The sequence below is a fragment of the Sturnus vulgaris genome, chromosome 4 (assembly GCF_052056855.1).
Source record: "Sturnus vulgaris isolate bStuVul1 chromosome 4, bStuVul1.hap1, whole genome shotgun sequence".
NCBI lineage: Eukaryota > Metazoa > Chordata > Aves > Passeriformes > Sturnidae > Sturnus > Sturnus vulgaris.
The window spans coordinates 48,998,493-49,132,478 of NC_142246.1; the positions used below are offsets into that span (position 1 = coordinate 48,998,493).

The window sequence follows — 133,986 nt, forward strand, 5'->3', positions numbered from 1 at the left end:
TTTGGTTAGACCCTGCAATGCTACCTGGAGCTGCTGGAGTGCCACTGTGGCTGAATTCCTTGCTGTTAGCCCTCAGCACTGTCAGAAAAGAAATCACTGAAACATGTGAAAATACTTCGTGTAGTAAAGCACCTGGTAACTGACAAGGGATAGTAGGATTTTATTTTTTTGATTGATTGTTTTTACTATATAACTTCTAAAAAAGGAAATTTAAAAACCCCATTAAATGAAAACGTAACCCAGTTGGAAAATGATAAAACCACTCTGGGTTGTGCTGTGGTGTAACTATCCACGTTCTTTCTGTGCTCCGCATGTGATAAAACAGCCTGGGAGAGAGTCTGTAATATCGTCCCAGGCTCCTTGCCTGGAGGTGTTCTGTGAGCAAACCCAAGGATGGGCGTGATGAGGGGTGTGGCATTTGTTCTGGTTTGATGGGCGAGGGAATAAGTGTGAGGCTGTGATTAAGACTCTTCTGATGGGCCGTGAGAAAGTGAAAGGCTTGTCTGTGTTGTCACTGGAAATTGAAAAGGACTTTTGTGATGTATGGACAAGTCTGCTCCTGCATTTAACCTTTTTCAGGCTGTGATTAAATGCTCTTACAACTAATGATTGTATGGTTTTTTTTGTTTGTTTTTTTAAGTACGGCACTGGTAAGATTTTTTTTTAGTGTAATAACACATTTTGGAAGCAAATACGTGATGGAGGAGAGGAGCTTGTGTGTTTGTATTAGGTTAGTGTCTTGGGCCCCAAGAAAACAGGTAAAACCTCCTGTAAAGGGGAATGATGCCATTGAATGCTGGGTTACCAAAGAGAAATCTGAGCCTGCATGTGGAAACATTTCAGGTTTCAGCTAGATCTTTACAACTTTGGGACTGAGTTCCTGTTAAGAAGCATGAATTAATTTATTAAACTGTCTGCTACTGACCTTTCTCCTGTTTACTCACACTGTTAATGCTTTCTGTGCCTTACAGAAGGAATCAGAGCTTCGGCTCTCTTCCTGAGGAGCTTGCAAGCATTTACTTTGCAGGGTGAAACCTCTCCCTGGAGCTGATACGGAGCACCCTGTGTTAGGAGTGTAGCTATTCAGACTGAGACAGCTCCCAGTTGGGCAGGGTGGAGACTAGGGACTGCTCATTAGCCATGGAATGTCCCCTTTCCAAGGGGGACCAGCCCAGTGTGAGCAAAGCTGGCACGGAGCAGGTGAAGAAACCTGGTGATCTTACACTGTTTACACAACCTACTGCCAGTTGACCAAATAAATAAACTTGCCTGCTGACTGTATCCAGAATGAGTCAGGCTGTTTTACAAGAGGTCTGTTTTGGCTACAGAAGTGTAGGTGTTTTCTTCTTGTGAAAGACATTGAAAAAGAGTGGGACTGACTTGCTTCTAATGTGTGAGGAAGTTCTGGCCTTTGCTCCTTGGGTTTCCTTACCTCCTGTTTGCTAGTTACATTAGAGTGTATTACTTTTACCCCAGACTTTCTGAATATAATTTATTTTTATTAGCGATTCACTCATTATACCCTCTTTCAGCCCAAGGGAATTAGTCATCCCCAGGCCCATTTTAACTTTCTCACTTTCAAGTTGTCTTAAGAGTAAAAATTTTATGTTTGGGTGTGGCTCCCATGTGAGAGGACTTGCAGAGAGTGTTGTTCACTGACTCCGTTCAAAGTATCTGAAGTGAGGGGTTTTAATGTTCTTATTTTTCGTTTCTCTTAAAATGGAAGATGTGAAAGGCTCACAATGCATATTGAGTCCTACATAGCATCTTGGTTTAGATCACGTTCCTTACCACTTTGTGAGAGAAACTTTTTTATTAATTTTCTTACAGGTCACAAGTATTATAAAAATAATACTGTTTTCCGTAGGCATGATAAGCAGATTGTTGAGTTGCTGTGAAGGGGGGGTAAGAGGGGATTAAACAAAAATAGAGCAGGTGAATGAAGAGAGCTCATAGGTATAATTCTTCTGGAAACTCTGACTGACAAGCCTTTTGGTGGCTGCTCAAGCTGGTATGATGTTCCCTTCTAGCATCCTATGTGAGCTCCTGTTGATGGTTGAAGGCTTTTGTTCATTTCCTGGGATTAGTATCGATGGCCATAGTATTAAAGATTCACAGCAGGAAAATGTCACGAAGATATAAGCAGGTTTGGACTTTTGACTGATGGAAGGTAGTGCACAAGTGTAAAATTTATTAAAATACTCCACTGTGAACAGAAATAGCATAATGACAAGTAGAATTCACCTAATAGTTCTCAGAATGGCTTCTTATTTTTGCTCTTAAAATTTCTTTGCCATCTGATGCTGTTGAGTCAGCAGTGTGGTGAGCCTGGTAGAAGAGGAGGCAGCTCTGAAAGGCCCCTGAAAAGTTGCAGTCACAGTGCAGTGAGGTTTAAAGATCTGAAACTATTGAGGGATGAGGAAAGCAGGATTTCTTAGAAGATCTTAGAGGTCTTGTAACTGATGCATAAAAGTCTGTGTGACCCAAGCAGAAGTGACAGCCTGGGAAATGGTGTTTACTAAAGACCCTCCTTCTGTTAGGAGTAATCTGCTTCCAGCCTGTTGTGCAAATAGATCTCTTCAGCACCTGAAAATGGATGCAAAGAAAGAAATCTTCAGATCTCTGGAGGAATTTGCAAGTTGCAGAAACTCCCAGAGCTCTGCATGGAATTTAGAGGTTTTTGTGTTATTGACATTTTGGTAGTCCCGTGCTGCAGCTCTGAAAACTGAATTCTGGCTGGCAGTATCGATTTCTCTGCCATTCCCATGGATGCACTTTATACTGAGCTCAGTTCCCAGGGGCTGCTCTGTAGGTAGTGCTGCCTGCTCATGGCTTGTGTTCAGGTTCCTGCTTATGAGGCCCATGGAGAAATCGGACACTCAGGAGGTTGCCTTTGCATTGTATACCATCCTCTTTGTCTCGGCCTGACTCCTGCAGCTTGTAACAGGCAGTGATGAAATCGCATCCACGCCAAAAAACAGTCACAGTTTCTCTCCTCAGAGTGTCCTCCCTCTTCTTCCTCTTTTTGAGTTATGCCAGAATTGTGCTGTTTTTCACTATTTATGTTATGTTGGGGTTTTTTTTCTGGGTTTTTCTTTTTGTTTGTTTTTTTCCATAAGGAGAATATTGAATGAGGTGGAGCATTTTCCTTTTTTCTTTCTTTCAAGACAGCCTTTCCTCTGTCACATACGATCCACTCAGAAATCCCCAGTCCGTGTCTTACTGTGATTGGCAGCAATTACCAGGTGGTGCTTCTGATTCAGTGTAGTTTGTGAGCATCTTGCAGTAAAAGCTGTGGTGAGCCTGGCTGGAGTTGTGCAAATGCTGCCCAGTTGTACTGCTGGCTAATGGGCAAGGGTGAGAGCAGTTCACTCGCCTCTGTGTCAGTTCTCACACCTTCGTGGTTATTCTGTAGCACTCTGCAGAATGCATACGTTGTCTTGCCTTGAACTTTCCCACAAGTCCCATATCCGCTGTCATCTTAGTGCTTTCAAACTTTATGAATTGCCTTTTGGGAAGGACGTTTGGAGAACTAGGCTTTGCGAGAGTTTCTTGGATCTTAAAAGGGTAAGAGGGTCAGAGCAGCACACCATCTGAAACAGCTCTCACTTGCTGAGCTCAGCCTTGTAAAGCAAGGCTCTGAGAAAGCTCTGCATTTCATAACCACTTCCCAGAATCCCTACTACTTACACTACAAAACCTAAGTTTTTAGGCTGTATCTGGACTGTTCTGTGAGCAATCAAAAATTGTATAAAGGTTTGCTTTCTAAATCTGTAATTGGAAAAAAAAAGTTTCAATAATTATGGAAATGGATGTTACTGTAGTCTGATCCACAGTGAGTCTGCACTCAAATACTCCTCAAAGTGGCCAGCTGAGTGTTGGCTAGTTAATGTGAGATGTTAAAAAGAAGCTGAAGTACCTGTTTATATTCCAATAATCAGGTGGCTTTCCAAGGTTTTCAGCGTGCACAGCTTGAAACCTTTTAAGGTTCCAAGAGTTTGTAGTGTATTTGGCCACATATTTTTTATAGACTTCAAGATTTGCTTGGTTCTTTTGCAGAATCCCACAGTGACCATGAAGTCTAGCTCTAAAATTAACAGCCCTTCAGCCACAGTGATGGGGGGGTTTTGCTTTCTGCACGTTTGGATTTACACTGAAGAGAATTTCAGTGTCTTCACCTCTGCTTATCTTACCCCAATGGCCCAAAGAATGCATTTGAGTAGAAAACACATTTTGCCCCGGGGCCATTTGCAATCCCCATCAGCCACTCGAGGTCACTGCTGATGAGTTGGGATAGGGCCTTTCTGCCTGTAGAGCTGACAGCCAGTGGCAAGATGCACTTTTCAGACTGACATTTGGGGCAGTTCACTGCAAGCTGGTGAAGTTTGCACGGGGGCTGCTTTCCTTAGTGTTTGATGCTGTTACTTCCAAACAAGGGAATACAATATGCCTGTGATGCTGAGAGCCAGTCCTGTTACACTGCTCTGGCTGTTGAGGCAAGACAAACATGGTTCTTAACTGTGGGGCACTTCTCCAGCTGAAAGTTGATTCTGGCCAATGAGGTTTGGTTTTTTTCCCTTGCCAGTATTTGATGTGATTAGACTTGGAAAGGAAACCATTTTGTATGGACTTTTACTGAAGAAAAAGCAGTAAGTAGATCTGCATCTCTGTTTCTGAGGTTTTTTAGTGTTTTGGGTTGGTTTTTTTTTTGTTCAACATCTTTCCCATCTTTTGATGATGCACATAGGATTTTATGGGTCATAGTGAAATATTTGATCATATTATGAAAAATCAATGAAAAAGCTGTCAGTTTTGTGCTGCCTGCTATGTATGCAGTGACGGGTTTGAGTGCTCAGCATTGTGAACAAGAAGAAAATACCTTCTGGTGCCCAATTATAGCAGCAGTGAGAGGAAATTCAGAAGAGTAATTTTGGCATCCTTTATGTTGGCCTCTGAGCTAGTGGCTGTTCCACTCCTTTAAGATTTCACAGCAGCAAGAGGTCTAATGGCAGTTCTGTGCAATCCTGACTTCTTTTGTTTTTGAGACTGAATCAATGCTTTTCCTTCCACATTTAGTAAAACAATTTTACATGCACACTGAGCAGCTATTCTTGTCTATACCTGCTTTGAGGTGGACTAGATGACCTGGAAGATTTTATAGAAAGCCATCTCTTTCATTCATTCTCCCTCACCCACCCTTTTCCTTTTTTTCTTCTTCTTTTTTTTTTTTAGTAAACTGCTTGACAATGGAACTGTTCTCTAAAGGAAGTACTTTCAAAGCAAAGATGAGGGAAAGCAAAGTGTTTTAATAGGGCTTACCTCATAAGAGTGGAAGTTTAAAGCAGGAAGAAAGTTAACACAAAAAGAAAAAAGCAATTGAGCTCGCCCAGTTCAAGCATACAAAAATCAGGTGCTGTTACTGTGATATCTGAACACTTAAATTGATAATGTGTTTATTGCTGTAACATTCCCATGTGGTTTGGAGCAGAACTTTTTGGAAGGGAGCTGTGACTTAAAAACTGAGTTTAGGGACTTGGATACCTAAAGTAGGTTCTAACCAGAGTTTAGATGCTGAAATCCAGACTGCAGTCTGTCTATTCCCTGTTCAGTCACTACTTACCCTTGGAGGTGATGAACCTCCATGACATGTATGACCAGCTGGATTTTCCTTTTCTACCCACCCAGGACTGCTTAGAATGGGAGTCCCACGGCACAGCTCATAGGGAAATGTGGCCTGACCCCAAAATGAAGAATTTCTTTTCCTAAGTTGTGATCAAAGTAGACTGATTGCTCAGGGGAACCAAGCTCCTGACAAGAATCACACCTTTGTTTCGACTGCTTTTAAATTTTAGCTGGGAAAGGAGAGAGCCTACAGGGGAAAGTGCTTTCCTGTGAAGAGGAAGGCAGGGGTCAAGTGCTGTTTCTGAGCACTGTCTTTTAATGTGCTGTTTAATATTAACGTCACATCCTTAAGAAGAAATGAGAACAGGCAGCAAAGCTCTTCATTCCTACACTACAGAGTCATGCTTCCCCGTGGGCATAGTTCCCTCCCTCTGGCCCAGCACATGCTTTATTATAATTTGGGTTGAGTGGCAGGAGGAATCCCCTTTCTCGAGGAGAGGCATGTCTTGGACTAATGCTCTTTCCCCTGCACTGAAGGCTTGAATCTCTTTTGACAGTCATTTAAAAACAGCGATCATGCTTCCTAACAGGAACCCAGCTGCATTTTGGAAGATGTTTGTGTGTGTGGAAGGCAAGAGATCTTTTCTCAGCCTCTGTAACATTGTATAATCTCTCTTCTTAAGTGTAGTTGATTGATCAATGTTAACTGAACAGGCAAACACTTTGCTCTTTTGCAGGAGCTGTTTGGGAATACTTGCTAGCAGCAGGGCCTTCTGCGGATCAAAGTGCCTGCTCAATGCTTGGTCTGTGCTTTAGAGGCAAGCAGGCAGGCATCACATATGCAGCAAACCTTTGGTTTGTTTATCAGCACAAGTATAACACATAACCCTCCTAAAAGAGGGCACTGGCTTTCCTAGAGTGACAATCCATGACTTTCTCTGTAGAAAGATCTTCACAGTGTAACTTAGCAGCCACATGTAACTTGTGACTATCGACTGGCAAACAGCTTTCTTAGGAAGAGGCTATGAAAGTGGCTTCTAATATTCCCAGATAGTTAAATGTCAGCTGTACTTGACCATATGCATAAGGAAGAATAACCCCAGGCACCAGCACAGGCTGGGAAGCAGCTCTGTGGAGAACGACCTGGGTGTCCTGGTGGAGAACAAACTATCCATGAGCCAGCAGTGCCTTTGTGTCCAAGAAGGCCATTGGTATCCTGGGGTGCATTAGGAAGAGCATTGCCAGATGGGCAAGGGAGATGATCCTGCCCCTCAGCCCTGGTGAGGCACATCTGGAGTGCTGAGTCCAGTTCTGGGCTCCTCAGCACAAGAGGGACATGGAGCTCCTGGAGCAGGTCCAGCAGAGACCACGAGGGTGATGAGGGGACTGGAGCATCTCTTACAAGGAAAGGCTGAGGGAGCTGGGCCTGTTCAGCCTCGAGAGGGGAGCTCAGTGTTTATAAACACCTGGAGAGAGAGTGTCAAGGGGATGGAGCCAGGCTCTGCTCAGTGATGCCAAGCAACAGGACAAGAGGCAATGGGCAGAAAATGATGCATGGAAAGTTCCACCTGAACATGAGGAAGAACTGCTTTACTGTGCAGGTGACCAACATCTGGAACAGATTGCCCAGAGAGGCTGGGGTATCTCCCTTACTGGTGATACTTAAGAACTATCTGGGTGCAATTCCTGTTATGTTTGCTCTAGCATGAACCTGCTTGAGCAGGGAAGTTGGACCAGATGAGCCACTGTGGTCCGTTCCAGTCTGACCCATCCTCTATGACTCTGTGATATGCATACTTAGCTGAGTATCTGGGTAGTTCCCTTTTGCCTAACTGCAAATGCATGAAGACAGCACATAGAAATACTTGCTGAATTCACAGAAACTTGTTCTCTTCAGACTTTGTGAAGTTTTTTTCTTTCCCTTGGACTTAAAATGTGTTTTTCTGGAGAGAGTCTGAGAATGTGTAACTTAGTGCTTGCCTGGCTTTCGCAAGGAAGGAGCTGCTGCTGTGGAGCAACAGAGAATGTGGTGGAGGAGGCAGTACTGCTTTTTTCATGTAAAAGGCACAGCTGCAGGAGATCTCAAACCTCGTGGCTACACTTGACCTGGTTTTCTTGTCAAAAACACATCTGGTTTTCAATTTGATTTATCTTGGAAACTATGTTCTGCCTGTGCTGGGGCTGGGAGTCCTGAGATGCAAATCCTTCTGTAAAATGCCAGTGTGTTGCTGCTGGGAAAATTACCAAGAGAGCAGATCTAAATGTTGTCTTGGTAGTCCTATGAGAGAGGCTCACCTTTGTCTTGTCACCTTATGTGGCAGGGATTTGTGCCTGGCAATTTGAGTGCTCCCGGAACTGTCAGATTCCCTTCTCCTCCCTGTGCTGCTTTGGTTTGGCTGATATCACCTGGTATCCCCTCACAATGGCATTGTCTTAGTACAGGTAACTTTCCTCTCTGCTAGTATTTCTTGCCTGGTGTTGTGGACAAAGGAGTCCAGAGTGTTCTCTGCAACTCACGTGTGCTGTGCCATGGACTTGGTCCCTGTTTTCCCTGGAGCAGCTCAGTTGAGGAGTTTCTGCAGCTTGCCTGAGGCTCCTGCAGGAGCTGGGTCAAAGTGGAAACAATTTGCTGTTGGTTTCATCCTGCACCAGAGGTACTGGAATTCTTTCGTGCAAATGAGTAATCATTTTCATCTTAAGAGCTGGGAGAATAAATGCCTGCAAACTGCAGCCCTCTGACAAAACCTTCTGGTTATGGAGAGTGTTCGCAGAAGAAACAAAACACAGGGGAGATTTGTCAGGGTTACTGATTATAAGACTGTATAAATTCCTGAATAGCAGGCAAGCCTGAGGTTTTAAAATTCTGCCTTATACAGTCCCTTCCAGTATTGTGTCTTAGGAAGACTGTGTGGATGCTGCAAATGTTGGAATACAGACCCAATATTTGGCGTCTGGATGTTTTAAGCCAGGTCCTGGACTGAAAGGCTGTCATGCAAAACAAATGCACTGGGGTGGCAGTGGAGGACGGAACAGCTAATAGATGTTTTCCCTTTGCTTGACATCTGTCATCTTCCCCCATGCCAACCCTTCCTCTGTTTATAGCAAACCATTTGCTCCCATTAATTAGAACTGGATTGCTGCCATCTGACTAGCTTTGTGCCTGTGCAATTGTCAACAGAACCAGGACTACATAGGTGGGGAGAAGGGCCAGTCAGAGCAGATCTATTGCATCTGTTTGGGAAGGGGTAGATGGGGGGGCAGAAATGCCATCCCCCCCCTTTCCAAATCAGGCACACTGGCCTACAACAATAATTGAAATGCAGACTGGGAGCCGCAGGATGCCACTTTACCCAGCCCTTTTCAGAGCAGACTGCACTTTAAGCCATCCCCTCCAGTTGAATCTCCTTACCAAAGTGGTCTGTATGAAGCCTTACATACAAGAAGATAATGGTGCCGTCATTTTTACAAATAATCACAACAGGAGCAGAAAAATAGCAGGTAAATGATTATGCCTGAAAGTGCAATGAGGTTCCAATTGCTAATGCAGTGGAAACTAAAAGGAAGCTGGACCCCAATTCCAAGCTGTTCCTGCCTGACTGGCTTTTCTGCTGTGATTTAGGAGCCTACAGCTGTGTTGCCATGACGTTAGGAGGAAATGTACCTACCCTGGGATGGTTTTCTGTGTGTAAAATACTATGAAGGCAAAGTATTTAATGTGGTAGTTGAAGCAAATCTTGAGTGGGAGAAATGGGTTAACATAGATTGGCTTGGCTGGATTGTAGAAGAAAAATCCCTGCAAACGTTCCTGTGGCTGCCTCCAGCAGTGATGTTCTGCTTCTGCTGGGATCATGTAACAAGAGGGTGGCACGGGGTTTAATCCTCAGTCTTAAAACCAATCTTAAAAGGAAGTAGAACAGCAGGCTTCCCTCACTCCTTCATATAATGGTGGGAAGTGTTTCTTTGTGATGTGGGATGGAGGGGTTTGATGGGATGGGCTTGTGTGTACCCCAGACAAGACTTTTAGAGTGATGATGATCTGAATCTGTTCAGACATGGAGGACCTGAGTGCCAAGGCTCTGAGTACTCCAAACACCTGAACTAATGGCAGAATGGGTTTTGGGGAGAAAGAAGGGTGCCTTGTTCTCAGAAACTTGCAAGGAAGGAGATCTTTTGAAGTCAAGAGTAAAGAGATTTCTAAACACAAAAGCTTTGGAGATGTTTTTACAGCATGTTGTAGGAAGAATGTAATTCCCTTCTCCATGGCCTGGCATCTGGGGATCTTTCCTTCGTGCTCTCCTGCCTGGACAGGGGCCCCCGACTCCCACTCTGCTGCAGTGATGGTGGTGTTTGTCTGGGGTTTAAGAGCCTCATGTTGCAACTTCCAAGTCAAGTAAGCAGCTTCCAGCTTCAGTGTTCTCCCATTGGAAAGGACAGCAGTAGATCTTGAACAGACCTCTTCCTTCTTTCTCATGTTCTTGCCCCCAGTGCAAGATTTTTCTTCCCTCTAAAAATGAGCATTTTTTGTTTCTTTAAATCACCAGCACTTTCTGTGCTGATGACAGATACTCTCTTTGCTGATTAGAGGTGAAGTAAAACATAGAGCTGACTTATCTCCCAAGTTCTGCAAGAATCTCTCCTAGCACAATATTTTCCGTAATTAAACTAACTCAGGGAATAACTTACAGGTTGAAGTAAATGGACTCACTTAATGCATAAACATAGTTGGAAAGCAGAGTGTCTCACAGAAAGATGAATAAAGAGCAGTCTTTGTGGCTCATGGGTTGGTGGGGGTGGAACTGTCAGTCCTTTGAGACAAAACGTGCCTCAAAATTATTACCTGTGTCTGCATTAGGTAAACAGAGTTGAGTATAACAGGAACTTGACAGACGCATCTTTTTCAGGAAAAGGAAATGTTGCTGTGTCAAATAGCAGATTATTAATTTGCTGCTGAGATGATATGTACCAGTTTTAGTATCAGTGCTGCTGGATTACCAGCAAGCCTTGGCATTTTTGGGCATCGTCACACAAGTGTAAAAGTAACGGAGAGCTCTGCTGGCAGGACCTTGCTCTTAGGAACAGCCCAAGGGCAAGAGAATGTGCATTTCTATAGGCTCTGTTTTGCAGACAGGGTAAACCACAGGGTTCATGTTTAAAGCCAAGGTCTTGTTCCTCTGCTTGGAGCTTTACTTAAGTGAAAAGATTTGAGCTGTTCTAAAGTATTTCCTATTTGAAAGTGTTTTGAAAATGTGCATCTAGAGAAATCCACGACTTAATCCTTGCCTTTTGTAAGTTGCTTTGCTTCTTCAAGAGAAATCTGTTGTGTTTTTCCTTCCATCCTTTTTGTGTTGGATAGTTTTCCATATCTCTGAGTATCATCACGTGTTCTCTTAATTTTTGCTTGGAATTTGTTCACCCCGTTTGGCTTGTCACCACAGGCTTTCTAATCATTCCCATTAAAAAGCTGTATTGTCCTCTCTGTGAGGTGTCAAAAGGTGGGAAATGACAGAACAGATAGGTAAGTGAAGAGAAAAGATGAGGCAGAAGCTGCTTGGATGTTCAGCTGGGCATTCCCAGTTGTAACCACTGTATGGGGACTACAGCCAGTGCTTTGGGTGGTGGCGGTGAGCTATGCCTTGTCACAGCCCCCTGAGGCACAGCAGCAAACTGCTGTCTCGGGAAAAGCCTGTGTTCCTGGGAGAGGTGCTGTGGGAACGTCTGCTTTGACTTCTCTGTGGTCTCGGCTATGAGCACATTGTGCCATGTTAGCACCTCTGGAATGAGATCTCTGGAAGTGCACTGAAGAAATGATGCTGAAAGGCAGCCAGTGGGGATGTTCATTAATGGCAGGATTCTTTTCTGAGGAAGGCTGAAGGGCTGCGAGAGCTCTGTTAAAGCCAGTGCACCTGTCTGTTCAGCTGGCTGATGCAGGGAAGTGCACCTGTGCACAGAAAAGAGCAACACTTGGCTGCTGCAGGGTGCTAGCCTGTCTCAAGACATTCCCATCTGGAAATACACTGAGAGCCGAGGGGTGGGAGCATTACAGATTGCTGAGTTTTAAATCGCCGCATTCCCAAGACACAGAGTGATCTGAATGTGCGTAGCAGGGGGGCTTTCAAGGTGTGTGGTTTTGATGAATGGGGTGACCAGTGCTGACAATAAACTCGGGCACTTAAAGAGAAAGCTTGAGAATTCTTGCAATTGTCACAGAAACATTTTGCAACTGTGGAGAGAGCAATTTCTTTCTTTTCCCACAGAATAGGCTGTTTCAGAATTCAGCCCTGAAGTTAAACAAAGGGACCAGGAGAAAAAGCTTTTTTCTGATGCTTCCAAGAATGTATGTCCTGGTATTGATTCAGACACACTTTCTTACTGCTTCGCTTTTCTCTAGCTTGTGAGTCATTTAGATTATACCTGAGGTTTTCGGCTTTTATAGTTTTGGGGGTTTTTTTGGTCACAAAATAATTGAGGTTGGAAAAGACACTTAAGGTCATTAAGTCCAACTATAAACCTACACTGCCAACTCTGCTACCAAACCATGTCCCCAAGTGCCACATGTACAGGTGTTTCAAACAGCTCCAGGGGTGGTGACTCAACCACTTCCCTGGACAGCCTTTTCCACTCTTTTGACCCTCTTGGTGATGAATTTTTTCCTAATATCCAATCTAACCCTCCTCTGGCACAATACTATTTGTTGGAGCATCCCACCATTTGGGAGTGATTTGAAATAAAGTATAAAATTGCTTAACCAGGTACAGCTAAATGCCCTAAACAAATCAATGAATGCTGAGAGTCTCCCCCTTGTCCTGCCTCTGCTAGGTGTGCATTTGTGGCTGTTACTTGAGCAGCGAGGGCACTGGGATACTGAATATGCCATATTCGTGTACACAAACACCAGTGGAAAACCAGCAGTTAAGCTCTATCTCTTCCTGCCCATAAAAATGCCTCCCTCCTTCCCTGTAAACACAGATTTTATGGAGCAGTAGCCTGGGCTCAGCAGCCTGTGTCCCAACCTGTTAGAGGCAAGAGAGAAAGCAGAACTAGGAATAAATGTGATGCCTAGGCTTCCTGTTGTGAAGTGCCTAATGATGCACTTTGTTAGAGCGTGATGCCTGCTTTGCTAGCTGATAAAAATGACAAGGAAAGACAAGTTTCTGCAACACAGACTTAGAGTGCATTAAATAAATATAAATTTTATTAAAAACACCCACATCTCAGCGTTATCAGGAATGATATAATAATAAACAGCTTTCAAATAACCTGCATTACATTACAATACTTACAGTATTTATAACCATCCTTTTTATAGACATACCAAACATCTCATGAAAATGAATGAAACTAAAGTAAAAAAAAGTAGAACATAAGCATAGAAAATGCACATAGAAGTTCATTACCTTAGTGTCGAACTGCTAAAGTTTCCTACACAAGTTAACCACTAGCTTTAGAAGTGAACTTTACACTGCTGTGCGTCAATCAAGATGAAAAATTCATTCAAGTAAAGTTGACAACTCTCAGAAGCATCTTCAAGTATGGCTATAGTCAACCTGATAATCCTATACAAGCAACTCTGTCTGCTTTGTCATTCGTTCCAACTGAGGCAGGGTTCTGTACACCAAAAATTACAGCTCAGGTATTTACAATACAAAACTAATTCACCAACTAAGCTTCCTGCTCCTGCTGCCAGCAGTTTGGCAAATGACGGTGCATGGCATATTAACCAAACATCTACTGTGGATTATATGAATTAGATAGGATTAAAAAAAAAAAAATCACCAAAAGATGATGATATATAATGATTTACTTAATCTGACATATAACGATTTTTTTTTTCCTAAAAGATGAAACTTTTGTTTCAATGAGTGGATAAAGTCACAGACTGAGAAAAAACAAAATTGCTCTAATAAATATTTGACCATTAAACCCAAAGGCCTCCTTTGATTTACTTAAGTTACATTGTGATTCTGTTGCTTAGAAATTCTTTTGACCAAACTTAATCTTACAGTATATTGCACAAGATATAGCTGGGACATGGAGGTTTGCATGTTTAGGGAAGCCCTTGTACAGACTGTACCTTTTTATATTTTATTTTATTCATTACAGTATCCAAGAAGCCTTGTTTATAGAGTGACTTGAACAACTATATCAAACAGTCACTTGCCAAACCCCTGCCTTACATTTTTCCCTTTAATCAGCTCAGTGCATTCTACTTTCTTTTCGTTTAATCATTTGAAACAGTCAAAACATTCTAAATCTCTTAAACACTTCTGTTACAATAAAAAGAGCTAACAAATTTACAAAATTAGTTTTAGTTACACAATACATATACAAGAAAAATAAGAGAAGGGATTCAAAAGAAAGACATTAAATCCCTGGAAAAAAAAACAAAACCAAAAAAACCCAAGAATAATATATTTAACCTACAACAGCTTTACATACAGACAGGTGACACGTTGGCATAGGAGAACATGAGCTGAAATATCCCTGAATTTTTAAAACAAAAAAAAAAAGAAAAGAAAAGTTGAAGTTCAAGTTATACTTGCTAAAATGTCAAGTATCAAGAGTTTTTTTGTTTCGTTTTTTTTTGTTTGTTTGTTTTTTTCAAAGGCTATTGGGGGAAAAAGATGGTATACAACATATAAACTTTCACACTCAGTTCAATATCCTATTGCCAAACTAGTGTTGAGGTATATGACAAGTAGGAACATCACTCAAACTTTTAAATGTATTTTTAGCTCACATTATGATATATTTGTAGCAGGCTGAGTAGCACCATGATGTGAATTGAGCTCAAAACCCAAATATATATAGATTTAATATTTTTACAGTACTAAAATACTAAAGCATTGCGTTAAAAAAAGTTTTGTTTACAATTTAATTTACTATACAACTCTCCTGCTTTTTTTAATAGAAATTAATGATTTAAAACCACCACAGCAAGCCAGCTGCCTATTTTTTTTTCTATTAATCAACGGAAGCGCACAGAACTAACCCTGTTTCATTCATCTTGTGTAGGCATCCGTCTGCTCAGTCTTCCTGGAAAAGAGGCCACTTGCACTGAGAAATGACTTGCACCAAAATGTACATAATTATCAACACAAAAGCAGTTCTGCCATTCCATAGTGGGAGTGCACAGATCTCTAGAAACAGCAGAAGCCCAAGCTAACTAGGTGTAGTTTGTTGCATGCTGCTAATTATTACCTGTGGCTAATATAAAATTCTTTCCTTAAAACTGTACATATTTGAGCAATGAACTTGTCATAATAATTGTAGAAAACAGTTTACAGTATAGCTGTGTGAGATGAGCACCAGAAAAATGTGTTTTGTGTACTAAAGTATTCCCTTATATCCAGTAAGCCCCATTTTTACCATAACTGACTGTATTAAAAATGGATATGTAGCCCACTAGCTGATGCATGGCTAAACCAAAAGTATTTAAAAGCTTTTTTAGTTTAAAAAAATTATCTTTGCATTTTAAAATCAAAGTAAACTTTTTTTTTTTTTTTTTAATGTCTTAGTACCTTAGCATTGTTCAAGTTGCCAAGCTTAGGTAGACAAAGTGCTTTTGAAACACTATTTAAAAAAAATATCTCTCTCTATTTTATTGTCCTTTTCTAGGACTTGACTGGATGAGCAAAATCCAGAGGTCTTTGTAATTCCCATATGTTAAAAAGTAAGCTTATTTTAACACCAGGTAACTTCAATACATACATGAATGAAAGGTCTTCCTTGTTGCTGAAGAACATTTGACAACATCATTGACATTTTATTATAAAGGCATTAACTGTTTGACTGATAAAATAAAGACACCATTCTCTTAGATAGCACCATGGTTTTAGAATATTCAAACAAATTCAGTGTTTTGCTGTCTATTTGTTTTATACTTATCTACTTTGTTAAATAAATCAAAAGACTATTAAGATTACAGTAAAAACTGCATGTTAAAAAGCCATAATTCCAGTATTTCAGTACACCATAGATTCAGCACCAGATGTTATTTTAAGATTCCTGCAGTTGTAATACTACAGTACTATTTTTTTTAGGGTTTTTTTTTTCTCCTGTTCCATAACTATGCAAACTCGATGACATTAAAAGTGGCCACAGATGTGCAAAACTGTAAGAAAAAAAAATCCATTTGCAGATTATCTCTTTCAGTAATAGAGCCAGTGTTTTCCAATGTAAATTGTGAAACATTTGTGTTCTCTCCTTTTTTCTTTCCTTTTATTTTCTTCTTCTGTTTTTTTAATTTTTTTTTTTTTTTTTGCATAGGATGCTTTGGTCTTGTTTCCTACGTGCCATCTATGACCACTTAAAAATCAGTGGAAAACAAGTGCTCTGTGAGATTTACCTCTTTTTGCTGGTGTGCCGAGGTGTTTTCCACCGATGAGTTCCATAAAAACAGTTTTCTCCTCCACCCTTACCCTCCACGAAACCTAAAGCACTACTACCCTAGTGACAAGATTTTTCAGATGAGGTAACCAGCCAAGGTGTGAAGTCAGATATATCGGTTGTAAGGCCCTGTAACCCGTGTAAAGGCATATGGAGATGTGGTTACAGTGGAGTCCGTGGTGACTGACAGTGTCCTTTGTGCCAGGGACTTGATGAAGCGCAGGTAAGTTGGCTCAGAGGGCTCGTGGGGCTCCGCAGGTTCCCGCTTGGCTTTTTTGCCGTAGGATTTCTGAGGCACGTAGTCTGGGCCATACTTCTCACATTCCTCTTCTTTCTCTCTTGCCTTCTCAGCCATCTTTGCCTCCCACAGAGCCAGACCATGTTTTGGCTCATTCATGCTTTTGTGCTGGTAAAATACAAGGGATATTCTGGTGGGATGGTTCCTGTTGGGATTTTTTAAGGGAGTCGTTGCGTGAAGCTCACGTTTTGCACACTCTATGAGAATTGACCCATGAGATGGAGCAACTGCCACTCCTCCAATTTCTGGATCCAGAAAGTTCTGCTCACTATCTGACCAGACTTCATCGGGATCCTCTGCTTTTTCTGGATTCAGCACGTCAGTTTTATCTAAACCACCCTGAGGAGTAGTCCTGTCAGGGTTTTGACCTGGAAGCATGTTAGACAAACCATTAACTGCATGTGAAATAATTTCATTATCCTTATTTTGGAGATGCAGTGAATTAGGAGGACCACTAAACATATTTGGAGCAGAATGGTAGTCATGTGATAAATGTGGAGGGGGTTGCATGTGGTGATGTTCACCTGTTTTACTCATGGAGGTATAATCCATGCTTGGATTACTCAGATTAGATTTTAACCTTGAGGCAATCTCCATAAAATGGCCATTGGCCTCATGAGTTGAGTAAGAGGAAAATGACCCTGCATGGTGTAAATTTGGTCTAATGGTGCAATTACTGAAGGAGTCTACCTGCATATTTTGGTTTCCATAATTCAAGTACTTGGGACCAAAACTCTGGTTATTCCCAAACCTATGCTGGTATAATGTTTGAATGGGTGGTAGACTTAGTTTAGACATATGGTCTTGGCTCTGGCAACTATACAAGTCCACGTGCTGATGCTGGGAAGAGTAGGAGCCCAAGTAAGAGGGGGAGTTATCCATAGCTATGTTTCCATTGCATTGGTAGAGTGGATATTGGTTATTTTGACTTAAAGATCCTGAATAAGGGTTCATGGGAGTGGAAGAATTCAAATAAGACCCCGCAGACTGTGATGAGGTTGTATAGAGGTTCATGGGATCGGACCCTCCGTATGGATCTGAAGTGTACGAAGCATTTGGATAAGCATTGGCTGGATTAGGCAACCTTCCATAGAGATTTGCAGAACCTGAACCCGCGTAAGAGTTAATGGGATTTAACTGAGGGTTGTTAGGGAGAGAGCGCTGTGGATGTTGTTGCTGCTGCTGTTGTTGTGTGGCTGGTCCTGAAAGACGTAAAAGATCTGTAGATGTAAAAAGGAAAAAACAAACAACCACACAACAAACAGGCTTTTAAAAAAAGGCCCCAAACCAATCAACCAACCACCCAACAAATTACATACTTTATATGAAATTTCTAAGAAAAGTAGATTCATTAACAGACGCTCCCTTTCTCATTTCTCAAACACCATCCTTTAAGAAGCTGAATAAATACTAAGGCTACTCTTCCTTTTTGGCATGCATCCAACGAGATCAGATGCTAGTGGCAGTGGGGAAAAGAGGACAGTGCAGTCTGTTCAGAGTCACATGCACAAAATCCAAGGAGTTGAATAATCTTTTAAGTAGCTCATGAAATGGAGCATCAAAGTGCTCTCAAACAGCCGTGCACAAAGTGACTTTCTTTTCCCCATGAATAAATAATTCTTCTCATCTACATGAATCAACTGACTCCAAGAAATGTCCCTAGCAGTATGTTAAAAACAACGTTCACTGATAGACAGAACAGTGCAGTAAAAAGTGAGATTAACTGAAGACATAAGAGCAAAAATACCATTCACTAAAGTGCAATGGCATCATTTGATGGTCACAACCCTTGCCTGGGTCATGGGACAGCTGGCTTCTATTCATAGGTATTTTAGCGACCTTCTGGGTGGCCCTGGATGTATTGCTTTTTTCCTCTCTGGGAAACCTGCTGCAATAATAAAATAATTCTGATAACTCCTTTGCTCAGGACTCTCGAATCTGCTGCTGAGAACTGCCATAAACTCTTACTCCACTACGGAAAACCTGCTTTGCTTTTAGTCTTGAGGCAGAGAGTATAAATAGTGGTAAAGAGATTATGCTTGTGTGTCCTGAAATTAGGAGGTTCTCTGTAACAGTGGCAGACATTAAGTAATGTGTAGGTCATTCTTTGGCAGCAGCACCACACGCTTCTCTTCACGGCTTCTAACACTCCTAGTCCTTTAAAGATACTTTACAATACACTGGATGGCAAGTAGAGTTTGTTTCTAGATTTCTACAACTGTTAACTAACAGTACTATACTAACAGTATAGTACTAACAGTGTAAGATTTCTCATTGCAACTTTATTTTTTCTTCTCTGGAGTTGTACCAAATTTGGCACTCTAGTTTATATAATATTGATATTCGCTTTCAAGAGATCTCTTGCCTTTTTACTTCAATACCTTTTTGGTCTGAAAATAATGGTTGTCTTGAGACTGATTATAACTGGCCCTGAACTGTAGGATGCTTACCACTGCTGACCCTGCTCAGATTCCTGTGTTTACCTGCCAGCTGCTTTGCGTGACCTGCTGCTTCCGAGGTGCTTTGCTTGTTGCGTGCTGCAGCAGACTTCTCTCTCTCAGCTTTGCTAGACCCGTTTTCCAAGGAGGAAAGCTTTTCTGCAGCTGCTTTCTTTGCTTCCAGCTTCCTTTGCCGACAGGTCTTTACGGGCTCTGCCAACATCCTTACTTTTCGTCGAAAGGAGGTAAGGACCTGGATGCTGCCATTCCTCTTCTTCTCCTCCTGGCCCTCAGTGCTTCCAAACTCATCCACATCAGAGACTTTGTATAACGGGAGCACGTGGAGCTGCTCATCTTCTGGTGTTTGGCCAATTTCTCGATTGTCTTCTCTAGTCAGTGTGCAAACCTGTTAGAAAAGTGTATTAGAGATCTGAAACTCTACCTCTGCATTGTGCCTTGCCCTGACACAGAGCACTGGCATCTGGCAAGCTCTTTGTTAACTGTAAGTTTCTATGCAATTTTTGCATATCACAAGCCTGAAAATTTAATTTCTTCCATTACTTTGTTGGACAGTGTTAAAAGAAACAGAAAATGTATAGATATCTATTTATTTTACTTGTGCTGAAATGAACAGTATAGTTAGGGATTACCCTCATGTGAAATAAACTCTGTGATCCATTGTACTGTGGCCAGAGAGCTAAAGCAGTGGAATCTGGGACTTTGTACCCACCTGAAGATTCTTTCACTACAATACATGAGATTTCTAGCTACCTATTAGAGAGAGTGTGCAATATAATACACTGGTGTTGTACTTCACACCCCCTTACAGTGTTAATATTAATAACAAGATTTAGGGGAGTTACTGTTGTCATGCAGCAAGCCTGTTGTATTAGTTCTAGCTAGAACAAGTATTAGGAGGATCTTTGTGGAAAAAGATGCTGGTAGGGGCATATTCTGTAGCAAAATCATTGTCCCAGCTTTGGGGAGAAATCTCAGCTGGAAATGTACATTGTATTGGTGGTGATTAACTTGTGAATTAAGTCAGACCCTGGAAACAGGAAAAATTCAGTTTGAATTAAAAAGGCAGATACTCTCTCTGGATGTAATAAGAGCTGCACTGTGAATCTAGGAAGCTGCTTCAAACTACGACCTTTATGATTACTCAGAACTGAAGAGTATTCTCTCCTATGTTTGGCCCAACTGTTTTGTCACAGAATTAATGCAATACACATTGAAAACCAGCTTGCTTTTCTGGTGTCTTCTACAGAATGTTGGTTGTACCTGGCAGAAATCAGAACTGAGGAGAGTAAATGGTACATGGATTTGCAGACTTTCTGCTCATCCAAAGTAGGAATAAAATCCAAAATTTCCAAAACTCTCTCAGAAAGAAGTTATTTGTTTCTACTTTTATTTTATTAGAAAATATAATCCAAAGTTGTTAGAAAAAGAAGGGTTTCAAGAGAATAAATATGAACCATTTTGTGCCAGGAACAGCAAAGCATACATTTCAGCTCTGCTAGGACCTTTTTTCCATTGTCTTCACAGTTCCTCTTTTATAAGGTCCGTGTTAAACCTTTCTTTAACACACCTTAAGTTTCATTCATTTGAAAGAAAAATGTGTAGGGGGTAATTAGCTCAGTTACTGCCTAATTGTTTTTTTTTTTACTAATCTGCATTATGCTGTATAAATTTAAAAGAGAGGAGATAATGAATTAAAGCCACGAGCTGAGTGCTGGAGTGAGGAAGCTGTTATACATCCCAGACTTACCAGAGTACTCCCATTTTGCATATTGTGTAAGTCTCTGTGAGCATGAGCACAGAAGTCGAGGCAGGCGGTGACCCCTGAGAATGGGCGACCTTCCTTCAAACCCAGGCGGCACTCAGGGGCTCTGTGCTCGTACTCGATCTGGAGAGACAGGACAGGATTCACTGGGTGCTCCAGGACACCGAGTACACAAGGAATGCTCTGCTGTGACAAAGGGCAGGTCTCCCTCACATCTTGGAGGTGACAAAAAACACATCTTGAAAATAAATAAACAAGAGCAATTTGATGGCCATTTTGTGTCCGTGCTTCATTCCTTGCTGCCTTGTTCCTTGGTACCTTCAGTCTCTGGCGTGATTGTGAAATTAGTCAGTAACACTTTTCCTTGTGTATTACTCCTGATTTTGTGCCAGGGGTTGGTGTTTTTACATGACGAATGAAGTGCATGGTTTCCGTGACTGGCACTCTGAGAGTGATATGTTTGTATAGACTGGAAGTATACCAAGCTATTAAGGGAAAAAGGCTTTAGAAAACTGACTTCAGAATGACTTAATGAAAAATAATAATTTGTTCTTTGATTTGTAATATTTTGGCATGCTAAACATGTATTTCATTAGCTTAAATACAAATCTAACCCCTGACTAAAAAGAGAGATAATTCAGTCAAGATAGTACTTTGTACCCATGCTGTCATTATTAAGGAGCTTTACAAAGAACTCATAATGCAACAACAGACCTTATACAAAAAGAAAGGGTTTTATAATGGAAGATAAAGTCTTAGAAAAATGATGGTTTCATATTTTATTTAGAAAATTATAAATGTGGTTTATAAACCACATGTTTATAAAATGCTTTGCTGAAATTCCTGAACCTTTCAAGTGAATGTGCAGAACATCTACACTTAATGGAACTTAACGGATCCCTTTTTAAGTTAAGGTCAAATTAGAAGCTTTGCTGGGTCTTCATTCAAACTCTCTGAAAATATGTCTTGTTTGCTCACAGACATTTATTTTTCAAATCAGGATTATTTAATTCCCTGGAATCTGAAAATAAAAGCAGAACAAAACTTGAAAACCATGTAAACTTCTTTGGAATTAAATGTGAGTGGTCTGAAATGTTAGCCAGACTATAATCATTTGATCAAACTATATGGGTTCAGCTACTCTCCAAAATGTTCTGTTTGGTCCAGTTGGGAAACAGACCCTTTCCAGTTCTTGATTGTAATCCAGAAGTGGTCCAGATTTGGATTAGAATAAATCTGGTAATTTGAAATGTGGTTTTAGTGATTTATTGGTTTTAGAACCTTTTACAATATTATACAAATTAGAACTCAATCATCTCTCTTTTAAAGCCACTGGCAGTAGTTCCCGTACAGTTTCCCCACAAATACAGGGTCTACATGAAACTTCTGAAATAAGCCAAGCTATACACATGCCTTCTTACATAAGGTAAAAATTGAAACTTGTAAAAGCATGTATTTTCAACAAATGTTGGGTAGCATGACAACCTACTTGGAGAAAAGTCCTTTAGTGAATTTTTGTGGGAAAAGCAGCCCAAGCAAAGAAATAATTTATTGTTCACCACCTCATTTTTAAAAATTTATCTTCTTATTTTCTCTTGAAGAATGTCTCTCAGATATTTGGACAGATAACCACAGCTAGTGGGCACATAGCCACAGTTTTCTCCATGAGTCTCCAAACATTACCTGATCAGTAAAACTGGGTAAGTGAAACTCTGTAAGTGAAACTGGGTAAGTCTGCACTGAGTCTGCTTACCCTGTCTAGCTGCTACTAAATATACAGTAAAGGAGTGAATTTTACAGCAGATAATAATAGACAGTTTTGTGTTAGTACTGTTTCTGTTAAAGCTGAGAATCTGTCTTGGGCTGGTTGTACAGTGCTGTCAATAGAAAAGCAGGGTGATGTTGCAGTTTGCAGTAGATGCTGCAAGTTTGGGGACTGTAAGTTCTGTGAATGTTCTCAATGGTAGTAAACCTGAGCAATGAAAATGAAGGTCAACACTTACATGTTTGCAGGTGATGTGCTGTCAAATTTCAGTATAACTATCTGAAAGACACTTTGTAATGAAATGTAGATGAGACACAGCTACACTGGGAACCTCATCAGAGCTCTGAACGTGCTGGTGTCCGAGAACACCGATCCACAGGAAACAGGCACATGCGATCCCCTTGTGCAAGAAGGCTGGTGCAGGCACTTGTGGGCATACACAGGCCTGAATGTATTCAAATATAAACCTTCACTTTAAAAGCATGTTTATAAAGGCTGTTTTGGTGAAAAATAAATTCATCTGCTGCTTGAGAGAACAGAACTGAAACTGTGGCTTCAGGACTTGAGTGCAAACTGTTGCCAATCTCACACCATATTCATGGCAGCCTTGCTGGTTTGGATGGTACGTCATGTTAAATCGATAAATTTGTATTTTGGAGGTGAAGAGTAAACTAATTTTATCGTGTTGATGTAAGTGAAAAGATTAATTCTACTTAGTGGACCAAATCCTGCTGGTTTTACTTGTGAGAGCATTTTCTATTTGTCTTCTTGCTGACATCAAACAAATGTCGGTGCAAAATGTATATAATAGTTTGGTGCAAGGCTGAAACATTGAGAAGTATGTTAAAAATCAGGTTATTTCCATGACTGCTCATATTCCTTTTTTTCCCCTTCATACCTGGTTGTTATATGCATCGGGTGCAAGCTTCTTGTAGGTTGGTGCCATCAGGGTTGACAGATTCTGCAAATTGGATTCTAGTTTTTCTTCCTGTTAGAGATGAAACAGGGTTCAATGACATTTCCATATTGTACATCTGAGATCCAACAAGTTAGGGTCTTGCACAATCATGTTTACACTGACAGTTGTGTAAACACATAAACCAATATCACTGGTGTTTAGACAGTGACTGTTGTGAATCTTCTTTTAATTTTATTGTTCCAAGGCCTTTAAAGGAATGGAGCAGTTATAGCAATGTAGTGGGAAACCTGCAATAGAGCATCACATACTATGCTCTTAATTTGTTTTATATTAAGAAAAATCACATTCTTCAACATGGATATGTTTTACATCTAAGTGTGATAATCCTAATTATTTTCCTGTTTGGAGTTGCAGGGAAAAAAGTACTCTTCAGAAAGCTTGAGAGCAATAACATCAGAATGGTCCAAGTAAATATGGCTAATTTAAGGGTTTTGCACATTACAATGACAACACTTTGACATACTGAAATATTTTTACGTGCAGAGATTTAAAAATACTTAAATATTGCAGCCTTTAAAAAATACTTAAATATTGCAGCCTTCAAAAAGTTCCCAATCCTTAAGCAATGAAGTATCATGGATGTATCTAGTAATTGATGATAGGGAGGTGGGAATGACCACACCTCCTTTTTTCTCTAAATTGTACACTGTCAAAATAAAGCATTTTTATAAAGGAATCTAATAACATACTCCAGAATTGATTCTCCTCTAAGGATGAGAATCTCAAATTCAAAATCTTACTTGTATGAGGCCCTTATCTTTAATTTTAAGTGCATGCAGAATGGTGGCATAATGGTGTAGCATATTCCTTTTGAAGGAGTTCTTGTATTTAAGGAAGATGTGAAGAGCTGCAAGAAATCAGGTTTCAGAGAGGAATGCATTTGGTGTATTGAAAGTTTATATTCCCTACTACAGGACAATATCCTAGTTTGGTTTGACGTGAAATTGTCAAAAAATACTTTGCTGTGACCTCGTGCCTGCTGCCAGAATGTGGAGCCTTTGTATGGCCTGTAGGGTAGCATTTGTTAGTGTAATTTCTAGTTTTTATTGGTGAGGATTCTGTTTGTGCTGCCTATAAACTGTGTCTGTGCTATGGAACCCAGCCCCTGGTCTGGATGCATGCTTTGGCTGCCCCCAACTTTGGGACCAGGACTGGAGGTTAAAACCCTCTTTCCTGCCTAAATCTGGCTTCCATAGGAAGTAAATCCAAGAATGCAAGTTGGAAGAGCGCCCTGGTGTGCTCTGGTCAGGTATCCATCTTAGAAATATAAGTAGTTTTGGATTGCAGGTTGTGATAAAAGAAGGCTTTGGGCTACAGCATGTCTGGAGGAGAGCTATTCTGTAGTTCTTGGTGCTGTAGAAGAGCAGTGAGCAAGAAAACCTGTATGTTAGTTATGAGGATATTCTGAACAGTGCACTGTTTTCAGCACAGGCTGTAGGATGCAGAAGTACCTGTCTCTGATTATGACAGAGTAATTCTTGGATTTATGTAAGACATCAGAATACAGTGAAACTGTGTGCTAACGTGCCAGTACACAGGCAAGGGAATAAATTTGCACATCCTTGTCAGAAAGCAGACTGGACCACTGGAGCTTCACAGGACTTGCTGGAGGTGTCCAGGAGTCACTGCAGTCATAACTTCAGGGTATCTGGTAACTAGGCTAAGGCCAGTGTTTATTACTCTGGCTCGTTTTAAACATTTGCCAGTTTCTTGTAACACGGAGCCCAGTCTGGAAACATTCAGTGGGGCAGGACTGTATGTAGAATGAGTCTTCCTATCCTCTTCTTCCTATTGTCATCTCAGAATTTCATCATGCTTGTCTCCATTGAACCAGTCTGCTCTGGTTCCCAGTTACAGTGTTATGTGCCATTAGCTGGTAAACCTTCCACTGTGCCACCGGAGAATGCTCAGTTGCAGGCCTAATATAGCCAGAATTATTCAGGCCATGGCCTCTCCTCTAATTGTGAAAGCCTGCAAACATGGTTTCAAGTCTCAGGGCTTTTACCAGCTGTTAGAATTTGGACAGTCAATTCAGCTGGCTAAGTGACTGGAATCAATCGGTTTTGACTGGCAGTTATTTAATTACCCTACATGTACAGCACCCAGGGAGGCCTCGGGGCCTGCTCCCTGTACTGTATCTCTATTTACAGAGTGACAGAAAACATTTCTTTGCAAATGAAGCTCATTTCAGAAATGGACACCAACCTCTTTTGGGTCATCCCCCATCAGCTTAAACTTTCTTGGAATCTTGCTTCTGGCAAACTTACAACCATTGTAGTACATGCTCCAGGAGCAACCAAAGGAAAATGAAGCACCACAAGTTTCAGGGTCCAGCCCTTGGCATGCACAAGTCCGTCTAAAAGATAAGAGAATACAGCTGTTAGCAGGCAGGTCTCCCTGTAGTGCTCTGGCAGTGGCCATCAGTGTTCTGCCAGTGCTCCAGGGAATCAGCGGTGTGGATCATCTTCCACCAGTAAATAATGAAGAAATGCAAGAAGGAGACATACACAGAAGAATTTATCAGAGTGAGTAATTTCATGATTACAAAGCAGGGTCTTTGGGGGTTCTACACTTGTGTGAGAAACCCAGCTTTGCTCAGATGAGGGTATGTTTGTGTGGTGCCTTGTTACGTACTGATATTCATGGTGCCTCAGGGGCTTGTGCTGACAGCACTGCAAGAATGTGGGAGCCCTCTGACAGGGGCTAGGCAGTAATTCCTGAAATATCACTACCCATGAAGCCATAGTAACATACAGTGATAGCTGTGGTAATTTTGGTCTAAATGTTCTTGTCTCCAAGAAAGGCATGGGGAAAAAGATACAGTGCAATTTCTTTAGATTGAGGCTAGTCTGTCAGCTTACACAAGTATGGTTTAGTGCACCCAGATTTTATTTCAAGGTTGAGGTATCAGCTATCCTTGTCCCTGCTGAGATCTCTTCTTTTAAATATATTGAAATGATTCACAACTCTGAGAAAGAGTTTTTCCCTATTTATAAGAGTGTTTACTTTGGGTTTCCTACAAAGTTTGTGGGTTTTCAAACCACCTAGAACAGCTAGGAAGGTTGTAGATGTTTCAGAGTAACAGCATGAGTAGAGGTGCTGGGTCTGAAGATGAGGCTGCAGGTTTGGTGAGTACAGCCTTTACTCCACTTACTCTTCATTCAGGGCGCAGCGCCGGTTCGTGAGCGTGCCATACTTCCTCAGGGTGTCAGTGAGTTCAGAGTAGAGCTTATCAGCCAGGCTGGTTGGGATTCCCTCCCAGACCAGGATGAGAATCACAATGACGGCCGTCTCACACGTGTGTCCTGCTCGCTCACGCACCAAGCAGAGCAGCTTCTCCTCCTGACTGCTTCTACGGACTACCTGCATGTACAGCAACACACACCCCAGAGCCCCAACACAAACGATGGCATTCTTAATGTGAAGAGCAAGAGAATAGGAAACCTCAGCATCACTGTGCGTATGGGGAAGTTACTTCTATTTGTATCCTCCTCTTTGCTTCTGGCAGTTCATTCTGTTTTTCTCACTGTGATACGGCAGGGCTACCCTTTGTGTTTAATGAAGCTGACTTTAAGAGGTTGACTGATGGCATGGAAAGCCATGGTGGTGGAAACCAACTTTGTAAAAGTTTCCTCCATGCTCTGATTCAGCTGGAATCCTCTCCTGAATCTATGTTACAGTTGTGGCCTAGATTGATTGGTGAGCAAGAGGAGGTGAGCAGTGAGGTGTCTCCCTGCACAGAGCTGAGTAGTGGACAGCTGTCTTAGGGCAGGAAGCATGCAGGGAAAGACAGGCAGTAAGGAAGGGACTAAATACCTGGACATGGGAGCTCTGTCCCCTTCCCTTCCAAACTTAAGCAGCTATATTTATAACCAGCCTCAAAGTTTTGTGACCTGCTCTTATTGCATACAAACATTACAGTGTTGGGAGGAAAGCAATGGATGTCCGTCCAGTAGCATAAGCACCTAGAAGCATTTCCTAAAAACAATGCAGTCTGGCATGTATAAAACTATAATGTATTAGTTTCTCCTCATCCTGTCTTTCCCCAGCAATCCAAAGCACTCAGTAATTTGTTCCAGTAGTAGTACAGCAGTGTTTGCTAAGAGGGTGTCCTAACACCTCTCTCAGTCTGGGAGGGTATTTTAAAGACATCACAATGCACTTACTGGACTTATTTGTCAGCTAAAATTAAAGAGCAATGAAAATGCCAGATGGTGCGAAACTTAAACTAAGCAAACGTGACCTTCTTCTTAGGTTTTCATACCTTTAACTTAAATTTTCTTCTTGCAATTCTCTGTGCAACAAGTCAATGGAGTGAGGGATGGGTGAGAGCAGGCTACAGGCACCCCATATTACTGCTGCTGTTGAGCTATTTTATGTCTCGTAGTGTCAGTTAACAGGACATGTCACTGCTGTCAGCTACATGAACCATCATACTAGATTAATTTGTTTACATCACTTACCCATTTAGCAATCGGACATCCTTGAGAGCTTTTGCCTTCTTTCCCAGTGTAGATAACCCTCTCAATTCTTATAGCTTTACCCTTCTGTCCAAATCTTAAACAAAACAAAAATATGTACAATAAGCAAATTCCCTTGGTTCTGTGTGAACACTGAAAAGATGGACCACATTTGCCAGTCTTATCTTAGAAAAATAAACATTGTAAATTACAGGGAAAGATGTGCAATGTGGTTTGTCTTCATGATTTTATTACATTGGTGGAATGATATATTAAGAGAAGCAAATGTCTTTAATACATCCCAGATGGGTAAAAATTACCGATATCACATTAATATTATCAAATATTTTACCCATTTATTTAGAGCATTTGTTATCGATGACATTTGGAAAACTTGACTTCAAAAAAAAAAAAAAAAAGAAGTCTCTTTATTTTGGTGAAGATTTTTTCTTTTAATTTCTGGGTTGAAGTTGTTTCTGTGAAATGTACATAATTAAGTTGTCATGGAACAGCTGGCATGTAACAGTCACTCTATTAATTTTCTGTGCTTGTTTCTGTCTTAGTGTGAACCAGTTAAGTCAGGATTAATTTGCATCACATCTTTTTTTTTTAACTTTATCATCCACTCATAAGTTGTTACTTATTTACTTCTACTCCAGTTAGGATCACAAGGTACCCTCAAATAACACTATTTGTTTGTCTCTTTGTGGCCAAGGCAGGCAAGCTCAGCTGTTGCTGAAGCATTTAAACAAGGGGATTATGCTATCCAGGCAGGCTCTTGTGCAAGTTCCATGTGCAAGCAGTGCTGTTGCCAGAGCAAAGAGGATTCACTTTCCAGGTGGAAATATGTGGTAAATGCCATGTGAAGGATATCTTGAGCCCGGGAGCACACCAGGGGCAGAAACCACAGTGGCCACAGTGTTCTAGGCTGAGCCACCCTGGCTGCTCGACTGCTCCTTGGGCACTGGGCAAACTGCACTTCCATCACCATTTCTGGAATTCTGTACTCTCATTGGTGTTAACTTTTAATAGCCAAGTGTGAGGACTAACTGAATCAGTCTCCTTGTGTTTTGCCTTTACCTACAGAGCAATCAAAGTATATTCCTGTTATGCAGCCATTTAGTGATGCCTTAAGAACTTTTGACCCTTTTTCCTCTTGTTTTTGCACTAAAATCTTGGTAACATATTTAAGAGCCAGTATATGTATTTAAGCTTTTGTCCTGTAAAGGAAATGAAAAATGCTTATTTTTAGATGTGATCTCATTGTGATGTTTCAGTGTCACAGAAAATTATACAAACAAAATCAATTTGTACTACACGTGTTCTGCAGCCAACTGTTAGGTCACTTTTTCCTGCTTAGGCTTGGATGTTAGTATTTATTTGTTTCTTTAATTAACTGCATTAAAAAAAATTTTAAATCTTAACATTTTCTATCAGTTTTCTAATCTGGATTGCAGGACAAGCGTATGGATGCCTCTATAGAAGTATATTGTACCTTACACACTGGAAATGAAATAGACTTCATCCCAAATTTTTTCAACTGTCAGAAAGGAATTTGTGCCTGATGTTAGTCATGCTTGCTTTCAGGCCAAAGCTGATTGGCTTTAAAACTAGAGCAAATCTCACTGAGCATGAAGTAGGAACTGGGAGAAGGAAGAGCTAAAAATGTCTGTATCCTTTGTGGGTTCTGCAAGAAATTAGTTCTGGTATAGCTAAAATATTAAGTCTGAACACAAATCCTGGCTTCTTTAGCAGTGCTGATACCTTTTACAGTCAATCCATATGCATGGGAAACCAGGTTAAAAGTGCTTGAGTTGTGATTAATGTCACCAATTGCACATGTATGCTTGAGGGTATCTTTTTAGTGAAGGGTTTGGGGTTTTTTACTTAGGGATAAAAAAAATTAATTAATGAGTTTTGGAGTTCCTCAGTCAGAGAGTTTCATAGTTCATACCATACAGTTGCTAGCCATTGTTCAAGTGCCTACTGCTATACTCTGCTTCACCTGGCTGACTAGTTGCATGTTACTGATAATATCTCATGATTTCCTTCTGCCAATGTGAAATGAAATTAATTTTAAAAAGAAAAGAAAAAAGGTAAAGTCAATATTAAGAATGAAAAATTACTTTCCAAAGTAAAAAAACTGAAAAAAATTTAATCTCTGTAATTGACATTACAATATGAATTACTTTCCTCTTCTATTTATTATTTGTAAATACTAAAGAACCTGTTGATGAGATCTCTGGAGATAACAGATGGTAAAGAATTTCTTCAAAGAGTCAGTGTTCACTCTCCCTTCCCAGAAGGAAGCTGATTTACGTAGTCAACATGCATTCGAGCTGCTTTCAAAGCTGAAAATTACTGGGGCAAGCCATGCACAAGAGTCACAGGGAAGGAGGTGCTAAGAAAGAGAAAGAACCTTAAGATTTAATCTGAAGGGTTTAATAGACTACAAGTGCCCCATGATTGAGCAGTGATGAGTACAAGCTAACAGACCTTGCTAAGAAATGGTGCTCCTTAGCTCAGATTCAGCACTGCAATAATGCCCACTTCCTTTTGGTTCTGCAACTAGCTGGAGCTTCATTGCTGTTCTGGAGTCCAGATCTTTAAGGTACTAGCAAATCAAATTCCCACCCGTCTCTGGCTTAACTGAAGAGTTTTTTGTTTGTTTCTTTGTTTGGGGGGAACTGAATTGCCAGATACCTCTAAAAAATCTGATCATTATTGGCTACAAGTAATGCAGAATTCACAGTGAAGAAGTCACTTCTGTGATAGCTTTTAATTTGTATATCTTAGGCTGGTGGGGTTTGTGATTTTTTTTTTATTTAAACAGCACATATCATGTATCTCTTCTGTGCCTTTAAAAAATCCTGGTTTGGTTGGTGTTGATGTAATAAATTCACTACAGGATGCAACATGATAACAGGGATTCATAATCAAGATAAGATTGGGTTTGTGCAATACTCCAAGGCAGGGGAATGTTTTCTCACAACACTACTTATCGGTTCTTGGGCTGAAATCCCATCCAGCAATTTTGTGGCACTCCTCTGGATGTGAATGAATGAGATTTAGACATTTAGTAATTTGGTGAGGGGAAGCTAATGTTGAAATTGGGAATTCTGCTCTTCATCCTCCTTCTCTGCTGGCATTCTCCTAGCCAGAGGGAACACCAGCTCCATGCCTGCCTTTGCAGCCACTGCCAGCCGCCTTGCTTGGCAGGCTGGTGAGAACTTGTTCCAGCTTAGGTTTGCTGGCATCTGTCTCCCAGGGCACAGCCCGTGCCAGCCAGCAGACTATTAGCCCTGTCAAATATTGTGACTGTCTGGTGAATAGCAGGGAGCGTAATGTTGGCAACACTGGAGTAGCTAAGCCTACAAGTAATTACTTGATTTGCAGTTGTTTATTTCTTTATGTGCAAAAGCTGGAAAAATTCTGACATCCACAAAAGGATAAATGTTAATCTGCTCTGTGCCTTTGCACTAATTACCTTTCTTCCATGATTTCTCTAATAGCTGCCACATTAGGACCGGCTCCTAGATGGGTATAGAAGGGACCTTCATCCTTTTCAATAATTTGCTCTGTTTAAAACAAAATAAAGGTTATTACTTTGAAGCTTAATTCTTTCATGTAAAATGTCACATTGCAAAGCTTACCTCTAGCTTGTTAGAAGACTGCTGTATGGGCTTGGGGTCAGTTTTCAAACACTTATGTCTAAGGTATTTGCCCACACAGTTTGTACAAAACATGCGAAGCAATGGCTAATTCTACAAATAGCTGTGATAGGGACTGTGTGCCTTCCCCTAGCACAAACACTTATTCCACATCTCAGGCTCTACACTGACATTCAAATTGGCATTTTCCTGTTATCAGCAAACAATTGTTTCTCCTTCTCCCACTTCCTCCTCTCCCAGTATATAGAAAGGAGGATAAATGGGATAACAGTGGTAAATATTGATGTTAGGGAGCTGTACTGTACTTGTTTTTCAGCAGATATGTTACAGTGCAGGAACTCACAGCTTGAAAAACTGGCCACTGAGGTCACACAGAGAATTCCTGCCACCCACGGAAAGACTGTGAAATTAAAAAAAGTCTCCAACTTTGCTGAAAAAAATCATGCACAAGACCTGATTAAAACCCTTGCATGCCAAGGATGTGGCCTCAGTTTTCTGTGTGTAGGTAAGACCATATCAGCAGTCACAGTACAAGCTGTATGTTTGGTTTGATATGAGGAAGCAGGCTCCAGCTGTGTGAAAGACCTGGCCAAGCCCTGCTTGGGTTCAGAAGATGATGGAGCTGTGCTGGCTGCTGTCTGAATGCTGACTTGATGCTTTCCGCCATGCTAACTCTAAGGGCTGGATGGGTGGTGCTGCTCGTGACAGACAGCCTCTGGAAGCACGATGAAGGCATGATGTAAATCTGAATGTGTCAATGGGGAATGGCTTCATTTAATCTCTTTAAGATTAAATTAAATTAAGATTAGATGTTGCACATTGCTCGCAGCAATACTGATAAGAAAGAGCAATAAACTTATAGATTATCTGTGGCACTGGGTTCTTTAGAGAGTTTCATACTCCTGTATTTCCTAGTGTCTGCTAGGACTGAGGAATTAAAGTGTAAATGGAGGATAAATTCTTAAGTTTGCTTAGTGGTTTCAGTATGAAAAAAAAGAAAGTGAGGATAAGGAAATAACTGCCAGAAAAACTTGTGCTAACTATATGGAAGAAACAATATAAAAACTCCAACAAATGACAACTGTGTTTTCAAAAAAACCTACATTTTGAAGGTTGTTTCTTATAAAACAAATAACAGCAAGGAATTGGCTTCCAGAGTTCTTCCTGGGAGCTCTAGAAATACACTACTTCCTGTTTTTGTTCCCACATATCATCTCTGAGACATAGCCCCAACATTCAAAAAGGCAAAAAGATCCATTTTGCATTTTGGAGGAGCATTGATTCAACTCTCCTCTTTTATAGTTGATACAAAATCCTAGTAATTGAAACTGTAACAACAATTTTTATTCTTCTCATTTTTGGTGCTGAACCTTTTGTCTCAGCCTGAATAGTTTATCCAGTAGAGTCTGAAAGTAAGTGCCTGTTACACTTGGCTACATGCAGTGTCAGTACAGTATGAAAGCTTGGGCTAGGGGACCATGCCTGTCATTCTGTTTCCCTCTGCTCTATTTTTCCAGCTCTTGGAGACAAAGTTTGCCATCAAGCAACAACAAGAGTTCCCCCGCAACTTTTTTTGGTGCTGCTTGTATAGCTTCTCTATGAAACTGTGGATCTCTTTAGCCTTACAGGAGACAAATGCCTGAAAAGGAGGATAAACTCTTGCAACAAGTGAGGAATAATCTGACATCTGTTTTTGCTTAGGCTTTACTAAGGAAACTTCAACAATTTCACTGTTAGAGCAAAAAATGGCTCTGAAGTTTTGGACTGGGATAATTTTTTTAAAGCTGTATCTAACCCTGACAAATAATTCAGGTCATAAAGTTATGACCTACTTTTTATCAGTATGTTGTTGTTACATGTCTGCTGCTCAAGGAGAATAGATGTGAGGCCATAAGCATTCTAACTGAAAAATCAATTGCTTCATGAAATAATGATAAAGGGCCCATGTGTAGGGCTGGTAAGTGGGTAGGCGTAAGTGTGTAAAATCCCAGTTTTATAAGTCTTCACTAATTACTGTTCTTTAAAAACCGCAAAAAATCTTCCAACAAAAACATCCAACTAACCCTGTGATCCCAACTTGAAGGCTCATTTCCTTCCTGTGAACTATTATGTTTTTAGTACATCTCAGCACTTACCAACACAGCTGCAAGATGGGAAATCATACTGGGTTTTGGCAGGTGTGTCCACTAAATTTTTTACAGGAGTATCCAATAACTTGGAAGGTGAGTCTAAAAAGTTATTGAGAACAGTTCCAGCTGTTCTTTTGGTCGGGGTTTTCTCAGCAGACAAGTTTGCTTGCTGATCTAAGATTAGGGTTTGAGTGTCAAAATCTGCAGCACTGGTATTTCGTGATAGGATGGTAATAGGGCCTGCTGTTTCAACCTTCACATGTTTGGGTGATTTGAGAGTAAAAGTCTTATGATCAAACAGTGATTTGACCTGTATCTGTTTTAGCTGCTGCTCCATTGTCTCAATGATGCTCTTTTGTTGCATGCTCTCGCAGCCAAAGTGCTGATTCTCTTGTTTAATTGTCTTTTTCCACATTTTGTTTTCCAGCTGTCCAGCTGATGGGCGCATGCAGACGTTAGACTTTGTGCCAGCCTCAGTTTTTGTAGGCTTGCGTGCTGCACTGAGACTAATCTCAGTTTTGGGCTGCTGGTATGCTTGTTGCTCCTGTTTTTGCAAAAGATGCCACCGCAGAGCAGCATGCTTTTGAAAATCCTTAGGGGTCTGGGACTGCAAATGACAGCCTCTCTGGTCTTGGGTGTGGGGGGCAGTTTGGCCATGTGGTAAGTACTGCTGAGGGATCTGTGGAGCTTGTTTGCTCAGGAGGTCTTGGTTCAGACTAGCACCATAGCCCTGTGAGGGCTGCAGAACTGAGGCTTGTTGTGCCTGTTGTTCTTGTTCTTGAAAACAATGATTTACATCTTGCTTTGCAGTCAAGTTATTTGAAAAATACTGCTCATGCTGCAAGTCCTGCATTTTGCTGGCTCCAAAGCGTTCCATATCTGCGGCGTTCCCTTTCTTCTTGGAAATCAGGTGCCTGTTGTTTGGGCAAGGGTGCTGGAGACTGGCATTTGCCTTCTGAGTGTAAAGGGGAGCTTTGTTGTTCATGGTTTGCACCTGCTCTAGGCCTAGCTGAGGGTTAGGCAGTGGGAATGCAGCTGATTTAGCATACTTACTCCCAGTTTGGAAACATTCATCTACTTTAAGTTCACTGAAGGACATCCTGTCTAGAGGATGGTCAGCATTGCTTTGGAGGTGGGATACGGCTTGGGGCAAGTCTTTAGTTTTCATTTGCGGAGCCTGCTGCTGGTTTGGGTTTAGCTGTGGACTGCATGGCAGTTGCACTGGATGTGCCTGTTTTTGCAGCATCTGTTGCAAGATGTGTGAATGCAAGAATTGCCCATTTTCCCCAGGCTGGGGATTCAAGTGCTGCTGTTTCAAGGGGGCCCCTAAAGGCTGTTCAGCTTGTTGTTCTGATCTTGGCTGGAAATGAAGCTGCTGTGAAGGGTGTTGCTGCACTTGAGACTTGAGAAGGGAATCCACCTTTGTGAGCTGTGGCTGTGGTGAGTGCTTCTGGAACGGCAGCTGCTGGTCAGCTGGGGGATGTGGCTGCAGCTGAGAACTCTCGCTTTTGTACAGCAGAGGAAATTGCTCCTTTTGCATTATCTTCTGGCTCTGGGCCTGTCCTGAAGGCCCCTTTAATGAATCAGGACTTCCAGCATACTGTTTTGTATAGACTGTTTGGGCTGTGCTTGCCTGGTACTGAAGAATTGACCGCAATAATGTTTCACCCGGCTTCTGGGGAGGCTCTCCCTGGCGGAAATGGGTGGCAACCAGTTCTATCCAGGCTGATTTTGAATAATGTTGAGCCTGTTGTACAGGCTCTTTCGCTTGGTCCTTTTCTTTGTCGGGAGGAGCCTCAAGTTCTCTCTGTCCTGGGAAATGCTGATAGTGTTGTTGCAACTCACCCTCATTTCTGTGTGCGTCCAGGTTTTGGAGGGGAGATTCTGACGCCAGCGTCACTTCTTCAGGGCACTGCGGAATCGAGGCGGCCATAGCAGCTTGTGGGTTGCTTTCACTGACATCTTGTTGTGACGTTTGTGCCTGTTGCAGAAGGCTTTTCTGAGGGTGAAGTTGTTGTTGGCTGAGGCTGGGACTTTCTGACATTGATCCCTCTTGTTGCCCTTCATTTTTTATCTCCCCAGGAAGAGTTTCATCACATCTGCTGTCATAGGAATGGTGTCCTTCTTGCACCGCGGCAGACAGTGCACTATTAATTTCTGGAGCAGGAGCGGTGGAGGAATCTTTGTGAAACGTTGAGTTCTGTGTAAAGAAAGCACCATTATTTTCTGCTTGCTCAGAGTACCTTTCCAGAGCAGTGCCCTGAGCTTGCAGGTTACTGCTGGAACTTAGAGAGAGGTCTTGGTTGGGAACCTGCCCTATGCTTCCATGAATATTACTGTTTCCTACAGGTAACTGGTGAGGATCATAGCCTGGAATCTGTTGCTGTAGATCTGGTTTCTGAAGTAAACAGCTACCTAGCAATACAGGTGGTTTACTGGAGTCTTTTGTGTTGTAGACCTCAGTAACCACTACAGCTGGCACTTGAGGCAGCTCAGAGTTTGGGGTCTGTAGGGAAGTGATCTGCCCTGAGGTATGGGATGAATGTGTTGTCTCATAGGACAACTCATTAGTAGCCTGGCTGGTAATGGCATTGATATGAGATGTGTTCTTTTGCATTGCTATGGAAACACATTCTGGATAATATTGAGACAGTGTTTTCTCCAGGAGTTCACCATGCATGCTTTCCATGGAAGAGGGAGAAACTGTAGCACCATTTGGCATTGGCACTGCCTTGTTCTTAAGTAGTAAGACAATGTCCCTGTTATGGCAATGAATATTTTCCCGCTCCTGCTCGTCCTGAATCAGAAGGTCATGAGGGTTTTCTGAACCAACACTGTTGTATCTTGTAGACGGTATCAAATCTGAAGCTTCATTTTCTTGTCTTGTAAAACTCTCAGATTTCTTCTCACTGTAACAATTGGAGACACTTGGTTTTTCAGTATTGTCCTCTGGCTCAGCTTTTTCTCCATTTACCTCTTTGTCTTGTTTCACTTTCTTGCTCTCATGAAGTCCACACAGAGAGGGCTCGCTAAAAGTGCGTTTGATCCCACCATTTTGCATGTATTTGGAATATACTTTCTTTTCTTGTAAAAGGTCGGGGCTAACACAATTGTTTGGACTTCCCTTTGGGTGGGGCACTCCAAAGTTGCTTTTATTGAATAGTGGCTTGTGGTCTCCATTTACTTCCACTTCAGGCCTCTCTGTTGCTGGACTCCCGTTCTGTAGCTTCACTGCCGAAGGCTCTGCCTGGCAAATGTGAGAAGACTGTGGTATTAGAAATGGACTCAATCTATTGCCATCAACATGGTTGGTTCTGTCCTGTTCCATCTGGCCTGCTCCAGGGCCATCCACAAGGCTACCCTCTGAACGTATCTGCAAGAGAAAAGAAACAGGAGAGAATCTAAGTCAGTTTTAGTTTACATTGAATGACAGCCAGTTACTGGCAATTTCTGCAGCACTCAAGCACCCCTTGCCCTGACCAGCTACCACACACAGCATGAGCCTGCAAGCACACTCGACGGGTGTTTTGCTATCCTAATGCATCTTGCACCCCCAGGTCTCCCTTTTTCTTAAAGCCTTTTTCTTCAAGATGAAGAGAGAGTGATAATACAAAGTGACTTCCTTACCCCCTTCCTTATTTAACACACAAGAAAATATTTTTCCAGAATAAATCTCTCGTAGTGGTGCAAAAAATATTCTTTGCTTTTGAATTATTTGCATAGACTCCTCTGTCATCACATTTTGCCCCTTAGTAAGGCAGAAAGTCATGTTGAAACCATGGTTCCCAGACTTGGTGCTAATTTGATTAAGTGGGCCAAACCTCTTCTGTATGACTTGAAGGAGTATTGTCACCAAGTTTCCAATTAGAGGGGAAAAGTTTTCTTTTCTGTCCTCAGCTGCCTGACAGGGTCTTAGAAAACTGGCATTCCTGAAGACCATGCAAGTGGCACAATACACAAAAGAAAGCCATGCTTGACTGCTGTCCACAGGAACTCTTACAGTTCATCAACAGATTGGTAACACTGACAGAAATAGAGTGATTTTTTTAAAGGTTTGATGGAAATGCTTTTTTTCAGGTATCAATATCCTTTCAAATTTACATATAGACATCAAGCATGACTTAAACTGTGCTTTGAGTTTTGAATTGAGCTCTGCAACTGTGGAGCTAGGATTTTTCTTTGTTGGGATGGGAAATACCATTTTCTCATATACTCTTTATTTACAAAGTGAAGTTTTTAGCTGGATAGAAGCACTGACAATGTGCAGTGAGCAAATTCCATACAATGACAAGCTAATCCTGTTCACATGCATCTTCCCAGAATTCACAGACTCAGTTAACATAGATAAATCCCTAGTTTGATTCTGCTTGTAATTTATTCTTTGTTCGTTTATGGTTCTCAACCAGTCACAAATGACAGAAGGCAGACTGACAATGGGCCTTACAGATTTGAAATTGCACAGAGAAAATTTGGACATATGCATGTCTGTTCTGAAGCTTTTATTTTTTGTTTACATAAAGGAGGATCTGAAGGGTTCTCCATTACCAGGTCAGCTCTGCTCAGACTTTAGAGTCAGGAGAAGCATTAGGTGTGGCTGGTATTGCCATTACATAGGAAGAACTACTATAATGAAATAATTCTTCCATCATGGTTGTTCTGCTTCTGTATTTATCCTACATTAATATTTTTATGTTATTAAAATATAATTTAAAATTTTATTTAAATGTAATTTATATAGTTTTCAGTGCAGTGTTGTCTTACTCAGTTTAGTAATATGATTCTAAAATGCTCTTATAAGTAACATTAATTCATTAAATACATTGCATCTAGCAGAATTCTCTCTGCTTGCAGCTCTGATTTCAGTAGCAGAACAATTCAAATGCACATTTTGACCAGCAAGCACCTATATGATAACTTGTATTCATTTCCTCCGAATGCCAAACTTGTTTTTAGATTTACTTTTGACCACCTGAAGTTTGGGTTTTTTTCCTCCTTTACTCATTTTATGTTTTTTTTGTGACAGAAGTAGAGAAGTTCTTGCTGCATGTAACAGTACTTTAAAAAAGAATCTTTGCAGGGAAAGCTAAGAACAGGGAGAGGGAAAAATATGTTTGTCAGTCTTGCCTGGGGTTTTTTGACATGGTAGCAAAGGCTTATTACCTTCTAGAGGTATTTCCCACCCTAGCTTTATAGTACCACAAGACATGAGCCTTTGCAGCTTTCCCAGGGAGATGATGTTCCATGCTTAGCAGAAAGGTGTGTGAAAAGGATTCCTCTGATATGTCATTCTAGGTCAGGCAGCAGAACGATGCTCCCAGAGTGTCTCAAAAATAAAATGCCAGACTAATTTGGAAGCCATTCTTTGCCTTCACACTTTTTGTTCCTAAAAACTGCAGGTGAACCACAGACATGAGTGTGTAGGCTGCTGCATTTCACAAGTATGAAGTTTAAAAAAGGGCACCATAGTGATTAACACCGTGCTGTCAAGCTGCTTCTAAAAGATTTATTTCTTTAAAAAAAAAGTTTTAGTCTGTGCAACTAAGCTGTGAGAAATTTTGTTGGGCCTTCAAAGATGCCTTGTGGCTTTTTTTCTGGTGTACCCTGTGGGTTGCAACCAAATTCCTTCTGAGAATTCCCAGGCAATCTTTCTTCTCAACTCTTTACTATCTATCAGATAAACCTATCATTTTCTTTAGAAGTGGGGGCACCCCGATTTCTCTAAATTTAGTCTGAAAACCCCTCAAAGGAGCGCATCTCTGGTCAGAAAAGAGTCTTAGATTCATGCTGTCGTCAAAACCTACAAGGTTATCTTCTGAGATGAATTATTTTTCATAACATTCTCAAAGATCTCATGGTATGTTCCCCCAAATTCTGACCACTTTCAGTGTAAAAGGCACTGGTGTTAGACATTGCAAAGAACATAGGAATCATTTGGTTCTTCAAAATGCAAAGTTAATTCATACATTAGAAATGCCAGATTTGCATTCTTTGAAATGCATCTAGGATGGTGGTGACTTTGCATTATACTTCTTTCTCTCTGTCTACACTCAAGTTATTCACTATCCTCAAGTCACATCTGAATAAAAATCTTCCTCAAGCAACTACAAATCACAGGAAATGCTAAGTAATGTAATTTGTAATGTAGAACTGGCAAAAAATAAATGGCCACGATGTCTATATTACTGGTTTTAACTGGGACACCATGAATAAGTGCTTCTACTTGCTTGCACCTTAAAAAGTCTTTGTGGTCATCCTTACAATCATTGTGGGGTGAACTCTCTACCACTCAAAGTAAATCCACCTTCCCCCAAGTGCAGCAGTTAGTCTTTTTAGTCTTTCCCATAGCTTTATTTTATCCAGACCACTGAGAAGCTCCACATATTTTTCTTCAGCTATAATTCATTAGAAATTCAAGTCACATCACCAGCATCTGTGAAACAATTACTGCATCTAGGACTGACTCTGCAGTCTAATCCATCATAATTGACTGGCCTCTTTGAAGATGCTGTGATGCGTGACTTAAATATAGCACATTACTGTGCAAATGGATCAGCATCTCATCCCACCAATATGTATTCAAGTTAGAATTCAGACTACCCCTTGACTTTTTCAGATGCAATCAATGTATGTGCATTTATTTCTTGCTGCACACAGGGCACAAACTGGAAACTAGGCACTGAATGAGCGCCTCAGATTTTTGTTGTTTGTTTTATGGCATATTCCTGCCACCTCTTACTGTGGAAGGTGTTGTTACAAGCACAACACACATTTCTGCAGCAACAGAAGTTGTGTCATTTTCTTTCACAGAAAATCTTCCTTTAGTTTTAGCCAGTTCTGGAGGTTCACAGCTTATTTTCTATAGCATCTGTATCTGGGGAGTTTGTGAATGCAAAGCAGCTCAGATGAATGAATGGATAAATACATCCACTGCAGGGGAGAACAATCTTGTGCAAAACTGGGCAAGATTCCGAGGAGAAAAAGTAGGTGGGGGAATAGCTGTGGTAGAGCATTCATGGACCTAAAAGGACCAAAAGGTGGGATGTCAGATGGGTTGTTTCCCCTTCTGGGGTTAGCTGAGATAGACATTTATCTCCTCAGAGGTTTTTTTTCCCCGGCAGAAATACACGTCCTCAGATCAAAGCCTCAGCTGACTTGTGCTTAACTGATTATCAGTATGAGACTTGGGAAAGCAGAAGTCAGATACCCAGAAGCTTGTTGATGGCTCACTGGATTGTTCCTGGAGCATTGCCACAGCCTCCATCCTGCTGGCACCCTTCTGCCACTGCCAGATGACACAGAGGTCTAAATTGCTCCTAGACAAGAAACCCCCCTAGCACTTTCTCGACAGGAAGTGAATTTGCCCATATGTCTTGCCAAACTCCAGTTTGGTAAGTTGTACTTTCTGCTTACACACTCCTGCTCCTGTTGTCTGTGTACGGTAGCTGGCTTCACTTGTGGCTATGTATCCTTATGTGCTGTTGTGCAGTTACATCTCTCCTCTGAAGCTCATGCATCTAGCAAAGGGTTCGAAATAATGAACTTCCAACATGTGAAAAAGCTCCTGAAGTTAGGGGTTTCGGTTTTTTCCTATTTCACTAATGAATGAAAATTTCAGAAGAGGTACGAGTGGTTATTACTTAGGTAAGGACACTCATGCATGACATAGCCAGAAATCTCAATTTCTGTTCTAAAACCTTAAATCTTCTGGACTTGCATACATGCAAAATTGTTTCTGATTAAGCCTATGACAAAGCTTTCTCTTCTTTAATATTGGAACAAGATGTGCAAGCAGTTACAATGACACTTAACACCAGGATTTGATATTATGGGATGTGATTCCCTGGCCTAGCTAAAGACCAGTTGTTCCAGCTGTGCCCTGGTTAACACCTGTAAGCAGCTGCCAGTGTCCCTAGAGAAGAAAAGATGTGCAGTGAACTCAGATGGCTAAGGAGTGATGTAACACATCAAAGCTCCTTATTAGTGAGACAGTTCTATTATTGCTGGGATAAAAAGTTGAACACGTGGTATAGTATAAGGATTTCCTATATGTTTTGCGCTTTAGGTACTATAGTTTATACACAGAGAAATAAATTGAGCTTCTACATGGAAACTTACAGGAGAGACAAGACCAGGACAGATTCAAGAGAGATTGTATTCATACCCAAGGTGAACTGAGGCTCAAAACCCCACAACATCTCCTAAGGATTTGCTCTGCTGCTTACCAGCATCACTGCTGTGCTGCCCCACTGCATATGTGGTGGGTGAGGAAAACACAGTGAAACTTCAAGGCAGGTGTAAAGGAGGCCCCAGAAGAACAAGGACAATCTGTTGTTAGCTGGGTTCTATGGCTTACAATAGGGTCCTTTTGCACTACATTCAACTGTCTCTTCATTTGGATAGTGTATTTATATAGGGCATTAGCAGTGCTTTGGAAACAGCTTGAGTAAGGATGCCATACCTTGCCTGACCCTTGAAGATTTTTAGTTAAAGCTATATTTCTTCCTAAAATATACATATTGCTTTCTTACTGTAGCTTTAAAGAGCAGTTAAGGGGTTAATCTAGAAACTCCTCAATGACAGTGTGACTGTATTCTGCAGAAGATCATATTACATGAATATAATTGTCTTTTCTGGCATTTAGATCTACAATAATCTGTCAAACAAAAGAAAATGTGGGATGGATAAAATTTGTTACCTAATTTATAGCTAATTTATCCTTAATTTACAGGGAAAATGGTGAGTAGCAAATATAGATATAAGCAGACATACAGGAATGAAGAGCATGGGATTTGTGACATATGAGGATTAATAATTCATTAAATCTTATCCAAGCCAGACACTTCACAATTCATGCATTTTTAAAATCAACTAGTGCTAAATCCCCCTCAATTTACTGACACAATTTCCTGCATTTCAGTGATACAGTGGTCTAATTGCAAAAGCACTTGAATTAGTTTGATTTTTGATCTTAATATAGAGGGTATGATAGTAAAGCTAAACAGTGATTTCCCTTCCTACATGACATAACCATCAACAAGACTGGATACTGCGTAATTTCTACCTAGATGTGAAAAATTGTACTATTTTAACAATTGCATAAAATCAAGGGAAGTAAAAATTAAATGCCTCTACAATATGAGTGGAAAAAACCAATTATGCAAAGGAAATTAATTCAGGATTATAAAATATGAGTAAACAAAAATTATAATGTCACATCACACAGATCTCCAGTTCCCATTTTTTGTGATTTATGTTCCATACAAAGTTTGTACCTAATTGTACTATGTAGCACTTCTAGGAAAACACCACAGCTCCTCAAATAGCTGCTTTAAATGCCACCATCATATGACCAGATTAGAAATGTCTCCCGAAAGGTCAAACTTCAGAACTAAGCTGAATTTAAGAAACAAAAGCACCCTTCCATTGCAATAGCCAGATCATTCAAGATGAGGCTGGCATCTATGTCTGTTCTTGCCAGTTGTGAGCCCTTTTCCGTAGTTTAGGTTTGGAGTATGGTGGATCCAGGTGGTTTGTATGGACAGGCCATTCCACAGAGCTGCACTGCTCCCCAGGTTAGCTTGTTTGGTACTACCGTGGGTGCTGGGATGCCAACATACTCTAAAAGCAGTATTACTCAATTTCTTGAGTGCCACCCTGACTATTAGATGTCTTTAACAAATACAGGGAAGATGAACTAAAGCACCCTTTCATCTTTGCTGGTTTTTTGAGAACGTTTGTATCTGATAATAGTGATAGGAAGGCTGCAGGAATGGGAGTTATAGCCTTAAATCTGGGGGGTGATTAAATGAGTGTATGTTGAGTGAGATGCTTTTGCGTAATGAGAAACCTCTCTGTGAAGTCTAGACCAGCAAAATTATTTCAAATTGTGACCCACACAGGACATCATTCGGTAATTCCCCAGTGCCTGTGAATTCAACACTGGCAAAGACGTTGGGGTTGGAAAACAGAACAAAGCCTATTTTTCTTCATCTCAGTCTGTTATGCTAGGCTAGGTGTGTTGAGCAGTGTTAATCAGGTGCACAACTGGTGCTTTGACTCATTTTTGATGTCCAGAGAAAGGATGTTATTTGAAGGATGATTTTCCTCTCAGTACTTCAGCTACTCCATGTGTCAAATGGCGATGGTGATATGGGCTACTGATTAAAATCAGCTCCCTGAGAGCAACAGCTGACTTCTCTTGCTGTTCTGGCCAAGTTCTGTAGTGCAGCCTCTTGTGAGCATGCCAGGATAAGCAAGCGTTTGTGGCTGAACTGTTCCTCAAGGCACACTTGATGTTATCAACCTGCTGTTTAGGGAGGGTTACCAAGAGGTCACTGTCATCATTATCTTCCAGTTTCTGTGATCTTTGTCCATTTGGCTTCAGACCTGGATATAGCACGGATTTCTTGGGTTGATGACTTCCTAGCACCAGTCAAAGGTCAGTTATCCATGATCATTTCATCACAGCTTTTGGCACAGTGAAAACCACTGGATGGAAAAAAAACCCAGCTAGCCAGTGCTAGCTAAAAATTTCAAGGTTTCATCGTGTTGGGCCAGTAACATTAGAAAACAGACATATGAGCAGAAAAACTCATAGAAGAGAATAAAACCTTGTGGGCTGCAGCATCCCCAGAAAACCTATTTACACAGCTCTGGTTTCCATTATCCTTTGAACTTCAAATAGGAAATCCTGGTGGCCTCACAATTCTCTTGAAAACAGAATTTTTTACAAAATGCAATTTTCTTAAATTTCTTCTTAAAAGTTGAAGGTCATACTGAGAGGAGAGCGAGGAGAATGCAAAAAGAAGGTTGATGGCTCCAAGGTGTACTCTGACTGGTGCTCCTGTGTGTCCAGATGGTAAAGCAGAGCTTTCAGCCCCTTCACTGGCCTCACTATGGTAGCTTTTACACCCCTCTACACATTCCTCCTCTGTTTTTCTCATGGCCCTGCCACACTCGGGCTGGGATGTTGTAGTGAACTCAACCTTTGGCTGCTGTGTTTTTAGAAATGAGAGGCAGCCAAAGAGGCAGCTCCCACACTACACAGTGTACACTGTGTGTGCCAGTGTAGCCAAGGGGCAGGTTCTGGGGCAGTGAGCCACGAGATGCCCTGTGTCCCTGTGAGAGGTGCTGCCTGCCCCTGTGTGTCCTGCTGGGCCTTCACTTCCACATAGTGGAGCTGGAGGAATTGAGCCAATACAAGGGTACTTGTTTTGGAAACATCTTACACTGTTTTAATTGTTGTATGATTTAATTTCAAAATGTGCTTTCATTACTACTTGTGATTTAGTTTTATTCCTCCTAATTTGTGCTTTTTGCGACTTACAAACCAGACCAATTGCTCATAAACACATGGGAAAAATAGGTTTGTCCCTGCCTTATTCCTTGGCTTCAGGGCAACACCAGCCAGACCTGTACCAGTCCATTCCAACCTGTTTTCAAAAGTTTCTGATGATGAGGGTTGCATAACACAGTCACATGCAATAATTAATCTAACTTATTAGAAAGCTTCTACCATTTAAAACATAACCTTAGATTAGCTCATCCCATCTGCCACAGATATGCAGAGCAGGGTATTTTTTCCTTCTGTGCTATGACTTCTTTCTCCTCATGTAACTGAAGACTGTCATTAATGCTCCCCTCTTAGACAGAATAAACAACCCAGTTCATGACATCCAATCATGGATGGATCTATATCCATAGCCTTTGTTCCCTGACCAAATGCATGGAGGTCACATAGTAAATCCACAGTCTGCTCTCTGGAGACATTATGCGCATGCTACACTCTGCTAGATTTTCTCCAAATTCAGATGCTTGATATACAAGCAGCTATAACATGTATCTGTATAATCTTCCAAAAACCTGTAATGAATTACCTTGACTTTTCCCTCAGTAACTAAGCAGTTTTATTCCCTCCTGTATCAATCATGCTGAAATCAACATAACAGGCTTGTTACTTCTAGCAGAGCTTTACATTAAATGTTATTTTCTTAAAACTTTCAGTGTGCTTAAGTCTTCAAGCTACTCGCACAAACATCTCTTCTGACTTCCACTGTTGCTGAGGCACCACAGAAGATAAGAATCTAATGCATTTTTAGAGGTCTATGAGAAGATGCTCCTGGAGCTATGGTTGCCATTCAGCTTTTCTGCATTTGTGTGTGGTCTTCAGCAGCAGTTTTTCATGTGGGTTATTGCAATCTACACAGAACAAAAAAATCCAGGAAAAAAAAAATCCAGAAATCCAGATCTGAGAAAACAGTTATAGTTTACCTCTTCAGATGTACCGGAGATGAAAGACAAGGTGGTTTTTATGACCAGAGCCAGCTGACAACCTAAGAGTAGTTGAGGTTTAATCCTGATAAATGCAAAACTCTGGGAGAGAAACAAAACATGAGCCGGTGCTGCCATACCACAGTTCCAAGCACACAAGAGAGCTTGGGCATGAGCTCGACTGTTGTCATCCCATTCAGCTTTAGATTAGAGATGAAGATGTGGGACTATGTTTTCTTTTTGAATACTCAACATACAAGCTTGGGAAGAACTTGGTCATTGATCTTCTTAGATAAAAGGGCTCAAGACCCAAATAAATTGTCGGTCAAGAGACACCTAATTCACATCATGGCAGCATTTATTGAGGAGTTATAGCCTAGCTTCTTAAGCCTGGCTTGAAAAACAAACTTTCTGTAGTTACCATCTTGGCTACAGTATTTTTCTTCCCTTTCTAATTTTAGTTTTATATCCCTTGCCAATAGAGTTTTTAGGTTTTTCTTTAGAAGGCAGATGTTAATCTTGTTCTGAGGATCAAGTGATAGGCTCCAGTTCATGCTTCCACACAACTGAGGTTATTTCTCAGTTACTTCTTACCTTGTTCTATCCCCACTTACAAAGGATGTGGGGTTTATGTATAGCCATTTAAAACTTCTTAGTATTTAAGCATAAATGGGCAGTATATGGAGAGTTCTATGTATTTTGTGACAAGAAACATTTAAGAAAACTACTAGAGAAAAAAGATTATTAAAAGGATACAGGCTTTTTCCTTTCTGTGAAATACACTTTGGTATTCCAGGGAAACTGGAGACTGGTAACAAGTCTAGATTTTGTGAATGGAATGATTGCTTAAAAACACAGCTCTATCATGAAAGTTTCTCCCTTTTACCAGATTAAAAGACGGGATAAAAACTTGGAATTGCTGTGCTGAGAAACAGTTGGAACCCCAACTGTTCGAGCTGGCATTCCTGGTTTCCTTTAATTTCCAGTAATTCAAAGGAACATTGTTTCTCCTGTTTAAATTTTTCCCTTTGTGGCGGGATGCAACATGAAGAGGCAGAAAATTCATTGCTGCCAAGCTAAAAGGAGCCAGGGGAACTGGCAGATTGTGATTTAACTCTCACTAAGACTTTTAGACTCCCACAGCTGACCCTTGGAAGAGCAGCATTTGAGCAGTCCTGAAGGGAACTGCAACACTTCTCTCTCTGTCCTTCCTTTTCAAATATTTTCAAAGCTTTGAAAACAGTCGGTTGTTCTTCGTTCTGGCAATTTGCCACTTGCTGCCTGCTCACATCAGTTCATAGTCTTCTGAGGTATAGTGGCCTGCATGGATTTGAGAGAGTTTGAAACTCTAATGAAAGACCTTTGATATTTTGGGATGTTTAAGAGACATACAGAAATGGGTGAGTTAAAAGAGCTGTTGTCAGCTTCTGCAAAGCCCACTTCATATTCTCAGTCACAAGATACCATTTCACTAATTGATTATTGTCTGTCCACAGCACAGCCATGCTCTTAGTGCACAAAGAAGCAGTGTAGATGAAAAGCTCACCATTGTAAAGTACATACTCAACTGGATTTAGAAAGCTGGGAACTCCAGACAAATCTAAGATATGAGACTACTTTGAATTAAACTCATAAATCATAGCTGAGTCTTTTTTCAGCTTAAGTAAACATCTTTCCTACAGACGATGAAAGTTAATGGAAGCTTTTTAAAAGCCTCTCTTTAGTCTTCCTAAGAGGACCAAAATGGGGGAGCTCTCCTCAGAAGGGTCAGGTGACTTTTCATTCTTTAAATCCACACCTCCAGCAATGAGGACTTGATCCCACAAGCTCTGCAGAACTGCTCCTACCTGGCAAGGTTATGCAGAATGTTTGCCAGGCTAATCCTTCAGCCAGCAGCCTCATAGCTGTGGTGGTCGTGAGCTCAGGAATGCAGGTGTAGGAAAGAATGCCCTGCATTGTGTGCTTGAGTTCAGTAAGCGTGTGCATGTCCTCATATGCCAAGTGGATTGCACAGCACAGTCCCTGCTTTTCTTGCCAACACAAACATATGATCCCCCTGTCACCCTTGCTCCCCCAAAACACATCAGGGAGAGAACAGTTTTGGGGGCAAAGCAAGGAAGATAGGCATTAAGCTCTGACAGCACAGTCTGTGATTGGTAGTGTTACTTCTATACAGCCTCTGGGGGCAATGAACAGCTGCTTTTTCTTAAAAAAAAAAAAGGCAGGGGGAGTTGGGAGAAGAGAAGAGACGTCTATCAGGATACTCAATGTCTAATGCAGTCAGTTAAACTAATATGCATGCCATTGTCAAATGTATGTAAGGGGACTTTATCTTTGGTTTGTCAACCTTTGAGAATCAGCCAAGTTGATTATGAGAAAATGAGCTAATAATTTTACTGTGGGAAGGGTGGGGGACAAGGATAAATGGCAAAGTTTATCTGCTTATTACACTCCCCAAAAAACAAAGCTTCCTAACAGCCTCATCTAGCTCACAAAAGCTTTCTGCAGAAATGGTGTTTAATAAATCAGATGTGTGCCTCAGCTTCCCAACCCCAAATTGTCATAAAAGTCTATGATACATATTGGTGATTAAGCGAATGTTCTGAAAAGTTAGTTGCACCTAAAATTAGAACTGAAAACAAGATGGGAAAAAGCTGTTTGGACTCTATGTTTAGGATGCTGATGGCTCCAAGCCCATCCTATTTCCTACCTTTTCTCTCTAGAACTTTTAAAGTCCTGTCACTGATAGGTCCCAACAAAACCATGCTCTTCTCTTCAAGCAGAGGTGACAGCTGAGCATGCAGTGTATACAGGGCATGTGTAAGCATCATCCAGCAGAGTCCCAGTCCCATCCTGGAAATTGATGGGGATCCCAGCAGCCCCCAAACTCCCTCTGTTCCTGGAGCTGTGGAGGCAGAGATGTCTTCAGAGTTGTTAGATGTTTTCTCATACACTGCAGTATAACCAGGCACCACAAAAGTCTTAGTCTGCACTTCAGTTTTTCTGTCTTCATTGAAAAAATTCAGTGTCTTGAAAACAGCTGGTACTACTTAATGATCTTTTGGTAACTAAGGCTGATTCCTTTTATGCTCTCTGAAGATTAAATTTTGCTCTGGACTCTATTGCCTGAAGGAGGCTATTGTAAAACAAGATACTCGGAAATCAGCAAAAAGATGTTTGAGCTAAAACAGAAACTAAAACATTTTAACTCTAATGGTGCTGCTGCCAACGAGTTAGAGAAAAGATCCTGAGATTATGCTAAAACCAGTCTGGTATTGTGGGCTAATGGCTGAGGAACTATAAAAACGTGCACAGCCTTGTAAATGAATCAAACCTCCATGATACAGGAGATGCTTCTTTGATGTTCAGTTTTTAATCCTGACTTGGTCAAACAGGCTATCGTGGAAATAACTAGATGCTGGTAAGCACTGCTGTTGCTTTAACTTAAAGGAGGGAAATACAGAGCTCAAGGATGTGCAGTCCCCTTTACAAGAGACTCATTGGGAACAGCCTGTGTCTACCAAATACTGAAAAGCTCAATCAGGATTCCAAAGGAAATTGCTATAAAAGATTAAATATGTGGTCAGCAGTAATAACTCTCCTTCTGTTTGTTGTGTCAGATTGTATTTGTGTTGGAGGAAAGATTGGTGTACTTCAGATAGCAACAAGGAAGAGAGGGAGAGAGATTTTGAGAGAGATTTTCCATTACAAGGTTAACAAGAGGAAGTGGATGAGGATGAGGGAATGTGCTCCACAGAACTGCAGGAAGCTGAAGTTGGAGGAAGGCAGTGCAGCAGCTAGAGACTGTGGCTAAAAGTTTTGATGACTAAAAACACTGACAGTTTTTAGAGATGAAATTACCAAGGACTGCCAACCAACAGTCTTCAAGTCTCCATTGTTGGGATGCCCATTCAGCACCTGTGAGGATTGGCCTGTGAACCGTGGAATCGGCGGGCAGTGACCATTTGTTGGGTGTTAATTACAGAGGCTTCCCCCTGGATCTGTCTCACTAGGAACCTGCTGCAGAATTTGCAGACTTATTTGAAAGTTTAAGCTTATGCTTTGCAACTCTGACACTCGTTTCCAAGTAACTGCAATAACTTTGATTCAAATCAGTCTTTATAGGAATTGGCCCTTGCGACCTTCTGACCCCTCCCAGTGCAGAGGAGCTCCGTAGCCTTCCCAGTTCTGCCAACTTGCACTGGAGTGCTCTCCTCCCATTTAGCCTGGCACTAGCACACACACTCGTTTCCCACACACCTCTGGGATTTGTGAAGCCACTTCTTTGAGACTGTCTCTGGAGAGCCCTCTCACTCCCCACAGAGAGTTACTGAATGATGCTGGGCCTTGCACGTGACACCACTTCCTTTACGCTCTAGCTGGAACAGGGCAGCAGCCTTTGCCAGTTATTTTGCTCATATAGGTCACAACCACAGATGCAGACTCACAGGGAACTGCAGTAACCAATACATAACAATGCACAAAATGCAGGAAAAACATTTTGTAAGCACTTTCAGCATCATTGTTCCCTCTTTCTGTTAAAGCTACAGATATATATTTGTAATACACAGAACCAGGTTAATTAAGGCAAGCACTGCCAACATTATCTTTCAGGAGTAGATTTGCACTTCACACATGAAGACACGAACAGTAACTAGTGCATGTTATGCTGAGCATAACTGAGTAACTCTCCCTGAATGATTCAGGGTGACCAGATACTGTAAAACAGTGGCCACAGGCCATGAACTGTGTACAGCATGGCATGGCAAAACATTGAGCACATAGGACGGGATATAGGGTGTTTTTTTTCCGACCAGAAGCTCAGGGATGAACTATTCATAGGCATTGTAAAACAAACAGCTGAGCTTTTAAGTTTTAAATGAACTTGCTTGATGGGAGACTTATTCAGTTTTCAATAAGCTGACTGAAAAGAGGAGCAGCTGTAACAATCTGTTACTAACTTTTGTTCTCAGTTGTGGCCTTATCATAATTTAGATTTACTTTTAGGTACAACAGCTTACATAACTGCAAAATTATTTGTTACTTTATTAATACTTTCATTTCTGTGAACTGTACATAGAAAAGAGGACCATAAACTTTTTCACCCACTGCAATGGATGGAAAAACTGAAGTTGACTAGGCCAGAGATCAGATTTTTACACAGAAACACTACAGATTCTAGTAACTTAAAGGTGGTATTTTGTATATTGGTCATGCCCCAGTAACTCCCACAGTGCTCTTCTTTTGTAATACTGAGGGCTTCATGGCTTGACAATGTTTATTTGCATTCTTTGTATTTTTTTGCTTGCAGGGAAGCTCTTCTATAAGCCGTTTTAAAAAATAACAAGAAAACCCTCTTTATATTTAAACTCTAGTTTCTGTATTTCTCATCTTCTCATCTCATTTTAATCTTCTCTTTTCTCAAAGGGAAAAAAAGAGATTTATAGTATCTGAATGATGAAGACAGATAATATTAAGTACCTGACACCTCAAAAGAGCAAAGATCATCAGCTTTTTTTTGCAATGTTATAGTTAGACAGTGCATTTGACAAAGTTAGGCTGTCAAATAGATCATCTGCTGGGAAGATTTACAGTTCCCTCACTTGTTATCTCTACTCATGACACAAAGCTTAGTTAAAGTCAAGTCACCCCAGATGAAAAATGAGAAATTGTGCTTCTTCACTTAAAATCTTTGGTGATTTTAAAATGCACAAAGTAGATGCATTAGTTTCCTGCCCTGTACGACGTTGATCCTGAATGTGTATTTAGCATAGGAGCATTTGAGGCAGAGCTCCAGAAAGTCAAAATGACAGCGCAAAGTCTTAGATAAGAGAGATATTCCTGAAACATTCCCCATACCCAGGAAGGTATGTAAATTCATACCCCATCTGACTGGTCCATGTTCAGTGTCTGTCTTACAAGCAGAATTGAAAAATGCTTTACAGTGGAAAACTGAATCAGTTGGATGGGCAGAAATCTTTCTTTCCTCAGTTCTACAGTCCTCACAGCTGGTTGCTTTTATTGTCTTCATTTCAACTTTAGCTGTATTTGAGAGCTGCTGAGGAAGAAAGAAAATCTAGGAAAATCTCGTGCTTACACTTCTTACTTCTTGTCTCCCAGAAAAAGTCCTATATTCCTTTTTCTTTTATTCCTTCCTATTGTAAAACAGCGCTAAGAACTTTCTTGACTATCTTTAGGGATGAGGGAGGGGATTATTTCCTAGCTTTAAATGGCATTCTAGCAATTCAGAAAAACAAGCTTTTTCATAATGAAAAACAGTATCATCACCTTTTAGGAGGTGACACAAGTGGTATAGATGTTTGGTTTTGCGAGGGTAAACCCTGGTTCTGTAGTTCAGACATAAAATAGGAATCTTTCTAGATATGAGAAGGAGTTTCAGAAATTCATAATCCTTGTCACAGTTGACCTTTTCTCTCCTTGATCTTATGGGTGTTTTCTCAAGAAGTAGAAATTCTTGTTCTTGCTGTGCATAGAGGAGATAAGGACAGTATCACAGAGGGAGGCACTTGTGTTTTCTTAAAAGGTAAATTAATATTTAAAGAGGGAGGAAAAGAACAGACAGAAACGGTTTGAGGGGGATACTTTGCCCAGGGGAAGAAGAAAATATGTAGTATCACAGCTGAGACCAATTACACTGAAAAGACTAAGAAAAAGAAACCGCAACGGTGAAGAGGGGAATCCAAATCTTGCAGAAGTAAAATGCACCCACCAAGGGTAAGAATGGAAGATTAGCATTCAGATTTGAAACTGAATTGATTTGCTGACTTTCTAGAGAAATAAAGAGGGAGGGTGGGTTTTCTGGGTTTTTCCTTGTTTGATTTTTTAAGTCATCATCTGATTAAATACTTAGTTAATAGCCAAGAAAAGAAAAATCCAAATACAAGAGATCTTCCTGTGCCTCGGTAAAGAAAACTGTCAGAGTCACTAACACATTGATTGAATCCTGTTTTGCAGGTAATGACTTGAAACTCCCTGCTGAAAACAATGGTGATTCACAATGATGTATGACAGATGCAATGTGACTGTGAGATGGCACAGTTATTCCAGTTTCAGGGACGACAGGAGTTTATCTAAGGATAAAAGAGGGAGGGATTCCCTGTGGAAGGTCAGTGTAGGGGAGAGATCCAGGGAGAGACCAGCTGTCTGTGCTTACTAACCTCTAATCCAGGAGGATGGCTTTGTTTTACTGCTGCAATACAGAACAGGTTAGATTGAATGCCGATGAGGTACCAGCCATCTAGGAAATAATTTTCTGTTTCGCTGATTTTGGTTCTCGTTGTTTTGTTTTCCCTTCCCTTTGTATGTAAAACAAGCGTTGAAGGAGTACCTGAGCAGAAGTCGCTCTGCTCCTCTCGAAGAGCAGCCTTGCAAGCAATGAGGCTCTGCTGGCCCAAGGGCTCGCCAGCACTTCACAAAGGGTCCTGATAGTACATAAATTCAGATCTTCACCAGATAGATAATTTTATGTGGTCTGCAGAAGAATAGGCCTTTGTCAGAAGGAGATGATAGCTGACTTTGTTTGGGAGGGGGAGGGGAGGGACGAGTATTCTCATTTTCTGTGTATTTCTATTCAGCTGCTGCAGAAACATCCCCATCTGCTTTGAATCTACATTTTAATTCCAAACCCTAGCAAGAAATACAACAAGCTGGCTTGTTCTGCCTGGCAAAGTACACACATAGCAAGTTGCTGAGCTGAAAGCTGTTCCAAAATCTAGGAATGTAACAAATTTAAAAGCCAAGTTACCTGGCCTTGTGCTCTGTTTAACCATGATGATGATAATCAAAAATAGATTTCATTTGTCTGTCCTTTAAATGTTGTCATTTATTCAAAAGTATGTGCTTTCTTTCCTATCTGCTCAGTCAGGAAAATTTGGTTTAAGGATATGAAATAGATTTGGGTTTTCGTTTCTCTGGTGAAAGCAAGCAATGGAGCTTTGCCTGCTTTTCCTGCATGATGAAAGGGTAGTGAAACAGGAGGTGCAAATTAAATTGTTTATTTCTGTCATTTATAACACTTATATCTGAATTCACATAGTATGATGTGACCTTTTCTAGTAGCAGTGAATCCTTGCATGGTTTACATATATGTGTGTGTGTGTATGTATATGTGTATATGTATATGAAAGCTCAAGGGCTCATTTTAGCTTTAGGATCTCCACAGCTGGAGTTTCTGCTTGTCTGTCCTAGAGCATAAAATTGTATCCCTGTCAACAGGTGCCAGAAACAGTAGCAGCTGGAGCCAGAGTTGAACAACATTTCTGTTCTGATCTGATAAACTTGCAAATAAACCATGTGTAACTTCTGTTATGGACACCCAGTAAAAGCTACTTGTGATGCAGACCTTAAGTTAACTTCTGTTCCTGTTTCACAAGCTACAACGGGATAGTGAGTGATATACAGACTAACTCACAGGATGATAAGCAGAACTGCCTCTAAATTGTTCTTGGCTGAAAGGAATCATAGAAATGCAAGTTATTTGCATGGCACTCTAGAGAGAGTACAATTTAAAGGATTTTTTTTTTGTGATGGAAAGAAAATGGACAACTGTTCAAGCAAACTTAAGCTGTTGTGAGAAAAAAAGAAAAGGAGAAGAGGGTTTACTGTGAGCTGAAAGGGAAAAAGAATTGAAAGATGCCCATTCAAATGCTTCATCTGCCTGCTAATTTTAATTAAGACTCCTCCTTTGTAACTATGTAACAGAGCCTGAGTCCTTAAAAAAAATTGTCACTAGGCAGATTTCTGAGAGTCTCCTGATTGAATCATCATTTTAATCTCTTCACTGCCACCCCCCTCTCCTGAGCAGAAGCTACCCGCTGCACTATGTGACAATTAACATGCTGAGAAATGCTACTGCACTTCTCAGAGTTTCAGTGATGCAAAACACTGTTCTGCTGTGTGACAAAAACACCAAAACCTTTAAAATATCTCTCTGGTGAAATATCATGGGTTTTTAAAACTTGGATGCACATTTTGTTTTTACTAGGAAAAAGTACTCTTCCTAAACTTTTTCTGAAGAAAAAAGCATTCCTTTCCTTCAATTCTTCTCCAGCCCTCCCCAAAATCCTCTCCAAGTTTGGAGAACGTGACAAATACTTTGCAACGAATTACCAACCAGTGACAAAACCTGCTCTCTCAGTTTGTGTGTCTTTGCTCAGTGTACTTTTACTTTCTCAAATCCTCACTCATCCTTGCCATACTGCTTCATGTTTCACCTCTCTTCCCTAACAAAGCACTAGAAGCAGCTTCTTGCTGGTGTGGTCCCAGCCTGCTCTTCTGCACTGTCTCATTCCAATCCCACAGGAGCCAAGCCAGGTTTATTGAACTGGATCACTGCTCCCAGTTGGACACCACCCACTGTACCAGTCTCCCCTCTTAGCAACACAAAAAAAAGCGGGGTAATAGTAAAAGCAAACTAATCCTTTCTGCATCTTCTCTCTGTCACCTTTGTAAGTCACAGGTCAGTCCAAGCAAGGTCTGCCCACAGGGATATGCTAATTGAGATGCTGTTTGGCAGCAGACTCTGTCCTTGCACAAATGTTCACAAAATGAGTAATTAAAAACAAGCCTCTTGCCCTACTTCCTTCCCTTGACAGGCTAACATAGGCACGTTTTTCCTTTCATTATTTCATGGGCAACAATAATGAACACAGCAAAGAAAGAACACTTCAGGAACAGTTTTGTCTGAAGAAAATACTAAGGGTGGTTGTCCCTTTCTACTCTCACACCCCAATGGCTGCCAGCATTGCTGGACGGGTACAGTCCAGGAAGTTGTCAAGAGGGGGTGTATAGGGAAAGGTGAGTCACTCCAGGCAATTCTTAATTATAGTGAAAAAGGAGGAAATATGCTGAAGCTGAAGAATTCTGTTTCTGTTATTCCAAAAGTATTTTGGGTATTTGCAAGGATAATAAACAGATTTTCCATGAAGCCAGGAAGTTTAGGTCTCAGTGAGAAACGCTTTGGGTTCTGCTGCTCAGCTGAATGTCCTCCCATGGCCTTGCTTGGAAACCAGAAGGCACCAAGTAAGACTGCAGAGTGCTGCACTACTCCAGAAAGCATACACCATGCCAAATGGGCAGAGCTCTTAATTACATCATAGATAATCATAGAGTAATCATGGAAACATGCAAGGAATGAGAGTAACTTTAATTCAGGAAAAATAGCTAAGTGGGTTGTGTAATGGGGAAAACCAGCAAATGTAGGAGAACACAGTGGTGAGGTGACTGCTGCGAAGTGGGCAAGAGAATGATTTCCACAGAGATCAGAGATCATGAAGCAACAGGCTGTATTTTTATCTGGCTGCTGTGCGTGACTAACATCAGCTCTGTGTGCACATGAAACGCTGAGAACTGCTTTCACTACTACTCCACTGCATGTGTATTCATTGTTGTTTGAACTTGGGAATAATTGCTGTGAAACTTTCAAGCACATAAGAGTTTTCCTGTAGGCAGAATGGACAAACTCCTAAGGGAGAAATATGCTGGCTCTTTCTGAGGGCCTTGATCTCAAGACTTGGAGAGGAACAGCTTTGCTGTGCTGGAAAAAGCTGCATGTGCATCCACGTGCTTTGGAGGCAGCCTCCTCGCTGGGTGTGAGCCAGCTGCTGAGGAAGCAGCTCTCCACGCACAGCCAGACTGCTGGGTGAGTGCCTGCAGTGCACAGGGACACGGAGAGGAAGCCATGGTTATTCCTGCTGAGGCTAAGAAGGGATGGCAGTGTGGCACTCAGCAAAACTTGAGTGTGAGAAATGAGAGACTGAAGAAATGAGTTAAGATGGGCCAAAATGTGCAGTGGTATTTAAGCACGTAGACATGCAGATGGACACATCATGGGGATTTACAAACATAAATAGAAACTCTATGGAATTACAGAAATACCAGTCTGACTCTCCAAACATCTGAATGCTGCTGGAGAGATGGTCCTTAGGGCCTGTTTGACCAGAAATCAGGTATGCAGGTTTGGTGACCACAGAATGCACAGGTCAAATCTTGGTGAACACAATTGTCCTGCAGGATACCTGAGCTCTGCTGTGGACTGCTGGTGTTTTGGTAGCCCACTCTCCATAACACCAGCCTGTGCCATTCAGTTAGCAGTCTTACATATAGTTTGTGGAACTGCTGCTGAACTCCACAAGATCCTGCCAATATGTGGACAGTTGCCAGAATCAGCCTTATGAAGCTGAGGTCAAAGTGTTATGAAAACAAAACAAAACAAAAAAAGTGCAGTAGCAATTTCACCTTGATACTGGACCTTCCTTGCTAAGCAGGTAAATAAACTTAGCTACAAGGAAAACCCAAATGCTACAGGAAGCAGGATTCATATTTCCATGCATAAATCCATCTTCCCTTTATGTTAACTCCAAACCCTCAACACAAAAAGATGAAGTAGCCTGATTTGCAGGCACAAAAATCTATCTTCCTCTGAAATAGCTAACTGCATTTTTGTTCAGAGTAAGGAAAGGGCAGGAACTGAAAAGAGTGATCTTTACATGTCGGGTTTTTATTTATGTAAACTATCCAGAACACCTTGACAATCTTGGGGATACACAGAGCTATATATAGAAATCTGAATAACTGTGTGAGCATGACACTGTGTGCAAGCCAGAATACTCCTGAATGTTTTCAGCCATATGCTTTCTTTCTTCCCTATAGCTTTGCATAGATTATTCTAAATCACTCTAGCACTATATAAAATAATTTTTCTTGCCTTTTATGGTAGTTATTTCAGTATGAATATTATGTAGTCTGAGGCTTCCTCAAAACCTCCTGGTTTGTCTTGAAGTTTCCCCTGAAACTTCTGTTAGGATCCTGTAAAACTTTATCTCATTGAAGCAGATCATTCTGCAGTGAGCAGGTTATACAGAAACTTCATTACTGAAGAAGTGCTATAACATGAGGATTAGTAGATCAATAATCCCAACAGGCTGATGATTCCTCCAGAATCAGTACATACTTGTCATTGTCCTGAGTTACTTACAGAGCATTTTAGAACAGAATGCAAACCTATCAAGTAAGGTCTTTCCCAGGGTTTCAGTACCGTTACTGTTGTATTCTGAGCATGAGGAACACATGCTGTGAACTAACTCGTACTCCTGAGCTGAAATGCAAATGCTAAATTATTCTGGGTGGAGTGGGAACTATTCCTGATTTTGGACCCATGGCATGCTTTCCAAGCAGGTAGTTTCAGGAGCACCAAGCCTCAGGAAGACTAAGATTACCTTGGGTTTGCTTTTCTTGGGTGACTGAGAGTTTCAGCAGTGAAACTCTCCTGTTTCACAGGAAGCTTTTCCTGTGGCTGGAACATTTTAAGGGCTCTCTCCCATGACAGTTCTCTGGTGTTTAATAACATGTGAAGTTATGCATTTGTTGTTCCCTCACTGGGATGTTTACAGGGTCTTCTTCCTTTTCTCAGCTTCTCATCTTCACAACAGTTGGAACACTAAATCTGTCATATATGTCTGAACGCAGACAGTTGAATCAGACTTCCTCTGTGGGGGATGGACATGTGCATATACACAGTATCATCCCATATTATTCCCTTTTCTGGGAAACCAGCTTAATATATATTTTTCTAGTCACAGGAGGGATGTATGACTGCAATAGCTTGTGGTAGTGAGCAGAACAGTCACTGGTATTCATGGATAAGGGAAACCTATCAGCAGAAAGCTGTCAGACACAGAACCTTAACAAGTCAGAGGACACTAGGGAACGCTATCTGTAAGAACTGGAACTAGAGAGGAGACAAGAGATAAGGGTAATTTTAAACAAGTCTGGACAGTAGTCAAGTCCTGGACCTTGCAACCCCCAGTGGGGGTTATGCTAGGAGCTCCTCCAGAGGCAAGTGGAACGGGTTCAAGGAAGACACTCCCTGTTTGGGATCACAGAGAGAGGTGTGAAGGTAAGAAGTAAAACAGTGCAGGTCTTCTTGAAGCAACAGACTTACTGAAATTTGACTGGCTAGAGGATGGTACTTTGAATTTACAGCTTTCTTGTCTTCTATGGAGAGAAGCTTGATAAATAATTTTGGGGAAAGCAAATCAGAAGTAAAGCCCAGAGTAATGCTTCAGAAGGGGGTAGGGCAGACAGGTGGTACACTTTAGAAAAATTCTGTGTTGTTTTAATGCATGCTAAGTCATGCAACTGCAGGGTAGGAATTTTGTGCCAGTCAACAAGTTTTCCCAGAGAACATTTCACACACAGTAAAGTGATACACACGTGAAAGGCTGGAGAGCTTCAGAACTAAAAGGGACAGGAAGCTGGGAATGTGCTAGAAGAAGTCCCTTCTTAATTTTTGAGTTGGGAAGGGAACTGTTTTGGAAAGGGTTGACGATAGTTGCAAAGTTTGGTCACAGGAACTGAAGAGAGAAGTCTGAAGGATGTGAAGAGAAGCAGGGTAGACACACAGGCAGAAAATGTGTAGGTGCTTTGGGAGCATGCATCTGCTAAGAACTGGGTACGTAGAGTGCTGTATATATCCAGATACAGATGCAGACCTTGGTTAGATTATTCAGATGTCTGGCTTTCTTTGGGAAAAACAGCAGTGAGATCAAAGGAAGGATCCTAAAGGAGGGCAAGAAGGGATGAGTGAGAATGTGAAATGGAGAAGCCTAGATATGAAAAAGAGGTTCTGGATAGTAGAAGGAAAAGCTTACAAAAGCATATTTTGAAATAAAGCAGTGGTATTTTTCAACTTGCAGAAAGTGAACAGAGCAAGCGAGAGGTGAAAGAGTTTACAGAGGCAAGAAATGAGATAAGAAATAAGATTTTGTTTTCATTTAAAACTAATCTAACAAAATTGTAAACTTCAGCTGTAAATGACAGCTGCTGTTCTTCTTTCCTTCTAAGAGCTAGTGTGGTGTGGCCAAGTGGTAACAGTGATAGATACAATGAGATAAAGGTCTCTGGTGTAGCAAAAATACAGGAGGATGATTTTATCCATCTAGTTAAGTCATAAGATGTGCTGTGAACTCCCCATTCAAAATTATTAAATGGCTTATACGATATCTTTTCTGCGGCACATGGAACCAAATCTGTGTCCTGGAGTAAGGTCACTACGCTGTCAGCTGGGTGACAAACCCAGGGTGAGCATTGACTCAGGACTGCAGGCCATGGGCCTCAGGCCAAGGGATGTCGAGCGTGCCATAGAGGTGATGCGCATACTCCTGGTGGAAGGCTTCCAGTCCATCGGCACACTGCCATGCCATCCCTACACCAATTCGTGGAAAGGCAGCTGTGCTGCCTCCACAGGGAGTGTGACTTCTCTGCCTGTCCAGATGGATGTGGCATTGTGCTGGCAGCAGTGAAAACCTGGCAGAGAGGAGGAAGCGAGTCTGTTGGGTAGCCACTCACTGTTTGTGATGAGCATTATAAGGAGACTGAACGCTTGCCGAGGATGCTCTGTTAGCTTTGCCCAAAAATATCTGGTATTTTGCAAGAAATAGCGGAGATGAGGGCAGGTGTTGCACTGCGGTGGGTCAGGGTAGCTCCCCTGATTTCAGCAGTCATACTGGTTGAGTTTTGGCTCAAAGTCTGAGCAGTGGCATTACACAGTGAGGCTGTTACTGCACTCCTGTGAAATGAGACTGTTTCAGATATTCCTGGTGTAACACAGATGCCTATCCCTCAAGCATTCCTGTTAAGATATGTTGCTACTGAGAATTTATTTGGGGTTTCTGCATCAGTTTGAAAGGTAGCAACCTCCTTGCTGCAGCTTAATGCTTCTCAGACAATGCCATGACAACTGTACTGCACGGTGCCTGCCAGGTTCAAGCAAGGACATAGTGGAGTGCATGTCAACAGTGAAGCTGCAAATGAGGTAATGTGTTATCAGCAGACAGGTCAAGGCTCTGTGTATCAATTCCTGGAGCACAGAGTGACTAAAAATAACTTTCTATTGCAAGTACCCATTTCCTAAAGAAGGAAATGCCCTTGATTAACACCTTCCACCTCAAACAAACCAGGAATGACTTAATGTAGTTCCTGTGCCCCTTTACATCCCAATGGTCTAGTTGGATGCCTGGCTCAAGTGTTCTGCTTTCACCTCCAGAAGGTGAACATAAGTCAAGAGTAATATAAAGACCTGAGCAATCCCAGCCACAACCCCATCATCTGACTGTCACCATGGATAGTATTACAGTTATGCACCAGCCTCTCTCTGTCAGGAATGTGAGTGTCTGGAGCAAATGTGGAGCTGAACTACTCCTCGTGGATTTTGAGGTACACATCATCAGGTCAGGATCTAGACTACTAAATTACCTCACACGTCAACTTCCCACTTGGGTCTGAAATATGAACAGAGAAGCCTTTGGCTTCTGTTATGAAACCAGACTTTATAACTATACACTGGCACGAGAAAGATCCCAAGAAAATATTTCTATTATAAAAAAAAATAAAAATAGTATTAATCTGTAGCTTCTAGAGTGCCCTAAGGAGTTTATTTTATCCACTAAACTGTAATGGATATTTTGGTCCTTGCAATGTATGAAGAAGTCTGTAGCACAACACTTCAGTGTGATGGGTGTGTGAGTCTGTTCTCCCTAACAGTGTGGGAGCAGCATGGACTTGAGGCAAGGGTAGAAGTGAGTGAAGTCCAGTTCATTATTAATATTGGAGGACAAAAATGAGTCAAGCTTAGGTACTCTAATTGTGGTTTTGCATTGCCATTAAAAATGTTTATTTGATTTCAGTAGGTTGTTTCACTACCTTGTCCATTAGCTCCAATGCTTTCACTCTGGTCGAGCAATTTCTGTTCCTCCTGCCCTCCTAATTATACTTTTCCATATATTTACATTATTAAGTCATGGAGTATGCTGATCCTGTCTAATGAGAGTGACAAGCTTACAACTGTGTCACTACAGGCCAATGCAATCTTCTCCTGAAGACACTACTGCTTTGAGAACATGCAGTAGAGGGCAAAAATGAAAAAGCAAAAGCATTTTGAAAAGGCACCTACAAATAGATACCTCAGGAACAAGCATGGTAAATAATTCATGGCACGTCTTCTAGTGACCAAAACCACAGGTGTTTTAGTAACACACATAAGCAAGGAGCTTAAGCAGGTCCATTGGATCAGGCAGGCCAAACTCCTCTGCATTTCCATTATTTGACTCAGGATTGGGCTTTTTTTTTCCCTGAATACACACTGTGCAGTGAGTATAAAAAGGATAATTAAGCACCACTGCTGAGCATGTCTCTTCTTCCCATGTTCCACACCCTGGCAACAAATCAATTTTGTCCTTTACTGCAAGACTTTCTCTCTGCTGGCTCAAAATTACTCTCCCAGAATCCTCTAGAGCAACTTTTTTTCCCCCTTCACAGTTCATCCTGCCAGTTGCCACTCCAGTAAAAAGCATATAGCAAGCAATAACTTTGTGTTTTCCACTCCCTCTGAAGGTTAACTATAGGTGAATGTTTTATTCTTTGTAACAAGTAATTGACATGCATGAGCCAACTTTCTGTTCAGAACATAATTTGTATTCTTGAGAGAGCTGTGCATGTTCTTGTTCATATTGCTTCTTCCCTGCAGGGATCTGGGAGGGGGAGGAGAAGGAGAAGCTTTTACAGTTCTGCTCACAAAAGTTACAGAGAAAGATCTGGGCTTTCAACTCTGTCAAATAAATGCTAATATAACTGCACCATGTACAGTACAGTGGCACGTACTGATAGGAAAAGAACAGAGTAAATAAGAGGGAGGGAGAACGGGAGACGTGAGCAGGCAAAAACCCCAGAATACTCAAGTGTTCAGACAAGCCTGCTGCTAAAATATAAATCATCAGGAATTTTGATCCCAAAGGTTGGTGGGCTCATTAGAAATACAATTCAGCTGGGAATTTAATGAAAGCTTTCTAATGAAAAGTTGATGTAGTTTTTCATAACCTTACACCTGGGCACTTGGTCAGTATTTGCTTAATCAAACTTAAAGATATGATCTCAAGATCACTGAAATTAGATTTGTTTCTCTCACTGAAGTGAATCTAGAATGAAATTCAAAAAAGCACCAATTTAATGGGGGTGTGGCTGGAACTTTCACAGGGCATACTTTTTTCTTTTTTTTTTAGTAAATCAAGAGTCTTCTCATGTGGTTACATCTTCTTGTGAGAAGGTCTTTTTACAATTTTGGCTTAAAAAGAGTGTCAGCACATATGCAACCCCTGTAATTGAGAACGCAGCCTGTGGGTTGTGGTCTCCTCGGTCAGGCTGATAGGTGTGGTGGGTACAGCTGTGTAATCCTTGTGATGCTGGCATCTGTCAGCTGCCACTTTAATTTTACCACACAGTAGTGATTTTTTACTTTGTAGTAAGGATCTTCAGCCCCTTGCATATGTTTTTTTCAAAATTAAACAGACCTAACACCCCCTTTAGCAAACACAGAATATTTTGAAAAGCTAATGTAAAATCACATACAGAGACTTGATATTCACACTTTAACCTAAGAGGGTAGCTCCTGCCGACTAGCAGTAATCCCCTGCCTTAGCTTGTAACATTCAAATATGTGGTTTTGAAAGAGCGAACAGTAGAGTTTTACTTGAGAAAATATAATTTACAGGCAGAACTGGGACAGGATTATTCTTTAATTGCACATGATCATGGCCATTTATGAGACTGAGCTAGTGGAGTTTTCACGCTACTTAGGTTACAGTATCCTCTTGTAGCCTGCTCCTTCCAGGTTCCTGCTGCACCCACCAATAAGCATTCTCCATACACAGATTCCAGTTGTCTACTGAAAAATACTCTAAATACTAAGAAACGAAGGCAACTCAGGCAGACAAAGCCACCTATTTTGTACAATAAAAGCCTGAAAGAGCACCACGAGGATATTCTTTCCATTCACAGTTTATTTCAAACAGGTGTGCAAAGGGAACATATCAGAGATTTAAATAGTTTAAGCAGACTGTGAATTTCCATCTATGCTTGGTCTAATTAAAGCTATGAACATACGTGAGACTGAGAATTTTCTTTAGAGTAATCCCCTTATCAAAACTGTCATATGCCAGGAAATGTTAGAAGCAGAGTTGCTTATTCCCCGTGTTGTTGAGCTACTGTGTTTGCCATTTAAATATCAATATTTCTCAACAGCTTTCAGTTTAACCCACAGAGGTTTTCCCACAGTAACTTCTGGCTGACTTGTGAGCCCTTTACTCATACCGGTGATTAGTTAATTCCACAAATGCAATTGGATCACATTTACTTATGACTGCATCAATGTAAAAGGTTTCCAGCCCTTTAGTACTAACCCAGATAGTGCTATGAGATAATCTCCCAGAGGCTGTGATCACCAGACTTTTTTTCTGCTTCTGCTTGTGTGAAGGATAAGCCACTGTCACGACAGACAAGTGACAGAATGTTCCTATTGCAAGCCATACTAAGCATGGGGTTTTTTTTGTTTACTTTTTTTCTATTGTTATCTTCCTACAAAGAACTGTTGGCCTCTTCTGACTCATATTCTACCATAAGGCAGAACTTTAAGTTCTAGGGTGCAAGGATTTTCCCAACTTTGCACTATCTCACTTGATGCACTTCCAAGCTTTACACCTCTACCCAATATTGGCACTTAAAAATAATTTACAGATTATACAGAAAAAATACTTATGTGCTATTTATGTATGTCTTGTATGTGTTATTTATGCATGTCTTCAGGCATCTGCTGAGCTAGGGGGCCTCCTGTTAGACACTGGAAGGATATAAAATGTCTTTTTGACTCCCCTCACTGTTGTATGTTTCTTCTCAAAGGGCTATAAAGTGAGTTCTTCCATGGATACATGTAAGTTCTCACATGTGATCTCGCTGCAGTCAGTGACATTATCTGTGAGATAATTAATCAGCACTGTGGAAAAGCACTCATGTTCATGTTCTTTTTAATGAAAGGAAAAGGGGGAAAAAAGGCTTTTCAGTACAGGGACAACAATCCTAGACGGAGCAGCAGTCAAAGGCCAGGACTGGAAACAGGTGCTCATGGATCACACAAGTCCTCCTGAGGCCACCAAATGGGTCCAGGGCTAAATCTACATACAGACCACAGGGCTGCCCATTCCCCTAGGGCTCCTTTTCTTGGTGTCTGAGGGACAGATTTCCCTCAGCTTTTGCCTGCAAGTTACAAAGCTTTCTTTTTTAAGAACTGCTATATAATAACCTAAAATAGCCTGCCCCATCTATCCTGAGTGCAGCTGGGCAGAGTTCCTTCATAGTATCTGTCATGCCTAAAAATATTCCTGTTATGAAAATAGAGACAGAGATGTCTGGTTTTGTGTGCTGTGCCTGTGTGTTTAATGTACCTGTAAGTGCATGTGAAGATAGTCTGAGGGGGAGCTTCCTCATCCTCAGAGAGTGAATGCTTTACTGAAGGATTATTTAAAATTGAGCATAAGACAAGGGCTTGATACCTGTTTCTGAGTATCTGTCTATAGCTCTACTGCTCCACTGTAAATACATCAAAACCAAAGCAGACAGTGTGTAAAGCAGAGCAGGGAATACCTCTGACTTCTAGACTTGCTAAATGTGCAAAGCTGTGGGCAGTGCTGCTCACAGTAATACTTCACAGGCACGAGAGAAATACAATGAGCAATGAGGCAGCTAAACCTCATAAGTGAGGTGGGGTATAAAATGGGGATGTTTGGAAGGAAAGAAACTAAAGGACAGAGCAAAGTAAAGTTAGATGTACCTTGACTAGTGTGATGAGGATGACAGTGGTGAGGGTCACAGTGACAAGGCAGAAAAGTGGGAGGCATTTTAGATCACATATAATTTTCCTTGTTTGAAAGTTTTAAGTCATAGAAAAAGCCCATAAAGGGATCAGATATTACCATACAGAAACAGGAACTGATGAAAGAATTTAAGTCTCAGAGTAGAGGAAAACCCCATTAGTTGAGTGCTTCGCACAGGCTTTTTTTCCCTTCTGGCTTTTAAAATGATAATGTGTTCAGCTCCCTAACAGAGGCAAACCCTGCAACTGAACCTGCCCAGTTAAGATGTTTTAAGGTATGAAGGGAAGCAAAAAATATGCAAGCACAAATATCTGCTGAGTTTAGGAGAACAGAAAGAAAAAAAAGAAAGGATAAAACAAAAAAAAAGGCCTTGTTTGTCTCCACTTCCCTCTGAACCTAGTCCAGGTCAGCACTGTTGCTGACTATAGCACAAGACAGGAGTTTGTGCAGGATGCCCAGATTGTGTGAAAGGATGTTTATTTCTCATAAGTGCTATCTTTACATCCAGTGTTGCTTTGAAGCCTTCTTTGCTTCATAGTTTCTACAGTTCTAGAACCAATATCTCCATGTACTCACCCTCTGAGACTGCTGAAAGTTACTTCTAAATTCCCTAGAGGGAAGGACACAATCAGATGAGGTAACACTTTCCTGCTCAGTTCTGCACATAGAACCTGTAATCTTCCAGAAAGATCATTTACCCCCTTGAATGTCCTGATTTAGTTCAAATCATATTCGTATATATAATTAACATTTTAAAAGGATTTCTAAAGTGTGTGTGTCAGAGCCTGTAAAATGCTTTGACATATGCAGAGGAATTTAGGTACTTTCAGGCTAAAGCAGTTTTGGCAAAATAAAGAAAACCAGAGGCAGTAATAAAAAGCCCAAATTCTTGAAAGTACATGATGTATCCTTCCCCATGCATTAGGCTGCAACAAGTGTGTTAATAAGCAACATTAGATATGCAAGGATGAAGTAAACAAAAAGCCCAAGGATTATGAAGTAACTATTTGGGTATATTAGCTAACTGTTTGGGGGTGTTTTGCATTTCTAAATTTGTTTGTGTTAATGTTTGAGTCCAACTAGCCTTCTAGAAAAAGATAACTGAAATGATCTGTCTCCTGCACACAGTCATCTCCTCCATCAATATTTTTGCTTATATCTGTTCTCATGTTTCATGTTGTTTCAAGCAGCTCTTTAGCAAGCCACAAAAATGTTAGCTATCCAGCTAGGTTTAAGTGGACCCCAGCTGAAGTAAATACTCTAGGCATATTATCTCTCTTTTCCATTTCTTGGTTAGTATTCTTTGGGCTTGCTACATGTAGATCAGGAGTCTTTAAAATGTTTAGTGAGGGAACCATGCATTACAGAAACTCTTGCTTTCACAGTGCTGTGTTTCTATAGTAACCACCTTATTAAAGCACTGCAGCCATCTGCTTTAAACACTAACTTCACAAGACCATCAGGACTAGCTTAAAACAATATCACATGTTCATTAAATATTAAAACTAGAAACAAAAGGAAAGAACTAAAGGAGAGAGCTTTTTCCTGTTCTTTCAATCTAATCTTTAAAAAACCTCAACACTTGCTTGCTCTTTTTAGATAATTCAACAGTTCGTGCCACTGCTTTGCAAAGAACTGTGGAAGTGGCCACGCTTGTTGCTGGAGGCATAAACTGCAACTTTCTGGGATGTTGCAAAAATGAACAAATGAATAAAATAGCTTCTTGGAGTAGGCAGTCAGTTTGTACATGTTCCTGATAAGAGATTTTCTGGATCCTGTTTTTGCAGCAGTAGTCTTAGGCATATTGTGGTGAAGTCTTCAGAAGAAGGGGCACACAGGGAAACAGCCAGCAGCAGCTGAGAAGTGCCACACTGAAGCAAACAACTGTCTGTTTTCATCATAGTCTGCTAAAGGGCAAATGCCTCAGAGAAATGTATAATCGCTTAGTAATAATTCAGCCAACCTCCAGCTGATAGGCAAAACCATGAGACTTAAACCCCCTACAGACTGTATCCTTAAGGAGCAGGAGCCTAGACATGGTCCTAATTCAGAAAATGTTTGCTACTTACAAAGGAAATTGCTTAAGTTGACAGTCTGTGATGGCAAGGTCTTTAGATTAAGCACACCCGCTGTCTTTTTGTTTCCTTTCAGCAATTTGAAATATGTTGCTGATACCTTCTTTAAATACTGTTTTTCTTCAAATTGTGCTAGAGAGCCAAAGGTAGCTCCTCAGAGCCCTTCTCTGTCTTTAGTGTATGTTATCTAGCTCACACTCCAGAGTTATTTCCATTGTGCTTTCTTCCGGGTGCCTTATTCTGTGCCACCTGTTTTGAGGCCCTGATACAGCACAACCATTGTACTTGGAGTAGGAATACATGGGAACATTCATAATTTGCAGATTTCATCTGAAAATGCCACTGGAACAAGAAAGAGGAGGAGAATTCAGATCCTCCCATGGACAAATCATACACCTCTGACACTATAGCTCAAGAGAAATATTTTCTAGCATTTTGCATTCTCTGAAACTGTTTCTGTCTCCATTCACTACAGCTTAACAAAGCCAAACACACTGCTAAGATTAAGTACTGTGTTGCATCTGCTTTTCCCGCTTCTCTTTACTGCCACATTGAACAAGTGCCTACATTTAAGCTGTTCATTGTATTGTCCAGATCTTCTTCCACGGCAGAGAACTCTTTGCATTATGAACAGAAAAGCAGCAGTGTGCCCAGATAACCTGGGCATGGTCCTTGGCCAAGAAATGCACACTCTAATGCATCACCAGACTCTCACAAAAAAGTGTAATTACTTAAGATCCATTCACTATGTAGTTCCTCCTCCTTTATGACACCAACTTCTCTGTTTCACACACTAGCTTTTTTCCTGAACTTCTTAGGGGGTTTCTTGTATTGGTAGGCCGAGGGCAATGTCTCAATGTGGGAACAATCATGAGCAAAAACACTGAATGAGGAACAGGAGTTCCTGGAGTTAGAGTGAACATCAAGCTGAGCAGTTATGTCAACCTTTTTGATAAAAAAAGGTAATTTTTGGACAGACTCTTTTTTGTGGCTTTGTCAGGCATTAAGTTACTTTTCTTCTTAAAGAAGAAGGCAGAGCTTCAACTGGAATGCTTTATTTGTCCAAAAGGCAAAAATGTTCATCAAAATGAGAAGACTTGAAAGAGTACAGAATCTCTATTAGCAGAGATCTTCTAGAGCAGATTATCCACCTTTTTATCAGAAGTGCCAGTTTTATGATTTGGCTGACTTGGGAGAAGAAGATGGAACAAATGGTCTCTTCCATGACTATTTCATACAACTTTTAGGAACAGCTTTTCCATCTTAGCGCTGTGCGCTGCTACAGGGAAAGGCTGTTTAGTATATCCTGATGAGAATTTTCCTGGATAAGGGTGCAAGCAAGTTTGAATAGGCCAAAAAGGAGTTAACAAAGACAAGATACTGGCCACTCTTCCCCTCAAAATTAAACTAACCGAAATTTTCTACATCAAAACTTTACACTCAATCATGACATTCTTTAGCATCGAGTTTCATGGAAATTGCCATTCTTGAGACAATCATACTCCATGTTTGTGGATGTATAGCAAGTATAAAAAATCAGGGGAAAAAAAAAAAGGCTGCCAGGATAGTGAAACATGAGTAGCAGAGAAGGTCTGATTTTGCTCCTTCTGGAGTATCTGTTGAATTCATGAATCAGGGTTTCTACAGCTTGGATGTTAAATATATGCAGCTGCTTTCTTTCATTGATATATAAGTTGACTACTAGAAATAGGGCTTTGGTCATATTTTGAAGCTTTGGAAGTTGGCCATGGCCAAAGTCAGGCTGGTGGACAAAGCACAGTAGTGTTCCTTGTAGGGCTGAAACACATGGGAAGAAACCTTAGCACCTCACTGGTTTAATCCTGTGAATATGAAGAAGAGCCATTGCTGGTATGGCTCAGCCATCTTTTGTTTTTTTAAAACTCACTCTATAAGGTGGGATTTTCTTGTTTTCCTAAGAATCTCCAGGCATTTTTCCCCAGTACTGTAAAAACTCTGAAATGTTCCTTGTTCTTTTCATTGTTTTTCTTCTCTTATTCACATATTATAGTTCTTGTGACTCTTGAATTTACAGGACTTGTTAATGTTTTTAAGTAGGGTGATGGGAAACATTTTCTGCAAGTGGTTTATGCTGAACATGTATTTTGGAGGCCTGTTGCATGTTCCCACCTTGCCTTTGAGTGCTGCAGGCAGCTGTTAGTGCAACTTAATACACTGTCCAGTAGGTGTTCTGTACATTTTATTCTCTGTGCACAAAACCAATAAGCAGTTGGTCTGTTAAGGAACCGTCTTCTGATGAGAAAACAATGAGTAAGAGAGACAGAGGAACAATTTGACCCCTGTCTGTCTACCTTCTAGGTCAGGAAGTCCTCTCACTGCCTCATTCAGTGCTTCAACTTTTGGAGCACAATTGATCTGCAATTCAGATCCTATCCAAGATTCCCAGCTCCAAGAGACATTAAAACAAAACCCTCAGGTAAATACCAGAAGCGCTGTTTCATCTCTTCTCCATCTTTCCTTGCTTTTTTGGTAGGCTGGCTTTTCAGAGTGATGAGGAAAGAGGAGTATTGACTGAAAAATACGAACTCGTGAATAATCTCTTGCTCTCTCCCACACACCTAGGTAGCAGAGAGAGCTGTGGCTGGGAATAGTTATTATGCCAAGGGAATTTCTGCCCCAAACTGTGCACTGTCATGACTGTAGATCAATCCATCTAAGAAAAATCGAAAGTCCTACGTCTGTTCTCTGGGAGTTGAGTAAAACTCTTTAGTAAGACTTGCACCCATGCATCTGAAGACATAATTAAACTTTAGGTGTGCCTTTTGCTGAACTTGTTAAACAAGATTTCCACTGCTTTTTTACCTAGAGGACAAACCCATGACAGAGTCTGTATTTATTTTGAGATACTCATCTAAATTGACACAATGGCGGTATTCACCCTGTAGCATACAATGGTAATCTTACACTGTTCCCTTATCTCCTGCCCCCAACTAAAAGCATTGAATAAAATAAACTTCATCATAAACAACACATCTTCCCTGATATTCTCTTCACTGGGTGGCTAAAAGAAGCTCTTCATATAATGAAAGAAAATATTATAAACAATAAGAACATTCTCTGAGTCAAAGATTCACCAGACACACTTTGTGTATCTGTATAGTCATTACACTGGTTAAGTTAAATTTACTGGTAAAGCCCACAGTCATCATAAATACTAATAATAATCCAGTCCTTGAAAACCTCAGTACTTTCTGATTCAGAACAATTTTAAAAGTGCTTCAGGGTTTCTGAAGAAAGACTCTAGAGGATGCACAACGATGTACCCAAGACGAAAGCTATATATATTAAGGGATGTTTTCACACTAAGACTCTAATTCTCCATTCTCCCACTTTGCCCATACTTGTTCAGTTTCACAATAAGGTGGATTTGCTTTCCTCAGGCAGGAGAAATGCTACAAAGAGCTCTTAAAATAGGAACACAGTAGTGACCTATTTTCAGTACTTCCATTCTTATTTCTAGGTCTATTATATGCAGTGTAATGAACATTGTAATGAACATTCAGCAGTGAAAAGACATCAATAACTGACCAAGTACATCTGCTCATTCTAAATACAAGATTAAAAATAGGAGACTGGACAAAACTGACAATGGGTCAGGGACTGACCTGCAGAGCAGTATCCCATCTCAGGTTAGAGATATCAGAGACCACATGAAATGAGCTAGTGACCAAGCCAGAGTGAACTCATGTAACCCTCTCTTGTTTCATTTTGTTTACATAGCGAAGAAACTTTGCAGGAATTCTGACAACTCTAATGCAGAGCTGCCATGGTTGGAAAAGATGACATCTATACTTAGAAAAATTTTATTCAGTAGTGAGATTGAACTGTATTGCAGAAGAGGCATGGAGAAACTCATAGTGTGTCTTTCCTACAGGCTTTATCATTATGATATTTACAAACACCGAGATGTATTACAATAACTAATATAAAATAGAAGTACCATCTTTCTACCATCTCATCTGCTTCTGAAAAGACAAACTTTTTGTTTGGGAGGGCGAAAAGAATTTTTCATCATTTAGGAGGCTTTTGCAAAGCTGAGATTAAATTCTTCAATTCTCAGATTGAAACTGGAAGTGATTTTTAACAAGGATGGGTTAATTTTGCTCATTTAGCAGCTTTTTCAAGAGAATTCTGATTATCTTGAGTAATCACTCACAGTTATAGTACCTGTCTTCCTCCACATACATGTATTTCTGAGACAAAGTCAAGAATGCCAGAATCTGTCAAACACTAATTGTTTTTGATCATGTACTCCACTTTACTATAAACTGCTAATTTCTAGAAAGCAAATTACTTTAGAGTATTTTGGCATACCATACAAACTTCTTTCAAGAGCTTCAACGATGAGGAAGGGATGCTTTCTTTTTTTCAGTAGATATGTACTATAAAAAATATACATGTGAAGACAGAATATGGACATTTGACAACTGACCATTCAGGGCTTGGTTTGCTAAAGCAGCATTTTGGCTATGCTTTCTTTTTTTAAGGCCCATGTCAAAAAATCAAATCAGCCATATGATGGTATTCATATTTTGTAAATGGAAGTGTTTCATTTGAAATTAACAAGGCATCTTTTTCCTAAATGGATGGTCACAGCCTGACTACATAGCATTCATTAGTGCCTGAGTGCAAGTGCTAATAAATGAATTAAAAAAGGAACTGTCAGTCAGGAACTACATGATCATGCAGTGTTCTTTTCTTTTAGCCGAAGTAAGCCAGCTTTGATTCTCGTTGTGAAAATTTTATGTGCTGAGTTAGTTCAAGGCAGAAACAGAGTGCTGAAGAATACAGTCACTTCTATCTCTGAGTTGCTGAATCACTTACCCGCCGCTCCTGCTAGTTAATAGTAGCTATTTTTAGTTTATGGTGGAAAACGCTCTCCTGGTGGCAATGATACTTCAAAACAGTTTGGGAGCAAAATCATCTGCTTTGAACGTCTCTCAGAGCCGGTGTTGGTTCTTAGCACTGGCGATCTAGGTCAGCCTGGCGCGCGGGATGTGGCACAGGCTGCCTCTTTCCTAGCTGCCCGTAAGATTCTGGGGTCATGTTTGTAAACACTGCTGCCATGCGTGCGTAAGCACGTGGCGAGACACCAGCATGACCTGGAGTGCCAAAGCCCGAGCGGTAAAGCTTGGCGCCAGTGCGATGTCGCTAAGCCAAGCAGCGCCAGCGCCCCGGCTGGCGCACACCCCTAGCAGCCCTGTGAGACACCACGGCAGCGTGTCTGAAGGGCAAGTGGGAACCTTTTTCCTGTACGTTGCACACGTGGATGGGTGCTGATGTTGCTGGTGGCCCCGCAGGTTCGTCTGTCAGTGTAAGCAAATGGCAGTGCTGAATTGTTGTTAAGAAAAACGGAACTCCTTTCTGCCCTAAGTCACTAAAACTGGATCCCACATGGTCCCAGAACACAGTGCAAAACTGTGGCTCTTACGGTAAAGAACTGTATAAGGGCACATTGCCAAAGTTTCCAAAATTACTTCAAAGACACATAACAGAGTAATCGTGTCTGTAATAGCTTTTTGCTGGCTTTGCACTGATGAAATTAAGACCACGTTTCAGGCATTATAGGAAGTAGCTCCTAAATTATTTCTGTTTATCAGTAGAAGTTGCATGATATGGCCAGTACAAACAAAAGTCACAAGTCTTTCATTTCCTCTTAACGAGAAATAAGCAGATCCAGCCATCCAAACCTATGCAAAGTTTCATCTCATGCGGTCCGCACACTTCATGTGCTTCACAAAACGTGACAGGGGGAGCAGTCTGTGGTCAATGTCCCTCTCCATTATAGCGGTTCTGTTTCAAGCGCAGCTGTAAGTCTCATTTGCTTTGACCTTTCCTGGGAGAGCTGAGAATAGGACAAAGAGTTAAAGTGTTACCAGTCTCTGCTGAGTCTGCACTTCTCGGCCAGGCAAGCCAGAGAGGCGGCTGGAAGAGGGTGTGCACACAGCAGAGGGCGTGCAGGGAGGGAGAGTAAAACAAAAGGAGAAAAATAAACTGTGCACACCCCGAAACAAAACAGGGGAACAAGTACAGAAAAAGTGCATGTCTTTGAGGAACAGGAACTTTTCTGTTTGTTTCCCTCCATGTAGTTATATCTTGTTATCTGAAATCAAAGTACGGTAGATATATGAGTCCTTGAACTCTGAACTGGTGAGGAGAGTAGCAAAAGTAAGTGAACACAATTTTAGCTGAGCAGCTGGAAAGAAACAGGCTTTGTCTTTTTGTGCCTCGGCTATGGGAGGCCTTTTAACACTACAACACACAGCTGTTCAAACCTCTTTCTTACTGTATGCCAGTGGCCTGCTAAAACAAAGCAGACCTAAGGCAATCTTCTCTGAGTGATAATGCAGCTCTGGTTTTAAATACTAGCTGATCCAAACTACTTGGGTTTTCTTGAGTCCCATCTCTTAAACCTGGACAAGAAGTGGTCCCTGGTTTGTTAGTGGAAAATGAAAAAAATAAAAGTGTCAATTCATTTCCACAGGCTTTTTGAAATCCTTCCTTATTGTAAATGCTACCCAATACTTTAGTAATGTTTCTGGAAAGCAGAAAAGTACCTTCCTCACTGCTGTGTGTACATCTAGCTAGCGCTCTCCAGTGCTACTATGCTATCGAGCAATGAGGTTTCTATTTTTGACTCACTGTGGACAACCTTCCTCTAAACCCCTGGACTGAATATTGCTTAAACGTAAAATGAGCAAACCTAAACAAGCTAGCAGGCTCCACAGCCTATCACAGTCCCGCCTTTAGCCACAACTGGGTGAAAAATAGGAGCTCTCAGAAGCACCCAGTGTGCCTGGGGACACCTAGGAGGGTGTTTGTAAACAGCATGGCCACGTGCACATGAGCCACATGGGGCTTGGCTGGCTGAACCTCTAAACTGCTGCGGGGAGAGGAGCAGCTGTGGGGAGGCAAGTCTGAATGCTCTGCTCCATCTTCTTCCAAAATAGTTTGCAGTGGTATCTCTAAACATGGCAGAGAAAAATCCATCTGTCCTTCACGGTCAGCTGCATCTGCCAGCATCCAGAGATGCTGTGTGAGCTAAATTACCTATTGGATTTTATTTCCAAATGCAGTTCATCATGGATTGTATCACAAGCCCGTGAATGTGCTGAAGTTAAAACAGGGTGGGCTCTTTGTTAAATGCACTATGTAACCAGGCAGACTGAGCTATGACTATGACCCACAGCAAAGGAATTCTCAAAGACCAGAGACATTAAAGCTTGCCATCTCCAGTTCAGGTCTAGGAGATGAAGGTGGACTCTTGAACAGAAAGCTACAAATGCTGCTATGGTCAATGTCAGATTAATGCAGGTTTGTGCATCCCATCTCCAGCAGAGAAATTTCTGACAACAAATTAAAATTGTTTTTATTTTTGTATTTTTCCCTCCTTTGAGCTCTGCTACCAAGTGTGATGTCAACATGAAGGTTCGTGGACCCTGACAAACCTTTAATGGATAAAACAGATCTAATGGGAATTGTGTGGTAGATTGGAGCTGATGTATATGAACAGCTCGCAGACTGTGGGAAATCTTGCCTGAATGAATAGGAGGATCAAGGGTATTAAAGGGAGTTAACTGGAGTACCTACTTATAGAAATGTCATAACTGTTTCACACACTGTGATTAACTGACACAACCTACTACTTTTAATTATTATTTTAATTATTTGTTTGGAGGTACATGGAGACACTTACAGCGTCAGTAAAATGGAGATAACATTCTTCCCTGCATCCTTTCTCACTTGGAGTAGAAGGTTTAAACAGTGCCACAAAGCAGTGAACAAAAAGTCATCCTTTTCCCTGAGGAGATTTATTTAATTTTAATTTGCTGAGTTGTTTTGGATAAGCACTGCTGATTTAGGGGTCTGAAAGTTTGTGTGGCAAAACCAGAACATGTTGTCAATCAACAGAAAATGCTACTGAAAAACCAAACTCTAAAAAAAAGTGAAAAGCGTCTAGTTTCTGTTTCTTAAAATTGATACTTCTGTTATCTTAGTAAGCAGAGAAAACGATCTCTAAACTTCTGAATGAGCAGGAAGGAGGGTATCATGGGTAAAGCACTGGGGTTTAGGAGATATGGGTTCAGTTCCCAGCTGTACCAAGCTTTCCTGTAGGTCTTCTAGGGTTAAGAAAAAAAAGGCACGGAAAATGAATGACTCCAGCAGGGTTTGTATCACATTGCATGATCTCTGTGTGCTTTGGCTCTCAGTTGTTGCTTATTAATTTTATACCCTTTCTCTCCTTCTTTGCATGTTTTGCCTGCTCATTAACATTAGCACCCTGGGGAAAAGACTGCAGCAGTGCTGCTCAGGAGCAACTCTCACACACACACTCACACACACACACACACACACACACACACACACACACACACACACACACACACACACAGATCAGGCACTAATAGCAGCTTTGCTTTATTTACTGCAAATATTTAGTTTTTTGAAAGGGAGCTGCCTGCCTCTGCTATAAACAAGAGTTACTAACACTCTGACCTCTTGTGTGCTGCCAGACCTCTTTTCTCTGCCTCTTTCACTGAATTAAATAGTAAGACAGAATAAAAATGGCTTATGTTTGTACAGCCCCAAGCACAGCAGGACTCTGTTTCGTGGCTGGGATATGAGGTGCCTCCTAATGTGCAATAATTAATTTTACTCTATCCACTCTTCTTATATTTAGAAGCATCAGAGTTGCCATCTTGAATTAGACTCATGCTCCAGCTTGTCCAACAAAACATCTCCAACCAGCTCCTTGTTTTAAGAAAAAGCAGCTATTCTTTTGGTAGTTAGACCCCCTCTTCCAGAAGTATAACGTCTTATTCATCTGCTAGAGTCTACATTTCATAGCAAAATACGTTAACTTGCAACTACTTTGAAAAGTTGTGGTTTCTAAGTAAAAATTTGGTTTTTAGCTTCTATACCTGTAGTCTTTCCATCCATTTCTTCTCCCTGTTGCCTAAAATAATTTTTAAAAAAAGCCCCAAAACCAAAACTACTTTTCATTTTTCAGTAAACAAAGTATATGACTGACTAGGTGTGTCACTGTTCTAAGTGTCTCTGGCATAGCTTGGCGAGCCCAAGGAAAATTAATAGGGCTTTGTGAAAAAGGCAGTTTGCAGGATCACAAGCCAGCTGACACTGGGGAAAAAATGTCACCTATACTTAATGTATTGTCAGCTGTACAGCACAGACACAGTGGAAAAACAGATAGAAATCTGTATTTTCCTGCCTGGTTTCTCACTTCTCAGGGACTACACATAGTAATAAAGAAAACAGATCAGCACAGTTCTTGGTTTTCTTACTGCTTTCTCACACCTACAGAAGCTTCTCTGCATTAAGGATTACAGAGAAGCAGAAAAGTACAGGTCTACACTTACTTAAGGAAAACAAATGTTCTATGTAAGCACCATAGAAACAACTGAGAACTGAAAGGCTGTATTTTTCTGCTTTGTGCGGTTTTCATCTTTATGAATATCAAGAGTGTTTTCCCTATGTGATCTGTATTTTCACTCACTCCTAGGTATGTGATGTGTACATTTGCAACTACCTGTGCATGGAATGGGAAACACACTAGCATACATTTTCCATCCAACAAAATGTCTACTAGATACACAAAATTAAGTAAGTGTTAAATCTGACCCTTTCCAGTTGTTCAGCTTTCATGTTTTTGATTTTTAGTGTTGCCATTTAAGTAATACTTCAGAGCTTTTTTGGGCAGAAAAACTTGAAATAGAAAAGCAAGCAAAGGAGTGAAGAGGGAACAAAAATTTGGTAACCTAAAAGAAAGTATGTTAAAATCTGTAATATGTGCACACACATACTGCCACTGCTCCATATCCCAGGATGAGGTGAGTCCCACATATTTGTCAGCTGTCCTATGTTCTCTTTTAGGGATAAATGGCATTCCTTTTATTAAGCTGTACATGTACTTGAAGCTTCATGGAAATATCTCACTTCTGTGGTCTTTAACTTTGGAAAAACAGTAGAAACTCCTGTTTTACTTCAACAATTCCTTTTCCTCATTTTGAGCAGGAGACTAATGCTACTTGCACACAAGACAAAATATGCAATCATTCTTTTCTCCTTTTTGCTTACATAAGAGCTGAAAGAGTTTTGTGTCCTTTGGCAAGTATAAAAATTTTATAACTTCAAAGAATGTGACTTCAAACACAAGTGAAGTAGCACTGAAAGAACAAACAGATTTAACAAAGATGAAAAAAAGCATCAGGGGCATGAAATGGGGTTGAGTGTTGCATGAGCAGGGGCTGTCTTTCATTAGAATGGACAAATCTGGAAAGATACTAAAGGACACAGAAGACGAGGGCAAAACTCTGCCACCAGAATCAGGCCCAAGGTTAATGTTTACCCTTTGATCTCTCTAACAGTGCCAGAAGCACCGAGAGAAGGAACAAACAGCACAAACTCAGGAATGCCTTTGCCACATATTCTCTCACATGCTTTATCTTGCTTGCTACCTACCTTCTTCTACCCAGCTAGTGCAAGAGTAATGGGAACTGTAGATCAAAAAAAAGGCCAGAAAAGAAAATGAAAGGTGATAAAGAGCTTACTGAAACAGAAGCAGATTCTGGATATGACACAGATAATTTTGTCCTGCAAATGAGAAGACACTACTGCAGTGTAATTACAAAATTACAGTGTTGTAATAGACATCAACATAAAATGGGAGCAACCAACAAGAACATACAACTGCTAGCAGAAGCCATGTGTATAACAAGATCTGTGATCAGCCTTCTTACTCTGTTGCATGACAGTGAATACCATGACTCATCCAGACAAATTCAGAACATGGAAGAGCATTTGTACCAACTGCTTCCTCCCTATGAGGAGAAAACAGATCTGAGGATTCATTTTGTAAAGCAAGTGATGTGCTCTGCACGATGTTCTGACTGCTTCCTGCAAAACTGCCTAAGGAAGTCTGAAATATGTGTACGGGATTAGATAAGGAGCATTAGAACCTCTGATAATAAGGTCCTACAGGACATAGGCTGCAAGTGTCTCTGAAGACCAGAACTGGTCTGACAGGTTTGGTTTAGGTCCATAGGGGAGAGTTTGAAACACGTTGTCAGTTGGGTGCTTCTGACCAGCTACAGTGACTTTTCATTTCTGCAAGGCACCTCCAACAACTAACAGCAGTTCTCCCCCTCCTTTTTTTTTTTTTTTGTTTGTTTGTTTTTTGTTGTTGTTGTTGTTGTTGTTTTGGGTTTTGGGGGTTATTTTGAGCAACAGATTATTCACTTGGTTGGGTAAATGCAGAAATTTCCACCAAGCTTCTTACATCTAATGGAGATCCAAAACTTGCCTTGCAGTGGTAAAACTTTCGTAACAGCAACACCTCTTTGTGTCAACATGCCTCATTAAGTAATAAAGACTTTCAGCTATTTGATTTTACTCAAAGTTAGCAGGATTCATGATTTCTTTCTTGTTCTTTAAAAAGGGAATTGTTCTGGAGTCCTAACAGGCAGTGAATCATGCTTAATTAAGGAAAAAATATATAACCATTTATAGTGGTATTCTTATATTGTAAAGAGCTGTTTTGCCATAAAAGCTTTTAGGACTTGAAGTAATTATACATTTTTAAAAGGGGAGGAAGGGTACAAAAATAATTTGAAACCTTTGCAACAATTCCCTTAACCCCCATCTCATACTTCGGGTCAGTCTGTTCCAGACAAACCCGTCAACACAACCCAGACTGAGCTCAAGTGCAGAGGAAAAAAAACAACGACGCTTGACAGAGGATCCAGTGGTCTAGAATGCAACGCAGATGCAGAAAGCTCAGCCAAAACCCAAACTATGATATGTTCTTAAAACTCTGCATTTTTTTATTTCTTTCCCCCTCCTCCACTGACCGTGAGGACTAGGGACATTCCTAGAACTCTGTCCTCACTGGCTGCGTCAAGGCAGCTGCCGAGGATGCTGGGACACTGTTTGTAAACATTCAAACCACGTGCACGCAACCACATGGAGAGTCACCGTCCTGACCTAAACCTACCCACTTGGTAAGCCGGAGTTTCGCTACAATGGAGCCAAATCCTTTCCCAACACGATGTGACTTAAGAGTAGCTCACGCCACGACACTGGAACACAAACTTGGACTGCCGATGCATTATTGGAAAGGAGATTAGGCAGAAGAGCTGTTTAAGCTTTAGTCATTGAAATGTAAGTTTAAGGACAGGGTAGCTCATGTAGAGTAAAGAAGGCAGAAGATGTTCTTGATACAGCTGCAAATATTCAGCTTAAAGCTGGAAACTTCCCCTCCCCCATGCATACACCTGGTAAAACCAATATTCGGATGCTGGGAAAACGTGGAATATATTTGAGGTTAGAAGTCATGCTGTAGAACATGTGATGATTATTTCATGTTGTCTGAATTGCATCATAGTATTTAATCAGAGTGTGGATGGTAGTGCCCTGTACCTGGGGAAGACACTTCCAAGGGGTATTTGGTTATTGAGCTACTTCTGGTTATCTTAGCTATTTAAACACTCACCTGCTCAGTTCTTTGAAACTGTCTGCTGTGGTTTAACAAAACTTTGTACTTGATTATGCTTAAAATGCTGAATTATCCTTTCTTGCTGAACTTGTACAGAGAACAAGCCTATTCCTTTCCACACTGCAGCCGAAATGCCTCCTGTATTTAATTTTTTATTTTTGTTTTAGTAAGAGGAAAAACACACACACGAAGAATTAGGTCAAATACTGCAAGCCTTTATTTATCTGTAAAAATAATCCTTCTGGGATTTCTTGCCATATGTATACTACAAGGCAACAACACTCTAGCTTGGAATCCCCACCTCCAAAGAAAACTTCACTTTTTAAAGACAGCCTCAATTTTGTTCAGGTTACTAAGATGATTCAGTGTTCTGGAAGATGTTTTACAGAAATGAACAAGCTTGCTTGAAAAGACAGACTGGAATCTAAATCTTTATGGCTTTTATTTGTTAAAGTGTTTTTCAAAGCATGGAAATTGTCTTTAAAGTGACCTCAGATTTAAAATTCTTTACTGTGAAAAACTAGTATAAAACTCTTCCTAATCCACCTATAAGTTAGGATATATTTTCTTCTTAATTTCAAGAACGGTGTGAGATAAGTGGGTAAAATTAGTTAGCTGTTCTTTCTATTTCTCAGATCTTATTTTTGTCTACCTTCTTTCTCCCAGCTATGTAATGCAAGGCACATTCCCAGTATTTTAATGCAAACAATCTTTTTGGGTCAGTCATCAGCTGTACTTGGGATTAGTCCAGCTGATGCTGGAGGGTCAGAATTTTTTTCCTTAACCCCACCATCTCTGCATCCACCCACTGAGCAGTTTCTTGGCAAAATGAGTGATTTTCCATATAAATATATATATATATGTATATATATATATATATACACACACACATATAAATTTTTTTAAAGCAAACTTATCTACCCTAAGGTAAGGCAGAAGTGATTTCTTTTCAATGGGTGACTACGAGGATAATTACTCACTGTACTTTCCATTTGTAAGGTTTTATTATCTAGGATTATTGAGATGAGGTATGCAAATTGAACATGTAAGCAGTGATGATAAAGTAACAACCAGAACTATGGCAACTTGTTAGTAGGTACTTGTTCAGTGTTCAAAAGCGTATTTCTGCTGCAGAATGTCACTAAATGAGTAAGATGGTATTCACTGCCTTATGAAGTAAGAGATGGGAATAATGCTGCAAGTGTGATTGATTCATACAATTCTCTTTTTGGCTTTCAGCCATGATGCAGTCATATGCTTTATCTCTGTTCAGACTACAGTATTGTTGTTTTTTTTTTTTTAAATAATGAATACATCCCACTCAATTTCAGAACCAGCACATTGCCTTTCAAAATGATGTCACAACACTTAATGCTGCTGGCTGACTGCCTTAACAGCAGAGCTGGACTAAATAAATACCGTATATTATTTGCCAAAATAATTTGTGGTTGTGTTCTCCAGTGCAGTTTCCAAGATAACCACCAACTCTACTTGAAACTTGGCAACTTTGTTCTACCACTTTCAAGCTCCAGTTGTGAAGCTGGCTTACAGATGCTGCTATCATGCCTTGAGCTACTGTGCGGCAGCCCAGTGAGAGAGGTAGAGGGGTCACTCGCTGTGACAAGCCAAATTTGACAGCTCTTCTGGAAGGAATTCCACCTTGACAAGTTGTCAGCTTTTTAAAAAGGACCTTACTTGGCTCTTATAGAAACACAAAATACATCTTCCACTTGGAACAAAATGGAACAAGAGATTTAAAGTCAATGCTTACGCACACTGATAAAAACACTACTGTCCGTGCAAGTAACTTAGGAGTGAGGTACTTCCTGTAAACCTGACCAAGGTCAGTAACATTATTAATCCAATCTGACCTTCATGTGTTTTCGAGGAGCAGATTGGTTCCAAAACATGATGAGGGTTTTTTTCCCCTTTTCTTTTCTTTGGTGCTGTTGCTAATATTTAAAGGAAAGTGAGGAAGACACAGGCCAGCAGTATCTAAAGTGCTTGGGCAAGAAAAAACAGACCCATCCAACTTCGGCAGCTGAAATGTCCATTCCATCAGCAACTTCAGGTTCTCCCGATTCCGCATGCAAAAGCCAAAACATTTACAACCTCCTATTTCTGCTACCCAGTGCAGCACTGGTACCAACAAGAGACCTTGGAAATCTGTCCATCATAATAACTCAGTAACTCGCAACAAGCACACATTTCTTGTTCTTTAAACAATGCTGACATGTCAAAGTCTAAGACCATGTGCACTATATCAAAACAATACCAGTTTTCCTGGCTAAAAGCCACCACAATGAATCACCACAATGCCAAAGTTCTGGCTAAAAACCTTGCTACCAACAGTGATAATTCAGTACATTCAGGTGCCTCAGTGTCTCCCTTTCAACCTTGTCTTTTTTTGCAGATTTGTTTGGAATGGGCAATACAAAACCACTCTCTGAATGGATCCCTGGATCCATTCACAAAGGGGTTTTTATGTCACTTCCCATAATGTAGCAACTCTTTCCACTGAAAGGTGACTCTCACCTTAACAACAGTTTAGTCCCACCACCAAAACATTGTTTTGTCTTCCCTTTTTCCCTCCTCTCCTCACCCTGGTTTCTAGATTTAAATATTTTCTGTCTTCACTGTCAGTGTTCAAACTAAGCTTTCTATGAGAGAGAAAAAATACTGCCCAAGAGAGATTTTTTCATTGGTTCCAAATGGTAGTTTTTTGCAGGATAAAATCTGAGATGGGTACATTGTTTCAGAGCGTTAACAGAAGCAGTCAGATCCCGCTGTAACTCGAGTGACTATTGACCATTGACATCTCCCTATTGAGTATCTTCGGCAACCACGTCCTGTTTTGCACTTTACAACCTCCAAAGTGCCATAGTGGAATACACATGCAGATACACAAGTGAATGTGTGACTGCACTCACCCCCTGCTGCAGTAAATCAACGTGCCATTAACACGCGAACAGAACGGCCTCATTTGCCGACAAACAACACCCACTGACCTGCTTTCACTAGGGACAGTGTTATCTCCTCATCTCTGAAACTCTCAAACTTCACATTGAAAGGAAAAAGAACAGAAAATTACGCTGAACATATATTCAGAGCTGCCGATCACGGCTCAGAGCCCGCACATTGGCATGCCGCTCATCATGGAAAGCAAATCTTGTGATGAGATCTTTGGCTGCAGCGTTTCGGTGAAAGCACGCTGGACCACATCACTTTTCCCTTCACCTCACTCCGAAAAGGAAAATTACTTAACAGAAAAGAGTCTGCTGAATTTCCAACACTCAGACCGCGAGCCGAAAAGCCCTCTTTTAACTCAGGACAAGAGAATGAGTGTTGGTGTCGGAGGGGGTGATTTAACACCGATAAACGCCGCGATGCGAGCGAGCGAGCGCGCACTGCCGCGCGTCCGACTCAGGCGTGGTGAGGTTGTTGCTCTTGCCTGTCATCTGGCGGGGAACAAGCCTGACCTCGCCGAAAGCGTTATTTCAGGGGAACACGCTCGGGAAAGTGATTCTCCTTTTCATCCCGCGGCCACATTGTGCCCCGACGGCGGGGGTTTAGCAACGCGGGCAAAACACGCGCGTGGAGCATTGCATGGAAAAAGAGAGGCCTCGCTCCGAGCCCCCGACTCGTCCGCACACACTTCTGCCTCCCGAGCACCCCCGGCACCACGGTCCGCTCGCCACCGCCTCGCCCTCCCCAGGCCCCGCAAGCCCCACACCTCTCTCCCCTCTCCCCGGGCTGCGCCCGCCTTTTGTGTCCGCCCGGGGCCGGGGAGCGGCGCAAAGCCGTAGCGCCTCCGACCGCCGTACCCCGTCCGCAGACAAAGGCGCGGGGAGGGGCGGCGAGGCGAAGCCCGGGTCCGGCCCCGTGGGGAGGGGGCGGCGGCGGCCCCGCCACCCCTGTCAATCAGCCATGTTGGGGGACCCACGGCGGCTCCCCCTCCTCGCCGACCCCCGGCGGCGCGGCGCAGCGCTGCCCCGCGACACCTCCACGCGGTGCCGGGCGGAGAAGGCGGCCGGCGCGGGGATCCCGCTCTGACCTCTGCCGCGTCCCTCAGCCTCGCCGACATCCAGCACGCACAGCCCAGGCGCCGCGCTCCCCGTTCCTACAGCGCCGCCATCTTGCTTCCTTCTGCTCCTTGGCAAGCGCGGCCGGGCCCCCGCATCAATATGCGCGCGGCGCCCTGACGTCGGCGCCCGCCCCGCGCACCGCCCCGCGCGAGCGGCACGGCTCCCCCCGGCCCCCCTCCCCCCCCCAGCGCGCGGCGCGGGAGCGCCCCCACCACCGTCACCGGCGCCGTCCCCGCTCCCGACCGCGCGGGGCTTTTTTCCCGGCTGCTGACGCTCTTTCGGCCTTTTGGGGATTCCCACCCCCGCCCTATTGCTCCCCCCGCCTTTTCTGCTTTCGCCGGTGGGTTCGCGGGACACGGCGGGGCGGAGGGTACCGCCCTCGAGCGCCAGTCCTCGCCACCCCCCGTGAGACACCCCTCGTTCCGCATCCCTCCCGTTCCCGGGGGCCGGCGGCGCTTTCCCACGGCCCCGGGAGCCCGTCTGCTGTACTCGGGCTGCTCTCCCCGCGCTGCGGCGGGAGGCTTGGCGGTGCAGCGTGGGACTCGGTGGCCGGCTGGCAGCGTAAAAGAAAAGCCAAGAAAGAAAACTGGGGGGAAAAAAATCGACAGAGTCTCCTCAGGCTTCCCCAAATTAAACCCTGTGCCGGCAGACACCGGGCTGCCAGCGGGGATTGAGCTGGACACTCATCACTCATTCCCGGGAGCGCCCGCAGCCCCGCGGTTCGGTGCGTGACTAGCGGGACTAGCGGCACCATTCCCAAACTACGGGTTCGTGGCTCGCCGCAGGAGAAACGGTGTCCTGCCCGCGACAGCTGGAGCCGCAGAAGGAGGTCTGACTGCCGGTCCCAGCCCCGCAGCCCGGGAGTGGAGGTTGGGGTCCCCCGAACCTCCCTGCCAGTCCCCGCCGGCGAGGGACAGGTCCCCGCCGTGCGTCGCTCGCCGCCTTTCACCGCCGGAGCTGGAGCCTTCCCAGCTGGGCAGCTGCGAGGAGCAGAAGTAAAAGTATGCAAAATCGCCACTCTGGGAACCGGCGCTGGGCTTTCCCACTGCCGAAACACCGCCCGGAGTCCCGAGCGCCGGACGGAGCCCGGGGCCTCCCCTCCAGAGGATCCCTCTACTTCCCACTGCGCCAAGGAGAGCAGCCTCCAGACTGCTTTTCTCCGGCCTGGCCGGGACGCGTGAGGGGCCCGGGAGGAATTTAGGAGAGCATTACCTTTCCGGCCAGACCCTCTCTTCCTCTCCGATGTGTCCTTCACCCCAGGGGGTGCCAGGAGAAGGTCTACAAGCACTGCGTTCATCAGTGGTACCCAAGAGATGCTGAATCCCTATCTGTCCCCTGCCTGGCAAAGGCAGGCTGGTGAAAAAGGGTTTCAGCAAGATGACAAATCCGGTGCATTTGATGCACATCACAGTGATTTCTAGGAAGTTTAGGTCATCATTGAGTAATTTGTTTTTCATATCACAGGTTGTTGTCTGAGTTTTGGTTTTACTTTAATTTCTGTGAAACATTTCAGAAGTACATTAGAGATAGAAGTTTGCCCTTAAAACTTGCTAAAATAGCTCTGTGGCAGAGTGTGACTTCTGTAGCTTTGCGAGGCGGCTCGTTCTCCCCAGCCCTTGGAAAGGTGATGGGCTGGCTAGCCCTATCGTGTAGGAAAATGCGTGGGGTTTCTGACAAACACCTTTGTGTTTATTTCTGTAGAGCAGCTGACTTCAGCAGCATTTAGTGCAGCCTAAATCTATGCAAATATACTCAGATCTCTCTCTTTTTGGAAAAGTGAATAATGCAAAAACCAGTCAAGATCTGCTTTTTTTTTTTTTTTTTTGCCTTTTTTTTTTTATTTCACAGCACTTGCTTGATTTCCAGGAGGATTTAATCACTATTTAAAACTTTTAAGTTTGTCTGTTTTATTAAAGCCTAGGGCTACTTTCTACCCTGGTGTGGCACATCGAGCTGACGTGACAAGGAACGAACATTCTCAGCCTCTCAGTGGGTTCGAAGCGCTGTTTCGTCCTAAGCGGCTCTTACGGCACTGCAAACACCTCCATCCTCTGCACGGTCTTGTTCTGCCCAACCGGGGCTCGGCGTTGACAGGGTTTGGCGGGGCTACTCTCTCTGTGCTTTCTCCAGCAATTTGCATTGCGCTGGGAGAGGTGACCCTCCTTTGCATGGCTCAGATCCCTCCGGTCCCCGTGAGCCCTTTGTCGCTGGAAAAGACAGGTGGCTGGTTTTGGCAGGACGCTGCTGCATCGGAGCAAAGACCTATCTTCCCTTTGCCTGAGCAAGCAGCTGCAAACCTGGGTAACTGTTGGGGTAGGTAAAATGGAAAAAAAAAGGAAAAAACCTTCCAACAACCACCAAACCCAAAAGCCACAAGCAGGAGTTTGAAACTGAGCTGGGATTCTTTTGTTTTCTCACTGTGCTGCTGTGCTGAAGATAAGGGACCACTCATGCATGTGTTACCTGCACGTATGAACGTGAGAAACGCGTGCATTTTTTAAATGCTTCCTGGCATAGGTGTGGTTCCCTTCCTTATTTGCTCTCTCTCTCTCTCTCTTTAAACTTTACTGCTCTAATGACAGCCTGTTGTAATCACGAGGCTCAATAAACTCAGGCACAGTCCTGCTGAAACAGCAGTACTGTCTTGCCTCCCGGAGGACAGGGCACATTTACTGGAGCCTCCCCTGCACCACCAGCTTGTGCTCAGCTATCTCGACCTACAAACCTAAGTGACTCGGTGCTACATCTTGACAAACCAGGATCTTTTGGCTTCCAAGACAATGGCTTTCTGTTGTGCATAACCCTGTCAAATGTACTGTGCTCTACAAGGCATGTTACTTGATATCTGTTAGCAGCCTGATGGGAGGCACATGAACCTAAATTCTCCCTTGAAGTAGTTCTGTTTGCTTTAATGTATTTCTTGAAAGAGACATTTTGACCCATTTTGCTTTGCCGTATCTATCAAGCCGGGAGAAAAGTGACTGAAGATGACCACAGTGAGAAGTGACGTAAACCCCCCCACACTTTTTCACCCTTAAAGAGTTGGAGGCAAAAAGTCTTTTACCTCTCAAACATGCTGTTCCCTGACTTAGGTTGTATGCATTCCTCAAAGCAAGTATCTGCTGTAAAAGCAGATATGCAGCTTCTTTGGAAATGTGCTGGAATGCACTTAGCTCAAATAATGTTCTGGAGCTGTTTCTAGATCTATCCCAGCCACACGATTTTTCATGGGCAAAACGTCAGGTAAAAAGCATCCTGCAATTAGAGGGTTTGTGTGTACAGTGTGTAATTGCACACAGTTAATCCAGCTGTTTCAAAGAGTGTGGGACTTGCCCCTCTGCTAGAGGAAAACTTGCTCAAGGATGTCGGGGTTGCAGCCAGATTCCTCCTAAAGCTGCAGTGGGCAAACCTGACTTACTGAAGGAATGTAATGTACTTGGCCTCCTCAAAGCTCCAAATGAAACATCCAGAGAGATGTACAGTGCAGATAATATTTCATCCTGTACCCTGCATTGCAGAATAAGTGTGTTTGTATTAGCTACCTACTTCACATAGCTTGCAGAGACAAATTGAACTCTGACTTTGAATTTCTGTGCAATAACCAGTTCAGAGCCATAATTCAATTGTTTCTACTGAGACTTCAACTTTTCATGTTGTTTTTATTCATGTTGTCTTGCCCCCATAATAGAGTGTGAACAGCTAAGGTGAGAGGAAAAAAATTTGCTAGATACCCCATTTCACCTGCCTGAGCAAACCTCTGGAGCCCAGAGGACTGTCTGCTGTAACATGATGGGCCTACAGAAAATCTCTGGTGTCCTTTCTCCACACAGACATTTGTCTTTGTCACTAGGGGCACTGATTTCTCATGGGCAGCAGCATCCACCAAAAGCCCTAGATGGACGTGGTGAGGAAAAGGCAAGAGGACCAGTGAGCTGTTGTTTTGCTTTGGTTTATACTTTCAGCAGGGCTTTTTCATGTCCTGAGACATCTACTCAGCCATGAGCTTGAGAGTCCAGCCTCAGAGCTGAGGGATCACACTGATTCTGGGGCTGCAGCTAAGCCAGCAGACAGCAGGAGGTGGCCCTGCCAGACTCATGTTGATGACAGGATGCCACCTCGCTTTTTTCCCCTGAATTCATCAAAGATCACTATTTGTCATTTCTTTGCATTCCTACCCTGGACAGGAAGGGGCTGCCCCGATGAGTTGTTGCAGAGGAAACACGTAGGAGTTTTGTTGGTCTGTTTGGGAGTGATGTGTCCAGTGGCTGGCATGCCTGCAGGGATGCTGTGATATGTTTCTGCCCAGTGCTGTCATTCTGTTGGTGGGAGATGTGTGTTTCCTAAGAGCTGTAGATGGCTCAACTTTTCAACCCTTGGCTTTTGCCAGTGGGTGTAGATGTCTTTGTGTTGCTCTTCAGTGTTTATGGCTCTAAGTGTCTGTAGCCTTGTAATTGCCTAGGCATTTATGGCTGGAAAGCTTGAATTTTGGCACCCTAGACATCTGCTAGACAATTCCTGCCCCCAGGATCATGGTTGGGATTAATGCCCTGGGGGAAGGAAGCCCCTGGCAGAGGAGAAGGGGTAAAGGAGGCTTAAACAGAGATGAAGCAGGAAGACCCTTTCTAAATGTACAGCTTGTCCTTTTGGGATCCCAAGCTTGCTTTTTCATGTAGAAGTAAAATCTTGAATCCTCCATGCAAGAGAAGCAGAAGCTCTACTCATGGGATGTAGAGGAAGGTCTGGGCTGAGGAATGGACACCAGGTCTGTGATTACTCCTGAGGAATGGCACTTTGTTGACTTCTGGTTATAACTTACCAAGAAAGGGCCAGAAGCTGACCTGCAAAACAAGAGTGCTCAGCAGTGTGTGCATCTTAGATGCAACTGAATTGGTGACATTGAGGACCAAAATCAGTTCCTCCTGCTCTGCTCATCCCACTCCCTGGCCTGCCAGCATTGTTCATTTGTGTTCACTCCTGGACTGCAGCACCTCTGGGAAAGGCAGCAAAGATGGGAAAACAAGTGCATCAACCCCGTAGCACAGACCAACATACACAGGGGGACAGGAGCAGAGTGCATGGTTGCCCTTCCCCAAAACACCTCCCTGTGAGCAGAGAGGGCAGCCAGTCTCACTCCATCAGTCAGGCTTGCTGGGCTGAATGTTCTCCCTTGGGCAAATGCCTGTCACAGCAAAGTGTGGTGGACTTTGCTGTGTTTCTGTCAAATGCATAACGCAGCCATCAGGTGGCTTGAAGCTACACCATCAGTCAATCCAGCTCTGGGGAGGAAAACTGTGCTTTTTACCCTCCTCAGAATCATTGAGCAATGACGTGTGACCAGGACTGCTGCACTAGGGCCACGTTCTGTATGTGACAATGTGCATCTCTCACTGAATTTCTGGGCTAGAGCAACACTTGGTAGCTGTATCTATACATTATCTGATTGTTGGAGGAATTAAAATCCTTTGATAACCCCTGAACTGTGAGCATTTTGTGGCTGCATGAATACCTTAGGGCTTGTGTGAAGCAGGGATAGGTGCAGGAGGCTTTTGCAGGAGTTTGGTGCTTCTGTTGCTGGAAATTAGGAGTGTTCACTCTGCCTTCTCAGCTTTACCAAAAAGTGTCCCAATTTGAACAGTGGCTTGTTTTCAAGGGCATCTCTCTCCTCTGTTCCTGAACATGACTTTTGATGATCTACGAATTGAGCAGGATGGATGGAAAGCTAAATTCCTACAGCTGCTGGACTCTGAGAGGGGCTCAGTGTCTTTTCTCCCTGGAAACTGACTTCAGATTCCTCAGAACATCATGGTAGAAAATGAAGGAGTGACTGATGAGCAGATCGCCTGAAACCATATTTTCAAATTAGGTGTCTGAAAATAGGCTCTCCACATCTGTAGCACTGAGGAAAGGTGTCTATTCCAGGTGAACTTGATGTCGACTGGTGACACTAGTGACAGTCTCAGTAATCAGTACTGGTCCCTTTCAGTTAGATATTTTCCAATGTATATATTTAAACATACAGCTTTAGGTATCAGAATTTGGTAATTTTTTACAGTTTGTCTCTCAGTTAGGAAGGAGGAGGTTTTGCTGTTAACTGAGAGAAGTCAAGGATATGTGCCACTTTTTGCAGTGCAGCCTGTGATTTCCTGGCATATAATGAAAGCTGGCTTCTGAGAAAGTCCTGCAAAGGGAAAAGTGCCAAGGGAAAACTAGAAGAGACTGATGAAATGGTTAGACAGGCTGATATTACATACACCTGGGATGTGATACAGCAAATGCCAGTCTTTGGAAGGAGACTTAGCTGTGTGCCTGGGCAGGAGCAGGGAAAGACAGGGCCCACAAGGCTGTGTGACTCAAAGAGCTTTACTTTTTCATTTCTAATCATTTGTCTTTTTAACAATCTCAGTAGGACTTTACTTGTTGGTTGCCGTTCTCCCAGTGCATCCAGATGAGAAACCCAATCCTTATAACAGCCATTGCCCTGTGACTCAGAAATTCTCAACCCTTGAGCAGAAGTGTCATATTTGTTCATACCCTTAGTGCAGGCACAATTATATTGAGTTAAATTCTGCTTGAATCAATTTGACCCTGTAAATGAAAGCTACATGCAAAGCTAACTGCGTTGCAGCATGCATTTAAGCAGCTAAATAGTATTGAAAAGCAATGTAAATGTGCGGGCCAGCGATCTCTTTAGTGTGGATTTTCTAATCTAGAAACATTGCATAAAAAAGATAAATGTTGTAGCTGTCTTTGTCTCTTTTGATTGCCTTCTCTAGCAGAGAAGTTTGTCTGTGGTCCTAGCTCAGCTGTCAGCTTGGTTGGATTTTTTCTTACATGCCTGCTACTGATTTAGGCAGGGAGTCAGCACCATATATTCTCAGGGGCAAGACACCCGAGGAATCTCCCATTTGGACACAAACTGGCAGTAGCCTGGGGTTTTGCAGCTCGAGGAAGGAGCATTCAATCCTTTTTCTTTGGGTCAATGTGGGGATGCTATATACAGTTTCTCTTCTGCCCCTCTTCAAAAAGCTTTTGAGAAACTCAGCTAAAAGATGCAAACATACATCAGAGTCACAGTCACTGCATTATATGAAAAGGTATATTTTTATCTCAGGATTTGAAGAGTGTCAGGTCTCAGCATCTATTAGGCACCAGCAGAAGCCCTTGCCTCTCTGAGCAGCTTAAAAACCCCATAAATTCTCTCTTCTTTCAGGAAAAGGCAGCTGCCTTCCTAGCTCATTGGGGCAGCTTTCACTATCACAAGGTTTCCTCTGTCATCAAAATGTACCAATGTGTGCTGGTTTTCTGGCTGGCAGTGGGGTGATGCAGGTGGGATTTGCTTTTGGTCACTGACATCAGCAGGTACTTTGGGCAGGGCTGAGGGTTGGAGTCCAAACCCTGTTCAGTGGTCAACCTTAAACTGGCAACATGCACCTTTGCATGCAGCCATTGCCTCCCCTGTAGTATGCCACTGTCAAAATGAAAAATAGCTCTAGTGCTTCTTGGTGATGACAACCTGCCCTGTCTTTGTCCTGGGGTACAATGCAAAAATGTGTATTCTATCACCATCTGTTGAAATGTGGGAGGGGTGGTGATCCTTATCTCTGTGGGAGATATCCTCTGCTGATGTGCCACCTGATAAAATCAGGGGGATGATCATCATTATCTATTCACAACCCATCCTTCCTCCAGAAGATATATTCTGTTAATGGGCCATTAAGTCCTATTGTGTGACTGATAAGATTACATCATCCCACTGGGAGAAGCTCCAGCCAGGGGGAGGAGACACGCCTTTCCTACTTAGATAAAAAAAACCTGGGGTTTCGGATGCGAAGGTGGTCCTTTCCACTGGATCCCAGAGGGAAGTCGGACCTTTTTTCCACATCATCGCTGGATCTTCGGAGGAAAACTGCACCTTCTACACGAGCACTGCTTCAACAGAACCACATCTGTCATCCAGGAGGACTGCAGCCACCATTTATACGGACTGCTACCAACACCCTGACTGACAGGGTGTCAGGTTGTATTTCTGACTGTGTTGGTGGTTGTTTCTTTTATATTATTGCATGTATTTTATTTTTTCTCTTTTCTCCTATTAAATTGTATTACTGACTTGGAGTCTCGCACTGGTTTTACTTTCAAACCAACACACTCTTCTGCTTCCCTTAGTAAGGTGTTGAGAGACAAAGAGAAGAATGATTTTATGAAGCTGGTAAAAAGTTAAAAACATTATAGCTGTTGGGATGATATCTGCCTTGTTAATTCCATCTCTGAAAGTATATTAAAAAGTAATTGCTGTGATAGAAGGAGGTTATCTGTGACCGAGGACTCTGACTGCCACAATGCCTGCAATGTACTTATATGTTTCCACAAAAAAACTGTGTGTGAGCTCTCCACCTCTGTGGCAGGATCCTCAGTTTTCTTCACTACCAAGGTAATGGGGATGCCACTGATTGGAGGCTTCCAATTTGAAGCACCTTAAAGGGCATGAATTTTAGTGGATCTTTATCTGGCATTTTCAGAAAATTCAACTGCTGGATGTTTTCAGGACATCTCAAATTAGAGACTCTTTATGAGATTTTTACTTCCAGTCCTACTTTGCCTTGCTCTTCCATTTGTAAATAAGGACAGTAATACTCTTATCAGCAGAGGGATTTAGCACAGATAAACAGATCTGGTTTTAATTCCTTCAGAAATCATGCCAGAAGTACAAAAAATAAACAGGAAGTATTTGGATATTTAGCACAGAAGCAGACCAGGATTTAACAGGAACGACAGAGACTCCAGGGGTAAAATGACAGCTTGGAAAGATGCATATGGAAGGGCACGGCTGATTTAGGAAAACTTAGCAGAGAAAATGGGGGCTAAATTCGACAAATACCAGGAAAGATTATTCTTCGTCTGATATTTGTGAGGAAGCAAGAGGAAGATTTATTGAATGACTTTGGAGACAGGTAAAGAGGAAAGAGAGGAGGGTGTCAAGACGAGGGTTGTTACAGCCCACCTGGTGGGAAGGGAGATGTTTAGGAAGGTGTTGCACAAGCAGCTTCTGAGCAGTCACCCATTGGCAGTGAAGGGCACCTGTCCCCTGCCCACTGCTCCCCAGGAGGGGCACAGGCTCAGCATCAGCAGAACAGGCTGCTCTGGAGCCAGCCAGCCCAGTGGTGCTGTCCAAGGGCAAAGTGTGCCCCACAGGGAGGTATCCTCTGGTGTTCACAGCTTGGTGAAGGTTTGGATGGAGAAATGCAGCCAGCTGGAGAGCTGCTTCCAGTAATATATGAGATGAAGGAGTTTAGAGGAGGTCTGCAGGAATGATAGCTTATACAGCAAAGCTCTTCCGCGAGCAGAAGGGTTTGGAGTTGCTGAATTGGGATTTTGGCAGCTGTGAGGACATGGTAAGTCAACTGCTCTGTGTTAAATTCTGTTAAAATGCTGATCATCAACTGCCCTTCACATCCTCTGGAAATAAAGCAGGAAAAACCTGGGCAAATTGGCAGCAATGCACATCTATTGCCAGGACAATTATTTCTGACTGGAAAGATTGTTTGGCACTTAAAGAAGTTGCCTGGAGAAGATATTACACCAGAGGCTCAGCAGGGTAAGGCCTGTCAGGAAACATCCACACAGGCCAAAGATGGACCAGAAACTACCCACAGTCTTTCACAGACTCATGTTTCCATCATGTCAAGAAAATGACGGACTTTTTTTAAGAGTCTCAAGAAGAGCAATATTGTCCCACTTGGAGACTATGCAGGAAATAAAATCTGGGTGCTTGGAGTAAGATAAATAGGGGAGATGTGCCATTTGCTAGGCTGCCCACACTTAGGGAGTAACAGAATATATTGTCACAAGGGAAGGAGGGCGGGGGGGCGCACCTTACATTGCTCTTTGCTAGGATGCCAGGGAGTGGACAGAACCTGGAATCAGGCAAAGACAAAACACAGTAGATGAGGGCTAAAGCTAGAGAAATTCAGCCTGAAAGGTTCTCATTTTTAAACGCAAGTGGCATTTTTTTGGTTAAATTGTGGGATAATTTAGCAGGGGAAGTGCCAGAGCCTTTCCATCGAGGGTTTGTTTAAAAGACACGTTATGGTGCTTCAGCTGGCTACCTAAAGGCTGTGCTGTGCAAGAAGTCAGAAAATATGATTGTGTGGTCCAGTTTAGTCGGTGAATCACACTTTTAAGCCATTTGTGCTGTTATTGTGACTAAAGCATGACAGAAACTTGAAGATATCTGCCCTGTTGCTGGTCTGTGAGGTCTATGCAGAGAGCAGATGCTGGGCATTCCAAAGTGAACAGATAAAATCAAGATGTCCCATGCAAAACAATTGTAATGGTATTGATTTCACAGTCCTTCCAGGGCTTTTGAAAACAGGGATTGACAGAGGAGTCAAGAGAGGTGGCTGCTAGCCCACTAGGGAGCTCATGAAGTTCATTGGTTGTTGTGTGGCTTTCAAGGTTAATCTGTTTTTTTAAAAAAACCTCTTAACTTTCCTTCTGCCAATGGATTTAGAGAAAAATCCACTCATAGTTTGCCAGGCCTCATCCCATGGAAGGCGCTAAATGAGATTTAATGATTAACATTTATTTGCAAGCTACCAAAAAGGTACTGGCACTCTTCCTGCTGTTAGGTGCTAAGCAATAGGCACTGAGCTGTCTGTACTTACCTTGCATGTGCTGATTAGTCTCACATGTGTGGCTGGGAGTCTCGTATGTGGTGGCCATCCCTACATACCTGCCCTGTTTGGTGCCCCTTCCCCAGAGGTGAGGGCTTGGGACCTCTTTCCAAAGTACCTCTGTGCTGGTACAGGATGAACCTTAAGGGCAGAGCATCCTGAGTAAGGATGGGCACCAACTGGTGCAGCTCAGTGAGCAGCCAAACTCACCTCCAAGGCATGGAGAAATGCTTTTAATTTAAATACAGGGGCACTTTAAAGTCAGGGGAGCAATCTCAGAGAGTGACAGTGTGACCCAGCCTGCCTGGGCTTTAACACACCAAATTGAAAAGAAGCAGCACAGCTCCCAGTTGCAACAGGGGTTATTTCGAGGTGGATTTCCCTAAAGAGAGGGGTAGCCCTAGGCAGCAGAAACTTCTTGTCTTCTTTTGGTATCTTTTGCAGGATTTCAATGGCATTAAATCCCTCGGAGTCTTGCAGGTGTGTTTTTTCTCCTGAGGTAATGGTATTGGGTGGAAAATTGCTTATAAAATGTCCATCCTTTGAGATTACAATCTGGGGAGTTGACTTTTGTTTGTTAATTTCGTCGATGTATTTATTTAACATTAAGGTGTGGAAAATATATATTTACTAGAAAGCAGCCACCAAGATAGTCTATAAAAGCCTTGATGGTCTCTCTGAGTTTTGAACAGAAAGTGTTGTTCTCTGTACTGCAAGGCCAACTCAAATCAGCACAAACAATCGTTAAGCATTAGCAAAGTCTGTGAATGCCAATTGTCCTAATATTAAGCCTTCTGGTGCTCTCCCTGGAACTGTCTGACTCGATTGCATCCTGTTACACTCGCAATCTGCTTTCTGCTATCGGCAGATAGGCTGGCAGACAGGCTGGCAGACATTTAAATTCTCATTTTGAAAAGTCTGAGAGCACTTGGTTTGGGACATTTTGGGTTTTTCTCTGGTTTTTTTTCTTGTTCTGTCAAAATGTTATGGTCCCCAGAGGGCAGCCTGGGGAAGGGTTTGATTTCCTTTGGAGCTGAACAGCAACAGCTTGCTTTTGGGCTGGTATAGTCCACAGCAAGGACACTGCTGAGAGGAAGGGTGAGCCTTGTTAGGTGTGGCAGATGTCAGTGTGCTGCTCCCACATCCTCTGTCCCTGTCCTTCACTGGATTTGTTTTCCGAGGAGACACGGGAGAAGGAGATGCCAGTATTCCGCAGCCTAGAGAGGCACAAACCTTTTTGTGGGATTTTGTGGTGCGGAGAAAAGCATGAGGGACAAGGGGGGAAGCTATGTCTCATGGAGCTGGGGTTTGGGCTAGGCACAGGGATAAACTTAAATCTTCCTTGGGACAGTGAGGGGAAGAGAAGCTGTTCTTCTAACAAGATAAGGAAGTTCCTTCTCCTCAAACCATTGCATTCCTCCTCCTCCTGACACAAAGCACGGGGGAGCAGGGAGAGCCTCCTCTTGCTGTCATACCCTCCTGCAGCCCTTCGTGCAGCCCTGACCCTCGGAGCCACATCCCAGCCCTGCGGGAGTCACTACCTGAGTGAACAGGGCTCCTCCAGAGCCTCCCACCCTCCTCCCCATCACCTCCGCCTTGCCTGGATGAAAGGCTCTTGGCTGGAGACACTCGGCAGCAGGGGCCCCCGCAGTCGCCTTTCAGTCTCACGGAAGATTTCCCTGTGCAAACTCTCCCGAGGTGAGAAGCTGCTGCTGCCAGCGGCACTGCTTGGTGCCTGCCGTTTCGGCATCCACGGGCATGAGGCACCGCTGGGGATGCCAACTACTGGCACAACCTATGGTGGCATTGAACACTAATTCATTTACTTTATTTAACTACGGGAAAGGCATTTCCAGAGGATTTAAAATGTGCAGGGACGTGGATTTCCCCTCCTGAATGCTTATGTGTAAGTTCTCTCTCATTTGCACAACTGTGAAGGTGTCAGGAGGTTTCCTGTAGGATTTGGCTGGGATGCCAACCCTGAGGGCAGCTTTTGCATCCTTAGGTCTGCTATGTGGGAAGGATCTTTAGATGTGGAAAACCTTCTTACAAATACTACCTGCCCAGCTGCTGGATTTGGGAGACTTGGTCCTGGGGGACTATTTTCAATTTTTTGGTCATGGCTCCATGAGATAATGAACTGTAACCATGTCCTGGCATATCCATCTGTATACAAATCATTAACCTAGTGTAACGAAAATAATTTGCCCAGCAAAGTTTAGCTCCTTGGTGCTGCTTTACACAACTAAATTCTATAAGCAAATAAAACCTGACAACCTCATTTTTTATCTGTAATGAACCACCAGCTGTCCAGTTGATTGCCTCCTGAGAGAGGGCTGCACACATCCCCAGTCGAGGAGCGCCATCACATGTGCCTAAGCTGTGCTCAAGGACTTGAGGGATGCTTTGGTTAGCATATTTTCTCCATGGAAGACACTTTCTTGGAGGAGGCTGAGAAGCCACGAGATGCAGATAGATCTCAGCTGATTGCACATCCTTTGACCTGCTTTCCACTGTCATGTGAAAAACATCCTCGCTCATTCCTTCAGTTCTGTGCATGATGGTAGGCTTGGCATAGGGACTGGTCCCCATGTGCATGGTGGGAAGGAAAACTGCAGGGTGGTTTGGGGCAGTATGGTTTAATCTCATCTACCAAAAACAGTTTCAAGGGAGTCTGAGGAGACACATGAATGCCAGGCTTGCCTGATGGCTGTGCTGCTGGGGAAACACATGCTAAAAATACTCAGGCAAATGTAGGAGGCCTAGGAGAACCAAAGGGCGTTTTGGTAGATGCTCTGAAGTGCTCCAGGAGCAAAGTTAGGACCACCAGTTGAACAGCAGTCTCATGACTCCAAAATACAGCCTCATTATGCTCTTTTCAGGCAGCCCACAAATCTCTTGCTTCTTCACTTGGCTCTGCAAGGGACGAGATCAAAACACTGGAAAAGTGGCTACTGCATGTCTCTCCCACCTACTTTCCCAACTCCTCTTGGCTTTGTTGGGAAAGGGGTGCAGGTGATGCTCTCCCTGCCAAAGCGGAGTCTCCAGCTACATGGGCAGTTGTGGGATTGCACACCTGGCACCATGCTTGGAGGCCAAGTTTGTAACGTGCAGCAGCTGTTGGGGAGGAAATGGCTCCTGCCACAGAAAGGGGCTTCTTAAGGAGGGGGAAAAGGGGCATTATGTCACTGCCATCTCCCCTCCAAGGGAGCCGAGGTCTCAGAACCACCACCAAACACTGCCAGGGAAATTAATCCCCTATTCAGAGACAGGGCAGGAGAGGGTGACTGGACCAAGCCTGGCTGGGAAGGCTAGGATAAGAAACTGCTTACATGCCCTGAGGGGAAACTCCTTTCCCTTTTCCAGGTTTATGACATGTGGTGGAGGATGATATTTCTCAGAAGTCACAAATATCCCTCAGTGCCAATAGCTGCCAAATTACATGTATTGTCTTAGGGTATACATATGCCTGCATAGTCAGTCACACATATTTACGTGCATATATATGCATGTTTATATGAATATGCATGTATACGGCATGTGCACCAGAGCTTTTATCAGTGAGCTGGGTCTGACTCAGTGGCATAGAGATGTCATGTCATGACACGTGTTCCCCACCATCCCTGGCTCCCTCCCTCCCTCCTGGGGGCTTTAGGGAGGGTCTCCTCCAATGTGTGTGTGGGTGCAGGGGCTCAGCGGCACAGCCTTTGGCACAAGCTGCTTCCCGTGGTGCTGCTCTGAGTCAGCACAGGTTGCAGATGATTCATCTCCCACATCAGTGTGATGCTCATCTGCACAGTCTCAGGTTAGATGTGTTTTTTTTTCTATATTTTTCTCTCTTTTTCAATGGCAGGACGATTAATCTCCTTGTGCTGGTACTTCAAAAGTTTCAGTCTCAGGGGCATTCTGTTATGTGGTTGGTCTTCTAAAGAAAACTGTGCTACCACTTCCCTTCCTCTGTGCTAAGCTGCACTGCCTGGGTGTTTGCACTTTGCTCCTTCCTTTCATGCTTATGGTTGGCTTTTTGTAGCATCCGGATAGCATTAGCTATCCAGGAGTGATAATTTTCCCTGCCACCTCATCCCTAATAATTTAGGAGGACAGTGATTATCATTACATCTTCCAGTCTCACTCCTGCAGGACTTGGTCTAAAGGTGGTGAAAGGACTTGGCTGAAAAAATCTTACACTACCAGAAAAGTCTCCCCAGCTGCCTCTCCCTGGACTGAGTGGCACACCCCTCCTGAAGGAAACCAAAACATTCACCCAGCATGGAAAAACACATATTCAGCTTTTAGTAGTGCAGAGGTGAATCCCTTTCATCTGCCAGCAATGTTAGATATTGGTCCTCAGTTGTAATGTCTGGTTTCTGAAGTGGAGAGAAAGAGGTGCTGGAGGTAATGAGAGTGGGGGACATGAGGGCTTTAAATTGGGTGTTTGCAAGCACCAGCTGGAGATGGACAAGAGGACATCAACGAGCCATGAGATTGGTCTAGACAGCGAGAGAATTTTCAAAGTACAGATAGATCCAGAGGAAGGAAATACCCTTTCTTCCAGGAAGAAAATATCTGCATAGATGTGGAAAAGAGGGATGGTGAAGGAGAAGGGGGAAGGTCCAGTCCCTGGCATGGATGCAACAGAGACCACGTGGGTTTCTGGCTTTGATTTTGATTTTAGTGTTTCTTGAAAAATAGTAATAGTTTCACAGAATACTCTGGCAGGTGTGAAATATGTCCTCACCATGGATATGTTTTCACTGCTTGTGGTGTTCCCTCTGAAGTGGCCTGAAAAAAGCGTGCCTTTCTAATTGAATTTGTGTGTAGATGGAGAAGGTGTAATCTAAGATAATTAATGCTAATTAATTTTTGCATGGTCAAATGAGCAGGAAATGCAAATAGAAGCTTGAAAAAAATAATTATATGAAAATAGGATAATTGCTTGTGTGTTCAGATACACATCTATCTGAGCAAGCATATACTCAGCATTTTAAAAAGGGTTACTGTAGGACAAAAAAAAAAAAAAAAAAGCTGTGAAGAGAATACATTTCCTAAAAGACTCCCTACTTCATATTAAGAAAACCCCAAAGCTAGAAAAAATAGATGAAGTTAAGAAGAGGCTAGTTTCAGTATCACTTGCTTTTGAAAGGGAAAACATTGACATCACACAGCCTACTGCACTCTAACCATACAAATACATGGCCTCAGAATGTAGCCATTGTTAAAAAAAGGAACAGAAAAGGTGAAATTTTGATAATTTGTCTCAGAATGTGTAGTGCTTTGTTTTGTAAGGAACTGCAGTGAGGCTGGAGAAAGGGTGAGAAGGCTGAGGGGTGAGTGGCTGAGACCCATAGGATGGGAAAGTGCAGAGGCAAACTGATGGTTTTTACATCTACCACACCTTGTCCCGAATACCCATTACAGCTGCTGCAGACAGAAGCTGGTTTCCTCACAAATGCAAAAATACTTGATTAGAAAGTCTCCAGAGCTATCAGGATCCAGGTTTTCTTCCCATGTATTTTTTTCCCTGTCAGCTCCTTGACTGTAGTGCATGATCAAGTGCTCCTCCTAAGCAGCCAAGGCTGGGTTCAAAGCTGGTGGAGGCAGTAGAAGAGGGTGGCTGCAGTCTGGGAAACTGAGGTTCCTTAAAGTTTGTTACTTAAAGCTTTGTGAGGTTCACCTCCCTCTCTCCACAGGCTCTTGTGCTTAGGTAGTACAGCACTGCTGTACAGCTAAGGAGGTGCACCACCTCTGGGGTTACTGGGGGGATGTGGGATAGTTTATGATAGAAAATCTTTCCAGGGAGCATGAGATAGACTCTTGGGAGAGAGAGATTTAAAATAGAAATGTTTATAACCAAAATTTCTCACTTTCTCCCTCCTCCTCATCCAAGGATTCTGATTTTAGATGGTTTATTGAAAAAGCAAGTTTGCCAAAGGTTTGCAAAAAGTTGCTTGGTGGGAAATCTAATTTTATCCTAAAAGCGTGTTTGATTCAGAAATTCATCCTAACCCTTGTCTGAAGACTTGCAGTGCCCAGACACGTGTTTATCTGCTTACACCTTTCCTCTGAGAAGAAGGTGGTAGGAAGATGACCAGAGCTTGGACTTTTCTCCACGGAAGTGTACCACAGTTTGCTGTTGGTGCACCTTAATACCAACTTTCTATCATTGGAGAAAAAGAAAGAAGGATGGAGGAGCTATCCTTGGAAATGGATAATGAGCTTAGCATTTTCTGGGGCCTGCTCTTGTCCAAAAGAGGGCTGAAGGAGGAGCTCAGTGCTGCACCTAAAGGCACAATCAAGTCCTCAAAAATATCTAACAGCTAATTTCTTATCTCTAAAAGGCTGCAGCAACACTGCTTTGGGATTCATCAAATGTTTTATCCAGGCACAGGCATCAAGTTGGCTTCCAGGAAGTAGATGGATAAAAGTGTGAGGGGGAGTGTGTGATTTGTATTAAATTAGAAATAATCAGTTAAGCCAATAGTGGTTCCAGGGAACCCCAGCAGACCATTTCCAGTAATTGATTTTTTTGGGAGCCCCGCGGACAGAGCTCTTTTTTTATATAATGGATCTGTCCCCTGATGATTAGCTAAGTAATTCCTCTAGCAATTACAGCCTCTCTGAAATGACAGTTTCATGGCTTAGAAGTTACTGGGAACTGCTCTGATCACCGAGCCTGTGCAGTTTATGCTCCTGGGGCAGTCTCACCTCATCCCTCCAACATCCCCATCCCTCTCAGTTTTTTCTGTCCCCACAGCTTGACCCCTTGCTCTGTCTTCTGTGCTGCCCACTTGCACATGAGAACCTCATTGCAACACTGTAAATGTGACATGGAAACGGCAAACAGCTCCCACCCTGGCCCCAGCACAAGGGCTGTGCCTGGTCTCTCCTTGGGCGCTGAAGCCTGCGGGGCAGGAAGGGAGGCAGATGCAGATCTGTTGGCAGATGCAGGAGTGGCTGCAGAGTGCAGGAATTGGGGCACAGGCATCTCGTTTCTCAGCTGGAACCTCAGCATGTGGTGACACTGGGGACACAGTGGTGCTGGGCAGTAGCTCAGGCAGGAGTGACTTGTCCTCTCTCAGCAGCCACAGGGTAGTGAGTGTTTGCAGTTGGAGGTGAGACCTTCTTTCCTCACGGAGGAAGGGTCTCCATCTGTGTGCAAGGCCAAATGTGGCACAGATAGATCATCTGGATGTCAATGAGATGCATTTTGGGCATACCTAGGATATAACAGACATATTTCTGGTATTCTATTCTATTGTATTTAAAATTGCCTCCTTAATTCTAATAGTAGAGCATGATTAACTTTCACCTTCGAGTGGGAGCTGCACAGGCACATCTTTTCCCAGAAGAAAGCTGTAAACTTGAGGGCATGTAATGGAGACAAGTCCCTGTGGCCACTGGACAACAGCGAATGATTACAAACCAGCAGGGCACTCACTTCCTTCAGCTTCACATAAACCGGATAATTACCCTTTGGCTTCGGTATCATCAGTGCAGCGTTGGCTTGTCAAGTTGGCAGGAGCCTGTTCAGTCTAAGCAACAGGAAGTTTCCTCTGTGAACGCTTAAAACTTTTATTGAATAAGTAGGATGAGAGCCAGGACATAACAAAAATGTGAGGAGTTTCCCAGGTGACTTTCCAAAGTCTTTGAGATACTAGTAGGTCCAGCTCTAAATTTATTAAAAGGACAAAAAATTCTCTCTAAAGAGCTTTTGGCTATTCTTTTTGCTCCCTTTCCCTTCCTGGTTTATCTGGCCAAATCTCTTCAATCTGCCTTTATTTAGTGAATTTAAGGAAACATTTTTTTTAATAAACTGAGTCCTTCCTGAGTGATCTTGGTGGAAGAGATAGAAGAAGAGAATACAAATCACAGCACCATATTTATTCCTGACAATGGGAGCTGTTGCTGCTAGTCCTGAGACAAACAGTTAAGTCCAGTAATTATAGATAAGTGCTTTTGTTTGATCTGTATAACAATTTCTGCATTTTCAGGTAATTTCCCTTAGGCGTTCACAGGCAGGTGGGAAGCTGTTCTTATACAGTCTGTATTTTAATCTGTTTTCAATTGACTTCTTTATAAGCAGACAAACAGCTTTCTTCCATTTTTAGGACTAAACCTTTTCCTGAGACTGTATATGAGCTGAAGTTATGACAGATTTTTAATATTATACTTTCTGACTTCTGCCCTTTCCTCCAAGTAAGTCAACAAATAAGATAAAATACCCAGTTGCTTCACTCTTGATTTTTCCCAGTAGAAAGAACTTCAAAATGCCCTGACATGTTGAAAGGCCACCTTACAATACAGAAGTCAAAAGCTCTGGCAAAGATTTGTCCTAAGCCTGCTAGCAGTTATAAAACAGGTGACTGTAAAGATTCCCCAGTTCCAACCCTGCTGCCAGGGGCAGAGACACCTTCCACTAGACCAGGTTGCTCAACACCCTGTCCAACATGAACTCTTCCAGGAATGGGGAAGAAAATTGCTTGCTCTGAGCAGTACCTTGTGGCCTTGTGGCAGCTTCCTCTTGATGAGGGGCAGTCGTCCTTTGGCAGTGCAAGACCTCTTGTGGTCAAAGGAAACATCTCCCTTGGCAGTGCTGTGACCAAAAGCCATGTCTGAATGGATTCCAGCTCAGTTTCTTGCAATGAAGCTTCAAGGATGTTTCAGTGAAGTTTCTAGAGCCTGATGAGTCCTAGAGTTTCTTAAACATCTTGTCTGTATCTCTTCCACCACCTTAATTAAAAAGCTGATGTTGAACTGGATGAAGAAATGTCAGAATAAGGCAAATGGAGACTGAGGCTTCTATTTTGGACCAAGGAATATCTAGTGAGCTCATATTGGGCAACGTGATTGTGCCTGACAGTGAGGGAACGTGGATGTTAGTGTCAGCTAGGTGTAGAGGGAATGAGTGTCTTATAAGTATTTGACACAGTTCACTATCAGTCATGGTAGATTAAATAACAAGACATACATTAACTCATTTAATAATTAGCTACCATTGTATCAACTTGATAAAAGAGTACTATTAAGTTAGTCTGACATGGCATTAATACAGTCTTTAATTTTTAACATGGAAGATTAAGATAAAGTGACTATCAAGGATTGCAGTGTGACACCTTTTCCAGCTATGTTGGGGTAAATATCTTTTTGACAGAATTTGACATGTTAACCCCCATGTCTGGTATTTTTTTGAAACTTTGTGTTTGTATTTGTTGCTCCCTTGCCTCCCTTTCCTTTGGGAAAGAGCAAACTTGGAATGGGCCCCTGCCAAGCAGAGCCATTTCCAGGGGAGGAAAAGTGAGGATGTGCTGAAGAGCAGTGACCATCCCATGCTGGGGACCACAAGGAAGAGGGATGGATGAAGGACCTGGCTCAGGTCTGGCATGGGGTTCTCCATTCTACTCAAGCTCTTCATTCACCTCTCTTTGCATTACCTTATCTGTGTAAAAATAGTAATATTGATCTTTTTTTCCATGTCATGTTGTTTGCTGTCACTGCTAGCGTTGCTGTGCATTGTGTGGGGTTAACCACATTTCCTGGGGTGGTTTGGGAGGCAGTGAGAGCGCGAGAGCTGCTGCCCTGTGTGCATTTCTGTTGACCACACGGAAAGTCTGGGTTTATGCTAATGTGCCAACTAAAGTAATGTGTGGTTTGCGAGTGACTTAAGCTGGTTACACTGAGCAGATACCTTCCTCATAGCGAAATTGAGTAGGAAGTCGGATGAGAAGCAATCATTTGGGTTACGAGCATGTTGTATAAATTTGCTGTGTGTATATTTTGTCTTTTATTTTGCTTCCACTGGTGCTGAGGGCTTTTGTGCTAGCAGTGCTTTTCTGAGCCCTTCAGGTAGCATCCTCTAGCAGGATTTTTGATCCCTTGCCTTCACTTCTGGATGTAAAAGCCAGGCAGAGTAAGACTACTGGTGGGAATCACACCCAATAATCGGTGGGGGTATAGCAGCCTCTGGCTCTGCTTCGTCCTCTGGCCAAAGCACTGGTGGGCACACAGGGGAAAGCAGAGCTACAGTGGGGTTTTACAGCAAAAACTTCCCCGGTAGAGGTGCTCCATAATGGTGCTGGAGGGATTTCTTTTGTAGGAGCTCATCTAAGCCTCTTTCAAACCTATGTAAGCTTTCAGCCCCCAGGAGGATGTGTTGCCAGGATTGGCCATCCACTGTGCAGATGGGTTTCTTTCCCATCTACAACACCTGCCTGCTAATTTTTTTTCCATTCCTGCTTAGCTCCTATATTAAAATGAGTGTGACAAATCTATTTGTTAATGCATAACAGCTCATTGCCTTTGCTATATCACCAGGCAAGTCACTGCATATTAATGTGAAAGTTTTCAGGGGTTAATTTCAGTTTAAATTCAGAAACTAGATTTAATTTCTTTTTTTTTTCTAGTGAAAATCTGATAGAAGATGAGTATTTGGTTTGCAAATAGATACTAATGACTAATTTGAATATTAATTTCTGTGTTTATTGTGGACATGAAAGACTAAGTCACCACGCCATAGAGGGGTTGGAGAGATCTTTATGAAAGGGACTTGAATACTGTTATACCCATGCATTCCTTGTTAAACACCACAGTAATGCCAGTGGTTGATATTAAAAAATAATGGTGGGCTAAGAAAATCAGAGGTCAGCTTAAAATCATAAGAAGGAAAGGAATATATACTCACATACATCTGTAGAGAGACCATTCTAGTTCTTATTTACCCTTTGGTTTTTGAGCTGTTTATGCTGGCAAGCTCTTTTCCTATACTCACATGCTGTATCAATAATTTTTAATTACATTGAATATGAGGTGCACATGATATTACTCAGCTGGAGGGCCAAGGCTTTAAGAAAAGTAAACATGACAAGATTCTTGATAACACCATGGGAGATGACAGCTACTCTAGCTGCTTAAAGTATCTTTACTGGTGAAACATGTTGAATAGTCAGTTGGGAGTGGGTATAGGTAATGATTCTGAAAAATCACATTAACAGTGCTCATTGAGGAAAATGAGCTCTTGATGGGACGTGCTAATTGTTATTAATTAAACAACTTACACATGATATGATTAGTATTGACCCACAATATAAAACAGTAAATTACTTACAGTGTGGGCAAGACTACAATACGGGAAATTGAATAAGTTAATAAATCAAAATTAATGGGTGTATGGAACAATTATGGGCATTAGTGGAACTACAGACACTTTAAATATGTAAAGGGAAGTTCATAAAAGCTAATAGTGTTGCCCTGAAAAGGAACTTCTTTGACCAAAACACAGATACAGACTACCCCAGATCCCATGTAACAGGGGCATCAAATGAGGGGTCACCTGTGGTCAGGAGAGGCTTTTCTTCCCTGCTGCTTTTTTTAAGTAGCTCAGAGAAACAATTTAAGCTGTATGCAATATACTCTTCCCCAGTGAAGCCAATGAAAATTAATGACTGAAAATATCTCTCAAGACTAGGCTTTGATGTGAAGTCCTCCCAGACATTTACAAAAAAATAAATTACACTTAATTTAATAAGCCCAAATCCTGCTCCACACTCATAAGAGCTTTTTAAAGCTCTGGAACTTGGAGAATTACTAAAGGTTTAGAAGAAAAACTACTGCTTGTTGGATGCTGCTGCAACTCTGGGCTGCCAGATCCATGTTGCTTTTGCTTTTTTACCAGGCTATGTTGGTACAGCTGCTTTGTTCCAGTTTGGAGCTGGGGCCTCAGTCCATAAACTTTCTCTCACCCTGCTGAGTCCAAAGGTGATGCCTTCACTGGCTTGAGTCGCATGACATACTTGGTCCCAGACTGCGGAATGTCACGTATCCCTGTGAGGTTTCCATCTGTGGAAGAGAGAAAGGCTTGCACTTGTAGGATGAGCTATTTCCACCACTGAGGGCAGAGGACCTTGTGTTCAAAGATTATCTTCTTGCCCTGCAACGTGAAGCTGCGTGTCTTTGTCCCCTCTGGCAACTGTGGCCACTGGCTTGTGGCCTTGTGAAGACCCATAGGGCTACTTTTGTGGAGAGAGGAACAGGAACACACTCTGAACCCGTGTCAGGGCAAAGGAGGTAGCATGCTATGGATCTACTCTCCCTTGTTTTTGTTAACTTATATGGAAACACAGTGAAGCCTTAACACTCAATCACCAGGAAACTGAACATCTCCAGCCAAAGCTGTACTCTGTTACTGAGGCAGATTTAATCAACAGGAACTAGTGCTGGAGGGCAATGACAGATAAGCAGAGAAATTAGTCCCAGAGTCATTGTAATTAAAAACATCTGGGTGATGTCAGCCTGCCTAAAAGGCCAATTTCATGAAGAGTTTGTGAGTATTCCTAAACCCCTCACACTAATTGGCAAGAGCAAGCCTGTGCATTGCCTGCCACCCTTTTTTTTTTTTTTTTTTTTTGCCCCATGTGTGCATGTCTGTGCAATATTTATTGGTTTGGATATTCCCACAGATAAAATTTCCCATTTTTCAATGTTGGAAAACCAATGCCACTTAAGAATTTAGAAGGACAAATTGATGTCCAGACTCCTCAGCAGATGGAAATGTTCAACAAATTTCTGCATCCACTGGAAAGACTTCCACAAATATATCTTACCTGGAGACTTTAGCCAAGTCTTTATTTGTACATGAGGAAATGTTCTTCTTTTATATGAGAATTTTCTCTATGCTGACACCAAGCAGAAACAAAGAAACAGTACCTCTCATCCTCACCTCTGAGGCAACAGAGCTGGCTCTGGTGGATGCAATTCAGATGGAAAATGGGCAAAGTTCAGCTCTCCTTCCCGGGATGTATGGCAAGACTTTCAACATCAGTGCCCTTCAATCAAGGAATATGTCCTTCGCCTTATTGTTAAATAGGAAGAAGACAAATGGGTTACTTCAGGCCAACACTGGAGGAGTTTTCCACTGGGACATTGGGAGTGTTGAGCTGAGTGCTGGGCTTGGGTAGGGATGCCAAGCTGAGTGCTGTTCTGGTTTTGTCCAGCAGGGGAAAACGAGGCCACAGAGAAGGAGTGGATGGGCAAGGGGACACTCTCATCAAGGCACCACAGTTCAGGACTGACTGCAGACAGGCACCTGTGCTGCCTTTCTGGGGATGGCCAGCTTAAAGACATGAAGAGGATTTCCCTAGCAGGCAAATCGACCAGGGCAGGTACAGCCGCAGGATATCTTCCCTTTCCCAAGGTCAGTAAGACTTTTTGATGAGGCAGGACTAATATGCTCAATGCCTAAAAGGGATTTTTATTAATTTTTTTATTACTCAGTTTAATTGACAACTGTCTGGAACTTTTATTGTTTGTGGGACATGCTTTTCCTCTGCTAAACCTCACATCTTATTGGTTTAGTTTACAGTCTGAGTGAGAGTCATCCTCAATAATGTTAGCATGAGACTGTAAAGTAAAAGAGAGCTCAGGCCTTTTTTGGATGCTCTCCTTGTTATCTTGTGGAATCCAAAGCAGGGGACCAGATGCTTCAATGCAAACTTGCTGCTGCTGCTGCAAAGACCGGTGTGAGAAGGGGCAGTGAGGGTCACTGGGAGCTGCTGCTAGGCATGCCATGCAGTGAAGTGTCACTGACATCTCCATTAATGAGCTGCTGCCGGAAATTGTAATTGCACTAAAATTAACCTGGGGTATTATTTAAGCCTTTTCTAGGACTGAACTAATCTGCTTCTGCAGGTGTTTATAACATAACCATAATTGGGGTATTTTTGAATGCTACGAAACTCTCTTAAACTCTGTGAACATGTTACATTAGAGGTTGAGTTTTCTCTGTGTAAGCATCTCCCTGGATCAGAGAGGATTTACCTTGTCTTACCTGTACAGAAGAGTGGAGGTTTATTGTTTTTGGTTTTGGTTTTTTTTTTTATGAGGCCACTATAATACATTCCAAGCTTGTTGTGGCTTTATGGTTCTCTACTGCAGAGAACCTCATCCCTTAGCCTCACACTTTTAGGAGCAGCCTCTAGCACACAGTGCTGTGTGATTCAAGCTGGTTATTCTGGTGCTGGCTCACAGAGGTGTGGAGCTTTGGTTTCCCACAGGCCCTGGTGGGACCCTCCGCAGCTCTGAAACAAGCCCATGGCCTGAGCCCACCACAGCCAATACATGAGGAAAATAGCAGCTGCTTTTGTAGATGTATCAAATGAAAGGGAAGGAAAAGAGCCACATTCTCTGACCTCTTTGCTGCAATGTGCTCACATTAATTCTCCTGGCCCAGAGGAGGTCATGTTTTCTAAAGTGCACAAATAGCTCTCCCAGTTGCCAGGGCTATTTCGAAGATGCTTTTCTGTTATTTTTTTCATCTGCCATACAGTGTCTTGAAAATACTTCAGCTTTCTGCTAGATAGAAATTAAGTTTTCTTAAAACGATTTCTGTTGTAGGAGTACGCACAGAAAGAAACCCTGCTATGCATTAAGAATACCTAACTGAACCATTTCAATTTGTATTAAAGTGTGTCATCAATCCCATGAGATGAATCCCATGAGGGCAACATCTGGGCAAGGTCAGACATGCTGTCTTTCAGCCAAGCTTCAAGACAAATCATGTGGTGGCAAAGTCCATCCAAGCAAAGAAACAGTTAGTCAGAGGGAGGCTTGTTGGCAGCCCTGCTGCCTCTTCCTTCCCTTGCAGCCCCCAAAAGCTTCCTCTACAGAGGGGGTGAGAGTGTCCTGCCAGAAATGCTGCCTGGCTGGGATGGAGTACAGTTATCATCTGCTCTGCCCTCCCAGAGCTAATTCCCACCGTGTTCCCAGGCTGACCGCAGTGCATTCTGAAAAAACCTAAGGAGGTCAAAGGATGCCCATAGGATGTCCAGCTGCATGTGCAGGCCCTAACTTTTGTCTAGCTCTAAAGCCTTGTAAAACATAATCGACCAGATCAAAGGCCTTTGCAGCTTAATAGCCACTTCCCTCCTAGCTTTTTGCTAAGGCAGTGCCAGGAGTAAAAACCTGAACCAACAGGTTGAGAGCAAAATCACCTGTTTTCACGGGGAATAATGTTTGTGCTTCAACAACCAGGAATAAAAAGCCTGAGACCAATAATTTGCTGAGTGCCACAGCCTACTAGTTGTTAGGCATGTACAAACCTGAGGGAATGGTTGCACCCACACCCTCGTGCTCAGCTGAAAGTGAGCAGGGGAGGTGGTGATGCTTTTGCTGCCCTTTGCATCACTCACCAACCTCAAGCCTCTTTGCTCCAGCAGTGAAAACTGGTGGTACCTGCTCCATTGGGATCTAGGATCTGCCATTCCTGACAGAAAGGCACCACGGGTGCTGGTGGTGATGCACTGAGGGAAAAGAGATGAATCTGCTCACTCTTGTCACTTGGACTAACTAGAAGAGTCTGTGCTGGTGCAAGGGAGACAGGGTATCCCCAACAGGCATATTTTTGGGTGAGGTGCTGTCTTTACCTCATGGTGTGGCTCCCGGGAGTGAAATCTATTTCATGCCTTACTGTTTGCCCTGCTCCCATGCTCCAAAATATTATTTTGGAATAACTCAGCCTGTTTACTGGGGAAATTAATCATACCAGCTGGTGCAGATGGTATTGGAAATTAGAAGTTTTAAACTTTGGAATGTCACCAGTATTTCCAGTTTTCTTGTCAGGCTGGGCTGCATTGAAAACAGTACGTGAAACTTCTGATAATTACCTGATTCTTCCTGAAAACAAAGGAACAGGGCAATTTAGTTCTTGTCACCTGCAGTGCAAGGTGACAGACCATCATCATCAGAATGAGATCAGGATTTACGGAATGGCTTACTCTAGAGCAAGTGGGTGAATGTGGTGTGATACTTCTCATGAATATTCATTCCCATTTTAAAAGTGACTTTACATCAGCCATTCTGGGGTAGTTGGTGTCTCTGGAGATGATTACCCACTTAGGGATACTGGCTAATTTGTTTGCCTTGAATTTTTTAAAAGCAAAGGTCCTTTGCAGTGTGTTTTTCACGTAAGATGTTGTTTTTTACAGAGATGTGAGTAGTGAACACTGCCCCGTGGGGTCCTTTCCCCAAGCCTGTCGCGAAATACAAATCTTCCAGATGCTGGGGGGGTGGGGAAGGCTTTTTACTGTGGTAATGAAGGGAACTGAGAGTGAGCCAAATTGTGGCTGCTACTGTCTTTTTGAATTTGGAAGATTATCTTGATATCAGGTATTTTATAGCATGCCTCAAACTTCCTCTGGATTTTTTGTCACATTTCATGCAACAAAGTTTTATTCCAAATACAGGCATCAGAGTTTAGATTGGTAACAGTACTGGGTTAGGACTGTGTCCAGATACTGTGCTGAAGCTGAGTAACACCACTTCACTAGGCAGCAGTTTTGCTCGTGATATCCAGGAGTGTGGCAGAAATGGGAACACACAACACAGATGGAACATCTCTCTCTGGAGGGGGCTGCTTGCCAGCATGCAGGGTTGCAGGTTGCAACGTGCAGGCTGACCACATCCAGCCTGCACGGGTTGTAGGAAAAACAGCTCCATCCCTTCAGAAAAGCTGGAGATCTTTAAAAGCTAGAGGTGCTGAACATCCTCAGGAGCCCCACCTGGCTCCTTTCCCTGCTCCCCACAGCTGCCTGGCAGGCAGTGACAGCTCTGCCAGAGCTGGGAATACATTTGCTCTAAACATTTCCAAGCTGCTGTTTAGATGGTTAAGAGCCTGTTTGCATTAGCAGAGGGGAAAAGGGGCCATGCAGTGAACAAAAGAGCTCCTGCAAAACTTCAGTGCTCTCCAGCTTGGCTATAGGTGAACTGGTTATAGCAAACACCTGTGTTGGACTCTGTGTGACTAAAAGCGTGGGGCAACCCCTGCTCTGGTGCCTGGGACATGAAAGGAGTCTCTGGGAGCTGCCAGCCCTGCCAGTTCTCTCCTTGAACTGTCCTGCCCCAGGCTACAGCAAGGCCAAGTGTGGGACTCAGAGGGAAGGATGCATGGAGAGGCAGCCCAGCAACCCCACCAGTGCATTTTTCTTGGGGTATCAGTGTAGGTTGGTTATTTGAGTTGCAATCTTTTTTTCTGTAAAATATTTCTGCTTTAGTAAAGAATGTTTCACAGGGCTCTGATCTTAAAAGAAAAGCCAAAGTAACTTTGTAGGGTGTTGCCAGCCCTACCCACTCAACTACTTTTAGCTTTAGAAGACCTTACCAAGTTGAACACAACTGACAGGTCATATTTCGAGGAAGCCAGCCAAAAATATTTTCATTATTTGTTTGGGCAAATTCAAGTGCTGGGCAGTTTAATCTCAATGTACCCTCCTCATCTGCTCACTACACACATTTTAAAATTGGTTTTGTAAAGGAAAAATGTAGCTTGGCTATTTATGCACTGAAACATAAGTGTTCATTCTCTGCAGTGTTATAAATATGTGGATGATAATTTACTAAAAGGTAATGGAGGGGGGAAAGGGAAGAAAACCCTCAAAGGTGATTTCCATCAGTGCTTCCAGGCTTCACTTCCACTGTTATGCAATTAAATCCAATTCAGCTGATGGAAAGACAGAAGGTTTCTATCTCTTTCCATTACTCTGAGTATGATGAAAGGACCCCATCCCTGACAGGAACCACTATTGTCTGAGACACAAAGCTGAGTGATAAACACAGTCCCCAGGGGAGATTCTCAGCTGGTGTAAATTATCACAGCAATTAATGTGCTATTTTGAAGTATGACAATTTACAACAGATGATAATCTTCCTCCTGGCCAGGAAGAATTACTGATTTTAGCACACGTTTCTATAAAGAGAGCTACAGTTGCAAACTGCCCTGATTTACACGCTCAGCTGAAAACGACCTTCTCTGTCACATTCCTCTGAATTAAGAGGATTAAGTGCAACATTTAGGTTCTCCCTCTTCTTTACAACAGACACCTGTTGAGCATCCACGTTCCAGGTGCCAGTAGTTTTTAGTTTTTAGGCATTGCTCTTCTGGTGGAGAGTTGTCTCAGCCTCCTGAAGGCAGCCTAGACTTGCCCTGTTAACATCACCTTGCCTGTTCTGTCTTCCTGCCTGGTATTATCATGGTTTGTTGCTCTAAAGGTATGGGGTTTTATAGTTGCTGCCTTAAGGAGTCTCTGAAATTATCTTTGGAAATGCTATGGGAATGCAGGATTTGAAAAGCAAAACAGCAGGCAAAGATGGTGTATTTCTGCAGCTGTATTGTGGCTTGAAGGATAAGGAATGATGAGGTTAGTGAGAAACCCTTGCTGAGCCACTTCCTTGCCAAAGTAGCTACCAGCACTGTCTTCTCTTTACTTTATAGGCTATGCTTATCTGGCACCTTTGGGCATGTGAGTATTTATCTGCTATTAGTTTTGTTACCCTGTTTGGGCTTTGGTGTACGTAGGACACCAACATCACCGAATAAGCTGAAGTTACCCACAGGGATCGTTGATTCCAGCTCCTGGCTCTGCACAGAAACATCCCTAAGTGTCACACCATGGGCCTGATTGTGTTGTCCAAATGCTTCTTAAACTCAAACAGACTCCATGCTGTGACCACCCTGGGGAGCCTGTTCTGGTGCCCAACCACCCTCTGGGTGAAGAACTTTTTTCTAATATCTAATCATGATCTCTGCCATAGCTGAAATACGTCTGTCTCTCCAGAAGACCCTCGAGAAGCACTGCATTTTTAAAAGAGATGCACACAGACTTCCACAACATCTAAAGCAGAAATTTCAGAGTCTGGCTGTGGGTTTAGGCACCTAAATTATCTAAACTCATCTCAAGCAAGGTTATTTTTTAATTTCCTTTTACTGTGTGGAAGTTGGGTTGCTATTGTTTCTTCTGTACACATTTATTTTAAACCTGTGAATTACACTGAAAACTTACAAGAGTGAGGACCCCTCAGATGTACTTTACACCTAGCACAAATACACACTAGATGGAATCCTGGCTTGATTTTTTTTTTTTATTTAGCCTGGAAATGTTCCAGATGTCAGTGGTGTTGATTGTGTGCAATGAAACAGGATTTCTTTATCTGGTTAAGCACTTTTGGATCCTGCAGGATAAAGACATTACTATTATAATAATGGTTATGGTAATTTACAAGGTAGGTAATAAATCTATCACTTAATCCATCTCTTCTAATTAGACAGCAAACATAACATCACTATCTGGGATAGAAGCAGTCTCAAGTGAGATCAGTGTTTAAAATCTAAAATTCAAATTATTCTTTCCTCTCTGAAGATGGGGTGGGGGGCACTTTTTAAAAATAACAGACTCCAGTGATTTATATGGTATCCTCTTGTCTTATAAAACAAAATGCAAATTCAAATTGAAAAGGCTTTAGTGGTCCTAATGGAGAAAAGCCTTGAGTTAAATCCTACCAGGCATTTTAAGACCATGAGATGATACAGAGCACAGATTTTAAGAGACAAAATGAAATACATAATCTTCATCAGTTAAAAAAAAAAAAGCCACTTCAATAATACAGCCTAAGTAAACCAGGATCATGGGAGCTGGGAGCAGGAGATGTGAGTGGGGAGTTTGGGTTTGACTCAGTGTTGGGGGATTGGTGCATGTGAATTCTAGACCTGACTGTGTAAGTTGAGATCCTGGCTCATCCAGGGCCCCCGTTATGCAAGAAAAGTCTAAAATGTTTGAATAACTCCAAGGAGTAGGATGCTGAAGCAAGGGCCAAAGTGGTGGCTTGGCTGGCTCGGCTCTATGGGAATGGATTGCTCGTCACAGTCTGTATTGTGTTTTACTGCCCTCATTTTAATCTGCTAAAAACAGTCCTTTTGGAAAGGTTTTACAGCCACTTTTACTGGTTCAAGAAACCTTTCAGGTGCTGCCTTAGTGGTCTCCTGCCCCTGAACTGGAGCTCTTGTAAAGAGCTCTGCACTCCTGCCTATGGCTTCTGGATTAGGGCTGTTATTATTACAGTGCACTTGGCATCAAACCCACACGAGCTGCTTTCTCCAAAAAGCTTAGAGGTGAGAATAAATTCCAGCTTTTGCAGGGAAGAAAGAAAAAAAGGCAAGTCAATCAGCTTAAAATTTCACACAGTGTGAGCTTGCAGGTGATCTGCTAGTGCTATGTAGCTTTTTATTTATGAACTTTTAACAGGACGCATTTGAAGTTGGGCTGTGGCCACAGTACATCCTTTTCTCTCTCATTTTTTTACTGCTTTAAACTTTTTCTTTCATTAGAAAAAACAAGGTTCTTCCTACACACAAATCAGAATGTTCTGAATGCCTCTGATGTAACAGGTGGTTTTGAGAAGAAAAATGTTTGTATTCAGGATATTTTCAGCTGATTTGCAGCATAACAAGCAGCTTATGTCTGTAGCCCTAAACATCAGTGGTGGGGGCTTGTCACTCATAAAGCCTTATCTGATTCAGAAGTTTTCCTCCATCTGGAGCTTCTCTGTTCTGCCAACTTTTATCCTATTGTGGAGAAGCTATAAGGATTGGATCATTAATTAATAGTGGTATCCTAAGGATATTGTCTTAATCCAATGCAGTGAAATAGAGCACTGATTTATTGAGTTCTTTCCCCTGCTTAAAAGACTGAAAACTCCCTCCTCCAAAAAAAAAAAAACCTCACCCGAAAGACCAAACTCCAGAAGTGGAGTTTTTTATAGTGGCAAAACCTAGACATAGTGAAACTGCTGCATGGGCTGGAGGATTGGGGAAGAGGGAGGAAAACCCCATTCTGCTTCCCCCTTGGTCAGAAACCTACTATGTATAAAACAGCTAAAGTAGTTTACAAAGAAATGCTCTGCAAACAAGGCTGAAAGCAGCATTTACCCCTGCCTCAACAACAGCCCCTGGGATGTCCTGTGTGACCTTGCTGGCTGGGATGGGCATGTCCACTCAGGATCAGTCTCTGCAGAAGTACTGCTTTTGGAGGAGATGTGCAGACTAATATCAGCCAAGGACCTTCCCCCACCAGCCATCTTTTTTTTTTAAATTTTATTTTAATTTATATCAGCTTAACTCAGATCAAAATTGGGACCACTGTGCCAATAAACCCACGACCATCGTCCTGATGGGATATGAATTGGTGGCCTTTTACTTAGACCTGTTTGCATTGGTTTCATATACCAACATAATCATCTGGCATTAGCATCCAGATGAGGGTTTTAAAAAGGAAAATTAACATGACATACTGGAGGTGACATTCAAATACAAAGTCCCCATCATTTTCTTGACTAGAATTCTGCAATTACGAAAAAATGAGCCCATTGCATGCAGGAGGTCCTTTCAGACTGCAGGCAGGGAGTGCAGCAATAAGACAAACCTCATTTTGTATTCAAACAGTATTTGACAGCGTTAAATATAACACAGGCTAATCTAACCTTCACATCTCCATTCAGATGCCTGACTATAGCAGTAGTTGCTCTATTATGGATGGAAGTGCATCTTGACTGGCTTTTCTTTGCTCTTCAAAGCATGCTTGAAATATCTAGATACTCTTTTTTTTTTGTGTATTGAGGGGGCAGAGGCAATTCTCTTAACTCGTATTTCTTTCCCATGGCTTAGACTGCCAGCTGTGGGGGCTCAGCATGTTCATAACCCTGTCAGGGGCCAAGGTTCCTGCTCCCAGTTCAGGGGCAGCACTGAGTATTTGTGAGTGGCAAGGAGCTGTGAGGAAGGGATGGGAAATGAAGGAGCAACAGATCAGCCACACATGTACTCTTTGACTTTTCACACAATCAGCAGCAGCATGGAGGGGATGCTGGAGTCTGTGACCATGGGTTAATCTCTCTTGACAGCAAAGCTGCCAAAGTATCTTTGCATAATGGGACCTAGAGATAATTAGATTTAGCACTCAAGGCCGAGCTGTGAATTTCTGGAGTGAAGGGGCTTTTAATTTGGTTTATTCCCCATGGTGGGGTCAGGGTGTCTGCCTGGTCAGGAGGGGCTGGGGTGAAATCTTTGCTAAAGCCCCCTTTACTTTCTGCTGAGCTTGGGGTAGTGAGCCAGAACCCACAGCTCCTTCCTCAGGGTGAAGCTTATTTTGCTGCACCTCGTCTCAGATTACTTTCCTGCCCCTCAATGGTTAATCTCAAAGGAATATTTTGGAAAAAATTACATAACATAGTTTGGGGGTTTTTTTTAATTGTAGTCTTATACAGCATTTCAAGCCATCCTTAGGAAATAATAAAAGTTACAGAAGTAAGAGTGAAAAGAAAGATGAAACACAATTATGCCAAAACGCAATTTAAAATGCAAATTTGCCAGAGAAACTGCAAACCCCTAATTGCGGTGTTCTCTCTTATCATTACTTCAAAAGCCGTGTGCTCTCTTCCTCCCTCCGGGAAGGGCCTCAGCCGCGGCTGTGCTGCCACACTCTGACCTCTCCAGCGAAATACGGGTGACCCAAAATAAAAGCAAGAGGGGAAGGGGTGGCTGGGGTGCCTGCCCCACCCCGGGACTCAGGAGTCCGCGATGGGTGCCCCGGGAGGGGAGCTGGAACCATGGATGGGGTGGGAGTGGTGATTTACAGGGAATGGTCTATGAACATGTAGGTCTGGAGAACACCAAACTGCTGCCTGTGCCTTCGAGTTTGTAATGCCAGACGAACACCATAATTGCACTTTAAAAGATGCTTAGCTGAGAAATTTGAAAATGCTGCAGCTATTGAGATGCCTTTTCACAGACCCTGGTAAGTGAAATCTAATAAAAATGTGCTTAGTTGTTGAGCAAAATGTTTGTAGCTCTTCAAAGTTGTCCTTGGTGGCTGAAATCCCTGGTTGGACAATGTAGCAGACAACCTGATGTACTCCACACACCACCATGGCCTCCAGGAGGGCACCTTTTGCCTCTGGTTGGGTTGCCAGAGGCAGAGGGGCCTCTCTAGTGTCCTCTCCCCTGCCTTCATGGGCTACCATTGCTCCGTGGCAGAGGTCCCAGCGTTTGCATATGTACCTGTGGCTGTGCTCTGGTCACCAAAGATGTCCTGAAGGACAACACAGAAGCAATTACACCCATGGTCTTGGACAGGCTGGCCTCCTGTGAATATCTCCAATCACTTTCTGAAGCTGTTTGTGTTTTAACCTTTGTGTTAAACAGGCCCCATGGTTTTACTCTGATTACTTGTGTGGCATTGGAGGATCTTTGCCAGGCTTTGTGCTCAGCATCTCACAGAAGAACTGGGTATTTATAACCTGTTCAGCCTTCCTGTGGCTTTTTCTGCTTGTGGTCTGTCTCACTTTCTCTTTAGTAATGCTTTATATGTGAACTTGAGATGCCCTGAGACTAATTTCTGACAGGCAGTAATTTTGGAACCTCTGATCACTGTGGGAGGGGCTGATGCCTCTATCTCCCTTGCACAGGCTGCCTGGGGTGGTGACAGACACTGTGCTGTCACACTGCCTGACACAGGACTGTGGGGTTCATTTCAGCACAAGGGGGAACAGCAGTCAGATCTGCACTGGAAGGCACCAAGCAGTCGGGGCTTCACAGAGTCACCGATGGGATTTGCTGGCCCTGTACTCACCGTGGTTGCAGGACATGTTTCTCTCTCTAGTCCCCTCTGTGCTCTAGAGCGTGGTACTTAGCCTAAATTTTGGCAGCGCATTGAGCTGAAGCACTTACTTTGTCTTTTCACTGGCGAAGTTTCTCAGAGGCTGGGGCACATCTGGGATGCAGGTAGGATGTCTCTCTGGTGTTTGCCAGAGCCTGAAACTGTGGTGGGTCTGAGGGTGCTGGAATGGGAGGCTTTTCTTGTGCCTCTGACCCAGCAGGGTGCTGATGTGAGCAGTGTCATATGACACTGATTCTACTTGCACGAGGGGCTCAGGAAATGGTCCAATGGATTGTGCTGCTTCAAACAGATTCCTGCTTTCTCTTTTCCCTTTTTCCCATTGCAGCATGAGGTGGGAGAGCCAAATCAGCCCATTTGGCAGCTCATGTTTTAGATTAAATCCACTTCCATTGGCAATATGGACTCAGATCCTTGCACTGAAGTGTCTGAGCTGCATCCTGCAGGGCCAGCATCCAGGATAGGAGCTGCAGGATGACAAGGACTTGTGGGCCCAGCTTCTGGGTAGCCACATGTAGGACCTGCTGCTGCTGTGGCTCCTCGTTGCTGCTTGGTTTTGCTTATCATTGCTCTACCTTTTGCAGACTCTGGCCTACTTTTTAAGGTTGCATCCTGCACAACTGCTCTTCAGCCATGGGGGGCTGAGTTCCCTCTGTGATGAAAGGTGTATATGAGCAAGACAAGGATTTCACAGCCCCTATGCTGGCTCTTATGGGATAGAATGATCATGGTAAGGCTTTTGGGATGCTCTAAAACAGTGAGAAAAGGGTTTCATGGTGTGGTTGCCAGCCTCTCCTCTGGGCTTGCACTGGGGGACACCTGTGCCACAGCCAGTCACACGCTACTTTTGTCTGCCATGGAGAGGGGACAGGACTTTGCAGGCAGGCTGGCATGTGTGTTGCTATCCAAGTTGGTTTGGGTAAAATGACTATTGCTTGGCACATCCAGCGCCATTTAACTGCGTGAACAGCTTGCTGGCAGCACAGCTACAAATGTAAGCAGGAGGAAGAGGCATTCCCATCATCTGAGAATCAAAACCTGACTCTTAAAGGCCAGTGGGTTGTTTTTTTCCTGAGCTGGGATCTTGAATTATTAATGCAGTTTTATGCTGGAGATACATATTAGATGTGGAAGTTTTTGGTGTTACAACTTGTTGGTGACATTTCTAAGTTGGGTTTTGCCAATGCCCTTGACTTGACCAGTACTTTATTGAGTAGTGTCCTGCATTTTCTCTGGAAATACTTGTACAGTGCTACTTACCTTGTGGCCTAATGACATGGTTTAATTTGGCACATCATTAATGTTGCTACTGTTAGTGTGTCTTCAGTGCACCATAGCGGTGTCTCAAGCCCTCAGTTTGCTACAGCTGGGCAGGAGGGTGGAAGCAACAGTTGTTGCTGTTAAGGAGCCTAAAGCAGCAAATTAAGGTTCAAAATGAGCTTCCAGACATTATTCCTGCCCCAAACCTGGATTGGATACTGTGCCCATTCAAACACAGGCATCACCCCACTCCTGAAAGCTTCTAATGTCTTTCATTCCAAGAGTCTCAGAAATCTAACCATGATGCATAAACGCTACTTGAAAAAATGTTTCTAAAGCCAAGACGTGGGTCATCCTTAGTTCGTGTAGGTGGGTAAAGGCAGCAGGTGCATGCTCTTGTGCTAACTGCAATGTGACTTTCAAATTTTGGAGCTGGAGGTTGGGTGCTTACGCACAGTCCAGGGAGCTGCAGCCAGTGGTTGTGGCGTGACAGCAGCAGAGTTGAGCAAAGATGTATTTCCACCTAGTAGAGCCATAAAAAAAAACTTCTTGCCTCAGACAGGCAGAGTGCTCACCTGGCCCCTTCTGTGCTGATGGATGGGAAAGCAAATGAGGTTTTACTAGCCTGTGGACAAAATATTCTCAAAGAAAGCCAGCCTGAGCTCAGCTTGTTGGAAAAGCTGCCAGGGACTTTTAAAACCATTTTTGGGGGTAGAGCAGTAGTGAAGTAATTATTGTCTGAATGCATACACACCGTAAAATGGGTATATTTTCTAAATGGTCTCTTAAAGCAAAACTGAGTAGTAAGTAGGAATGCTTCCCTGCAGGCTGGCAGAAGGACACAGTTGGTATCACCCATTTTAGCAGCTGGTGTGTTAATGAGGCCATTTTTATTGAAATGAGCTAAATACTATTAACATTTGTGGACTCCCAACTGATTTCTGAAGCATTTATTGAGCTTCAAAAACTGCCTCAAGAATCAATTAAAAAATATTTTTTTAGATTTGATAGAAAGAAGACGAAAGAAAATTGTGCCATCATGTTTATGTTTATCTGAACATCTTACCTTTCTGTTGCTGACTTTAAAGAGTTTCCTCTCCTTTTTTTTTTTTTTTTTTTTTTTTTCTTTTTGGTGCTTAAAATACCACTGAAAAAATATCTCTTTGGAGAAAGTGGTAAGGTAGTTTGTAGTCATGATGATTTTTTATTGATGTGGGTTCTCTTCTGCATGGGAAGATGGTTGGTGTGTGGTTGAAAATGAACATGAGGTTCTGTTATACTGTGATTGCACTTGGTCACTTTTACCAGTGAACTAAAAGCGTGTTCAAATTACTGATTAAAATACTAAAAAGTTTTAGAAAGGAAGAAATCAATGAAGAACTCTCTGGCCTAGCATTGTGGGGAATTGGATGACAAGCAAGTGCTTCCCATTTATCCTTTCACCAAGCACATCCAGGGGAAACCCTTGAGCTTTGATACGTTTCGGGAAGCCTGAGCAGTCAAGTCTGGGAGCAGTGGTGAGGAGCTGCTTGTCCTCACCAGGGCATCTGGTGGTCCAGCACACCCAAACCTACCATGGCACAGGCAGGTGAGGCCTTCGTGTCTCCTTGGCTGCTTCCCTTGGCTTTGGGAGAGGTGCAGCCCAACATTTAAAGCATTATGACAAGCTCTAGTATTTCAAGGCAGAGTCAATTATTTGGTGCTAAGGTGAGGGGCTTGTTGGTAAAGGAAAATGTTAAAAAGAAAAATCAAGCCACATTCTTGAAAGTGGCATTAATCTAAGAAGTGTGTCAGCCTGCAGATGCTGCTGGAGTCATTATCCTGAGCTGAAACAACAACCTATGCAATTGTATTTCCCTTGTTTTGTATTTTTTGTCACAGCAGGGATTCATTGCCAGAAAATGTGTATAATGTTCATCAAAGACAGTCGAAGGTTGCCCGAAGCCTTGACAGAGCATTTAGGGTGGCAGGAACCAGGCACAGTGTGGTGGCTGAGGGCACCCCCCGAGCCATGGGCTTGGGGTGTCCTGTGCAGCTGCTTCAGGTGGGGGGCAAATCCACAAAAAGGGATGACTGGCTGCTTTGTTGAAAAAAATCTGTGTAAGGGCAGCTGGACCATTGTGTGGCCTTCCCCCAGGGACTACAGGGCTGTAGGTCCTTCCTTGCTGTCAGATGTGCTTAATGGCTGGGGCAGAAAACCTACTCGTCAGCAAGCCTCCCAGAAAAGCAAGTCTGTGCATTGAACACTGCAGGAGGGACCAACATAAAAAACTGGAGTGGGAATTTTAGTCTTTATCCCAAGTATATCTTGCCCATTTTCTGATGAATCCAGTCAGTGGCAGAAAAATCCTCTTGGCTCCATTTAACAGCTCTGGAGAGGAAGGCAGAGCATTAGAATATGATCTACAGTTACATACCAAAAATACAGGCTGTTAGGTCTGCGTGTGGTTTGCAAGACCACAGCCTGCCACAAATGCACAGCCATGCAACAGCTGAAATGAGCAGCACTTCTGTTTCTGTAAGCCCTCCAAAAAGTTGTATCATTGCTTCTAATTTTACCTCCTATCTAACCTGAAAATTACTAGCCACTAGGAGGATGATTTTTTTCATTGGTTTCCTTTTAAAGAAAAAAACCCACAACAAAACAAACCCTCAAAACAAGCAAAAAGATGCACTTATGAAAGCACAGCCTGTGTAAAAACAAACCAGTAAGCAAAAAAAAAAAAAAGACTAGTTGTTTTATAAATATGCCTGGAAATGGTTGGATTGTTTGGTTTTTTTTCCTCATCTGACTTGAATCCTTTCCCAAACTTTAAAAATATCCTCATCTGAAGGAAGGATAGCGAAACAAGAAGATACAGCCTTTCAACTTAGTGCCTTTAATAGTAAAGCTATGCTTCCCCAAGCTGCCAGGTCACTGCCCAGCCCACAATTAGCTGGTGGGAGCATGACACACAAGTAAAGGAGGCCAGATCTCACTCTGAGGTGAAGGATCTTCTCCCACCTTTAAGTGCTGGAGATGAGATGTAAGCCTGGTAGTCCAGGATGGTGTGGAGGAGAGGAGGTGAGCATCTGTGCAGGCTGGAGCTATGGGAATTGCAGGCTCATCCCACCAGGGAGTAGCATCCCTACCTCCTTCACCCTTCCTTGCCGATGGCATCCCTTGTGTGTTCCTGCTTTTGGCTGTCAGGGCAACAAGCTTGAAACACTCTGCATGGAGGTTTCAGGGATCTAGATCATGGCTGACAAAGTCAGCACACTACAGCTGGAGTAATTACTCAATGTACATTTCTTCACTCTTATGAAGAAGTCTGTCATGTGAAAAAGAAATGTGGATGATGCTGTTGCCTATGTTACTTGCTAAACGCTGATCTGTGACAAAATCTGGTTTAGCTGCTTGTTGTTTCTGAGGCTGAACAGTCACTTTAGGCCTCATCCAGGAAGGACTTTGTCCTTTTACCATTATGGAAATTGTGGACTGTGTCTCAGCATGTGAGACAGCCCCCTCAATGCACTGGGGTGACTTACCTGTTGGGCACAAACACATGTGAGTACCCAAGATGAGCTTCAACTTCTCGCTCTGTTGCTCTCTCTGTGAATGATTTCTGTATTTTTATATCGTGTTTTTTTAGAGTCTAGGGTTAGTGATGTGTCTGGCATAACCTCTTTTAAGGCCATTTTCATTCTGCTGGTATAGTACACTTATGGATCTTGCTCATTCTCTTGAAAATGTAGATTCAAAATACTCTTAGAATGCTTTCTGCTCACTTTTGAGTGACCAGAAAGCCTCTTGTGGCTCCTTTGTTCTGAAGTTCACATTACCCACTCAGTTTCCAGGAGATGGCCAGCATGCAGGTAAGCCTGCTAAATGGAGGCCATGTGCATCAGTGTGGCAGAAATCCAAGATGAGCTTGTAGCTGTGCTGCAATTACAACACACAAGTAATTAACACATTTAAATAAAACCCCCACCCATGGTGTTTGATAATAAAGGCAAAGTTAAAAAGCTCCATCAATTAATCCCTGGGAAGGGCTGGTGCTCCCCAAGCCCAAGGGCTGTAGCGAGGCTGGGCAAGGGCTCCAGCCCTGGCATTGTGCAACCAGGCACAAATCCAGTGGGTTATTGTTGCTTGGTTTTAATGTTGCTTAAACAATTTGTATAGGTCTCTTTAGATGCTGAACAGTTTTGTGGCAGATGCTGCCTGGGAGGCTTCATGTGCCAGGGCCCTAGTCCTGAAATAGTAATTTAGGTGCTAACTCTTACTAAGATTAGTAGCTCTCTTTTACTGGGATGGGATTGTTCCCAGTAGTTAACCATGTGAGATTTTGCTTGAGGATGAGCAGCTGAAGATCAGCAAAAGGATGTGATGACTGATAGGTGTTGAAGGAAGCAGAAAGGAAAACTCAGATGATGGCATTAGTAAGACAGAATTTCAGTATAACTCTTACTACTACCATACAGCTTCCTTTATATACTTTGTCCTGTTTCTGTTTGGTTTTAAGGTTTTTGGGGTATTTTTGGTTGATCATTTGGGGGGGGAGGTTGTTTGTTTGTTTCTTTTTACTTTTCTACAAGTCCCCACTTTCACCTGTGATTATTCAGAGAAATCCACCTCATTCAGCCTCTGCCTATCACAGTGCCTTTGCTGCTGAGGGGATGTTCCCACTCCTCTGCCCAATTTGGCCAGTGAGGAGCACTGGCAATGTGCCTCCTTGGAAAGCTTTGCTGTTTGGATGCTATTTCACTTATGTTTCTATTTAAAAAATTAAAAATGTACTAGCAGTGAGAACATTGCCCACAGGACTCCAGTATGCCAAAATGAGTGGAGCCAAGTGGCACTGGTTGCAGCTTCCTGTTCACACTGTGTCACTGGATTCAAGCATCATTTGCTGAAGCTGGACAGGTTCTGGGTGAGATTGCTGGTTCTTATATGACACAATGAAAAGTGTTAAAAGGCAGGGCTGGCTCTTGCATACAGAGAAAGTAGGTGGCTGCTGAACAGCAGCAAGAAAACCCCCCAAAACATAATGATTGTTTATTGCCTGAGAGGGCAAATGGCTATTTTCCTTGCAAATGAGAATTTAGAGTTGGCATGGGTAAAGTCTATCTTTCCCCCTGTCTCCTGTGTGTGAGTCTGTGCCTGAGTGAAAGTCTAGGAGGGAAGGGTTTGCTGAGCAGGGAGTGACTTGTACAGGCACTTGAGATAGAAAATCCCAAAACAAACACCATAACTAAACCTCTCTCCTCTGGGTTTGGCTTTGTTTCCCCGTTTGGTAGGGAGGTGTCTGTCTTTCTTGGACAGGCAGCCCTCACCCAGCATATGTGGCAAACAAGAGCTGCAAAGAGTTACTGAGATGAGTGAGTTCCCTAAGTGCCAGAATAAAAAATGAGTTCAGACGGGAGCTGGCATCTCCTTTATTATTCCCTGAGTGACCGTACCAGCCTCAGCTGCTGTATACAACCCAGAGGCTTTAGCTCGAGGTGACTCATTCAAGAAATAACATTTTCCTCCCTCCCCATCCAACCATTCCACTCTTCCAAAGTGGTGGTGCCCTCTCTATCTGCTCAGCTGTTCCCCTTCCCAGCACAAGGGAATACTGGCTTCCTAGAGCTCACCTCCCTGCCTGTGCCTGCTGGTGGCTTGCCCAGGGCAGCAGCGAGGAGATGGGGGCTCCCCTGCAGACATGCGAGGGACACTGCAGTCATTTGGCAGAAACTTGTCCAAAACTAAGCAGACTTCTCTGTGTGATGCTGCCAGAATCAATGTCACCCCATACCTGGACATGTGCACAGTGCTGAACTGAGCCCCTGCTTTTTCCAGCTGCACTGGGTTATGTTCAGGAAGCATCTTTCTGCCTCCCTAAAAACAAAAAAAACCCAAAAATCCAACAAAAAACCAAAAAACCTCAACCCCACTTTCCCCCCTTCCCACCCCTAACCCTGGCTCTGTGAAGCAGAGTAAGGATATTAAAATGAAATTAGTCAGATGAAAGTGTTTTCTTCTGAGCTCTGTTCTAGTGTTGCAGTGTGGTCAAGACAAAGAAATAAGAGGTCAGATGTTTTTAAGTCTTAAATAATTAGTTTTTTCGTGCAGACAAGGCATAAGGGAAGACATGGGACTAGACTTAATGATTCCTAAGTAGCAGTGGGTGCTCTTGGATGTGTAAAAACAGGGAAAATGGGATTATTTGAGGAACTGGTACAATCTGTTGATGGTAAAGCTGGACACAAAATTGGCATTCAGACCAAAATTGGTGCAATTAGTAAAAACAACTCTTCTTGTAATTTCAGCATTTTTGCACTCAGTGTATCATTGCTCTCACTCATCATGATGAGTACAAGGGGCTGCCTTCTGAATTATCTATTCAATTTATATATAATCACCTTGAAATAATGTGATGGTGCTGTAGTCTTCTCCAGAAAAATGCTGTTTTAAACAGAAATCTCTGCCTGTAGAACTATAAAAAATGTATGGCTCTGTAAACACAAACTAAAAGGGATGAATTTATCTTTCCTATAATTTTGCTAAAGGTGATGCTGTGATCTGTCTGTATGAATGAAATCAGCCTGAACAGCAAGGGAACCAACTTTATACCAGATTATTGCAAATGTTTGCAGATATCCTACTTTGCTGCCAGAAGTGCATCACTGTCAAACAGATTTTTAAGTACAATGTATCACCTAAAGCCAGAAATAGGAAGCTCTGTTTTGTTAAATGACTGAATATGAAATATTTGTTTTAAACACCCCACATTGTGAGACATTGGGAAACTGCTATCGCTTATATTTTAAGAGCCTACTTGCAAACCAGTAGTCACAAGGAAAATACAGAGTTTGAAGCTTGTTTTTGTAGTAGTGTGGCTTAAATGGTTAGATTTGGTGAATTTTTGCTGTTCTGGATTGTAAGCAAAGTTATTGCTCTGCTGCTGTCTCTTCAGGAATCATGCTGGGTTTTTTTTCACTTCCCTGTGAATGGGAAAAGCATAAAGCAAGCTGGCATCAAGGACTGTGCTTTATAAGAAAGGAACAAGGAAAGATAAAATGGCTACATATGGCAATATGGACAGTTTCCAACTTAATGGAAATAAAAGACTCAGATTTTTGCAGCATATAGTGAGAATTGAACTGTATTTTTATGCAAATTATATAGAAAATGCAGTTCAGCAAAGGCTGTTTTCCAACTGTTGGCTGAAAGCATTTTGAGTGCCTAAAGACTCATGTATTCCACAAGAACTTGGTGAGAAAGAATATAAAGGGGTAATAGAGCATTTAAACCCATTATACCTACCAGAGGTTTCTTTTAAAAAAAAATCTAAGAATCAGCTAAGAGGAGGAAACACTACTGAGCCTTTAACAAGCCTAAATAGTGATTCTTCCTTGCTGTTTTGTTTGTTGGTTTTAAATGCAGGTCAAACCTAAATGTGTTTGTGGAGTAAAACGCCAGGAAAAATGGTGTTTGGTTGCTGACCACAGTCCAGCCCTCAGGGCTGCTGCAGGAGATGCTTTAGGTGCAATGTAACTTTGATAGGATGGAGCTGTATGTGTCCTAGAGGAAAGCCAAAATACAGCAGCACAGCACTGCTGTGCAGTGTGGACCCACATCCAGGCTCTTCTATGCTGAATGATTGACTGAAAACTCACTGCATGTGATGAATAAGATGGTATCACTACCAGAGCAGCTCCACCATCTAGAAAAACCTCTGGGAGAGGGTAGATGGGACACACCTTGGATGAGCATGGCTCAGAATGAGGGTGCTCCTCAGAGTAAAAGCTGATGGTGCTGAGCCCTTTTACTGGCATGGATGGAATGGGATGGGCTGACTTCCAATGTATCCTGCTACTGTGGAAACAAACCATGTGGCATTAAGCCTGGGAGACTAGTAAAGAAAAAATTCTTGAGTAAGTGTGAAGGAAATTAACTTCTTGTTAAGGGGTCCCAGAAAGGGGAGAGAAGGAGTTTTAGGCTGTGTGGTTGTTTACAGTAACTTCTCCATGTACCTGTGTGCCCTTAGAGTTAACTGGAACTGAAGGAGATGCTCTCCTAATAGGCAGAAAGTGACAGTGTATTTAAGTGTAAACCAGACCAAACAGCAGCACACTGGAGACTTGCCAGGGAGTGTGAGCCAAGAGTTAAGATGGAGAGCCCTATGTAAGGCAGTAATTTGTTTCATAAGTGGCACAACAGGAAGACTGGAGGAACAGGCAGTGCCATTTCTCAATTGCTATGGGTGAGACTCGGTGCCATTTGTGTAGGGGAGAGTGGCTATGGACAGGTGGTTGGATAGATCAGAGGAGCAGTGGGATGGATTCCAGAGGCTGGGTGTAATTTCACCTGCAGATTCCAGGGCAGCAGCTACACCAGCCATATGTGCTCCCAAGACTATGTAAGGACTTGTGGGAGCTATAAAGTCACTGTAAATCCTCATTTACAAATGGGTCAATACCCAATTCCTATGCTGTGAGACTCATTCACAGCAGTTTTGAGATAGGGGGAATTCACATCTCCCAGCTGGTCCTGGGTCTTCCAAAACAATTTGATGGTGAAGATACCCAAGGGGCTGTTTACAAACATGTCAGTAACCCTCAGAGTGGCCAATCTATATGCCACAGGATGAGGTGTGGGAGTTGCCTGGGCTTTTTGGAAAGTGTTTTAATGAACGGGATGAGTTCAGAGGAACAGTTCTAAAAGTTGGAGTGAACACTAAAGAGATGGCAAATCTGTGGCTGTACTGTTAAGAGAAGTAGGCTCATTTCACTTCACCAGAGTTATTTGCACTTTATAAGAGCAGGAGAAATCTGCTTATTAAAAGGGAAAACAAAAATAATTAAGAATGTACTGGTACCATAGAATACTATTTCTGGTCACATTAAGCTGTTATAGTTTAAAAGTTTTATTCAAATATATTAACCTTGATCAGCTTGGTTTGTTTAAAATCTGAAAGAAAAGCTTCATTCAGAAGAGTGAAATTAGATATTTTGGCAATCAAATAGCTTGAGCCCTTTGATGCTTTTTATTTTTTAGCATTAACTTGTACTGGAAGGACTGGTTCCTGAAATTTCAAACATCTATTAAGAGAAGAGTAAAAAAAACCCTGTATTGTTATCTTACTGGACATCTCAAAACTGGCCATCGTTCACTTTAAATAATGCTGCTTTGCTGTGCTTCTTTTACTTCAAAACCCTTTTGTCCATCATTTGCTGATAAATGACTTGTTGGGGTGAAAATACTGTCCTCATCACCAATCCAAAGCTACTGCAGGAAGCATCAAGGCTGAGAATATGCATTTTTCCACTGGTAAAGGCCAGATAGCAGACACTGAGTTTTGTTGGGTAAGCATTTTACCAAAACACCTTTCAGAACAGACCCTCAAAAATGTTTTCTTGTGCTCATGGATAAAAAAAAAAAGGCGGTTCAGTGTACGTTTTCTCTTCTACAGACCTTTCTTAGCAGTGCTAAATAAATTGTTCTGGAAACAAGAAATAACTTCATTTTGGTTATAGTTGTACACTCTGGACTTCAGGGATGGCCACATTACATCACTGGCGGCCAGCTTATGCCAGAGTGCTTTTAGAAAATGGATGTTTTCCTTAGTTCTTTGCCAGGGGGAATATTAAGAACAATAAAAAAAGCTTACAAAAGAGACACACTGGTATAATTACCTGAGTAGTACCAAGAGACTGTTAAATTGAAAAGGAGGAAAAACCTCATTTCGTGTGCCTGCTGCTTTCCTGCAGGGCAGATGCAGGCAGCAGTTTGTGCCCTCACAGCAGATCATTGCACTTGCAGAGGTCGGGAGTGCTGTTACCTGGGGATGTGTGCTGTGCTACCACGTGTTAATTTTTCAGCGGGGAGAAAACCAGCTGCTTTCTCTGCTGGCTGGGGCACATTCCTGATGCCAGGACAGGATATGAGGGAAGGGAACGTGTGCTGTGAAACAGCCCAGGTGCTTCATGAAACAAAATTCACTGAAACCAGAGGAAGACAATCCCTGTGCCGCCCCCAGTCCTGGGATGCCCACCCTGCCAACCAGACCAAGTGTTTCAGGAGGGACTGGGACAGACCTGCTTCGGTGCACTGCTACAGCTTCCCTTGGTTTGCACAGAAAGTGTTGCCAGGTACCCCTTGCATAAAGCAATCCCTGTGCTGAAATCAAGCAGATTAAAAACACTTCTCAATGGAAAATTCTCTGCTCCCTATTTCCCCCATGTAATGCCCTAAGGGTCTGCTCAGAGCTAATGGTGCCAGTATGCAATTGGATGGGATAGGGAAGTTTGGGGGAAGGCATGGTGAAACAGATTTTGTTGCCGGTGACTTATTAAGTAGAGTTATAGGGGGTGTGATAAAGAGATGTGCTGATTAATTGAAAAGCTTGGGGCAGATGTAATATGTGGTTCCAGAAGTCAATAAAAATGGCTTTTGTTTTACAGATTTTTGTTGTTCCAGCAAATAATACCCAAGGAAAGGAAAGAATGGAAGGATGTGTGGGCTTGCAGAAGGAAAGGGCAAGAGAAAAATTAGACGTTTTCTTTCCCCCCGATGCCCTGCGCTGACCATTGAATTCAGAGTGCTCTCCCAAGGTTAGGCTTGTGATTTATTTTTCTTTTGGGAATGTCATTGGGGTCATGTATGAGAGAGAAACTTACTGTATTGACAAGTTGTGCTTTAAAGCTTATGGGGCTGCCGATTTCTAGGTCACTGGATGAAAAGCAGCTAAGATTTTGTTCTGTTTCAATCATGATTATTGCACAGTGTGATTTGATAGACTTTCTGTATCCACCTCCTCCCAAGAGTTACTGGTTTTTAACTTCTTCATCTATATCAGCCACCTAACTGGAAACAGCTTATAGAAATTAATATGAAAGATAACGGTAGCATCTAAAAAAATTGTTGAGAAATTAATTGAAAAAGCGATTTGTAATAACCTCATTTAGATTTTTGCAATGAGCACAAATTACTTACAGCTGATAATGTTCCTCATCAGATAGACTGTACCTCACTCACTTGGAAGACAAACACCCACAAGTCTTTAAGAGTTGGGTCCCTGACAGACTGGGAGAACCTTCCCTATGGTTTGACTGCTCATTTGAGTATGAGCCACGATTTGGCCCTGGTTAAGGAGTTCTACCAAGGTGATAGCCTGCAGGGAACTTGGCCAGATACTGAAATTGGTTTTTTGACCCCCAGCAAAGGCAGGAGAGGAGCTATGTTAGGACCTCTGTGTGCCAGGTTTGGTGCGTGAGCAGAAGGCTGAGGGTAGCCCTTCCCCAAAGGCAGAAGAGTGGCTCTGGACAGCCCTTTGCCTCTTTCCTTAAGGGCTAAGCCTTGCAAGATATGTATACTCCCCCTGCTTGCTTTTACAGTCTGCTTCATTTTTCTACTACGTTATTTGAGAAGAAGAAAAGAAAATAATTAGTTTGTACTTCTCATCTAGCTCTTCTTAAAGGGGTGAAAATTTGCTCCTATGGAGCCCATTAGTATTGCCAAAGGTTGCTTATTAAATGCTTACCTCTTATGGACTGTCCCTCTAAGGCTCAGAACTGTCTGGCTATACCTTTAGCACTGCCAAATCACAAGCTGAAGGGGAAAGAACTTTCCTTGAAGCTTTAGCTCTGGGATTTGTGTGATTAAACTGGATTCTCATTTTCCATTGTAAAAAAGTAAGTTTCCAGCTGCTGTGATTGCAAAGAAAAGATTGAAAGTCTAAGCCCAAAGTATGCAGAACAAGAGAAGCAAATGAAAAGAATATGAGGAGGTTTTTTCATTTAGTCCTATGTTTTGAACTACTCTTTCTCCAGGAGGCTGATTCATTCTTTTGAATAGATTGCGCAGTTTATATGGTATTTTTTTGTTCCCATAAGGGATAACTTCAGCACTTTTCTTCCAAAACTTCTCTGCCCAGTTTAGACATCTCTTAGAAAAACTAAATGGGAAGGAATTTGTAAGAAAAATTAATGATCTACTATATAAATTTTTCACAACTTTGCACATGGATGGAGTAGTGTGTAGAATTACAGAATTGCAGTAACTAATAATAGTAATAAAGTATCTGATTGTACTATGTAGTTAAAGATAGTCATAATGGTCTCGTTGTCTTGTCTTCCCACTCCTTGCTGTGACATCAGCCCATCCCAGACCATCACATCCTGCTTATGGCTATGTCTTTGTTGATAAATAGTGAGTCATTATATGCTCTGCTCTATGACATATACAGCTGTATTGCTCAATTTTCCTCTCTCCAGAATGAAATCCTCCTTTGCAAGGATTTAGTATGCCTTTAAAACAACCAAGTTTGTCTTGTGACAAATGTACATTTCAGCAGAAGTAGGAATGAATGAAAGAAGGTTTTTTCTTGTCTGATACCTGAAGTAGGTTCACCTACTGTAAATACTTTTATTAATGACAGAACTCCACCACCACTATGTACTGATGGCACAATCTACCACATGCTGAACACATCATTTCCTTGCCTTGTCCCTGCAGGACGCATTCAACCTGTAGAGCCCTGCTGCCACACAGGCATTAAACTCTGCTTGGAATATTTGGATGCTTACATGTAAGCGGACACGTGCAAATGACATGTTTTTACCACAAATACCAAACTGATTTAGTAATACTGAAATCAAAAGTTCTTGCTCTCCAGCATGCTGCTACCTACACAGTATATTCAGGAAGCTCTTCTGAAACTAAAAGGATAACAAAACCTTTTTTTAAAAGTACAAGAAGTAATCTGAACGCTTTCCAAAAAGAAAAAAATATGCTCTGACACTGAGAACACTGAATAAATACCATTATCGTTCTGGCACTCTAAATAGCTGATTAGCATAGTTGGGAGACAGTTTTCTTTCAATTTAAATTTAAAAGTATGATCAAGCATGTGGCATAGGAAACTTCAAGTTCTGTGGGCCTACTGAATTAAGATGAATTTCTTATCCAGAAACAATGAGCAGTTCACTATGCATACCTTCTACAGAGGAGTTGAGGGGAAAGATCCAAAGGTTACCAGATCCTCAGAGAGGCAAGATACGCCATGTGTTTGTTTTAATTTGTTGCCTTTTACTTGGTTATTTTGTAACTCATCCATACAAAGTCTGACGGCTCAGGGCATCGCGCTGAGTGTATTTATGGATAAAGGAGGAATAGTGGAAACCAGGACAAAACATGTGGTAACAGGGGTGGACGTATGGATGGAGGAATTGTCTTTAACTCCTACTGTCATCACTGTTGCCTTGCCCTCTCTTTGCTTTCTGTAGGCTGAAGATTCCAAGCCGCAACCTACAAACAAGCTGCACATGGTCAGTGATCTAGTGTAGACTGAAGCATTGCCCAAAATCTTGCCTGTAAATCTTGCTCTGCTGGTGACCTCCCGTGGGGCTGCACCTATGTGCCTCAACAACTTTCCACCACCCTATCCCTGTGTGGAAGCACAGAGGTGTAATGCCTGTGCCAGGAGCAGGGCGAGGTGCTCAGGAATCGTGTGGGTGTGCTGCTATGAAGCAACATCTACACTTGGGCAGTGTTGCAGATGTGTGTTCAGAGGTTGCTCTATGGAAAACCATCACCTCTCTGGCACAGCCTCTGTGTTGCACTGAGCCTGCAGAGCCTCCTTAAGAACATCTTTTCCACTAGACCTAAAGTGATCCAGGAGAGTCCTGTCCTGACTCTCTCCCAGAAGGATCCTGAGTGAAACTTTCTCGCCCCTTCCCATTCACCATGGGCTGGCCTGGTGCAAGTGCCAGAGTGCTGCTCTTACCTTGCCAAAACCCTCCTGCAGAAATGAAGGTGTTTTCACTGCACAAAGCAGTGTATTTCATTGCAAAACAGCTCTGGTTCACCAGACCTGCACAAGGCATCCCCTGCTCCCTAGCCCCAGTTAAAGAGCCATTCTTGTGCACAGGAGGGACTTTGGAGAAACAGAGAAGAGCCCCTGCAGCCCTGCATGGGAGATGATTCAACTGTCCATTTGCTGCCTCTGTCTTTCTCTGTTCCTTATGATGTATTTTTGGGTGGAGGAATTGAAAAATTGATTTGTTACATAGGTTTAAGAAAATGTAAATCATAAAATTCCCTGAGTCTTTTTTTTCATGATAGATTTTATGTAGCTGGCAGTTAAAATAAGTGATTACCTCATAAATATAATTTTAATAGCCTAGTCAACGATGTAACCTCTGCTGTTCTGAGATTTTTATCTTGGAAAAGGGAGGAGAAAAGTCCTTTCCCGTGGATTTATACTGCTGTAATGGCTGTTGCTGCCGCTCATTACTTGCTGAGTGACTTGAGGGGAACATATTCTTCTCATCCAGGCAGATAGAGGGAGTGAGCATAGATGCTGCTGGGGGC

General features: G+C 42.5%; 1 protein-coding gene and 2 long non-coding RNA genes across 7 annotated transcripts in view; 2 read left to right on the top strand and 1 right to left on the bottom strand.

Moving 5' to 3' along the window:
- Window positions 1–12,786: 12,786 nt before the first annotated feature.
- Window positions 12,787–84,312, bottom strand: TET2 (tet methylcytosine dioxygenase 2). Of its 2 annotated transcripts, none has more exons than XM_014878305.2 (10): window positions 84,199–84,312; window positions 33,538–36,904; window positions 31,219–31,309; window positions 27,735–27,828; window positions 26,426–26,634; window positions 25,477–25,627; window positions 23,191–23,280; window positions 20,513–20,650; window positions 18,790–19,150; window positions 12,787–17,508 (listed from the first exon to the last, which is right to left on the bottom strand). In XM_014878305.2, exons 1-10 carry the CDS (start codon window positions 84,226–84,228, stop codon window positions 16,115–16,117), a joined length of 5,925 nt encoding a protein of 1,974 aa, XP_014733791.1. In that variant the 5' UTR covers window positions 84,229–84,312; the 3' UTR covers window positions 12,787–16,114. The 2 variants fall into 2 exon arrangements, with proteins under 2 accessions (XP_014733791.1, XP_014733790.1); XM_014878304.2 differs by having other exon boundaries at window positions 12,787–17,526.
- LOC148224008 (uncharacterized) lies at window positions 73,494–81,574 on the top strand. The gene is made up of 3 exons (XR_015803306.1): window positions 73,494–75,800; window positions 77,154–77,254; window positions 78,019–81,574. It is a non-coding gene; the product is annotated as an uncharacterized LOC148224008 (long non-coding RNA).
- A 33,894-nt stretch (window positions 84,313–118,206) lies between the features above and the next one.
- Window positions 118,207–133,986, top strand: part of LOC148224009 (uncharacterized) — a 22,475-nt gene continuing 6,695 nt past the window's right edge. For 2 of the 4 annotated variants that reach the window (XR_015803307.1, XR_015803309.1), the window contains exons 1-2: window positions 118,207–118,495; window positions 130,077–130,226. This is a non-coding gene — a long non-coding RNA (uncharacterized LOC148224009). Of the gene's footprint in view, window positions 118,496–118,972; window positions 119,119–130,076; window positions 130,227–133,986 lie in introns of all 4 variants that reach the window. The other 2 variants (XR_015803308.1, XR_015803310.1) reach the window with 2 other exon arrangements.

Bases quoted from the DNA above. Each gene is read 5' to 3' on its own strand.
- TET2 (XM_014878304.2), bottom strand. From the start codon at position 84,228: ATGTCGGCGAGGCTGAGGGACGCGGCAGAG. The intron at 36,905-84,198 runs GTCAGAGCGGGA...TTTCTCTTGCAG, and splicing joins GGCTGAGGGACGCGGCAGAG to ATACGTTCAGAGGGTAGCCT. The intron at 17,527-18,789 runs GTAAACACAGGA...TTACATCTACAG, and splicing joins TCACGCAAAGCAGCTGGCAG to ATCTTTTACGTCTTTCAGGA.